Below are 144179 nucleotides of genomic sequence, written 5' to 3'. Positions count from 1 at the left end.
CCAGACAGAGGTGAGAGCCTTCTTAGGTCTCACCGGGTATTACAGATGATTTGTCAAGGGGTATGGCATCACCGTTGCCCCCTTGACGGAGCTGACTTCGAAGAAGCAGCCCAGGAGAGTGAATTGGATTGAAGCCTGTCAAACTGCTTTTGATGCCCTGAAAACTGCCATGTGTACAGCACCGGTGCTCAAGGCACTTGATTTCTCCAGTGAGTTTATAGTGCAGACAGATGCTTCAGAGCATGGTGTGGGAGCAGTACTCTCACAGATCAACAACGAGGGCTGGGACCAACCTGTAGCTTTCATTAGTAGGAGGCTACTCCCCAGGGAACAGAGGTGGAGTGCAATTGAAAGTGAAGTTTTTGCTGTGGTTTGAGCTCTGAAGAAGCAGAGGCCCTACTTGTTTGGAGCTCACTTTCGGGTTCAGACAGACCACAGTCCCCTCAGATGGTTAATGCAGATGAGGGGTGAGAACCCAAAACTGTTGAGGCGGTCCATCTCCCTACAGGGAATGGACTTTACGGTGGAACACCGCCCTGGTATAGAGCACGCCAACGCTGATGGTCTGTCCAGATTATTCCGCCTTAGTGAAGAGAACTCCCAAGAGGGTGGGTAGTTGTAACCTGGGGCGAGGGGCTGGGGACACTGGATATAGGTGGAACAGGCGCCGCAACAGGAAGAGGTTGACCAGTATATCGGATTAAACTGGGCTTTATTTTTATAGTTCGTCTTGTCCTGTAAGTAAGTCTTTCTTTAGCGAACTCCCGGTTATCCGTGGTGAGGCCGTCTTTCTCCAGGGTTCTGGACACGTGCTGTTCTCTTGGGACCGCCTTCCCCGGTGTAGCGTTGGTGGGGCCAAGATGGGGAGGAAAACGGACAAGAGGGAGGCCGTTAGTCACCAATCTGATACAGCGTTTCCCCAGAGGAACCAAGTGAATATGATGGGACACCGGTGTGAACGTGCAGTCGAACAGGCACACTCGTGACTAGTACTTCGGTGCACAGGAGCGAGGTGAGGAAGGAGGGGAGGAAGGTAGGACGGAGGGAGGGGAGAAGGATAACAGGTATCGGGAAAGTACACCAAGGGGAGGCACGAACGGGGAACTTAAACTAAGTACTGGGAGCACTCTTTCTCCCCACCCAAGCCGCCCAACGCCGCCGTACCTGAGCAAGCCACACTCCTCCCTCGGGAGTGCGGCACGGCGGAACACAGGGTCGTTGGCCTCCTGGCTCTCATCCGCAATCCGGCAAGCCCGTCCTTTCGTCTTCTTCGTTCTCCTTTGTAGGGTTCTCCTCGCCTCCTCCACTCGAGCCGTCGGTGACGTCACACGCCGCATACAGGGCTTTCCCTGTTTTCAACCATTCCGATGCGTCCACGTCATTGGTAGGCGTGGCCTCGTCTCCTTCGTTGTACGCCCAGTTAAAGGACCCTGCAGTTGTTTCCTCGTATTGTCCGTGACGTGGTGTCCATGCATCCCTCGGCGGCTCCGACTGTAGGGTAGAAGGGGAGGCATCATCATGTGTCCACCAGTCGACCCGGCCACCCGTCCCGACCCCGTTACACTCCTCCCCCCTTGGATTCTCCCGGTCGGGGAGAATGGGCACCCTCGACAGGTAATCTGCGTTGCCGTTCTCTGATACCTTTCTGTGCACTATCCGGAACGCAAAAGGCTGAAGGAACAGTACCCAGGAGTTCTGAGTCATATTTCTCTGCATCCACTGCAGTGGAGCGTGGTCTGAGTATAGTGAGAACGCTTTTCCTTCAAGGTAATATCTCAACTTGTCCACAGCCCAGCGGATCGCCAAGCATTCCTTCTCAACTGTAGGGTATTTACATTCCCTTTGGTGCAGTTTGCGACTGATAAAGAGGATAGGGTGTTCCAACCCATCCTCGCCTGGCTGGGACAAAACGGCTCCGATTCCGGTATCCAAGGCATCTGTTGCTAGAGAGAAGGGTTTCCCAAAGTCCGGAGGAATCAGCACTCGGCTTGAGGTTATGGCTCGTTTGAGGGCTTCGAACGCCTTGCAGGCTTCCGGGGATGGGTATTTCCCTATACTGTTCTTGTTGTTGTTTTTAAGGAGATCCGTCAAAGGAGCGGCCAGTTCTGCAAAATTCATGATGAACCTCCTATAATACCCTATCAGTCCTAAAAAGGCCCGAAGTTCTCTCTTTGTGGATGGAAACGGGGTGCTGGTGATCGCTTTTATTTTCTCTTCTTGCGGAGCGATAACCCCTTCCCCTAACATGAACCCCAGATATTTTACCTTGGGAAAAGCCGCCCTTGATTTTTTTGAATTGATGTGCAGGCCGGCTTTTTGTAGGGCCTGTAGTATGAGGATTATATGTTCCAGGTGCTCTTCCCATGTGGTACTAAAGATGACGATGTCATCCAAGTACACCGAGCTATATCCGTTATGAGGGGCCAACACCGTATTCATTAGTCTCTGGAACGTAGCTGGGGCTCCGTGGAGCCCGAAAGGTAGTACTGTGAATTCAAACAGCCCATCATCGGTGGCAAACGCTGTTTTGTGTCTATCTCTTTCACGCAATGGCACCTGCCAATAGCCTTTGGTCAGGTCTAAGGTGGTAATGTATTTAGCCTCTCCTATCCGCTCGATCAGTTCGTCCACTCTGGGTATCGGGAATGCATCGAATGAGGATATCGCATTTAAAGCCCGAAAGTCCATACAAAACCGGGTGGACCCGTCCGGTTTAGGGACCATCACTATAGGAGATGCCCAGTTACTCTTTGAAGGACGGATAACCCCTAGCTTAAGCATGTCCTTAACCTCTCTTTTCACGTCAGCTCTCCTGGCAGCCGGTATACGGTAGGCCCTTTGTTTGACCACTTTACCGGGTTCGGTCTCTATGCAATGCTCAGCAAGATGTGTACATCCTGGAACGTCTGAGAACATTGGAGAGAACCGTTGTAGTGTTTGTCGGAGTTCCTTCTTTTCAGACTGTCAATTCGGGGTTTGTCAAATTCTGTAGCCTTACCACAGTGTTGAAACTGACACTTTGTCAAATTCTGTAGCCTTACCACAGTGTTGAAACTGTTACATGAATTTGTTGTCTTAACTTGCCATGCAAATATGCCACTGATGCAAGGGACAATTGGCTCCCATGTTCTCTTTGCCTGATATTCTTTACCCTCTTTCTCTAGCTTTCTTGCCTATTGTTTATTCCTTTCTTAATGCACTTTTTGGATAGGTACAGGCTTGTACCCTATCAATGTTCGCAACAGACCTTTCTGAGGGTCTTTTAAACTTGTTGATATTTTGAAATAAAGTTTCAGGCCCGGCTGGGTACTGAAAACAAAATATAGTACTGATTGGAGTCTATATTTGTATCTATCTTATTGACAACTTAACCCTACGGACCTCTGTTTTCTGAAATAAATGATTGCCCAAGGTCCTTAGGTACTTATTTGGGTCCCCCTTGTTTGTAAAAATATACCTCTATTAACTGCTGCACCACTTGTTCCATAGCAGGGTCTGGTACGGAGGGGATAGATCCCACTTCTGACACCACTGTAACCTGGGGCGAGGGGCTGGGGACACTGGTTATAGGTGGAACAGGCGCCGCAACAGGAAGAGGCTGACCAGTATATCGGATTAAACTGGGCTTTATTTTTATAGTTCGTCTTGTCCTGTAAGTAAGTCTTTCTTTAGCGAACTCCCGGTTATCCGTGGTGAGGCCGTCTTTCTCCAGGGTTCTGGACACGTGCTGGACACGTGCTGTTCTCTTGGGACCGCCTTCCCCGGTGTAGCGTTGGTGGGGCCAAGATGGGGAGGAAAACGGACAAGAGGGAGGCCGTTAGTCACCAATCTGATACAGCGTTTCCCCAGAGGAACCCAGTGAATGTGATGGGACACCGGTGTGAACGTGCAGTCGAACAGGCACACTCGTGACTAGTACTTCGGTGCACAGGAGCGAGGTGAGGAAGGAGGGGAGGAAGGTAGGACGGAGGGAGGGGAGAAGGATAACAGGTATCGGGAAAGTACACCAAGGGGAGGCACGAACGGGGAACTTAAACTAAGTACTGGGAGCACTCTTTCTCCCCACCCAAGCCGCCCAACGCCGCCGTACCTGAGCAAGCCACACTCCTCCCTCGGGAGTGCGGCACGGCGGAACACAGGGTCGTTGGCCTCCTGGCTCTCCTCCGCAATCCGGCAAGCCCGTCCTTTCGTCTTCTTCGTTCTCCTTCGTAGGGTTCTCCTCGCCTCCTCCACTCGAGCCGTCGGTGAAGTCACACGCCGCATACAGGGCTTCCCCTGTTTTCAACCATTCCGATGCGTCCACGTCATTGGTAGGCGTGGCCTCGTCTCCTTCGTTGTACGCCCAGTTAAAGGACCCTGCAGTTGTTTCCTCGTATTGTCCGTGACGTGGTGTCCATGCATCCCTCGGCGGCTCCGACTGTAGGGTAGAAGGGGAGGCATCATCATGTGTCCACCAGTCGACCCGGCCACCCGTCCCGACCCCGTTACAGTAGTTCTCCCCACTTTCAGCTGGAGGAGACACGTGTTAGACCTGGCATCTTTGGTGTGGTTTCCCCTGTCTTTTTGCCTCTGCCTCCTGTATTTTTGATGCTGTGCTGGATTTCGTTTTTGCTGGTTTAGATGCTTTGGGCACTTTGCCACTCCTGATCAGTGTCAAAGTGCAAGTGCTCCCTGTATACATTGTTACTATAATTGGTCATCCATGATTGGCATATTTGCATCACCAAGAGGTCCCTAGTAAAGTGCACTGGGTGTTCCAGGGCTGGTGATCCAAATGCTACTAGTGGACCTGCAGCACTGATTGTGCCACCCACATGAGTAGCCCTACAATGGTGTCTCCGGCCTGCCACCCCAGTGACTATGTGCAGTCTGTGAACTGCCATGTCCTACTGGTCAGTGTCTCCACTGACCAGCCCTAACCCTTCCCTTTCTGTACAAATTGGTCACCCCTATGGAAGGCCCAAGGTACCCCCTTGGGCAGGGTGCAGTGTGTGTGAAAGGAAGAGCATGTACTAGTGCAGGTGACATGCTCTGGTAGAGGAATTACAGCCATTTTTGTTTTTCACTATTGTAAGGCTATCTTGCCCATAGGCTATCATGGGGAATGCTGGCTACAGTGGCTACCAGCATATCTTCCAATAGGAGCAAGATGGGACATAAAGGTCTGGTATCCCTGAACTCAGAATTTAATAATGCATCTTTTAGGAAAGGTTGTTTTTAAATCCTGTGTTTAAGAACAGCACTTTTAGAAAGTGGCTGTTCTCTTGTCTGACCTTTCACAATGCTGGCTTTACCTCCTGCTGGGCGGCTGACGACCCTGCTCCTCACTCTGAAAGGAAAGGAGAGGCCAGGAAAACAAAGTGCTCAAGGAACACCCAGAACTGGTTCAGACCGGGCTCAGAGCCCTCCTGCACAAACGGAACAAAGACTTTTAGGGGTATAAGTACAGGACCCCTGACTACAGAAAATTAGATCATCCTGGAATCAAGAAGGAACCTCTGCCAAGGAGAAAACTGGAAGACTGAAGAAGGAAGACTGTCCTGCTTTTGCTTTGTTGGACTGACCTGCAGTTGCTTTGCTGCCAAGGAGAGGGGAAGGACTTTGCTGTTGCTTTGTCCCCATGCTTGAAGAGATTTCCGAGGGCCTGTTGTGAGCTGGCCTCCTGTTAAGAAGTTCCAGGAACAAAAGGACTTCACCCCCAGCTTTCCCTGAACTCTTTCCAAGAGAGTTCTGCCCTTCCTGAGTGCTGAATCAGACTGTGGGGCATCTGGAAGTTGTGGCCTGCTGTTTGGAAAGCTGGAGAGCAAGAAATTAAGACTATCTGCAAATTTTCATGCATCGCTCGCTTGTGGAGCACATTCCTGTCAATGCGAGGAATTCGAGATAGTCGCAGCGCCTGTTGCCGCTGCAAGAACAGACGCATCCTTCGCTTGCGGAATGCATCGCTCCGGTGCAGAAAAAGTACCATTGCTGTGAGTATCATTGCAGAGACTGTTGTTGCTGGGTGAGATCGTCGCACCGCTTGCTTGCGGATCGCATCACGTCGCTGCGAACATCGTCACAGAGCCATCGCATCGAGGGGCCACGAGAAGATAAGATCGGCGCTGCGCCCGCTTCGTCGCCGCACCTGAGGTCGTCGCCGTCCCGAAGATAGTCGCATCGTGCCTTTGCGAGATGCTCCCTATGGAACCTATGCACCGGAATCCATACAAGGTATTGCCTCCCTCCCCACACAGACCAGATTCATTGCAGCACGCCCGCTGCGTCCAGCGAGGCGGTCGCATCGCCTCCCCAGGGTCTCAGGAGTGACGCAGCGCTTGTTTTTCACCACACCAGCTTCTGTTTTGTAACTTTGTTGCATCTAAGGTACTGTTGGCTAAATGTGACGCAACTGTGAACTATTTTGACGCAACCACTAAGAACTCTCGTTTTGGTCTGGTTTAGTTTAGATTAAATACTTCTATTTTTCTAAACTGTTGTGAAGTCCATTTGTGGTGTTTTTACTGTGTTACTGTGAGTGTTGGTACAAGTACTTTACATAGTGCCTTTGATGAGCATGTCTGCTCGTGCCAAGCTACCAAGGGGGTGAGCAGGGGTTATCTAAAGAGTGGTTCCTCCTTACCCTGACTAGAAGCAAGGGAACCTATTTGGACAGTGGTACCTACCTCTGCCAACTAGAGACCCCCAGTTCTAACACTTTCCCTCACTGATAATTAACCACGATTATGTGAGGGAGGATTGCTGTCATCTGAGATGGTCCACAACTCTTGGGCAAGCTATGCGAGGTACGGGAAGACCGGTACATTGGACCTCCGAAGGTGCACTGTAACCACCGCAATCACTTTCATGAACACCCAAGGGTGACTGTAAGGCCAAAGGGGAGCACCACAACTGGAAATGCTTCTGGCTCCCTGTGAACCACAGGGGTCTGCAGGACAAGAATACTGAAATGCACATCCTACAAGTCCAATGCTACTGTCTAGTCTCCAGGATGGACAAAACCAGGGCTAGCATGAGTTTTGGAAAGTTCCCTTTTTGTATGGTCTCCCCCCTCCTTCACATTTTGCTCCAAATACTGATGGTTATGACTCTGAAAGTGCACTGGGCCCCTGTGCCTATGCTCTGTTCCCAAAATGGATACATGTGAATTGGTAACCTCAATTGGCAAGGACTTTAACCCCCTTATAAATCCCTATTAAATGGTGACAAGGGTACCCAGGGCATGGGAGATAAAGGAGACACCAGAGCCCGTAGCACTATATATTTCAACCGGAGTAACCAGATTAAACAGCTGCCAGCAGGCCTGCCATTGCAGACTGCAGGATCAGTGCAAAGTGCTTGAACTCTACTTTGCCCACGCCATGTGTGGCAAGCCCTACGCACTAGTTTTAATATATGCCCGTCACCCCTAAGAAAAGCATCCTGATCCCACGATCAGATTAAAGATGATGACATATAACTAAAAGTTGGTAGTCTATAGAGCCTTTCCCCATTGGAGGCTACCGTACGGCTTCAGTGGTCCATAGGATAACATGGGGTGGCACCCAAGCATTCACGAGATTGTCAGTGCCTTTATGGTATCGCCAAAAAATGTCATGTTTGGAATGAAACTACTTGCCTCATCACCCCCGACACAATTCTTGTGCCAAGGTCGATGTGGTGGCATGCTCTCAGGTGGCTTCCTTAGAGGTTGCGTACCTTGTTGCCCCAACCTTTCCTGTGCTCTTGTTGGAAGCCCGCACTTGCTGCCGCCAAGACAGGAATTTGACCACCTGCAAGGAAGTGTGAACTCTCCCAGGTGTCAAACAAAATGACCTGGACAGGAAGGCAATCACACCTCCTTCTCCAAAAGGCTGGATACTAGAGTGGCACATCAAGGGGGTGAAATTCAATGCATGCACGGCCTTCTATATGCAAGCAAGCTGCCTCACAGAGGAATAAGCGGCCTCTCCCCTGCCCCTCAGCATATTTTACCCCAGGCAGATGGGAACATTTGATAGTCTGGATGTGTACATCCCCAGAAGGCCAGCACCCCTCCTAGGGTGGGCTACCCAGTCTGTACAGCCAAGGAAGGTTTCTGCCATTTTTAGAAGTGGCAGAATAGAGGGTTCTGGTTAGAAAATGTCACCCACACCCCTGGATGTGGTCTAGCTGTAGGGTTTAGCAGCCCATTGGCTACTTGCTCCTACACCCCCAACTCCCCAAAATGTAGGATTTAAGGTACACCCCTGATACCAGAACCTCAGTCCTGAATCTACTTGCATCAAAGGACAGAAAGATACTAGAGTCTGAGACAACAGGACTTGCACAAAGCAAAAGAGGTATACTCTACTCCAGTGCCAAATCTTCCGAAACTGCACAACTGCGACTCGTCCTAGTCCAAAGCTTGGATCCTCTAGACAGAGTGACCCTTGTAGGAGCCAGAAGCAGACTCCCCTGGACTAGTGGCACTAGTGCCCTTCAATCATAAGTAAAAAAAAAACCACGATGTACTGAAACCAAAGAATTGCAAGTAGTCAGGCCCTCCAAGGGATCACCCAAAAGTAAATGGTCTAGTGTATTGTAGGAGACGTAGTCCTAACCTCCAGCAAATTTCAGGCGGCGACAGTTTTCCCGCCGGACCTCGAAATACCTTACTGCTGATCATACTCTGCTACCTAGCATTGTTGGTGTTTAGCAGAGCTACTACTACTTTTACTCATCAAGAGGGAACACTGCATCATCTATGTTATGTTATGGAAATTTGTAAAGTGCAACTGTTACCCTAAGATGTTCTGGCGCTGGCTACAATCCTCTGAAGAAGTACCAAATAAAGAAACCAGGGTGAGCATTTAGTAAAAAAAAAAAAACTGGTTTTTAAGGCCTTCCTGAATTCCAGTAAATCAGAGCTATTCCTCAGGTGAAAAGGAAGGTTATTCCAGGCCTTAGCCGCACAGACACTGAAACTTTTACCTCCCCACCTGGCTTCTTTTGTGGGTGGTACTATCCCCAATTTTGCTCCTAAAGAGCGCAGTGGTCTATTGGGCAGATACCACTGGAAATTGCCGCTTCAAATGGTCCGGTCCTGTGCCTTGTAGAGCCTTAAAAACCATGCAGAGTGATTTAAACTGCTCTTGTCTCTTTGTACTGGGGTGAATGTAAGACATTGTTCTGCATTCTGTCCATCAACTGTGTTTTTTGCAATTTTCAACCAGAGTGGACTGGGTATGCTCAGACGTGAGTCCCAGGCTCTCCACATCACTGGAGTCAAGCTATGCAGGCTGAAGAAGGCTGATAGTCAGAAACCGGTCCTTGGATGCTTGATTCCGGTCTGGGAAAGACATGGCTTGGTAGTTCGGGCTGGACTGTTCCCATGAGGCACAGGGTCAAGGCTGATTTGCATATAGCCATTGTCTGACCTAGGGTGGTGTGGAGTGCAAAAAAACGATGGATTTAGGCCCAGATATTTGTACTGGGGTGAATGTAAGACATTGTTCTGCATTCTGTCCATCAACTGTGTTTTTTGCAAGGTCGATGTGGTGGCATGCTCTCAGGTGGCTTCCTTAGAGGTTGTGTACCTTGTTGCCCCAACCTTTCCTATGCTCTTGTTGGCAGCCCGCACTTGCTGCCGCCAAGACAGGAATCTGACCCCCTGCGAGGAGGTGTAAACTATCCCAGGTGTCAAACAAAATGACCTGGACAGGAAGGCAATCACACCTCCCTCCCCAAAAGGCTGGATACTAGAGTGGCACATCAAGGGGGTGAAATTCAATGCATGCACAGCCTTCTATATGCAAGCAAGCTGCCTCACAGAGGAATAAGCGGCCTCTCCCCTGCCCCTCAGCATCTTTTACCCCAGGCAGATGGGAACATTTGATAGTCTGGATGTGTACATCCCCAGAAGGCCATCCACCCCTCCTAGGGTGGGCTACCCAGTCTGTACAGCCAAGGAAGGTTTCTGCCATTTTTAGAAGTGGCAGAATAGAGGGTTCTGGGTAGAAGATGTCACCCATTCCCCTGGATGTGGTCTAGCTGTAGGGTTTAGCAGCCCATTGGCAACTTGCTCCTACACCCCCAACTCCCCAAAATGTAGGATTTAAGGTACACCCCTGATACCAGAACCTCAGTCCTGAATCTACTTACATCAGAGGACAAAAAGAGACTAGAGTCTGAGACAACAGGACTTGCACAAACCAAAAGAGGGATACTCTACTCCAGTGCCAAATCTTCTGAAACTGCACAACTGCGACTCGTCCTAGTCCAAAGCTTGGATCCTCTAGACAGAGTGACCCTTGTAGGAGCCAGAAGCAGACTCCCCTGGACTAGTGGCACTAGTGCCCTTCAATCATAAGTAAAACACAAACACAATGTACTGAAACCAAAGAATTGCAAGTAGTCAGGCCCTCCAAGGGATCACCCAAAAGTAAATGGTCTAGTGTATTGTAGGAGACGTAGTCCTAACCTCCAGCAAATTTCAGGCGGTGACAGTTTTCCCGCCGGACCTCGAAAAACCTTACGGCTGATTATACTCTGCTACCTAGCATTATTGGTGTTCAGCAGAGCTACTACTACTTTTACTCATCAAGAGGGAACACTGCATCATCTATGTTATGGAAATTTGTAAAGTGCAACGGTTACCCTAAGATGTCCTGGCGCTGGCTACAATCCTCTGAAGAAGTACCAAATAAAGAAACCAGGGTGAGCATTTAGTAAAAAAAAAAAAACACGTTTTTAAGGCCTTCCTGAATTCCAGTAAATTAGAGCTATTTCTCTGGTGAAAAGGAAGGTTATTCCAGGCCTTAGCCGCACAGACACTGAAACTTTTACCTCCCCACCTGGCTTCTTTTGTGGGTGGTACTTGTGAGAAGTTGGCCCGATATGCAACGTTCGCTATTCTAGCGACCGCTATGTATCGTTCCAACGACCCTAATGGTGTTTGGTTGTAAGTCAACCTATAGACCAGCTATCCTAGTAGCGTGGATACGAGCAGTCTAAGGCTAAAGACTCTAGAGGGCGTGTTAAGCCAGCTGTTTACCACACATGTACCCCTTGAACACCCAGTGAAAGGACACCACACAAGTGTTATGAAAATAAACAGTATATTTATTAAGAATCACAACAGCCCTGTACTCTTTATGAGGACAGGGTACTAAGCACAAACCAAATCTCTTTAGCAAATACTTCAAGTGCACAGTTTAAAACAAGTGTCCGAGGACACGGAAAGGTTAAGGCAAGTCGGAAGCGAGGGACTCGGGACCCTAGAGTAAGGAGGCTATGCAGGCACCGAAATGCCGAGTTACCTAGCCACGAGGGCTGCGGCTGCACAAGTCTTACAGGCGTCGGGGTCTTCGCTGACGAGCCAGGAGCCGGAAGGAAAGGAGTTGCTGGCCGGCGACCAGTGCTGAATAGTTCGTAGAGATCCAAGCCTGGATCGGGGATTGATGAAAAACCTGAAAGCAGAGGGGACCAAGTTCGTACTACTAGCCAGTAGTTAGAGGGTACCAGGAAGGCACCGGTTGGCCGTCACCTCGACTAGGTGAGTGGGCGACGCTAGGCTCTGCAGTCTCACGGACCAGGAGGCGTTGTCGGCGACCACGGTGGAGGTGCGAGCTGTCCCACGAAGGATGATGCTGTCGGCGTCGCTGGGCCCAGGATGGGGCAACAAGCCTTGGCAGATCTCAGGGCCACGTGGTGGGCCTAAGTTGGCGTCGTGAGTGGACCAGGAGGGTCCGGGGTGCTTCTCGCAAAGGTGGAAGCAAGGGCCAGTCTGGAGCAACCAGACCAGCAGTGATGATTCTCGGATGTCGTCAAAGAAGGGCACAAGCCAGCGGCTAGTGACCAGACAACGTGCTGAGCAGCGAGCAGAAGGGCCCCACGCAGATCGTGGAGATGCTGGGAGACTGCACTTCGGTGCTGGAGCGGCTCAGGGTCGGGGCTTCTCGGACCCCAGAGCACTCACCAGAGAGTTACCTCGATGGTCGTGCTGGTTAAGAGCGTGCAGGTTCTGATGATGGCCGGTCCCTCGAGGTCTCGTCGCACCCACAGATCACAGCTGAGCTGATGACGTGGGTAGAGGTCAGAGGTGCCAGGGAAGCCGGTTCTCGTCGAGCTGGGCCGTCGGATTCCTTGAGGAAGGACTTACAGCAAACCGCAGAGTTCTTAGGTGGTGCCCGCTGATGCAGGGTGACTACTCCTTAGTCACAAGGGAGAAATCTTGAGAAGAGTCTTGAAGTCCTTTCGTAGAAAGTATTCTTGATTCAAAGATGATCTAATTTGGAAGGGTCCCCGCTCCGGCCTTTATTCTAAAGAAAGGGGTGGGAACATGACTAGGTCCTGCCCTAAGGGTGGGACCAGGAAGGGGGGTAGTTACACCCCTCTCCCCTGCCGGACTTTCCCCAGGCCAGGGCTGTCGCCCCTGGAACTGGTTCTAACCGGCAGATGCGTAATGAGCACCGGGGTGCCACTCCGCAGTCACCTTCTCGCAAAAGCCCTACCTACCCAGAATACACAAACCCTGTCTGGGACGGTGCGAACACCGCCCTCGACAGGAAACCCTTTGTCCGAGCGCTCCTCGCTGGAAGGACTCCCAGCAGCAGGAGGTCAGACTCGTGTCTGTGGTGGCAGCATCCATTTTGTGGAGCTGAGGCTTTCGTTAACTTTAACCGGGGTTCACAGTTACGTACATGTCGTGTCCCTCTAGAAGGGTGGAATGCTAACCTCATCGCCAGAGTTGGTGAGAGGGCAGCACCCCGATTCGTATGACACCTTACTCGACATGTCTTGATAACGCGACACCGAAGTTACCGATGTGGTACGCGTTATCATGGAACAGCCATTGGGTCTTTTCCCCGCAAGCTGCAACCGGCTCGGCTCGGGCCAGAACACAGTTTCACACGAGCCCATGCACTCTGCCTTCAGGATTGTCAAGGCCTGCCATAGGAGTGACTGATAGGAACTCGGGTGTCCATTGTATGGTTAGATATAGAGCTACTATACCTAAAGCAAAGGGTGATTACACGACTTCGCCCCAGCTGTCATGCAGCCAGTTGTGTCAAATTTAGGAGGCCAGCCAGGGGTGGCATAATACATGCTGCAGTCCCTGGCGGCCCTGGGTACACCTATGCCCTGCGTTACGGGGTCTGATAAGGTGGCCCAGTACCAATTGGTAAATGCACCTAGGGTACATATCGTAATTTAGAAAGAGAACAGCCAGGCTGTGGGTCTGATTAGCAGGCCCACAGCCAGAGAAAGTCGTAAACCAGTGAAACAAAAGCAAAAAATCTGGGTGATCATAGGATTGCAGACCCTACTCTCCTACATGACCCCCCCCCAAACGTCGGAACAATTAGCTAACCTTGACCAGGTGAGTCTTCTTGTTCTAAGTGGAAATATCTGGAGAGCCCATCGGCATTGCCATGATCAGTACCAGGTCTATGTTCCACTGTGAAGTCCATCCCCTGTAGGGAAATGGACCACCTAAGCAGTTTGGGGTTTTCACCCTTCATCTGATTTAGCCACAAGAGGGGCTTATGGTCGGTCTGAATCTTGAAGTGAGTGCCAAACAAGTATGGCCTCAACTTCTTCAGGGCCCAAACCACAGCAAAGGCCTCCCTCTCAATAGCTGACCAATTCTTCTCTCTAGGGGTCAGCCTTCTGCTTATAAAAGCAATGGGCTGGTCTTGACCATCAAAATTCAGTTGAGAAAGAACAGCTCCCACACCCAACTCAGAAGCATCTGTTTGGACAATGAATGGTTTGGAGTAATCCGGACTCTTGAGGATAGGCGCCGTGCACATGGCCTGCTTTAGGTCATCGAATGCTTTTTGACAGCTCGCTGTCCACTGAACCTTTTTTGGCATTTTCTTACTTGTCAGTTCGTTTAATGGTGTCACAATTGAACCATAGTTCCTGACAAACTTCCTATAGTAACCAGTCAGGCCCAAGAAAGCTCGAACCTGAGTCTGGGTGGTTGGAGGAGCCCAGTCCCTGATTGACTGTATCTTGCTCTCCAGTGGCTGAACCTGGCCTCCACCTACAAGGTGGCCCAGGTATACAACCTGTGTCTGCCCTATCTGGCACTTGGTGGCCTTGATAGTGAGACCTGCTGCTTGCAGCGCCTCTAACGTCTTCCGCAGGTGGACCAGGTGATCCTCCCAGGTGGAGCTAAAGACAGCAATATCGTCAAGATACGCCGCACAGAAGTCATCCAGCCCAGTAAGGACTTGATTCACCAACCGTTGGAAGGTGGCAGGTGCATTTTTCAGACCAAAGGGCATCACCACGAACTGATAATGCCCACCAGGGGTTGAAAATGCTGTTTTAGGCTTGGCGTCCTCAGCTAACCTGATTTGCCAATACCCAGCTGTCAGGTCAAACGTACTTAAGTAGTTGGCCGAGGCCAATCTATCGATAAGCTCGTCTGCCCTTGGTATTGGGTGGGCGTCAGTCTTAGTGACTGCATTGAGACCCCTGTAGTCTACGCAAAACCTCATCTCTCTCTTACCACCCTGGGTGTGAGGTTTCGGCACTAGAACTACGGGACTAGCCCAAGGGCTATCCGAGGGTTCAATGACTCCCAGCTCCAACATTTTCTGCACTTCATTCTTGATGCAGTCTCTAACGTGATCAGGCTGCCTGTAGATTTTACTCTTGACGGGCAGGCTGTCACCAGTGTCAACCTCATGGGTGCACCAATCGGTCCGACTGGGTGTTAGAGAAAACATATGCCTGAACGACTGAAGAACCTGTTTACAGTCGCTCTGTTGATGTTCGGAGAGGCTGCCACAAAAGACAACACCATCTACCGAGCCATCGTCAGGATTCTGAGTGAGCAGGTCGGGGAGAGGGTCACTCTCTTCTTCCTGTCCCTCATCTAGGGCCATGAGCAAACTCATGTCCTTCCTGTCGACATATGCTTTTAGCCTGTTGACATGAAGCACCCTGTGGGGGCTCCGGGGAGTTCCCAGGTCGACCAAGTAGGTGACCTCTCCCTTTTTCTCCAGGATGGTGTGGGGCCCGGACCATTTGTCCTTGAGTGCTGCTGGGGCCACTGGCTCCAACACCCACACCTTCTGTCCGGGCTGGTAAACAGTCAAGACAGCCTTTTGGTCATGCCAAGCTTTTTGGAGTTCTTGGCTGGCCTTAAGGTTTTCAGATGCCTTTTCCATGTACTCAGCCATCCGCGAGCGGAGGCCCAGCACATAGTCCACTATGTTGGCTGCAGGCTTTTTGAGAGGTCTCTCCCATCCTTCCTTCACCAAACAGAGGGGTCCTCTTACAGGATGCCCGTACAAAAGTTCAAAAGGGCTGTAGCCAACCCCCTTCTGTGGGACTTCTCTGTAGGCGAACAAGAGGCAGGGGATCAGGACGTCCCATCTTCGCCGAAGCTTTTCCGGTAGTCCATGAATCATCCCTTTTAGGGTCCTGTTGAATCTCTCAACAAGCCCATTGCATTGTGGATGATAGGGTGTAGTGGACTTGTAGTTGACACCACATTCCTTCCACATAGCAGTTAAGTAGCTCGACATGAAGTTTGCACCTCTGTCGGAGACGACCTCCTTAGGGAAGCCCACTCTGGAGAACACTCCAACTAGGGCTCTTGCCACAACAGGTGCTGTAGTGGTCCTAAGGGGAATAGCTTCAGGATACCTGGTGGCATGATCCACTACCACCAGTATAAACTTGTGCCCTGATGCTGTTGGTGGTTCCATGGGACCGACGATGTCGATCCCCACCCGTTCAAAGGGCACCCCCACCACAGGCATTGGTATAAGGGGGGCCTTTGTTGTGCCACCTGACTTACCACTGGCTTGGCAAGTGACACAGGAGCGGCAAAACTCCTTGGTATCCTCGTTCATGTGCGGCCAGTGAAAGTGTGAGACGAGCCTGTCCCACGTTTTCGTCTGGCCTAAGTGACCTGCTAAGGGAATCTCGTGGGCCAAGGTAAGTAGGAAACCACGCTGAGACAGGGGTACGACCAGCCTCCTGGTCATGCCAGGCTTGGGGTCTCTTGCCTCAGTGTACAGGAGTCCATCTTCCCAGTATACCTTGTGGGTACCTGTGGCGTTCCCAGCAGCCTCAGCAGCAGCCTGCTGTCTGAGGGGTTCAAGAGAAGGGCAGTCTAACTGGTCCTTCCCCAGGTCCTCTCTTGAGGGTCCCCCTGAGCCCAAGAATTCAACTTGATCAAGTTCGAACTCCCGCGGCTCAGTTTCCCTCAATTCCTGTAGGTCAGCCTCCTCTGAGACTTGATCCACGACCTGGGGCAAGGGGGAAGGCGCAGCCTTAACCCTACCGCTCTTTTTCTTGGGAGGTGTCTGGTCCGTTGTTCCAGGATCCAGCACCTGTTCAGTGGGGCATTTCCTGACCTGTGACCTAGTCACAGCGAACACATGTGCTGGCAAACCTAACATTTCCATGTGAGTCCGGTGCTCCACTTCTGACCATTGTGATGACTCCAAATCATTGCCCAACAAACAATCCACTGGGAGGTCTGGACTAACTACAACCTTCTTTTGGCCAGTTACCCCTCCCCAGGAGAAAGCTACAATTGCCATACTGTGATTGGTAGTGACATTGCTTGCATTGGTCACCAGGAATTCTGTACCTGGCATGATCTGTCCAGGGTCCACAAAGTTAGGCGTCACCATGGTGACGCTGGCACAAGTGTCCCTATAGGCCTGAGCCATCTTTCCATTTATGAAAGGCGTCTGTCGGTATTTGCCCAAAGTATTGGGGCTTATGTCAGGGGACACGTCCGCGTCCCCTGTACTGACAAGGACAGCCTGAGTGAGTGTGCTAACTAAGTTGTCACGCCCCTCAGAACCCAGGGTTAACCCTACTAAACCCTTGGGAGGCGCACTACCACTGCTGACTGTACTAGGGGGCACAGGTGCCTTAGGGGCTGCAGTGGCAGGAGTCTGCCCTCCTCCTTTCTTGGTGCACTCACTAAACCAGTGAGACTTACTTTTACAGTACTGGCACCATCTTTTGGATTGGCCTTCTTTCTTCTTTTGGGGAGCCTGACCCCCACCCTCTTTGGGTTGTTGGGGACCTGCCGAAGACTTCTGGTCGTTTTGTTCCCCCTTAGAATCTTTACCCTTCTGGTCTGCTTTCTTCTGACCACCTTGATTCTGGCCCTGGTTCTGTTTAACTCTCGTACGAACCCATTTGTCTGCCTTCTGTCCCAATTCTTGGGGAGAGGTCAGATCCGAGTCGACAAGATGCTGATGCAACAACTGGTTCTGACAATTGTTTAAAATTTGTTCTCTCATCATCAAATTATACAATCCTTTGTAATCAGTAACCTTACTGCCCAGCAACCAGCCCTCAAAAGCCTTAGTGGCACAATCGACAAAATCAGACCAATCTTGAGACTGCGTTTTCTGGGTATCCCTGAACAGCACCCTGTACTGCTCAGTGGTTAGGCCGAACCCTTCAACGAGTGTATTCTTCAAGACTTGGTAATTGTTAGCGTCCTCTACCCTTGTGGTGAGGAGCTTGTCTCTTCCTTTACCTTCAAAGGAGAGCCACAAGATAGCTGCCCACTGACTCTGGGGAACACCTTGCACAGTGCAGGCCCTCTCCAAAGCAGTAATCCATTTGTGGATGTCGTCCCCTTGTTTAAAGGGGGGCACTATCTTCCCAAGGTGTTTCGTATCGAAACTCTTTTCCCTATTACTAGGTACATTGCTGCCACCAGTGGGGACTACCCCACTTAACTGTTGCTCTCTAGCAAAGGCAAGCTTCTCTTTGGCTAGGGCAAGTTCTTCCCTTTCGATCCGCAGATTAGCTGCCCTTTCCTTAGCTTCGTACACTCTCCTCTGAGGGGACGTCATCCCTCTTTGAGAAGAGTTGAGAGCCATTGGTTCGAAAGGATCTGTTAGAGCCTCTTGATAGAGACCTAACTCGTCCATTCCCAATGTTAAGCGCACCTGACAGTAGCGCCGGGGGTCCCCCAGTACCACTATCGTGTTTGCTTAAGTTGGACCGTGTTAGTCTGACGACTTCTACCTGTCCCTTATCTGCCTCATCCCCAGAGAGATCCTCATCCTCATCCTCCTCCCCATCTTCGTTCTCAGTGGCGAGGAGAATGAGGTCAGGATCGTCCCGGGTTCCCTCGAGGGGAGGCATGTCTCCTTCTGGATTAGAAGAGCTGCGAAGTTTCTCGGCTCTTCTGGCATCATAAGTCTCCAAGAGACCAATCAGAAAGGACGTTGTGGGGTTAGACCCCTGCTGAATCTTCCTGGAGTGACACAGCCGTCTTAACTCCTTGAAGCTCAGCACAGTATATCCTGAAGGGATGACCTGTGGGGGGTCAACTGACACAAGGGGAGACCCGGAGTTTCCACCTTTGTCCGACATACTGTTTCTAGTGTGGTGTAAGTGATGCACCTACCTACACTATGTGTTTACCTACTTTTCCCTTGCTAAGAGTTGTAGCCAAGGTGTGCTAAGCCTTGAGGAGCTACAACAGCTGGTTCAGTAGAACTCAGAGTATTCTAAGCTTTAGTTATATCTACTAACAGTACTTGTGTGATCTTTCAACAAGATATTCTTAGGATACGTGTGGTAAAACAACAGCAAGCTCAAATCCCAACCGCTGCTCACCAATGTGAGAAGTTGGCCCGATATGCAACGTTCGCTATTCTAGCGACCGCTATGTATCGTTCCAACGACCCTAATGGTGTTTGGTTGTAAGTCAACCTATAGACCAGCTATCCTAGTAGCGTGGATACGAGCAGTCTAAGGCTAAAGACTCGAGAGGGCGTGTTAAGCCAGCTGTTTACCACACATGTACCCCTTGAACACCCAGTGAAAGGACACCACACAAGTGTTATGAAAATAAACAGTATATTTATTAAGAATCACAACAGCCCTGTACTCTTTATGAGGACAGGGTACTAAGCACAAACCAAATCTCTTTAGCAAATACTTCAAGTGCACAGTTTAAAACAAGTGTCCGAGGACACGGAAAGGTTAAGGCAAGTCGGAAGCGAGGGACTCGGGACCCTAGAGTAAGGAGGCTATGCAGGCACCGAAATGCCGAGTTACCTAGCCACGAGGGCTGCGGCTGCACAAGTCTTACAGGCGTCGGGGTCTTCGCTGACGAGCCAGGAGCCGGAAGGAAAGGAGTTGCTGGCCGGCGACCAGTGCTGAATAGTTCGTAGAGATCCAAGCCTGGATCGGGGATTGATGAAAAACCTGAAAGCAGAGGGGACCAAGTTCGTACTACTAGCCAGTAGTTAGAGGGTACCAGGAAGGCACCGGTTGGCAGTCACCTCGACTAGGTGAGTGGGCGACGCTAGGCTCTGCAGTCTCACGGACCAGGAGGCGTTGTCGGCGACCACGGTGGAGGTGCGAGCTGTCCCACGAAGGATGATGCTGTCGGCGTCGCTGGGCCCAGGATGGGGCAACAAGCCTTGGCAGATCTCAGGGCCACGTGGTGGGCCTAAGTTGGCGTCGTGAGTGGACCAGGAGGGTCCGGGGTGCTTCTCGCAAAGGTGGAAGCAAGGGCCAGTCTGGAGCAACCAGACCAGCAGTGATGATTCTCGGATGTCGTCAAAGAAGGGCACAAGCCAGCGGCTAGTGACCAGACAACGTGCTGAGCAGCGAGCAGAAGGGCCCCACGCAGATCGTGGAGATGCTGGGAGACTGCACTTCGGTGCTGGAGCGGCTCAGGGTCGGGGCTTCTCGGACCCCAGAGCACTCACCAGAGAGTTACCTCGATGGTCGTGCTGGTTAAGAGCGTGCAGGTTCTGATGATGGCCGGTCCCTCGAGGTCTCGTCGCACCCACAGATCACAGCTGAGCTGATGACGTGGGTAGAGGTCAGAGGTGCCAGGGAAGCCGGTTCTCGTCGAGCTGGGCCGTCGGATTCCTTGAGGAAGGACTTACAGCAAACCGCAGAGTTCTTAGGTGGTGCCCGCTGATGCAGGGTGACTACTCCTTAGTCACAAGGGAGAAATCTTGAGAAGAGTCTTGAAGTCCTTTCGTAGAAAGTATTCTTGATTCAAAGATGATCTAATTTGGAAGGGTCCCCGCTCCGGCCTTTATTCTAAAGAAAGGGGTGGGAACATGACTAGGTCCTGCCCTAAGGGTGGGACCAGGAAGGGGGGTAGTTACACCCCTCTCCCCTGCCGGACTTTCCCCAGGCCAGGGCTGTCGCCCCTGGAACTGGTTCTAACCGGCAGATGCGTAGTGAGCACCGGGGTGCCACTCCGCAGTCACCTTCTCGCAAAAGCCCTACCTACCCAGAATACACAAACCCTGTCTGGGACGGTGCGAACACCGCCCTCGACAGGAAACCCTTTGTCCGAGCGCTCCTCGCTGGAAGGACTCCCAGCAGCAGGAGGTCAGACTCGTGTCTGTGGTGGCAGCATCCATTTTGTGGAGCTGAGGCTTTCGTTAACTTTAACCGGGGTTCACAGTTACGTACATGTCGTGTCCCTCTAGAAGGGTGGAATGCTAACCTCATCGCCAGAGTTGGTGAGAGGGCAGCACCCCGATTCGTATGACACCTTACTCGACATGTCTTGATAACGCGACACCGAAGTTACCGATGTGGTACGCGTTATCATGGAACAGCCATTGGGTCTTTTCCCCGCAAGCTGCAACCGGCTCGGCTCGGGCCAGAACACAGTTTCACACGAGCCCATGCACTCTGCCTTCAGGATTGTCAAGGCCTGCCATAGGAGTGACTGATAGGAACTCGGGTGTCCATTGTATGGTTAGATATAGAGCTACTATACCTAAAGCAAAGGGTGATTACACGACTTCGCCCCAGCTGTCATGCAGCCAGTTGTGTCAAATTTAGGAGGCCAGCCAGGGGTGGCATAATACATGCTGCAGTCCCTGGCGGCCCTGGGTACACCTATGCCCTGCGTTACGGGGTCTGATAAGGTGGCCCAGTACCAATTGGTAAATGCACCTAGGGTACATATCGTAATTTAGAAAGAGAACAGCCAGGCTGTGGGTCTGATTAGCAGGCCCACAGCCAGAGAAAGTCGTAAACCAGTGAAACAAAAGCAAAAAATCTGGGTGATCATAGGATTGCAGACCCTACTCTCCTACAGTACTATCCCCAATTTTGCTCCTAAAGAGCGCAGTGGTCTATTGGGCACATACCACTGGAAATTGCCGCTTCAAATGGTCAGGTCCTGTGCCTTGTAGAGCCTTAAAAACCATGCAGAGTGATTTAAACTGCACTTGTTTCTTGACAGGTAGCCAGTGGAGTCAATGGATTTCACTAGCGACAGATGTAAATTTGGGTATATCTGAGAGCAATCTAGCAGCCGCGCTGTGCAAAAGTTGGAGTTTATGCAAAAAGCGTTCCTGGATATTCAGATATAGACTTTTGCAGTAGTCTAGCCTTGACGTGATCAGTGACCAGCTAGCAGCAGCTCCTCTGTTGATGGATTGAATCCTTCATTACTTTCTTCTCTCCCTCCATCCCTCCCTCATAGCTTCCGCTTCAGCACCAAGGACAGCCAGGATAACTCTGCACCCATGCTTCCCAAACCAAGTAAAATCAAACGGATTGTCGTGGGTTGGTCCCAGGACCGCATCACCTTAACCCCCAGTGGGTTCCATGCAACTCAGCCTGCAAGTAACCGGTTGTCACTATGGTCATTAAGTAAAGTTTTGCTGTATTTAAATGCCCTACTTTCTATTTCTTCCAGATTTCATGACTCTGGTTATACTGATCGGATTTTGCTCATTTTATTATCTAAATCTATATAAAGATCTGCTTTATTTTTATAAATTTGTCAGATTTCTCTTGAGGAGTGTCCATCACTTATCATCCAGGTTAGTACTCTGAAATGCTTAACACATGTTCCTTTAGTATTCTGACTGCTCTTTGCCAGAGTACTAGGACTGAGCTAAGGATTTATTAGTGCGAATCCAAGGACCACCTTTGGGGTATTGCGATGTAACATGGTGAGGCTTAACCAGCATCACCACACAATACACCACCTTCCTAAATTGGTGTTATAGCAGTGGGATCCTGAACTTGTGTTTCGTAGTACAACTTGGTCAGAATTGAAGTTTGCATTAGAAATAGACTATTGACTAGACTAAAAAAAAATATTTATGCTAAATGTTTTTAATTTATTTATTGGAATTTTAGGGCCATGTGTATACCACCATACATTCCAATAGTAAAGCAAAAAAGACTTTGAAAGTTATGAAAAAGTATAAAAGTTGTATTAAAGGTTTCAAAAGGTCCCAACTCTCGGGTAAAAAGGTTAGGCATAATGGAGAATGGTCAGAACCTCAACCGGCCAGTCATCCTAGATCTGAAGATCAGTAATCCAAGGGTTTTGTACAAAGCAAGGGCTTTAGCTAGACAGTAACAGCTAAAAAAGGAGGAACTTGAAAAAGCCCTTGGCCTCAGAGAGGAAAGGTCAGAAGATTACCTTGAAGGAGAGGATGATGGCCTAGCCCAGATTGAAGATGATGGGGAAATATGTGAGGATCAAACATCTCCACCCTTTTCTCAGGCCCCCCCTTCACCAAGGAGAAGTGACAGGAGTCACTCTCATAAACCCCAATTGGTAAGGTAGTAGGAAGTCTTGAGGAGGAGCTTGACCTACTCCACCTAGAGCAGAGAAGGCTTGACCTCAAGGAAAGGAGACTAGCCCTTGAAGAAAGAAAGTTCAAGATGGGCCTGAGGCCCAATGATGGTGGCAGCAACAGTAATAGGGAAAAGGAGGAAACCTTTGACCCCAAAAATCCCCAAAGGAATTGTTCCCTAGTTTAGTGATGGTGATATTGACAAGTAGTTTTCAGCCTTTGAGAGGGCCTGTAAAATGGGGAGGATAGGTCACCAACACAGGGGCTCTCTGTGGGTGTTTTTCTCAATCAAGAGCAAAGATATATTCAGCCACATTCGCATTAAGGGTCAGAATTCTATCAGCAGTTTAATGACACCTTGATAGAAGGAGATTGACACCCCACAGAGGAATACAGATTGAAGTTTGGGGACACCCATAAAGGTCAAAAGCAGACATGGGTGGTCCTTGTGGACTCTTCAAAGCACTAGAAGGTTACATAAAAGCAATAAGGTGAGCACGTATGACAGGCTATATCATTTAATTATGAAGAAGCACATTTTAACCAACTGTACCACAGAGAAATTAAAACAGAACTTGGTGGATTCCAAGTTGTCTTCTCCCAGAGAGGTGCGGAGGATAGCTGACAAATGGGTCAGAACAAGGGTGTCTAAGGCGGCCCATGGTGGGAGTGATCAGAAAAAGGGTGCTTAGACTTCCTAGCAGGGGACGGAGGCAACCAACAACGATAAAAAGGAGCCCTCAAAAGGCCCCCTAAGTTCTTCTCTGGAGGATGGGCCTAGAGACTCTTCCTAGTCCAACCATAGGAGTTATCAAGGTAAAAACTGGGACCCAACAAAGGCATTTGGGACATGCAGTGACTCAGTCAGGGCGTAAGAAAGGAGATCCTGCATGCTCCAAAAAGTCCCCCGGTGGTGGGGGATCCAAAGGGTTGGCTAGTGTAGGAGTCAGGAATGAAAGTGTAGAGACCAGAGGTCACACTGAGGCTATTTTCGTTTCCCTGGGTTGAGTAGATATTGAAACCCTGGCAGTCTTACCTTCAAGCATGGAGCAGTACAGACAAAGGCCTAAAATCAAGGGGAATGAAGTGGAAGCTCTAAGGGGCACATGTGCCTGTGTCACCATGGTGGCATCTAGACTGGTTTAACCAGACCAAACAATACCTGGTGTTAGTCACCAGGAGACCAGTGCTGACAACAAGACTAAACACCATCCAATAGCCTTGGTAAGCTTAGAGAAGGAAGGGGCTACTGGCTCGAAGGTAGTTGGGTCCCCTGCCATCCCAGTAGAGTGTCTTTTGGGAAATGATCTTGAGAGTACAGCATGGGCAGAAGTGGAGAGGAAGGTTCATGCAGAAATGCTGGGTCTCCCTGAGTGGGTGTGTGTTACCACAAGCAGCACATTGGGGAAATCAAGAGAGCCTGGAGCCTGAATTAATCGACAAGGTCCCCAAAGAAAGAGAAAGGACAAGAAGTCTGCTACAGCAACTTTTTTTTGTTCAAATCTGTTTTTATTGTGAACACAGCGATAAGCCTACAACCCCGTGTAGAGGCCGGCCGCGCAGTAATGAATTGATAGGCATAAGTAACCAGGGGAGGACGAGGTATTAACACAGCGCCCTGCCTACAACCCCAGGAGGGGCCGGCCGCGTGGCTTAGGGGCAACGACGGCCGAAGGCAACCACGAGCTGATGTCATAACGTTGTGTGGGGGAGGCGCGTATGGGTATAAAGGCAGTAGTGTCACTTTTTCCAAAGACCCAACGGGGCCCAAACTACCCCGTAGAGGGGCGGAAGCCAGGGCGGCAAGTAGGAAGGGAGAAAAAGTCGGAGGAAGAATGAGCAGTAGCGAGAAGAAAAGTGGAGCCTGGGGAGGAGGACTGCAGACGCCGGGTGGGGGCTAGAGGACGCGAACTGGTGAGCTGAGTGTTAGAGCGTCACAGCGGCTGCGGTGGGGGAAGCAGCTAAGGTTCTAATCTGCTTGGGTCAGCAGGGATGAGGGCGTCCTCGAATAACTGCAGAGCGCGCAGCCGGGGGGGCATGTGGCGGGCATAGCTGATGGAGCACAGATGGCGCACAAGGGGTTCCCACACTGCCTTGAAGCGTACCCCCCTCGATTGCACTCGCGCCGTAAGCAGCTCCATAGTCAGGACCTGCCAGAGGCGCACAAACCAGGAGGCTATCGGCGGTGCCTCAGCCCGCTTCCAATACAGAGCAATGAGTTGCTTAGCAGCGCCTAGCATGTGAAGGGTGAGGACCCAGTCGCTGCGCGTGAGGGCCCTAAGTGCAGGGGGTCGAATGCCCAGGAGGAGCGTGCAAACCTCTTCAGGTAGGGGGAAACCCAACACCTTCTTGATGTGACTGAGGACCTCCTTCCAGAAGACAGCTAGGGTAGGGCAGGCCCACCAGATATGTACGAAGTCGCCAGTCGCGGCGCCACACCTCCAGCACAGCGGCGAGGAAGCAGGGAACATTTTGCTGAGTCTTAGGGGGGTATAGTACCATTGCGTTAGCATCTTGTATGCGTTTTCCCTCTGCGGGATGCTACGATAGGTTTTAGGGATGTCAGTCCATCAGTCCATAGTCGGGCTCACTGAGAAGGAGTGATATCGGCGCCGGTGGCCGACTGCCATTGCCTCTGGTAGGGATGCGCAGGCGGGGCGGTGGGATGTTGCAGGATGTTGTAGATCTGGGAGATAAGCCGTTTCAGCCCCCCGAGGGAGCGCGCCAGTTTCTCGAATGGCGTGTATGCCCTGGTGGCAGCCTGGTACGTATCATCGCCCATAGTCCAATGGCGCAGTTGGGCATACTGTAGGCGGGCGGTCGAGGGGAGGTCAAATTCATCACTGCAGTCTGACCAAGATTTAGGTGCCCCTCCAAGGAAGAGGTCCCCTATAACTCTGCAGTCCCCTTGTGTCCACCTCTCAAAAGCTCGGGTCCGGGCCGCAGGGGGGGGGAAGTGTGGGTTACCTGCAATGGGGGTGTGCGGAGAGGGGAACGTGGTTAGGCCCTTTGACACTGCCACTCTGTCCCATATGTCAAGGACTGTTCTTGTTGGGACCGCCATGTACGCACTTCTGGAGCGCGCCACACGCGGTAACCAAGGCAGGTCCCATATGGTGCGTCCCGTGACCACCCGGTCCATGTGGAACCAGTGTTTGTCGCTTTCGCGCGCCCCCCATTCTATTACGAATCGAAGGTGCGCCGCCCAGTAGTAATGGAGGAGATTCGGGCAGGCGAGGCCGCCCCTGTCTCTTGGTTCCATCAGGACTTTCTGCGAAAAACGGGGCCGCTTGCCCCCCCAGATGAAGGACGTGAGGTCTCGTTGGAGACTTCTAATGCAGTGGAGCGGGATCGGGGTGGGTAGGCAATGAAAAACAGAGTATACGGGGGAGGATTGACATCTTGACCGCGTTGAGCCGCCCTAGCCAGGAGATCATCAAGGGCTTCCATTTCCGCAGGTCCGCCAGGACTTCCTTGCGGCAAGATGCCCAGTTCCGCGTGGACCACGAATCCAGGTGGGGCGTTAGGTCTAGACCCAGGTATTTAATGTGGCCCTACGCCCAGCGGTAGGGCGTAGCCCCCTTCAGGAAGGCGACCTCTTCTTCGGGGACGGTGAGGTTAAGCACCCAAGATTTGGTATGGTTAATCTTTAGGCCTGACACTTGTTCAAACAGTGAGAGAGCCCCGTGCACCGCCGGGAGGGAGTCCCTAGGGCGCGTAAGAGTAAGAATCAGGTCATCCGCAAACATCGCTACTTTGTTGGGACGTCCCCCGTGGGGGATTCCATGGATGTCAGGAGTACGCCTAATCAGCTCCGCCAGCGGTTCCACCGCTAGAGCGAATAGGAGCGGCGAGAGCGGGCAGCCCTGCCTTGTGCCCCTGTGAATCGAAAGCGGCGCTGTCAGTTGGCCATTGACCCGGATCCTGGCTTGCAGTCCGAGGTAGGGGGCCATGCACCTAGAGATCATGTTAGGGCCAAGACCTAGTTTCTGGAGGACCGCCCATAGGAAGGTCCAGTCGACCCGGTCGAAGGCCTTTTCTGCGTCTAGCGAGAGGAGGCAGGCCGGTATATCCCAATGCCGTACCTTCCCCACTAGGTGTGCCAGTCTGCGTACGTTGTCGGCCCCCTGACGGTCCCGAATAAAGCCCACCTGGTCCGGGTCGACTAGCCCCGGCATGTACGGGTCCAGCCGTTTGGCCAGGATCTTGGTGTAGATCTTGAGATCAGTATTCAGGAGGGCTATGGGGCGATAAGAGGCACATAAGTCGGGGTCTTTCCCAGGTTTGGGGATCAGGGCAATCTCCGCCAGGCCCATATTGGGAGACGGCCCAGTGGCGTTTTAGAAAGAGCCGTATAGCCGCAGTAGGTGCGGGCGGAGTTGGGTCAAGAATAGGCGATAGAAGGTCAACGGTAGGCCGTCTGGTCCCGGGGTTTTCCCAGTGGGGAGGTCCTTGACAGCCTCTGTTATTTCCTCCTCCTGCAGGGGCCCCTCTAGCGTGGCTGCACATGCCGGGGACAGCGGAGACCCCTCGAAATCCGCGAGAACGGCCTCCCGTGCTTCCGCGGAAGTGGGCTCCTCCGCATATAGGGAAGAGTAGTAGGCGACGAAGGCGTCCTGCTTGGCTTTCTCAGAGGTGGCGCAAGTGCCATCTTGCTTCTTGACGTTGGCGATGTGGGCCCTGGCCGCACGCGCTCGCAGCCTGCCAGCCAGAAGGCGTCCAACTTTGTCCCCGCCCTCATAGTAGCGTTGTTTGAGCGCCAGCAGTGAATGTTCTGCTTTGTTGGTGCGCAGAGTGCGGAGTTGCCCCCTGAGGTTGGCGAGTGTTCTCTTGGACGCCAGCGAAGGGGAATCCCGGTCCTGAGCCTCCGCTAGTTTGATTTCACTAGCCAGGTCGGTTTCCACTTTGAACGCCTCCCTCCTCCGTGCCACCGCCAGGGAGGTAATGTGGCCCCGGATGGTGGCCTTGAAGGCATCCCAGACCGTATGGAAGGGCATGGCAGGGGTGTAGTTAATCGCGAAATACGAGTCTATGGCGTCGCGAATGCTGGCAACGTCCTCCGGGTCCCGAAGGACAGCCGGCGGGAGCACCCACCTGCGCTCACGAGTTGCACGGGTCAGGTGGTCCTGCAGCAAGAGTTCTACATGGGCGTGGTCCGATAGGGAAATGTCAGATATGGCGGCAGCTAACGAATCTCGGGCCAGTTCAAGGGAGGTGAAGAGGTAGTCGATACGGGAGTATGTCCTATGGGAGTGTGAGTAGAAGGAGTAGTCCCGGGTTGTGGTAGCGCCACACGTCCACGAGTCCCAAGTCTGTAAGCTGCGTTTTAAGGGTAGAGGACATTGCCCCCATGCCATTGAAGGAGGCTCCCGCTCGGTCCAACTCAGGGTCCCATACTAAGTTGAAGTCCCCGCCCAGGATCACGTTAGGGTCACCCGATGGGAACTGGTCCCGCAGGAGCGCCTGGAGGTATTTGTCCTGCGACTGGTTGGGCGCATAGACACATCCCAGGGTGAGTTGCGTATGCCCCATCTGCACCGTGGCTCGGAGGAAACGCCCGTCAGCACTCTTGAAGGGTTTTGTGGGTCCCCGTCTGAAGCCCGCCCTGCAGAGGATTGCCACCCCCGCCGTCTTGGTGTCAGAGGAAGCCCAGAACTGCGTGGGGTATCTAGGGTGCGCCATACGCCTGGTATCTCCCTTCAGAAGGTGCGTCTCCTGGAGGAGGATAATGTCAGGAGAGTGATGCAAGAGATAGCGCCAAATCTGGTGTCGCTTGTTGGGGGAGTTGAGCCCTTTGACGTTAAGTGATAGGACCTTCAAGGGTGTAGGGATGTTCGCAGTCATCGCACTATGGGGGAACGGCGTCGCGCAGGAACCAATGAGACAAACCCCCCCGCAAGCAGAGCAGCGGCTGTCTCGCCTCGCCCCCAGCATGTCAACCCCCGCGGGTCCCACCGTACCACCCCTCCACAAGCGCGGGGAGAGAACAGGAAGAGAAGGTAGCGTGAGAGAAAAGTAGGAAGAAAAGAGAGAGAAGGAAGATAAAGGGTGTAAAGGAGAATCACAACCAAAACCGGCCAACAGGGCCATTGTACATTGTCCCAGGTACCGGACATCCTCTACCCGAGGGTTCGGATGAACACAGGAATGTCACTTCCTACGGGACAAAGTGAGGGAGCGAGGGTCTAAGTGGGGAAATGAAGTCCGGTCGTCTCGTGGCCCGTCCACCCCGCTGTCACAAGAAGATCCGGGGGTGCGCCGAGCCAGGGGATCCACAGGTCCGGAGCAATCGCCAAGAGGGCGCTGGAGCACTTCGTCGTGGAGTGGGGCCCGATAGGGGTAAGACCCATTGACTTTCCTTCTTGTCTCCCTCAGGGGGGGGAGAGCCGTGGGGGTAGTCCTTCTGATAGGAGGGGGCCGCAGTTCCAAGGATGGCGGGAACGTGCCGCCGAGGCGTAATAGGTCAGGTCCAAGCGGCAAGGTGATGAGGACATGCTCAGGGCAGCCGGGGTCTCTTTAAGCAAGTTCAGTTGGTGTCTGGAGTTGAGGGGCTATCCCCTCCTTCAGTGCCGGAGACAAGAAGCTGGGAGGCCTGTTCCTCTCGGTCGCCCTCAAGAGAGCGGATGTGAGCGATAATGTCTTGCTTGGCCTGCGAGGTGGAGAGGCTGTCCACTGGGGGGGTCCGGCGGCGTTTGCGCACAGTGGACCAGTCTGGGCGCGGAGGGTCCCTCTCCGGGTGGTGGGAGCGGGAGGGGCTGTGATCAGGGGATCCCGGCATATCGAGCAATTGCGCCGCTTCTCGGTAGGAGCGGAGTGACCGTCTCTTACCTTCCCACCGAAAGATGAAGGCAAAGGGGTGACCCCATTGATAGGAAATATTGAGGGTCCGGAGACTCTCCGTGATCGGGCGGAAGACCTTCCTCCTGTGGAGCGTGGTGGGAGCCAAGTCCTGGAAGATCTGGATCTTGTGGCCTTCGTACCGCAGGTCTGGGTGGTCTCTAGCCGCCTTCAGTATGGCCTCCTTCTCCGTGAAGTAGTGGAGCCTGGTGACAATGTCGGGCAGGAGGCCCGCCTTGCTCCCCGCCCCAAAGACACGATGTGCGCGATCAAGGCGCGGTGGAGGGGCATCCTCCTCGCCCCGCACCTCCTGCAGGAGTAGGGCTATGTAGGCCATGGTATTAGTCCCCTCTTCTCCGAGTGGTACACCCCGTATGCGGAGGTTGTTGCGTCGTCCCCTGTTTTCCAGGTCCTCCTGCTTGATCTGGAGCTGGATATGTTGTTCTTCCAGGGTCGCCACCCTCTGCCAGATCTGCTCCAGATCTTCGGTTCGGGAGTCTACTGTCTTCTCCAGGCCGTCGACCCGGTCGCCGAGGTCGGTGACTTCTTTGCGCAACTCTTTGACGCACGTGTGAGGGATCCGATTTCGGACTTTAAGTCCGCCATGAAGGAGGACATGAAGGCCTGGGTCACCGGGGGGGGGGGGGGGGGGGGGGGGGGGGAGTCGGCAGGCTGCAGAAGTTTCGCCCCTGTTGCTGATGGGCCTCCAGAAGACGGCGGCGAGCCCGCCTTGCCCCACATGGAAGCCACCGACGCACCTCTGGTCGCCGCCGGTGGGGGGTCCGGCTTGTTCCCCTTGCCACGCGTCATGGCCCCCTCTGGGCGTCGGTCGATGGTGATGGGGGTGGGGGGGGGGGGGGGGGGGGGGGAGGGGCAAGTCGTCGCGTGCAACCCCCGATCCGCGGTAGAGGAGAGTCCAGGGGAGGTCCACAGGCGTCCCGGTGGGCCAGCAACCAGGGTCCACGATCAGGGGCTCCAGGTCTCGAGGCAGGGGATGGCAGGGTGTAGTAAGGTCTCCGCAATCCTGGAGCCGGGCTGGCCCGGTGTTAGCCTGTGAAGAACGCCAGGGCAGCAGGGGGCTGGCGCGTATGAGGGCCGCGTGGGCGAGAGAGATGGCAAGGCTGCAAGGAGGCAGAGGGAGCGAAGGAGGATTCCTGTCGGCAGACTCCCCACCGCGGCCAAAGTTCGGGACCCACGGGCTGGGGGCCTCCAATGGACGTGGCAAGACTTAGCCTCCCGCCCCCGCGTGAATCAGGGCTTTCCCCGGGAGCGTAGTCCGGGCGGCCCCACCGCCCTCAGCCGAGGCTCGCTGGATTAGCAGTGTGATCAGTAGCAGGGGGTCTCGTCGGCATGCGGGCCAGCCACCCGCCTCCAGATGTAGCCCCAACAGCAGCCCCCAAAAAGTCAAGATGGTGGTCAGAGTTGAGGTAGGGCAGTTCCAGCACTAGTCCCCACCAAGAACAGCCGGGGGGGGGGGCGGCGCGGAAGCTGCTGCTCACCGTGGTGATCCCGCGGCGGGTGATCGATCAGGAGCCGGGGCTCGTATGTGGAGAGCCTCAGTCGTGTAGACCGGGTCCGGCCTCGCTTTCCCGCCCAAGCCGGGTCCTCCTGCAGTCACGGTGCTCGGGCGGGCCTGACCCCTCCAGGAACCGCCAGGGGGAAGGGGCGACGCAGAGGCTGTGGCTCACCGTGGAGGTCCCTCGGCGGATGCGTGGTCTGGGGCCGGGGCTCGGATGGGGAGAGCCTCCGGCGTGCACTCGGGGCCCGGCCTCTCCTTCCCGCCCAAGCCGGGGCCTCGTGTAGTCTCCGCGCTCGGGCGGACTCAGCTCCTCCAGCCGGGGGGAAGCCCAGCGCCAGCCGTCTAGATGGTGTGCCCAGGCACAATCGGCACCTCGGGGGAAGGCTCGCCTCGCGGAGGGCCCGGGAAGGCACCAGCACCTCGCCGGCCTCTGAAATCAGCCCTGCTCCGGGAGAGTCGGGCCAGAGGACTCCCCGGCAAAGCCCGAGGCAAGATGGCGGCCGGAGGCCGATCGCGGAGATCCCGGGGCTCCGGGCGTCCGCAGCGAGGGTCTCAGCAGAGAGGACTCGTCGTCGGGTGGTGTCGCTGGATAGGCTAGAAGTAATCGGGGGGCCCCCAGGCAGTTGAGACCCCCGGATGTCGCTTGAACAGGCTTGAGAGACAGCGGGGCGACGGAGCTCACTCGAGACGCGTCTGTTTACATCGCTGTCTCGGCCACGCCCCCTACAGCAACTTTTAAGAGGTCACAGGACAAGGGGGAGGGATCTCCTGAGGGAGATGCCCTGGTATGCAACAATTGGACTGCAGCTGACGGAGCCCGACCTGGCAGAGTTTTATTGCAGGACACCATGCAGAGAGGACCTATGCCAAGGGCAAAAATTGTGCCCTACTCAATCGTGCCCTACTCTTGAACGACTTTGGCAGCAAGCTACAAGGCAAGGAGATGTCAGTGGTACCCACAGGGTCTACTGGGAAGATGGGCTTTTGTATACTGAGGCCACGGACACCAAACCAGGGGCAGCCAGGCCAGGAGAATGATGGTCCCTCCCAAGTGTACAAAGAGTTAATTCTGACCTAAGCCCATGACATCCCCTAAACTAGACATCTGGAACAGATCGAAACCTGGGACAGGTTGGTTGCCCATTTTAATTGGCCCAGATATCTGAAAAAGTGAATGAGTTGTGTCGCTCTTGTGTCACCTGTCAAGGCAGTGGCAAGACAGGGGGAACTATCAAAGGCTCCCTTAATTCCACTTTCATTGGTTGGGACTCCTTTTAACGGGAGGGGGGGGGGGTTGTTAAGGATTTACATTTTTTTTGGTCCCCCCTGACCCTCAAACCGGAACTAGGAACATATTTATTCTAGCGGTACTTTACCATGCCACTAGTTACCAAGAGGCAATTTCCCTCAGGACAGACATTGCTAATGCAATGGCAAAGGCCTCATGGTATCTTCAACAGTGTGGGGTTCCTAAAGAGGCGGTCACTGATAGAGGGACACATTTCATGTCTGCATACCTAAAAGCTATGTGGTTTTGATGTTTTGTGAGCTGCAAGGTCACCATTTCTATCACCCCCAGACAAATGGTAGAGTTGAAAGATTCAACAAAACCATGAAGGTCATGGTAACGGGCCTCCCTGAAAAACTCAGGAGATGAGGATTTCTGTTACCTTGCCTCTTGTTTGTCTACAGAGTGGTGCCACAAAAGGGGGTTGGCTTCCATCCCTTTGAACGTCTGTTTAGCCATCCTTTAAGGGGTCTATTGAGTCAGAGGTCCCTCCCATCCTTCCCTCACTAAAGAGCCCAAGCAAGACCTCATGGACTACTTATTTGGCCTACGCTCACGCATGGCAAAGTACATGAAAAGAGCAAACCGCTTGAGGCCAGCCAGGAGCGTATCAAGCACTGGTATGACCAGAAGTCAGCACAGGTTGAGCAGCCAGGTCAGGTCGTGTGAGTGTTTGAGCCTGTGGCTCCCAGGGCCCTCCAGAACACGTGGATTGGGTCCTATCCCATTTTGGAGAAGAAAGGGGAAGTCAAATACTTGGTAGACGTAGGCACCCCTAGGAGCTCGCACAGGGTATTTCATGAAAATCGACTGAAACCACACCAAGAAAGGGCTGACGATCAGGCCTATGGTCATTGATGGAGATCAGAGGGAGGAAAGTGAGCCCTTCATCTTATCACACTCCTTTACTGGCCAACAGCAGACTGACTGCTGGCAAGTCCTGAATCAGTTTGCACAGCTATTCTCTTTGCCCCCTGGACAGATAACATCGTGTCTACATGATGTGGACACTGGTGACAGCCTCCTTGTCAAAAATAACATACATAGACTGTCTAACCAAGTCAAAAGTTGCATCAAAGCTGAAGTCAGCAAGATGCTAGAGCTACGGGTGAAGGAACCTATGGGCAGTCCCTGGACCAGCCCAATGGTACCGGTCCCCTAACCTCACTCAAAGGCTGGAAAAACAGATGAAGTTCTGTGTGGATTACAGAGGGCTGAATGCAGTCATTAAAACTGATGCACACCCCATACCAAGAGCAGGTGAGCTAATTGATAATCTGGGTGCAGCCCAGTACGTTTGAGCTAACATCAGGGTACTGGAAGATCACTTGGTCCGCCCGGGAGGATCACCTGGTCCGCCTAGAAGGAGTCTTCAGTTCCCAGTAGCCAGCATAACTATCAAAGCCAGTAAGTACCAGATAGGGCACAGCTCAGTTGTATATTTGGTTACAAATAAAGGGTAAACCCAAAATCCCTGGGACCTGGGTGCAAGACAGTATATATTACGGTGGTCCCAGTATTAAAACATAGAAAAGAGTCAAAGCAAGACTGAATTGATGTTTCAGTGTTATTTAATCACACTGAAACTGGTTAGCATTTTGTCAAAAAAGTATTAAAGGACATAATTTTTTTGTAAAAACCATCATTGCAGTGCCCGAAGGGGAGGTGGAAAGGGAAAGAAGGCGATTCCAGTGAGGTAAGTAAAATGTAGATGAATGAATGAAGGGCATCAAGGCGCTCAAGCAAACTATACATAATGGAGGCAGAGAGAGTTAAGCTGCAGACTGAGTGAAGAGCCACGTCTTCAGAGCTTTACGAAACAGTAAGTGAGAAGAAAGGCCGGAAAGATCACGAGGAAGGGAGTTTCAAAGTTTGGCGGCAACCGTAGAAAAGGCACGGCCTCTCCACCTAACCTTGCTGAACCTTGGCACTGTAAGCAATTTCATATCAGCCGACCTAAGATTCCTAGAGATTTACAACAATGTAAGAGTGTCTTAATACCCTATGGACCAGAACCGAAAAAAGCCTTATGAACTAGGCATAAGGTTTTAAAAAGAATCCTGCGGTCAATGGGAAGCCAATGTAACGCCCTAAGAGAGGGGGAGATGGAATGAAATTTAGGTAGGTTACTCACCAGCCTGGCCCCGGTGTTCTGCACCGCTGAGTCAGACCTCTGTTATTGCCCAAATAAAGGGCATTACAGTAATCAAGTCTGGACGTCACAAGTGCGGCCACAGCCTGTTTACGGGAATCCAATGAAAGATAACATGAGATTTTCTTTAAAGTTCTGATAATCCTGAAACAGGTGGAAACTGTACTACTCACCTGCCTACTCCTGGTGAGAGAGTGGTCCACCAGAATGCCAAGATGTTTTCCAAGTGAGACAGGGCAGGGACAGGCACCCAAAGAATCTGGCCACCAGTCGCTGGACCAAATATCCAAACTACTGCCAAAAATCAACACCTCAGTCTTCTCCCCGTTTAATTTAAGAAAGTTTGAACTCATCCAGGAAGCAACTGCTTCCATGCAGAGCCTGAAGTTGGAAGCTGCATTTCTGATATTATGGGTAATAGACACCATAATTTGCGTATCATCTGCATAGGATAAAACCTCCAATCCAAACGATCTTACAACTTTGGCGAGCGGGGCCACATAAATGGTAAAAAGCGTCAGACTCAGGGAAGAGCCCTGAGGGACGCCACACACCATAGTCTTGGGGGCAGAGAAAAAAAGGCCCAAGGTTCACCATCTGAGTCCGATCATTCAGAAAGGACGCAAGAAGCCCCAGCGCTGAACCCCCGATCCCTATCTCCCTGAGGCGCTCTACTAGCCTTAAAGGGGACAGGGTATCAAAGGCTGCTGTGAGGTCAAGAAGAATAAGCAGGGTAGTGTGGCCTGCATCTACCTGCATACGGATGTTATTGAAAACGACCGTAAGGGCCATTTCCGTACTATTCTGGATTCTAAAATATCACAGTCAAACGTTAAGCCATATAGTGTTCACATGCCCAAGAAACCATTAGATATATATGTATCACATTTCCTAACATCTGTACATATTTAGCCATGTAACACACAAGTCCACAGTAAAGTAAGTACTGGTAAAGAGACTGGCATTAGCGAAGTGTCGACGTTTCGACCCCTGTGTGTTCTTCCGACCCTTACTGGCGGGGTCTTCCTCAGGACAAACGTGGGGAGTGCGGCGGGGGCGCGGGACACCTAACAAGGACAAAAGGGTGGTGCGTCAGATCCATAATTAAAGTTAAAATTAAACAAATCCAGTAAAGCGAGCGGTACTGGTCAGTATAATTACCATGAGTGGGTAAGAAGGGACCTCTCACAAATCGATGGTGGAGGGACAATGGGCTCCGTGGTTCCCAGAAATATGGCGGAGGGAGTGAGAGAACACCTGCAAAAGTAAGGTGTCTGTCAGCCAGCTGAAATATCTAGATGGTGAGGCAAAAGGCAGTTGAGAGATTGCCTCTAAACAAGTCACTTACTCAAGAAATACAAGTTGGGTCCCGACAAGGCATAGATCCAAAAGTTATGTGGTACGAATCCCGTATCAATCTGCGTGTCTGAGATCCCGAATGAATCAAGGGAGTATGCTGATCTAATCAAAGATGGTAAAAACATGGAATTCAGGACCCAGTGGGTAAGGAAAAGAAGCATGAATGGCAAGAGAGGGTCTGCATGGTGCGACCGCAGTGACTGAAAAGACCGGTGTGCAACCAGGATCCAGTAGAAGCGGAAATGATTTGCATGCTCTAATTATAAAGTGCTATTAAACTAGCAACACGGATAGGGGTTGTGTGAAGGATGCTCTCTGATTGTCGAGTGTCCCTAGGGGAGCATCGTGAAGAGACAAGGCATGAAATCCGCTTTCTCAATACAGGCGTGCGAGTCGGTCAAAGGATAGGCAGCATACCCTGATTTATGAGTTGAAGTTATGTCATGCATTATTGGGATATCGCGTGTGAGGTATAAATTGCAGGCAAGCATTGCAGTATTGCCATTTGACAATGATCAGAGGTTGTTAAAACACAAATGGGCATGGAAAATACTAAACGTGCATGTCTAAACAGAATGTGAGGAAAAGTAGCACAAGGGAATTAAAACACTACCTAAGACCGGTCAAGGCATGAGCGCCGATCATGCTGTGAACCCATGCGTACCACTGTGTTTAAGAAAGAGGAGACTAAATTAAGAGGGAGGGAGGGGGGCCTATACTGAAGAAGCAGCACTCACCATAATTATCTCCGTTGGTCTCAGAGTGTAGAGCTCAACTGGTTGCTCACGTCCTGCCTCCTATATCCTAGGAGCGTGAGGCGTACAAACGTTCACCACCGTGTGACGTTACAACTCGTGCAGCAGCTAAATGCAAGTCAAAGGGCCTGAAGACAGACTTGCCTGTCAAGGCTACAGCGCACAAATGGATAATGAAAGAAGTCTGTAAAAAATGGTCAGAGCGATCACATAGTGTCTACAGTAGCCTAGAAAAACTGATTTGGCAACATCTGAACAGATTAAACAGTATCAACTGCATTGTGTCTATATTACAGTTGAAGCACTCTTGTAAACCTTACACAACTTTATGGAAGGCCATACATGTTTGAACACTTAACCCGGGCATTCAGGCTTGAAACGGAGTATACAGTTATACATGAACATTTATACTGTATATCCAACGCAGTCATGCCTACTCTGTATGTTAGAGCATTCATGTGTGTGTAGGCAGATTTTAACATATCTATACAGATAAACAGTAGTGTCATCATTGTGTACATGTGTCAGATCTTCAACATTATAATTGTTATTGCAACATATTAAAGCCGCATACGTGCTACCAAATAAGATTCTATACTGGGCATGTAACTTGTGGTATCAACACGCGTTTTCAAAGGCTAATCCAAGAATACAAAACTTGTACAACTATCCAATGCCAAATTCCTTGGCCCATAGATACATGAATACATAGTTGGCGCACCCGCATTAAATATACATAGAAGTTCAAGCATTCATGTATCCAATGGCCGTACTAATGAAGGCTTAGGAAGATTGAAATAAACATCCGTTCCCCATTACAGTAGTATCCGCAGCGTGGATAGAGGGAGAGGGAGAACGCTAGGCCGAAGCTACCAGGGTCAAACATTACTCATTCAGTAACTAGGCAGGCTAATTGAGCATCGCTTGTGTCCAGTTCATTGAGTCCATTATTGATCTATCCTGACATATCATCCATTGCGATTCACGTGTGTTCAGGATTGATTCAATGGCCCCTCCTCTTTATCCCAATTCCGCTTTCTCTATTACCAGCCACTGTAGTTTGTCGGGATTATGTCCTTTTGCAGGGAAGTGTTCAACGAGCAGGGCCCCTTGGACCGAACATCTTATCCTGCTTTGATGTTGAAGTTTTCTGGCCTTGATTTTCTGTTGTGTCTGGCCCACATAGAGTAGTCCACATGGGCAGTAGATAACAAATACCGTTCATAGAGTTGCAGTTTGTGAAAGATTGTAAGACAATCTTCTGCTGTTTGTAGGTAAAGTTCTTTGTCTGAATCGTAGTTTGGCACGCTTTGCACTGGCCGCACTTATGGTGTCCCTTAACCGGTGGTAGGTTCCACATGGATTGAATCGTAGGTTCGTTTTTAGTTTTCAGAAATGACTGGAACACATGATCCTTGATACTCTTCACTTTTTTGAAGGAATGCCTTGGTGGCGTTGGCTGTTCAATGTCCTCCGAGACTCTGTTCCAATGCTTATTGATGTGACCATGCAGCATCCACACTCTAGAATAACGGCATGGGAGGCCTTTAAGGTAGTTATCAGAGGGCGGTGCATGGCCACATCTATCGGGGCTTCTAGGACGCTTACAGCAGACAGAGAGGGCGGATGTGACACTCAAGAACTTAGAGCATAGACGGCTGGAACACCCGGAACTGAGGCAGGAACTGCTAGAGGCCAAAAAAGAGGTAGCTGTACAGGAAGAGCGCCTATGTTGCTTTGACTACCAGAGGAACACAGATCGGACGCATGCTGAACGAGACAAGGAAGGGCGCCTGTTGGCATTACTAGCCAACCCGTCCAAGCGGGGCAGTACTAGATTGACAATTCATGACAAGATAGGACGGCCCTTACATAGGCAAGAGGAGATTAATAACCGCTTCGGCGACTACTACGCCCACTTATACAAAAGTACTGGCAGCCGCGAAATAGATAGGATTGCAGACTGTCACCCCTCTCTCTTCACACCCTTGAGGTGGGGGAAGCAGAGTTACTGGGGGCCGCAATAACAGAACAGGAAATCAGGGAGGCGGTCAAGGCCATGCCACGAGGGAAAACCCCAGGCACCGACAGACTACCCCAGGAATTCTATGCCACATACCTAGCAGAACTAGCACCTAGATTAGTGGAACTATACGCAGAAACCTGGGAAGGTGGGAGTCTACTATATACAACACGAGAGGCGGTAATGTTCCCCTGCTCAAGCCTGACAGAATCCCAACAGAGTGCACAGCATATCGACTGCTGTTGATGCTCAACTTCAATTTTAAAATACTAAGTAAGATATTGGCCACTTACCCTTTTCCCTGAGCTTACGCACATGCCGTAGTAACAATCTCTTGACTACTGCGCAACTCCTTCCCCAATGTGTTAGCGGTGTTCTCAATGCTCCGCCTCAACCATGCATGAGCGGATGCTTCACTCAGGATGCTACTCTGCTTCAAGACGAGTGCAACAACATGCTCCATCCAACAGTTGCCAGTAAGCACTTAGACGCTCGCCTACTCTTGCAAGCAGTGCTGAAATTGCTGCAATCTGAACACAAGTAGAGCCATAACACCACATACGGGCCTTAGTAGTTTACTCGAAAACACCATAACTTTTGTGACGCCACCGTACAAGTAACTCCCAACAGGGCAAATGTTGAGATGTCTTCTCGTTCTCTCAATCCTGCAGTTTTACTTGTCAGCAGTGTTGAAGAGAGACTTCTCTTCAATGAAGTACATGGAAGATGCCACCAGGGAAAACGAAGTTTATTACGTTCAAATCACAGGAGAGACAACCCAACCATCCGCTTTGGCCGGGGTGCAGTTCCCTTTTCAAAACATCACATTCTATACAGAACAGCCCGCATGTGAAGATTCCGATGCAACATACCGCCATCACATTCCACATTGCTCATAATAAAAACCCACAACATTAACAAAGATGTTACCAGTTACCACAGTGAGGCTGCAATTAACATACCAAAAGGGTTTTGGGCTAAGGCTATTCTTACACCTAGCTAGAGGAAGGATTAGGCAACCAAAGAAAACTATGGAATCCATCCAGAAGGGTTAACGTCTGGGCTACAGAAGCACAGTTAAGAACCAGATAATATTTCAAGGAATCCACTCAAAAGCAACAGCTGTCTAGCAGCTCTATGAACGAAGTGGGAGCTTTGCACACCCCGTGTAAAGTTACACAGGATTGTGTGCTACAATTAAAAAGTGGGTTCTTATTGCCTTTTGGTAGCACTCATTGCTTGTTCAAGTGAAACCGAGAGATTTCAGTGGACACCCAGTGTTCACCTTGAAAGGAGAGGGTGCCATCTGGCACGAGAAAACTGCTGAGAAACCAAGAATAGTAAAACCATCCCTTGACTGACCAATTGGTAACCAGTGAAGATTCCTCTATATCTTTAGATGCCACCAGGGAAAACGAAGTTTATTACGTTTAAATCACAGGAGAGACAACCCAACCATCCGCTTTGGCCGGGGTGCAGTTCCCTTTTCAAAACATCACATTCTATACAGAACAGCCCGCATGTGAAGATTTCGATGCAACATACCGCCATCACATTCCACATGGCTCATAATAAAAACCCACAACATTAACAAAGATGTTACCAGTTACCACAATGAGGCTTCAAGTAATATACCAAAAGGGTTTTGGGCTAAGGCTACTCTCACACCTTTGTGTAAAGAAATTCAGACAATCTGCAAAGGATCAAATAAAAGCAATTAAAGTTTCTTGCAGAAACCCATCAGAAACTGTAGGAGGAAGGAAGACACTTCATAAGCCGATTGTCCTACAAAGGTTAAATCCACTTCAGCTTGAATCCGATACCATACATGAAGAGTTGTGCCTCTGAATCTGAAGAGGTCCGACCAATGCTTAGATGCGGATGCAAAGTTCTTGGAACAGCAAGAAGGAAGTACCACCACTCCAGAAGTAACAACGGGTTTTGCTTTCAGCAATCTGAACAACTCTTGCTGCCTATCCAGGCACAAGAGGAGGAGTCAGTAAATGTACTCTTGCACACTGAGTGCTAGGATCTTTGTGCACCAGCTGAGAAGGCTTGCCCATTTGGCCTGCGACATTTACAATACAGTCAATAATGAATAAATAAGCTCTCAGATGCCAAGAATAAATTAATCCTAAAGGAAAAGCAGGATGTGTTTTGGGGCAGAATCAGATTTGGGAGTGCAGGGTTCCAAAATAGTCCTATCTAAACACCCATTGAACGCAGTGCTTGTATAGTTCGCATTTTTTCACCCAGCTCAAACGCGCAGTAACTCACCTGCTTCCAGCTTTAAGACTGCCTCGGACATGAAACAATTTACATTTTAGTCCTTGACGAGCACTTATCAAATCACACGGAAATGGAACATAAAGCAAAGTCTGTGGTCTGAATGAATTGAAAGGCAAGAAAATAGCTGATTACTTCCGCATTGCTGAAATTTCAAGTTATATACATAGAATCTGCATTATCTTCATGCACCACTTTAAAGAAAGCGAAAAAGAGTTTGTTATGAACACATCTTTATTAATATTCCACAGGCGCTTGACAAGGTTTGTATCAAATTTATCACTTAAGGTTGGGAATGGGTATTTCATGTCTTTAAGACTCCTGAAGAGAGAGAGAATTGAAGCTGTGAAATGGATTCTACCTAGAACAGTGGTGGGGCAGGGGTGGAAGTGATGAATTAAGAGAGGTGGGGGAGGGAATGGAGAGGGACGAGGTGCAGCCTTTGTATCAGATCTCAAAACAAACTTTTGGGCTAAACACTAGGCCCAAAAGTGGAGGCAGTTACATCATACAGAGGTGTAACAAGCACTGCATGAGTGGCAGTGATGTACAGTGTCATGTGAGGAAGGGAGTGGTAGGCATGGTGGTGTCAAGCTACTGATTGGCTCCTCAATCAAAAGAACCAGAATTAAAAGTGGACGAACCGGGCGCAATAAAATGGGCCCTAAGGAGTTGCTACTATACATGCCTTCGACCAGACCTAAAACAGATTGTACTAATGGGGCACTTTCTAGGAAAAGGCTGGGGATTGAAAGATGTGAAAATCAGTAATAGCTATTGTTAGAGAACCAAGTCTTTGAAATACAGACCAACTGAACTCTGGGCAATAGCTAAGCCTCAATTTCCCTGCAGACAAACAGCAGGCAAGGCCTTGGCCTAGAAGATACTGGTTTGGAAAGTTAGCCACTCCTTTTCCAAAAGTACTGTTAATAATTCAGTATGCTGGTGCTTTGAGTTCACAGAGTTCAACTCGGTACTATGAATGGATCGCACATTCTTTACAACAGCCAAGAAGAGTTTTTCATACAGTCATAAAAACAATATATTAAAGGGGGGTAACCCAGTCAAGCCCTGATTGTTTGACAGACTAAGGCAGTGAATTCTGACTTCGAACTGGGGAAAGTTGTACTGCTAAGTTCATGCTAGAACTTACTTCAGATTTAGTTTTGCTTTCTACAACCCCTTAAAAGCTATAAGGGGCAAAGGTGGCTGAAGGAACCAACCACCATCCAGTCATAAAAAATTAGAGGCACTCAAATGTGGCAGAGTCCAGCCCAGGTGAGTATGAGGGGACAGCAGCCGTTTTCTCAGCCTCCGAGTACAGGTGCTACACAACACAGGGTCTAAATAAATCCAGGGTCTTTGGAGGCACAAAACAATCTTTGGGAGAGCAGCTTGTCAGGAGACCAGCAAACCAGGCCACCAGGAGTGCAGTGTGGAGTACTGCATTGATCAGGTACCACAGTGCAAAGCAGCATTCAACACAGGCGGGGACCATCACAGTGAAAGAACTGACAAAATACATTCCTTTCCTCTTTTTCTTGAGGGGTAATGAGTAACGAAAAGTCATAATTTCTCAAACTCAATAGGGACTTCTAACCACAACTTGGGAGTGGTAACACTGGTTTCAATATAGAATAAAAAAAAAATGGAGATGAAGTGGGAATCAAAAAAGATTAGGAGAACTAGCTCAATCTAAAAATGCAACCAAATACAGGGTTCCCCACTAAATAACAGCAAGCTCAGCCAGACATTGAGCTTCATCTGCGAAGAATCTTTCAGGGGATATTGGGAGGATAAGAAGGACTGAAGGGAAGAGACGGAGGTCAAAGGACTGTAGTGTTCAGGAGAGTCAAGGATGCCCTAAACCTTCCAATAGGCTTTCTTTTGGAAGTCACCAGTGTTCACACGAGGTCGTGGGCGGTCAGCAGCACTCAGCCGAGGTCGTGGGAGGTCACCAGTGTTAAGCCGAGGTCGTGGGAGGTCACCAAACAGCTGAGTATTGTCAACAGCGAGGGCACGCATGCTGGCTGCAATCCGGTCCAAGTCTGGGGATGGAACCTAGAAGACAGAAGTTGTGCTCAAGTTACTACGCATACACGTACTACAGAAGGTTCCAAAAAGTCAGTGAGGGTGACTTTTAGCTTCCAAAGTAACTGCTACTCTCCCACAGCTGAAGTAACTACCTAGAAATAGACTAAACAATGTTAAGGGTACCAATTTAGCTCATGTATAGGAAGCCATAAAAACCGGTGCTGTAACAGAAGTCGTGCACATGAAGACAACACTTCTAAGAAAGCTGTATCAAGCGTCCTATGATAAATCGAGCATTTACAGTGTCTTAAACATGAATTATGTATTCCAATTGATCACTTGTGACAGACCAGCTTTGTTGATGTCTGCAAGAAAGATTGAATTATACTCGTGCAATGAACAAAAACTCGAGCCATAACTACATCAGCAGGATTCACATTTAAGCAGAGACCTTAAGCGGTGCACAGAACACTGCATATCTCAGAGCGCAATTTTCAATCCAGACTACGGACAGCAACAAGTGGGGGTGCCATGACCATCAAGATAGTGCAAAAGAGATCTTTGTGTCCTCGGCTGACCCATCCCTTCTATCTATTATATCAGGGTCATGGTTAGCCACACAAGCTCTAAATGCACTGTGCAAGCTACACCAGAAATGGGGAAACTTAATTGCAACTTTCACAGACAAAAACCAAGTATCATGGTCCAGTCTCACCCGCGCCACGATGGACTAATGAATGCATTCATGAGAAAACAATGAAGCACATGCAGACTTGAGGCAGTAACAGTCAATGCCAAGTACATTGGAAGTGAGGAGCGCAATGGACCGCAAACTGAGGGAGCACTACTCAGACTACTGATACTGAGCAACTGCAAGAACACGGAGGCAAGCATGGACCTGAGGAGGTTGCAAGCCTGTGTGCAGTGGAGATGGGATGCACCAATCTCAACCTCTTCCTCGCACTTAAAAAAAAAAAGAAAAAAAATCAACAAACAACGGCAGCACCATCAGTTTCTCAGTCATCCACATCACCCATAAGCAGCCACCAAACAACAAACTGGTCACACTATATCCCACACAGACCTCTCCCAAAGTACGGAACTTACTCAAAGCCACATCCTACAAAGATGAAGTGCTTCCCAACTTCATCACGAAGTCTCTGCAAACTGAAGTTCACACCCTCTATCAACATGGTCACCACCTAATTAATCTAGGGCACCTGCTACCTTCCTGAACAGCCTCAAGAATGGACAGACCAACATATACATATAATATATGTACACATACACCCATATATACACACATATATCTCAACAACTAAGAAGCGAAAATGTAGCCTGAATACATCTCCATAGAAAGGGTGAAGGGCTCGGGTCGTAGCACAGCCATCTGGGGCACCTCCTACAAGACAGTTATTTTCTCAGTTTATGCATGGACACTAAACAGACTGCCCCCAGACCTCGGTCTCTGAGAAGGAAACAAAAGCAGTCTTCACCTGCAATGGGACAAGCAAGCATTATGAATTTTTGTTACATCCTACTTGAAGGCACTCCTAAGAGAGCTAAAAGGCCAATGTGCTAGAAAGCATATGTAGCCGACAGGGCAGGCTACCACAGACAGTAATTCACATTTGAGAGTCGGTTCAAATACACATACACAGAATAATACTAATTTCTGTGACTATTACACTCAACCATTTACTGCTCCCATAACACATAATATTGAGGAAATGAGACATTTCTTTTGTAGGGTCATTGACAGAACACGCTTGGCTTGGGTTAAAATCGGGAATACGTTTTCTTTATTGCATCCACCACAACGCGGGCGACCAGTACATCATAAGCCCTCCAGTCATCTGGTGTTGCCAAGGCAGCCATCCCTTCTACAGATTATGCATACAGGACTCCAAAGAGTTGAATCATACATAAAGAGACAAATACATGAACCCATAAAGTATAGGCCACAACAGAATTTTATGCTACCTACAAAGGAATATGCACTACACACTTGCTGGAACTTTACAATAACTTCTGTGGGACTGCCACACTTCCTTCCACTACCAGGGCAGCACTGATATTGGGCACTATGAAGACACCCTATCTGGTTCGGGAGAATCGCCATCTTAAAAAAAAAAAGGGGGAAAATTAATATTAACCAGATGCCTAATGTACTTGATACATCAGGCTATGCTCTCAACAGGAGCACGTCACCCATCCTGCGAAAACTAAACATAACAAAAAAATTCCAAGATAAGCCAGTGCCAATAGTGCTTTCAATGGACCTAGAAAAAAAATCCGATAAAAATTAGCTGGAAGCTACACCAGGCAACTTCAAACATCAACTTGTAGGACCAATTTCTGTAATGGGTGAAGCACATGTATGTATATCCCTGGAATGTAAGGTAATAATGATATACCACACAACACTTAGTAGTCGGAATATGGTAATTTTTTTAATCCGACAACCAGCAACAGGTGCTCCCTATGCTTATGAAAATATTTTTCTTTAGATTCTTTCTATTTGCAAAAACATATCCACCACTGCATGCACACTTTGGCAGACACAGTAGTACATGTATGTTTACTTCCCCCGTGTGCCCTGCCCGTGCAACTATCTCAGCATATTCCAGCTCCATTCTTTAATAAGAGCCCATTCCTCGTGTTATTCCACAGCAGCCAGATTTGCTCGCATTTTTTAGGCCACCCTCTGCCAGGGTAAATCTGTTTCTCCATCAGTGAAGACCAATCCATTTCCTTTTTCCATTGTTCAAAGTCTGGAGGCTGCGACAAGACCCACCCTCGGAGAATTTTTCTCCTGACCACCATGAGACCCACCATACAGAATCTTTGTAGTGTCACTTTACCCCAAATATCAACATTTTTCCTGTGACAGGGTCCTGTAGGCCATCTAGGTCTGTAAGGCACGGTTCCCCCGCCAGCCAAAAGGGACATATCGCTAGGCAGACCCATAATGTGTGCACAAAGGTACCATTAAGGCCACAACTGCGCAAGCATCGATCTAGCGGCACAGCAGCACCCTTGGTAAGTGTACCCTGTGCAGGCTCTTCAGGCTGGTGCAGCTGAACCCTCAACATATTGCCACCTCCCTGGGTGCAGCCAACTCCTCCCCTCAAAAAAATATGGAGGGTGTAGGGTGGATTGGAATCCTTGCAGTGGAGGTGCATATGACACCAAAGCTTATGTAAATATTTGACAAATTCCGTCATTTGTCAGGGTTGCAAACAAACTGGGGGGTAAAATCCTAACTATTCCCATTAAGAGAGTATTTTCATAATGTCAACATAGCTAGCTGCAACTGGTATGCAATGTAAGATGCAATGGATGGCAATCAAATAAAAATTTAAGAAGACATTTTTTCTAGAAGGAAATGTGCGTGAATTACTTCTATAGGCAATGCAATTTTCGAAGTGCCTCCCAGTACTGCTCCCAGGAAGGGTGGTTCTAGCTAAAATTTACCCAGGCTCAGTTGATACTTTCTGAATAGTCCTGCATTCTTATCCTGGAAGCTCTTCAAGAACGTGCAAATCATTTAAAAATAATACAGAGAAAAGAAACCTAAATGTGATCTGGGAGTAGCCGGTTTGAGCACTATTACTTAGCAGGATAGAAGCCTTGGGTGGGAAGATAGAGGACTAAGCAGTTAATGCTTGATCTACAAATATCTCTGCTGTTAACTCAAATGTCTATACAATGGCCATCGAGGGAAAGAACTCTCCAGGGAGATGTCCACTTCTTGCGAGTACACACAGCAAGAAGACGATGGGCCAGATATCTCAAAATAGTGAAACTGATGATAGTATTGCACCCAGATAGTTACTGCTATCGTCAGGTTTTAGGATTGAGACACCTGTGTGAGGACGAATCAAGAAGATTGGCCCACAGAACGTATTCATTACACTAGTTGCTTATTTGAAGCAAGTAATCCCATGTCATTTTAGGAGCTTTGGCGGGCACACTGTTGTAGCAAGACAATTTCTCACACTGTCAACTAACACAGAAGAAGGATAACGGGGTTGTGGATTTAATGAAACGCCCACTGAAAAAAGCATTAAAGACACTGTTGGTTATGAATAAAGACAAAAAGTAGTCAATTTCTTTGAAGAATAAATGCCCCTCCGGTGCTTAAGGCGCACAAGTAAGGCCAAGAGAGTGACCTGGATCCACATTCTCAAAAAACGAACGGGCCAGAATGAGGGGCTTGATGGCCAGTAGCTCCACAATAGCATGGTTCAAATTTAACAATCTTCACCAAACATATTTAACCACTTCACACCTGTGTAAACTATAAAATGACCTGCCAAGTACATGCCCAAGGTAAAAGGCAGCATAGGTCTATTCTATACTCATAGCATAGAATTGCTCAGAGTTGAAACATTACTGGGAAACTGCCAAAAACAGAGACTAAACTAAAGGGCAGGGTTTATCTTAACCATTGAACAGGCATGGTGAGAGTCATGTCGCTTCATAAAACCACAGCACGTTAAAAGCACATTTATTGACCTTGCTAGGCTGATCGCCAAGGCACAAACTGCATTATCTTAGAAGACTGCTTCTCCTCCACAAACGAGGGGATGTCAGAAACAAACCTTTTGGCAGAAGCTCAAATTGAGATAACGATGTATGTTAAGAATCTGGGTGATATGGTAGGATCAGTAAATTGGGATATGAAACGGTTGCAGTTTCCTTTAGGAAATGGCCTATAGTCATCACTAAAATAGTTCTTGTATGCACTATCAGAAATAGATTTCTCTTTATACTGTGATTAAGAGTGGTAATGGCGATACAGGTTAATTAAGAATAAAATAAAAGGTGTACTATTGGAACTGTACCAAAGTACAAGTTACGCAGCTTTACTTCACACATAGGTGAAAGTACCCGATTTCCATTCATGAGACAGCTGCTACAGTGAAAAGCACTGGGGAAGTTAAGAGGTTTTGGAGTAGCATTCTTTAATTACTGTTTTTTGGGAGGTTCCCTAGGAGTAATTTAATAATTTGCAGTCTACTGTTACAATAGGAAGACCCCATAGTCATACATTATATGACAGGACCAGCGGCGAGGATTATGCTATTCTTTCTCAACTTTATTTTTCTCCAGCACCCTTTTCTTTTTTACTTTATTTTTCAATGTGCATTATACAAATACATAAACAAATTGACATCAATATAGCGTACATAGGCATATCATTGACATTATCAATGGCACGTAGAACAGATGGTCACATCCGGGGGGAGATACCATGGGGTCACATAAGCATCTAAAAATACAGTGAGGAAGGAGCATGGGATATAGCACCGCTTCTCATTGTGCATATAACTGAGGTCAGTCCTTTCACTCCGTGGCAAGGGCCAGCCCACTTTCAACACCCAACCCACTCTCCTCGCCATCAGTTGTATCCTGCGAGGACTCTCCTCCCCCCTCCCCAACCGGGAGGAACACAACTCCCACCAAATCATTAGGTCTTCTTGCAGCTTCGTCCCGTTGGGTGAGCTGCATGTGTGTTTCTTCAGCTAGGGACCACTCTCGGACATCTTTAAGCCAGGTGGGCACTTCTGGGCCCCTCTGCCCCATCCAGGTTATAGCTACCCTTCGCCTAGCGAGCACCAGCATTAATTGTAGGAGCTTATATGGGAGTTTCCTATTCTTAGGCTTCCGGACTAATGCAAGTAAACAATTCAAAGGTTCAGGCTGCATTTGAATGCCTGTGGCTGCAACAATCCTGGCCACCACCTCCCCCCAAAACTGCTTGACCAGTAGACAATCCCAGGCTAAATGTAAAAAGCCTGCTTTCTCTGTGGCGCATGTAGGGCATCTATCTCCCTTGTCAGGCGAAATGCGGTTCAGGGATGCCGGGGTTAGGTAGGTACGGTGCAGGAAGTTAAAATGCGTTAATTTAAACCGGGCATTGCAGGAGACTATACGCGTAAGGACGCCTATGAGTGCCCATTGTTTCTCTTCCAGCTGAAGAGAGATCCTTCTCCCACACAGCCCGAGATGGTGGCACTGGAGGGGCAAAGTCTTGTTACATAGCCTTGTATAGGAAGGAGATCAGTTTGCAACCTGTACCGCTTATGAGCATGATATATACGGTATGAGTGAGGGTTGGAATATCCGGGAACTGTGGCCAAGAGGTTTTCACTACGTCCTGAATTCCAAGGAAGTGTAGGAATTGATCCTGCTTGCTCGTAGGTGAGGAAGATCTCGTTAGGAAAAAGGTTGGCAAGAAATTTGCATCCACCCTCCCTCCAAGGTTAAAAGGACATGTAATCGCCCCATGTCTATGAAGGGGGAGAGTATCCAAATCGAGAGCTCCCTGTGAAAGGGTGCTTTCCGTTGGATTTATTTGACAAAACGCTGCCATATAGCGGCTGTGTGTCGCACTATGTAGGGAAGAGATGCGTCTGACTCTCTGCCCTGCATCAGAGCCTCCTGCAGTGTCTGAGTATCCACACTGTAATATAAGTCGAAGCGTGGGGCTTCCAAACCACCCTCCTCATAGCTTCGTATAACAGCGCTTAGAGCTACTCTGCTGCGCCGGCCCACCCAAAGTAGGGTAGGGAAGCGAGTAGCATGTTAAGGCTTTTGAACACACGAGGAGGTAGAGGACATAGGGAATTCTGGAATATATATTATATATATATATATATATATATATATATATATATACACACACACACACACACACATATATATATATACACACATATATATATATACATATACACATATATATACACATATACACATATATACATATATATATACATATTGTTAGTACTGGCTATTTCTGGTAGGCTAAGGCTGACGCCAAAGCCAGGCAGAAACCACCATTCTAGTCAGGGCAAGGGAGTCACACGCCAAGATAACACCTGCTCACCCCCTGGTAGCTTGGCACGAGCAGTAAGGCTAAACTCGGAGGCAATGTGTAAAGCATTTGCGCCAGCACACAACAGCAACAACATACTAGGCACACCACAAAAGGGACTCCACACAAGGTTATTATAAAATAACTTTTGTATTGTAAAAACACATCAGATAGTATCACTCAAAATACATGGTGCCAACTGGCACAGGCTATATTCACAAGGGATTATTTACAGGAGACAGGGCTTCTAGAATAAAGAATAAAAATCATAGTAGCACAAATTAGCAACTATAGCACACAACCAGTAACCACTGGTAACAGGAACCAGGACCTCACTAGGACCACCTGTAGAGAAAAGAACAACCACCTAAGTATCACACAACACCTAGGGGTATAAAGAAGAACACATTACCCACGATGCATGAAACACATTCAGAGGAGTAATAAAGGAAAACACATGATACCTAAAAACATTCAGAGGTGCCCCAACACAACTCAATAGCTCCAAAACACACAGTAGGCAATTACCATCCTAAACATAGCAGGTAGCCACATTGAGCAAAACTCACATTAGCAATTACTATTAAAAACATAGAAATCGCATTGCGCAGAAATCACATACCAGCCCCCACCTAATAAAGGGACTAAAAGAGCCCTGTGTCCAGAATGTCAGGGCGCGCTGCCATGCAGCGCCAGTCAGGGGTGCGCCACTGGCGCAAAACCTAAACGTAGCAGGTGCCCACTACTTGCTGGGCACCTGGGAACAATCACAAGGGCCTAAACGTTGCAGCTGGCACTAAGTGCTGCGCAGCTGTAGCAGGCCTGGCATCACTGTGCCACCTCTGTCCCACACAGGGACTCTCTCCAATTACGCCTAAACGGTGCAGCTGCCCACTAATTGCTGGGCAGCTGGAAATCAACAAAAACTGCGACGGGGCTGTCACTAGCCCCTAGAACCAGAGCTGCGCCAACTGGGAGCCACACAGGCTCTGGACACCACACAGGTCCCAAACATTGGAGCCACACAGGCTCTTAAAACACTTGTGTCCCCTAAGGGCACCGACTCTGCAGCGCTGGGGCGGTCCACTGCCATCCGTGACCGCCCTATCTCCCACCAACATCTTGGGGCTTCGCACTGGCTCGGCTCCTCAGGGAGCCCTTGAGGCTCTGAAAGTACCTCCTGAGCCCATCGTGGGCTAAACATAGCCAAATGCCCCCACGAGCCTCAGAGACTCGTCAAAGCGGTGGGGCGGCCCACTACCATCCGGGGCCGCCCTGACTCAGTGCCTCCAAGCCAGCACCAAAACAATCCACAGGCTCCCTCGTGAAGCCGAACAGCACTGCCCCCCGCACTACCCAGCCCAGCCCTAACTTACCGGGCCTCGGGCGGGGCTTCTCCCAATCGCGGGACTCCTCGGGGGCAGCAGGCGGGGCTCCTCTTCCTTCACAGGAGCCTCGCTGGGACATCGCCGCACTGCCTCTTCTGCCAACGGCGGTAGCGCATGGCGGGGCTCTCCCTCCTCATGGGAGCCCCGCCTTCACAAAAGCGCCCGCGTCGCCGTTCACCCGGTCCCCCATCTCGGGACCGGGACTCGAGGTGGAGCCTTCGTGGCTCAGAGGCAGCTTGTCTCCTCTCTCGCTGCAGGGCTCCCTCGGCACACAGGAGCACTGTTCACCGGCCGCCATGCTTCTTCTTCCCCCGGGCTGCGGGCGGGACTTCCGGCCGGTCGCGCCAGGATTGGCCGGCCGGCCAACCACTTCCGGGTCGCTGCAGGCAGCGCAGCGGCCCCGCTTAGGCAGGCAGGCGGGGGAATCACTTCACCAAGGGTTGGGCTCCCTCGAGGGGAATTTAGAAAGTTAAGACTAGCGGCATGGCCGCGGGGCAAATGCCGGGTGGGCACCGGCTTCAACAAATAAAAGCGCTCCCCAAGCGCTTAAAGGAAATTTAAAGCACTCCATGCGCTAAAATAGCAAGTCAAGCGCTTCTGCAGGAAAATGCAGCTTCTCCATGCTGCAAAGGTCCCAGAGATTCCCAGGGGGCAAAGCAAAGTCCCCCCCATCAGCCCAGGCAAGGCAGAGGGGTCCCCCAGGAGTCCTCCAGGCATCCAGGAGCTGGGCAGGGCCCAGGGATTCCCCTGGGCCCAAGCAGCAGCACGCCCCTGGCAGATTCAAGTCCAAAAACAAGAACAAATTGGAAGGGGACACAGCCCCTTCTTATACAGAGAAAAGTCTTTGAAGTCTTTGTGCAGGCAGTGTGAGAACCAGCTAGAACTGGTTATAGGGAACTCTCTTCAGTGTCAGGGACAGAGGTGACAGTCGCCCAGCGGGAGGTGGAGCCAGCATTGTGGTCAGGCAGGCACAGCCCTGGTCACTCCCAGGTGCCATCTCCTCCCACTTCCCTGGCAACAGATGCAGCCTTTCATCCACGGGCTGACTCAGACAACCTCCTGGGGCTCCCCAGCCCCTGTCACCCTCAAACCAGACAGTCAATCCACAAGCAGGCCCAGGCACTCCTGGACCAGGCTCACCAGCCAATCACACGCCAGACATAAATTACACAAATATGCCAACTTCTAAAAGTGGCACTTCTAGACTAGACACAGTCATGCCGCATATATCATTACGCAGCATTCAATCCCACGAGTTCGTACATATCAAACTCGACCCTGCACTCCCCACACATCAGGAACTAACATGGGCATATATATATATACATATATATATATATATATATATATATATACACACATATATATATATATATATACATACATATATATACACATACATACATACATATATATATATATATCAAACACAAGGAGTTCATGGTACTCCCAAGGTCCGGTGCACGCTCGGGTTATGTGTCGGCTAGAAAGTATCCGCAGACGCGTTTCTGGCTCTTGCCGTCATCAGTGCGGAAAGCCGTCAGGAAAGCGGCACAGTTATTTAAACAGAACTGCCATGTGGTTGGTGGATCCTTGGCCAATGAAAGGCCGATGGCGCTCCCATAGCGAAAAACTTTATTGGCAGCCGTAACAACTGTGCCTACACATCCCCTCGCCTGCCGCTAATAGAACGAAGACGCTGTGAGTGTCACACAATGGTGGAGCACTCTAGCTTTGTATAAGCCACAACCTGCATGGGTCAACAGCATCCGTAAGCGGCGTTTCGGCAGCCCAAATTGAATCCAAAACACAGTATCCCACCTGGGGCCAGCCGAACTCGCGGCGGGTGCAACCGGGAAGCGGTGGTGGAAACCGCTTGGAACACAGCAAACACAAGGAGTTCATGGTACTCCCAAGGTCCGGTGCACGCTCGGGTTATGTGTCGGCTAGAAAGTATCCGCAGACGCGTTTCTGGCTCTTGCCGTCATCAGTGCGTAAAGCCGTCAGGAAAGCGGCACAGTTATTTAAACGGAACTGCCATGTGGTTGGTGGATCCTTGGCCAATGAAAGGCTGATGGCGCTCCCATAGCGAAAAACTTTATTGGCAGCCGTAACAACTGTGCCTACACATCCCCTCGCCTGGCGCTAATAGAACGAAGACGCTGTGAGCGCACTGATGACGGCAAGAGCCAGAAACGCGTCTGCGGATACGTTCTAGCCGACACATAACCCGAGCGTGCACCGGACCTTGGGAGTACCATGAACTCCTTGTGTTTGCTGTGTTCCAAGCGGTTTCCACCACCGCGAGTTCGGCTGGCCCCAGGTGGGATACTGTGTTTTGGGATATATATATATAGCCATGTTCACTCTATAGTATGTTGCTTATTTTCACTAATCACATGGTGTACTCCACAGCATACAAGAATAAGGCTTTTTAAATTGCATTTCACTGTGATCAAGGGCATCCGCCCGAAACGCGTCAGTCGGCTGAGTGCTTTGTTGAAACTGGTGCAATAAAACACCTCGCCTTACATGGGGGGGGGGGGGGGGGGGGAGACGGACCACACACACACACACACACACACACACACACACACACACACACACACACACACACACACACACACACACACACACACACACACACACACACACACACACACACATAGTCACACACACACACATAGTCACACACACACACATAGTCACACACACACACATAGTCACACACACACACATAGTCACACACACACACATAGTCACACACACACACATAGTCACACACACACACATAGACACACACACACACACACACACACACACACACACACACACACACACACACACACACACACACACACACACACACACACACACACACACACACACACACACACACACACAAGAGATGGTCAGCCTACCCACCAATGACAGAGGAAGAGTATTGTAGAATGTCACAGATTGTTGTAGAGACGAGATTATGCGGTCCACATTCCGGGTTAACGCCGGTGTGTCCGTCGGGGCCACCTGTATCCCAAGAGAGCAAAATCTCACCTGTTCCCAGCACACTCCCAGGTCTGGAAGCTCCCCCAGGGGCGTCAAAGCCAATCTCACCAACAGGAAGATCAGGGACTTACCGTAGTTGAGTCGCAAGCCAGAGAACTCAACAAATCTGTCTAAGTGGTGCAGCAGGACCGGTAGCGCGTCCCAGGGAGAAGTCAAGTACAACAGGGCATCATCAGCATATAGGAAAATGATACGACACGTGCCACCCACTGTGATTCCCCATCGTTCCATGTCAATCCTGACCCAGACCGCGAAGGGCTCTATGGCCAGGGCAAACAATAAGGGCGAGGGGGGGGAAACCCCCGACTGGTGCCCCTTCCCAGTTGCCAGTCCTCCGTTCTTGCTTTCCCAAGATTAACCCTTGCGCAGGGTGCTATATACAGGATGCGAATCCAGCGACACAATTTAGGGCCTAACCCCACAGTGCGTAGGACCTCTTGAAGGTATCCCCAATCTACTGTGTCAAACGCCTTGGCAAGGTCGATGGAGACCAATACCATATGTTCCTCTCGACCATGCACCTCATGCATGATACGACTAAGACGGCGCAGATTCATCGCCTTGTTCCGTCCCGGTATGAACCCACACTGGTCCTTATGGACCAAGTGAGGCATGTAGGGCGCTAATCGGGTAGACAAAAACTTGCATAAAATTTTAACATCTGTGTTTATCATTGTAATCGGATGATACGGTGAGGGCTCATGAGCATCTCCTCCAGGCTTTAAGATCATGCTTATTTCCCCCTGTTCCATACTCGGGGGTGGGGGTATGAGAACTCAGCTTTCAAATGCCTTGAGGTAGACCTGCAACAGGAGGCAGGGAAACGTGCCCATGAATGCTTGATAAAACTTGTGGGGGGAGGGGGGTCGCTCTGGACCAGTCTCTCTCCAAAAAATCCCTGACCCAGTTGGCGGGGGAGAATCGTCAGAGTCTGGAGATTCCACTCACAGGGCCCCATCTTCCTCCACTGTTACGCTGGGGAAACAGTCGCTCCCCGGAGTTTTGGCGCACGTCAAGTGCTGCAGGGCAGATTGTATCTCTGTGCTGACTTAGGGATAGCGCGTATTGGCAGGTGTTGGAGGTAAGGGAGATAGGATGCCTCAGAGATTGCAGGGTCCGCGGTATAGACTGTCTGTAGATGTAATTTTAGGACCCGGAGAAGCCCCACCTTTCAGAGGACCAACCCTCCTGCGGGCTCCCTCAAAGCCACGATCGCATCAGGGGCATGCTCTTCCCGGAGTATCAAAGCCAAAAGCCGGCTCGATTTATCTCCTTCCCTATGAAGACGTTGTCTGTACTGTGTGAGGGTGTATTAATCAAGCCTGTCCCAAATGTCATGGATACGTTCCTGCGTGCCACGCTCCCCATCCCTTCCCGCCGCATCAGGGGCCTTGCGAGTCTGCAGCTCCAAGAGGTGGCGCTCCTCCTCCTGCAACTCTCGTTGGAGCCGTTTCCGGACCCCGCATGTCAGGCCTATGCAGCCCCCCTTGCTACAGCTTCGAGGGCTTCCCACTTCGTGGACAGTGATAAGTCCGCCACGTCCCAATTCAAGTCAATATAATCATTTATGTCATTGTCTATGTGCTGTTTCCCCACTGGGTCCTCAAGAACCTCTGCTGGCAACCTCCAAGTCTGTGGGCGAGTTATCGGGCCCCCCAGTCAACTACACATGCCACAGGGGAGTGGTCAGATAGGAATCTTGCTTGATGGGTCACCTCACAGGACATAGCCGCATCAGGGTTAGCAAGTAAGATCCTGTCTAAACGACTATATTATGGATGGACGAGAAACCAGTATACACTTTCTGGGCTGGGTGTCCCGGACGCCATATATCTTGAGCCCTTATATGCCATGACCTCTCGGAGTTTCGTGGTCATCCTAAGTTTCGTACTAGTGCAGGGCGGGAATCTGTCAAAGTCGGGGTCTAGGACACAATTAAACCCCCCCCATCCAAAACAATGGGACCTCAAACTCCGATATCAAAACCTCCTGTAGGGACTGAAAGAAGTCCGGGTTATCTGTGTTTGGGGTATAGGAGTTCATTATTGCAACACCTCTGCCAATTAGCTTAGCTCTAAGGAGCAGGTATCTCCCATTAATGGTAGCTTCTACAAATTGAATGTCCAATGGAGCCCCCGGGCCACCCACACCAGGACACCCCTGGCATAGGAAGAGAATGAAGAGTGGAAAACCGGTCCCCGCCATTTCTTCGTCAAACTCAGAGCGCCTTCCTCAGTAAGTGGAGTTTCTTGGAGGCATGCTATTGAGACCTGGTGCCTACGGAGGAAGGACAGGACTCTAGATCTCTTGCTGCAAGTACCCAGCACCCTAATCCCATGGATAAAGTAATCAGTGCCCGCATTTTCCACGTCCCATGGAACTACATAGACCCTGAGCCCCAGATGCCATTCATAAAATGCCTGAGAAATGAGAACAAACCCAACAACCCCCTAACAGCCTTCCCCTCCCACGAGCAATATACTGAAAACAAAATATGCAGGAATGCCCTTCCCATGCTGGTGCCAGGACGTGCACAGCAGTCACATTAGCCCAACCGTGGCTTAAAAAAAATACTCCACAGAAAAACAGAGAAATCCCCTCCTATGAAAACAACCCGCCCTTAGAACAAACTCCAGACTTAGGCCAGCCGCCACCTAGTATAGATCAATGACCCAGACTGCCCTATTTTACACATGTGATACAATGGTGTTCGATTGTGCAGCAGCGTCCCAAACACACATATGGCATCAACCGTTCCTTAAGAAGCATTTCTCCCAAATCGCTGTAAGTCAATGATCCCTAGCCCCTGCTTGCCACAACAACGTTAAAAGAGAATCAAGAAAAAGGATATAGCTTTCAGGGCGGAGCTGTAGTGGGCGTAAGTGGGTCCAGAACAGTTTCTGGGAACACATGAGAGGTTGGCGAGAGAGTCTCTGGTACCAGTTTCTCTCTGGAAATCCCTGACCCCAGTTGGCGGGGGAGAATCGTCAGAGTCTGGAGATTCCACGCACAGGGCCCCATCGTCCCCCACTGTTACGCGCTGTCTCTCCGCCTGGTCATCACAATCAACTCTAGCCTTGCGCCTTCTTCCACGGTTCCCGGGAGGTCCGGACACCTCAGGGATCCTCGTCGCTCGTGCCAAGGGAGGGTCTCCCCCCTGATTTCGAGCTATTCCCATACCTCCTCAGGTGCGACGAAAAAATGGGCCTTTCCTTGGGAAATCACCTTAAATTTCGCTGGACACAGCACCATGTACTGTAGGTGAAGATCGCGTAGCTTCTGCTTGACGCCAAGAAAGGATTTCCTCTATTCCTGCACCTGGCGGGTATAGTCCGGATAGATGGAGACCTTGGCATTCTCAAAGGTGAGGTCAGTCTCTTCTCTCGCAGCTTTCAAAATACAGTCCCTGTTCCTATAATTAAGGATTTTTGCTATGAGGGCCCTGGGGGGGGAGGGACACTCCTGGCAGAGGGACCAGCGCCCTGTGGGCCCTCTCCACCACGAAGACCTCCGAAAGGCCCGCGGGGCATAGCGTAGTCCGCATCCAGGTCTCTAGGAACCGCTCAGCATTGCCCTGCTCCGAGCGCTCTGAGATACCCAGGACCCTGATGTTGCTGCGACGGGCCCTCCCTTCTGCTCGGAGTTCCAGTATACCAGTAGTATGGCTGAGCTGAGACACTTGCTGCTTCAGGGAAGCCACTTTTCCCTTGAGCTGAACAATGTCCCCCTCTGCCGTGGAGACCTTGTCTGCCACCTTCCGCAAGTCTGCCCGCAGTAGGTTAACATCAATCAATGGACACTGTCTCCATTTGTTTTTCCAGAGCAGTGCGGGACCCCTGTATCTCCTCCATGAGCGCAGCTGGGGACAGCTCGCCGGAGGGTTCACCCTCACCATCTTGGCCCGTCTGGCGAGTGATCCGCTGGGTGGAGAGGCGCTGTGTTGTGTACTGTGTGATGGTGTTGGAGTTGGAGGCGCGAAGAAGTCTGTCCTTAACCATGATGCAGTCAGTGCCAAGTCACGCAGGGGGGCCAAGCTCCAGTGATAGGGCATTAGACGTATGTTCTATTCACAGATGTCACCATGGAACTAGGGGGGGGTGGGGGGGGGGGGGCAGGTCGGGGGCCAGAGGGCACACAACCACACCCAACACCTCCGGGGGGCCACAGACCCGTAGCGTCCCAGGACCGGGCCGATCAAGCAGTCCCGTGGGGATCTCACCTCTATGCTGCCACCAGCGTGATGCGAACCTCTCAACCAGGGGGTCTGCAGTGCACTCGGACCCCAGCGTCAACTCCACGACCCTCTCCTAGCAGGGAGGCCGTCCGAGGGTACTCCAAGGGGCAAACACCCCCACATTCACCAGTCAGTCCAGGCAAAGAGTACATGGGGCCCGGGGCAGGATTAGTCCTCTTGGGGAAAGCCAGCAGTAGCTGCCAGTCATTTGATACCCCAGGGGGTCAGGGGGCCACCGTGCCCCAACAGGAAGACTCTGGGAGGACTCACCAATGAGGCCCACCTTAGGAAGTGTGGTCAGTCTGGTGCAATGTAGCTGCTCACGCCCCCCTGCCTCCACCGGCTTTCCAGCACAGCAGGGGTGAGATCGCGTCTGCTCGAGAGCTCCAGGCGGTCGTCGCTAATCACTGCCTCGCCGGTCGGGACCGCTCTGGAGCCCGGGCCTTAGTCCTCAAGTTGCAGCAGGTCTGGCAGCGAGGCGCAGGGACACCACTCACTCCCTGCTCCTCCCATTTGCAAGGGACATCTCCTCGGCGAGAACAGGGTCCTCGGGGCAGTTGCAGACAGGCCCAGACCCAGTCACTCCCAAGGCCCAATGCAGAGGCCCTGCGGCGTCCTCCTCAGATCTCCCCTCGCATCCAGGCTCAATAACGCAGGCCGGAGTAGATGTAGGTTGGGAGGCTCTCATGGACAGATGGAGCCCCCGCAGCACCGCCAGATCCGTGGGACAAGCCACGAGGTAGCGGAACGCCCTGGAGACCGCGCACACGTCAGGCAGACACAGGCCGCCTCCTCGGTCTCACATGATTATGGCCGACCTAGCCAGCAAAGACGTGTTGTTGTGGCTGGATCCAGGCCGTTGCTCCGACCCACCGCTCCGCAGGGCACTTCCGAACATACAGAGTCCCCGTCGTTCAAGGGAGACTGTTGCGGGTGTCACTGGGCAGGATAAAGAAGGATTTTAGTGACTGGCCGGCAGCCGAAGGAGCTCACGTCCTATCGGCCATGCTGCTTTGCCACGACCCCCTCCAGCACCCTTTAACAAAAAAGTGGCTTTCCCATGAACCACCATGAAAAGGAACAAGAAAAAACTTCAGAGTCCATTGTGTATTATATAGACCATCTTCCACCTCCATGCCCCCTTTTCCTTAGCTGCTCCAGCCATCCTAAGAGGAGTATTGGCAGCTCCGTTATTAAACTGTAATTGCAGTAGTGTGCATGTTTATTTCTGTGGTTTGCACTAACCAGCATTTTTTTCATCACAGCCAGGGCCTGCCTGAGCGCACTCAGTGCTCCATGAGAGTTGCTCGAAACGGAGTGGAGTGGAGCGGGCGGCAGGACTGCTCGGGCCAGGAGCACACCAGAGGGTGCTCAACTGCCCACACCTGACTGTAGATGTGAGTCTCTAAGCTCTGCAGTCAACGCACAGGGCTTTTAATTCTATGACGGGAACGTATCACCGGTCACAAAGCCTCGGCCCTGCCTGCGCAACCCAGAAGCCAAATGCCCCACGAGGGACTGTACTCGCATGACTTTTGCAGTGTCTACGCAGGAAGAGCTTGGGTCAGTATTTAGCACCATATAGGCCAATAGTGCACAGTACTGCTGGGACGAAGCACAAGCCTGCGTCAAGTAATATAATGGCTGAATCGTCCCAGGGCTAGAACCCCAAGTGTCCTTTGAACTTATTAGCTGGCTCGCTCCAGCAAGGCATACTTAAAGAGGTCAGATGCTCCAGGTCCTGAAACATTACTGCTGTAAGACAATCATACTACAAGAAGGAGATTGCGCCTACACAGGAGGAATCAGTTTCCATCCTGCCTTCCTTCAGATAATGAGTTCTGTGAAGCAGTTGACACCTCAACTCACCTGGCGACAGAATCCACCATGAAGCCCTTTGAGGGGCAGCACATGCAGCTAGCCTACTTTTTTTTCCAGACCTCCTGTAGTTCAGCCTAAAGCATCCCTGCCCTCTGGGCCCCCCACCACTTATGGGGTAGCCTGGTAAACTGCAAAGGCCTGAAAAGAAGAAAAGTGAGCAAGGCATTGTCCAGGACTCCTTCGAAAGATTGGCCTATCACACTCCTGTGCAACTATGGGAATCACCCAGGCGACCCGGGCTCTCCCGGGGTACACCCCGGATTAGGACGATGAAGACTCCAAAGGGGATTCAGAGGGATAGGCGGGCTCTTCCAGACCATGGCGATCGTCTCAAGACACACAACCCCAGGCACTACAGTCTAACCCTCAGACACCTTGTGCCTCCAACTCAGATATTTGAGACCTGGAAAACCTAAAATGCCTACACTCCTCTAAATGGTTGCCGGCAAACAACGTGGCCACCTAAGTAGCTAACAGTCTCCGCAAACCGCTAGAGATGGAGGAGGTGAGAACCCTTCCTCGCAGGTAAGGTCGCCATGACCCTGTAAATCGATACTAGAATGGCTACTTTCTTTGAGAAATATATAGGGGCAGCGAAAGGCATCAACCCCTCTTGGCGGTCGATACAGAATAAAAAAATGTTAGATGCCCGTGTAGGCCTAGAGGGACATCACTTTCTTGGGGGAACGCGAACTGTGCCACATTTATGTCAAGGTGTTGCTCCTTTCTGATAAAGGTTGTGTTAGAAGGTGGTTCCGACACTAGGGGCCGCACAGATTTTTTGCTTTTTGAGCACCTCAGTGTTGAGCTTTTACTGTGGGGGAGCCACATAATCTGGGACTCACCCACAGTGAACTCCCAATGAAGGAGACTGCATGGAGATTTTACTGGTGTCCCCCTGGCTTGACTAGGCAGCTGCGCCATAGCTGCAGTATGGGGCACTGTGCTGGTTACATGCAGACGTGGCTGTACATGTGTGTGCACATGTGTAGGGGCCGCGCAGGGGGAGATTCCTAGCGTGCGCAGTCTAGGAGCAGCTACAGAGTGAATGGTGAGGCGGAACTTATGCCGAATTGGGTGGTGACATGGAACAGGCTTTATACACTGGAAAGAAACATGCCAGGGAAAGTCATGGTGTTTTACTGTGTTTTCACTTCATTTTTCCCCTATGGGGGATGTGGGGCCCATGGCTAAAATGACTTCCACAAGGGCTACAGATTCCAGACATGCACTAAAGTCATGTGCAGCGGAGGTGAAAATAAGTATTCTGCAGAATCCAAAGTCATATTTGTACTGCTTTTGGGTCGTCCAGAAATGTCATATTTCTCAGAGTCCCTGGCTGGGGTCTGGCCCTGGCAGGTTAGATTATTGACCATTCTTCTCAGAGCAAAGATCTTCCCTCCAAGGAGAAAAGATAGGTGGAGCTACAAGCCAATCCCTCAAATGCTGTCGCTGGCTGGCAAGCACCGAGCTGAACCACAGTGGAGGCAGTAAGGGGAAAGGAGTTGGGTTTCAGAGGCCATGTGGCCAGAGACACCGGACGACGCCATTTTGAACAAACCCAGAGGCTGGACAAGGAGGGAGCAGGGGCAGAGAAGTGATGTGTCGCTGTTTGATAGGACACACAGACTTCATGCCAGCCCCCTACTAAACTTTTAAAAAGTACTTGCACAGGAAGCAAAGCTCTCTCTGGGGTGTGGTCTGCTAAGGCGAAAGGTGCTGGAGGCTGGCGCAATGGGCAGTTGGAAGGAGGACACCCCTGACTGCCCCCCCCAGGCCCCTAACAGCGCCAGAAGAAGAGCCCAGGACCAGTGCGCAGAAGAAGAGGCCTCGTCGTAGGGAGAAGAGAGGCGCAGGGAGCCAGTGAAAACCGCTCCCGCAGAATGCACCCTCTTGGAGACCCGGAGGATGAAGTAGAGTGCTCCCAGTGGCTGGGGGCACCACCAGGAGCAAGAAGACACGAAAATGGGGCAGATCGGACCCCCAGGGGCTGAGATATGGCCCCCGAAGGTAGGCGACCTTTGACCCCTAAGAAGACAGACTACGAAGCACGTGGGGCTCCGACGCCAGTCTCAGAGATGCCCCCGGGGTGGGTCAGGTCCCGGGGGCTGTCCCCCACTGAAGTGAAGCCGGATTGCGCCGTCACGCACCCCATGGGGCTGCCCCGGCAGGGTGCCAGGAGCCCACCCTGGCCCCCACTGAAACCTGCGCCGGGGAGCGCCATCGCGCTCCCTGTGAAGAGGTGCGGGAGAAGGGGCTGGGGAGCCCAACTCCAGGCCCCGTGAGAGGAGGCGGGGCAGGAGGTGCCGTCGCACCCCCGCGAAAAAGACGGGAGGAGGGGCCCGGGACCCCATCTCCAGGCCCCAAAGTGACCAGGATGGGGATGGGGGTGTGGGGGGTGGGGGCAGGGGGAGCCGGGCCCTGACATTGAAGAGAAGGCCAGGGGAGTGCGGCGGCACTCCCCCGAGGTCTGCTGGAACGGCAGCCCAGAACTGTGTGGCCGGCTCCCGTGGCAGCACGAGAGGGTGCCAGCGGAGGCAGCCGGGGGTGGGCTGCCCTCCAACATATGGGCATGCGGGGGTCCCGGGTGGGACCGTTATCCCCATCAGGAGAAGCCGGAGAGCTGTACGGGGACCGGGTTGGACCGGGCCCCCGAACACCAGCAGAGCGGTTGGGGGTGGGCTCCCCGAGCCGCATCCCTTTATCTGGGGATCCGGGTGGGACCAGGCCCCCCCACCGAGGCCAGAGAAGCGCGGCTCTACCCGGCACAGCGGGAGAGCCGCTCATCTATTATAGAGCAATAGGAGCACACTCACCCCATAATGCCTTGCCGGACATTTGGAAGTCTGCTGTTCTGGTGCATGGTGGCCCCCCAGAGGAGGGGGTAGGAGGGGTCACTCTCAATGGTGTAAAGGTGCTGGGGGGAGCTGCTGGAGAAGCGCAGTCTTCCCCCCAGCATGAAGAGACAAGTCACCCTAGGTGTCCTGGGGATTTGAAAGGAAAAACCCCTCCAGGGCTCAACCTGCATTGAACACCTTCTGGGCTGGAACTTTTGTTCATCAGCTGTGGGTGTTTAATAATTGCATCAAGGAGTGAAGGGCTGAGTTGGGGATGTCGGAGATGGGCATTCCCTGGCGGTGAAGGTGTAATTGCACTGAAACACATTTATTAATGGGTATTTCTTTTAGAGGCACTGATGTTCAATGTGAAGTACTGGTGTAAGGTGATGTCATAAGCAAAGTGGATTTAAGTGGCTTATCACTCCTGCTAGGGTGTCTGACTGCATTTACTTAATTCTGTGATAATCGGTGATGCCTTTAGGGGCTGAAATCGCAATGCATTTTAATGATATCAAAATGTGCAAAGTACTGTCATTCTAAAGTGTGCGTAAACATGTATTCTTGCTGCTGCACTTAGGTGAAGAACCCAGACTGTTAGCCCTTAAGATGTAGAGGTGCATACTTTATGGTCAGTAGGAGATGCTCGGTCAGGGCCATGTGTCACCAAGGCAGGTGTACCCCTGTTTAATGCATGAGGTAATGGGGGTGGGGGGCAGGGGGGGGGGGGGGGGGGGAGGACGCCACTGGGATGGTGCCAGTGCGCAGGGCCCTCGCTCAAGGTTCTGTTCAACTAATTGCATCGGGGGCAAGATGAATGTGCATACATGAGTGGTGGTACTAGACCCCACCCCCCTGCGGGAGAGGTGGAGATGTTATGCAATGTTCCAAAGTAATTCCAACAGCTTACGTATATTTGCAAATTGGTGCATAGTATTGAGTGGTATGTGTGTTTAATAAATGTACTCTTACTTTTATAAAGCAAAGTACAGACTGGACAATCAATTATTGAGTGTTATTTTTGCGCACCTGCAAATGGTGACTACTAGCCCACACCACCTCCCTTGAGTACCCCGCTTTTTAAAGTCAAAAGAGGCATCCGACAGGGCTGCGTCCTAGCTCCATTACTCTTTTCATTGTTTATCAATGAAGTTGACGCAGCCCTAAAATTGTTTGAGTCGGATGCCCCGAGGGTAGATGGGAAGCCTGTCCCAATCCTTTTACACGCCGATGATTCGGTTTTACTTTCTTGCACCCCCATTGGGTTACAGCGTCTTATCGATAATTTTACTGTTTTTATTGCTAAAAACAAACTTTTAATTAATAAATCAAAAACATTTGTAATGGCTTGCGGTAGGAACCCTATAACATCTAGCTTTTACTATATTGAAGGCTCCAAGGTTCAAATAGTCAAAAGATTCTGCTACTTGGGCATTACGTTTGTGGGGAATAGGTCATGGGCCCAGGAACAGGAAAATGCCTGTTCTAAGATGCTTAGAAATATAAATGGTATTTTTAGATTTGCAGCCAAACTGGGCAACTGACGCATCAAAGATATGTTGACACTTTGAGATACGATGCGTCACCGCAGCTCTTTATGGGGCAGGTATTTGGGGTCACTGTCAAGGTAATATACTACAACAAACCAAAAACTCGTTTTTAAAACGTTTTGCTTGGTGTCCCTTCATCTGCCTCTACGGAACTGATTCATTGTGAGGTGGGCATTAAATATATTTCAGATCTGCCAAAACACAATAAACCCGGTGCCACTATCCTATTTTAAGGAAATAGAGGCGCTACAACAGCAGCTTCTTTGGGACGGCAGGCCCCGTATAGCTTTTGCTAAGATAATCCTACCGTGGTATGACGGGGGCTTTGGCCTCCCGGATTTGAAGAAATACTATTGGGCCTCACACCTCGCGGGTGTGAATCATGTAGTTTATGGGCCCCCGGAGACCCAGGTTACGCCATGGATCGTGGGCAAGCGCCGGGTGGCGATATTCTAAATGCCCTGTATGCCAAACCTGGGAGATTCACGCTAGCGGGACAGACGATGCATGCTGTACAAGTTTGGCATGCTGCTACCAGAAGTCTGGGTTGGGAGGGAAGATCGACTTTGGCTACCCCCCTGTTCTGCTCAGAGAAACTAGGGAGCTAGTGGAGATCCAAGGGATTTGATAAATGGAACCTCATTGGAATTAGCCAGATTAAAGATGTGTGGGGAAAGGGCAGTGTGCAGACATTTGACACCTTAAAACAACAGTATAGTTTAAATGATAGCGAACACTTTCGATATCGACAGATTAGACATGCTATTCTTGCTCACGTACCCAGAGACATGGAGCTTCCGGAGGCTTCTCCTCTTGAGGATCGAGTGCTCGATGGACACATCCCCGAAAAGACTATCTCCTTGATATATAGGAAGTTGGTAAACAATATGGCAGACCCGTTGGGAAGTCTTAGAAGAGCGTGTGAGGCGGACGGATTGGAATTAGAGGACGAGGACTGGGTGGAGGCGGTCTCCTCCCCTAAGGTAATGGCCACTCAGATGAGGATGCGATTGGTGCAACTTAAAATCTTACATAGGTCTTATATCACGGGGCCTAGATTGAAACATATGTGATGAGCGGCGAGCGGAGAATGTAGGCGGGGTTGTGGCAAACTGGGCACTTTCATACATACACTATGGCACTGTGAAGAGATACAAACCTTTTGGGTTAAGATACATGATGAGATTAAGGAGGTGTTGGGGGTGGGGCTCCAGCCGGAGACCCGGAGATGTATACTTAATATATGGGAACCCACAGATTTGAATGCATACCTGAAACAGTGGGTGACGTTGGCAAATATGGTGGCTAAGCGAAATATTGCTCAGTTGTGGGGAGCTAGCTGACTGCCCCTGATTATTAAGTGGACTGAGGATTTAGATTGGTGCATGTTCAGGCAGTATATGTGGCCTGGGGTTGTCCGTAGAAGTGGGGGAAGATTTGGGGGGCATGGAACAGTTATCGTGGTGAACTGAGCACACCCCGGATCGGTCAGGGAGAAGTGGCGGCACAGATATCCCTGTGATCCCAAATTGTATGCATAAGATAATTTACAATTCTGTATGCAAGACACACCAAAGCTCAATGATGTTCATTGTTGCTCGCCTGATGCGATTGTTATTGTTTTTTTGTTTTGTCCTTTTTTTCTCTCAATAAAAAAAAATAAAAATAAAAATATTTCTGCAAAAAACTGAACGAGTTCCATCCCCGTATGTGTGCACCCGCCGAGAGTTCAACATACAGGCGCAGGTGGAGTTTGGAGCAAAAAGTATTTGCCTGTGTGAACCGCCACCGTGACCAGCGCCATTGACCAGCCAGGTCGGGGATTATGTAAAATCTGGGATGTCCCCGGCATTGCACAGGACACCTACGGTTACCTGGAATTCACGGAGGTAGGCGAGGGGCGTATTCAGAGAATGGACTGCGGCAGGGGGTGTGGAAACAATCTGCATTGAAGCATTACGAACTGCCAATGACTTTACCCCACGGAGGAAGTTGCCTCCTTATTGGTTGAAGTGATTCCAATAAAGCGCCACTTTTGAAGTTGTCCGAATGTTCTCATTTCGCACTGAGGAAAGCGGGAGCTGAAACGCGTCTGCGAGAGAGCGCCACGTCCCGCGAGTGCACACCTGAGCTTTGTTTCTGCAAAAAACTGAACGGGTTCCATCCCCGTATGTGTGCACCCGCCGAGAGTTCAACATACAGGCGCAGGTGGAGTTAGGAGCAAAAAAATATATATATATCTATATCAGATCTGGCTTCAACACGACCTATTATGGAAATCTATATGGTCAAAAGAGGAGACATTGTTCACTCAATCTATAATACAGGACTTCCTTAAACTTGAGAACTGCTTAAGATTACCCTGGCTTAATTACAATATTTATTGGTTTAAATTTCAATTTAATTGTGATATCCAATTGGATCCTGGGTGCTTCTGTTGCTAGAACTGAGATCAAACTAACCTTGCTAGCTAACAAAATAGAGGCCCGTTCCCGTGTTACTAAGAACCAATCAACTCTCCTCTTTTATCTGCAACTGGATCTTAAACTGGGTTTTCAAACTTACCTGACAGTCGTGACAAGAGCCTCGCACCGATTTGTGCTGACACGTTAAAGATTGGGCATTGTACAATATCTTGTTAATTTTCCAGTTATGAAACAGTGTTCTGCTCACCCATGCGATGGAGTTTCTTGACAAAGCTGCTGCCATATGTTATTATTTTATATATGTTATTCTCACCTTAGGAAATTTTATTTAAAACCATTCTTTTTATACCAGAATATAAGATCTACTAAAGAAGCCATGAGTTTGCTCTTCAGATTGGATGACCCACGATTGTGTTTTTATTTAGCTACTTTTCTTTTGAAATCTATTAGTATTAGGAAATCTATTATCATTGACGTTTGACTGAATGTTTTTAAGGGTATCCTGTAATTCTATGCATTTGCACTTTCGAATTAGGACAACACATGTCCTAGTAAAACGCTAGGGTCTTCATGTGAAATATGCACATGCACTTTTGTATCCGAATCATTATGTATACAAACTTTGATGTATTTGCACCTTCAATCCCACTGTTACATAATCTTTTGTTTTTATTGTAGATTGTTTTATGACTGTATTGCTTATATGGTTGATTAATTGAACCGAATAAAAGCTTTCAAATCGTAATCGAGTAAGCCTCAGACTGCTCTACAACGCTACCCTCTGAGAGTCAGGCGCTTCCCTAGGGTGTTTGGTTTCCAGTGAAGGACAAATGTGTCATGTTATTTGTGCAGGCCTGACAGATGCTGCCTCGTTTTCCAACAGGTCGGCAGCAAGAGAACGGTGATAAACCTGCATGAATTCAACGAGTGGTTGGTTTATCAGCAGATCAGCACTTTAAAATGGAGGCCACAGGGCATGGCCAATATGGCAAGCGGGTAAGACGTGCTCTGCTTCGGCTCCCCGCTCCAGAGCGCCCAACTCTGCCAAAATCTGTGTTTAACTCCCCAAAGCACAGAGACACAAGTGGAATACACCCCCAGCCCGATCGCAGCTTTGAATAGGTGCGTAATGTGGCCTGGAGAGATCAACTAATGTCCATGCGGTGGACAGCGACTCAGCACTCTGGAAATAGCATCCGTCCCAGCCACTCTTTTGGAGGTAATTGAGGCACGCTGGGAACAGTGCAGGCGCCGGACCTTCAGTCCCAAACCCAAACCAAGCAGCCCTCAACCTAGCACAGTGGATCACCAACTGCGTCGCACCCCTGAAAACCCATCCCAACAGGCCCGGAAGCAAGAAAGCCCCGTGGTTCAACGACCACCTCAAGAATTCCAAGAACAACTGCCGCACCCTCGAGAAAACCTGGCGAAATAACCCAACCACAGACAACATGACCACCCTCAAGCATGCCACCCGCAAACACCACCAGCTGATCCACATCACCAAGAAGTCAGCATTCAAGGAACGACTATACAACAACGCACACAACAGCAAGGAGCTCTTCAGCATCGTCAAAGAGCTCTCCAACCCCAGCGCTGGAAACAACGACATCACTCCCTCACAAGACCTCTGCGACTCACTCGCCACGTTCTTCCATAACGAGATTGCAGACATACAGAACAGCTTCGGCGATCAGTCCACGCACCCAACCACAGAACCAACGCCCCCCACCACCACCCTCCGCGCCTGGACCCCAGTCAACACAGAAGACCTCATCTACATGATGAACACCATCCACTCCGGTTCGCCGACCGACCCATGCCCCCACCACGTCTTCAACAAGGCCGACTCAGTCATAACACCCCAACTCCCGGACATCATCAACTGCTCCTTCAACACCGCCACCTTCCCGGAGAGCTGGAAGCATGCCGATCTCAGCGCCCTCCTGAAGAAACCATCAGCAGACGCCACCGACCTCAAGAACTACCGCCCCATCTCGCTCCTCCCGTTTCCTGCCAAAGTCATCGAGAAGACAGTCAACAGACAGCTTGCCGCCTTCCTCGAGACGAATGGGTCCCTCGACCATTCACAGTCCGGATTTCGAGCCAACCACAGCACCGAAACCGCCCTCATCGCAGCCACTGACGACATCCGAACCCTGCTCGACAATGGGGAACAGCAGCCCTCATCCTCCTGGACCTCTCCGCAGCGTTCGATACGGTCTGCCACCGCACCCTAGTACAACTCCTCAGCAACGTCGGAATCCAAGAGAAGGCGCTGGAGTGGATCATCTCGTTCCTCACCGGAAGAACCCAGAGAGTCCGCCTCCCCCCGTTCAGATCCGAGGCCAACAAAATCATCTGACGTGTACCACAAGGATCATCACTCAGCCCCACCCTCTTCAACGTCTACATGAGCCCCCTCGCAGCCATCGCACGCCAATACAACCTCAACATCATCTCCTACGCTGACGACACCCAGCTGATCCTCTCCCTCACCAACGGCCCCGCCACCTCCAGAACCAACCTACACGAAAGGATGAAAGAAGTAGCCGAGTGGATGAAGAACAGCCGCTTAAATCTGAACTCAGACAAGACGGAAGTCCTCATCCTTGGATCATCACCATCTGCCTGGGACGACTCCTGGTGGCCCCTGGCCCTAGGCAGCGCACCCAAACCAACGGACCACGCACGCAACCTGGGCTTCATCCTGGACTCCTCCCTATCGATGACCAGACAAGTCAACGCCATCTCATCATCGTGTTTCCCCATCCTACGCTTGCTCCGAAAGATCTTCCGATGGATCCCCACCGAGACCAGGAAGACTGTCACCCAGGCACTTGTCACCAGCCGACTGGATTACGGAAACACCCTCTACACCGGAACCACAGCCCAACTGCAGAAAAGACTCCAACGCATCCAGAACGCCTCCGCACGACTCATCCTGGACATCCCCTTTCACAACCACATCTCCGGACACCTGAAAGACCTGCACTGGCTCCCAGTCAACAAAAGAATCACGTTCCGCCTCCTTACCCACGCACATTAAGCCCTCCACGACCTAGGCCCCAGGTACCTCAACAACCGCCTGACCTTCTACACTCCCACCCGCCAAATAAGATCGACCAGCCACGCCCTCGCAGCTGTTCCACGCATTCGAAGAGCCACCATGGGAGGAAGATCCTTCACCTACCTGGCAGCCAAGACCTGAAATTCCCTCCCCATCCACCTCAGTCTTACCCAAGACCACCTCTCCTTCAGGAAGAAACTCAAAGACCTGGCTGTTCGAGCAGAAGCGGACCCCCCCTCCCCAAGCGCCTTGAGACCCTCCGGGTGAGTAGCGCGCTATACAAATTTCTTGATTGATTGAGTCCGGAGCCACTCGGCGGGCACACTACAGTGAAAGGCAGGCGGGGCGGCCCATACCGAATCCAGCGCTGAGGCACCGGAGGGTCAGCCGACGGAGAGGGGCCTGGAAGGCCGAGCGGAGCCAGCACCATCTGTAGCTGGACCGTAACAGGGGAGGTGAAGGTCCGTCAGTGGGGGGGGCCTCGGCCAGGTGCATGGACTGGTTTACCCCCACACAGTAACATCATCAAGACCGGGACTAGCCTCCAGCCCCCCCCCACAGATACAGCGGTGCCGTGCTGCTGGAGGCCCGGACTGCATCAGATATCCAAGGGGGCACACAGGCTTCCCACTTAGGGATAAGAGCGGCACTTGGAAGGCTTGCAGACAAACTTGTGCAGCACGGGGGGGCCGCGGCCAGACTTATCGGCCGGCGCCCGAGCAAGGTAGTTGTGGACTCACAGGGGACTGCTCCAGAGGCACAAGCCGTCCCTCCGGCTTGTGCCGGGGCAGAGCCACAAGGCCCTTCCGCAGCCAGACACCAAACTGCACTGAGAGCACGCTTTGACAGCACAGCCAGAGACACCGCACAGCTGGAAGTTAACAGCGGAGAGAGCAGGATAGGCGGTCAAGGCCGGAAACAGGGTGAGTTATGGTAGGCCCCACGGCGCACTACAACAAGGAGTGGGCATCAGCCAGAGGCACAGGCTGTCCGCGATCTGATTACCAACGCAGTTATCAGTAGCAGTCCAAGAGAACGGGACATACTCCATACCTCCGGCCGCAGTAGGGGACCATTAATGACCCGTGCAGATCTGGTGGGGGAGCAGTAGGGTCCCGCCACAGTCGCAGCACCCTTAGAGTTGCAATATACGGGTAGCAGCAGCACCCCCCCCCTCCCTAGCGCCTTGAGACCCTCTGGGTAAGTAGAGCGCTCTATAAATGCCTATGATTGATTGATATACGCCCTACCGAAGGGGTGTCGGAGGCTTCGCACTGCAGGTGCCCAGCGGCAGAGAGACGGGACGGGTGAGGCGGATCTCAAATGGCAGTAATGAGGCCTCATAGCGGTCTGACAGCACGCAGCCAGAAAGCAGCAGGGCCCAAGCATGAGGATGGCGGTGGCGACCCAGCCACACAGGGAAATTCTGGCGTAAATAGAGGGCCTGCGGCAAGACGGCTCAACTGGCGTTCCTGCGCTGGGGAATGAGAGAGAGTCCAAGGAGGCAAAGGGGCCCGCGACTTCAGGTGAGACAGGCATTTCTCCCGGAGGTGATCTAGGCATTTCTCCCATAGGCGATCCAGGCTTGATAGTAAAGCAGCCGGGGGCGTCCACCTAGTGCGGAGGGACATCGGCCAGGACCACTGCCTGACAACCAAGGGCTTTCGGGACCCCAGAGAGTCAGCTCAGACCATGAAGGGGAGGAGAGGGGGGGGGGGGATATTGGGGCGAAGAAACTGGCCGATCCCTAAAGACAGCACACTGCCCATCAACCATGGTATAGCCGCACCACCGTGGGAGCAGCCCTCTCAATTGTTCAGAATTCGGGGAAATTAGGAGACTCTACCCAAACTAGAAGAATAGCTATACGGGGCGAATAGTTTAGAGTAGCGACGCGGACGCCACGGCTCAAACCAAAGCCAAGACCACCCAACGCTGACCCTCTGAAGACGTGGGAATGTGCTGCAGGCCTCCACACGAGACCTTCGGGAACAGCACAGCGAAACCTAGGGGACTGAAGACACCACTACTACGTGCCAGGCACAGGAAGCAAAAGGAGACATACGCAGGTCTACGCCACGGCTGGAGCGGGCACTCACCCAGGGACCCGCCTTACCCGTCGCCGACATGACAACGCAACGAGCAAAGAAAGACAGATTAAAAGACATGTTCACTATACCCATGCCAGAGAGCCCCTTCACAGAGGGGGCGGAGGCCCCTATTACTCATGCTTTTCTAGAGACATTGTTAAATACCCTCTGTGAAGAATTTCACACCCTGAAAATGAAAGTGGCGGGGGATTGAAAGATCTGAAGGGACGTGGATACTTTAAGAGACAGAGTGGCCGCGATCGAATATCAAGACCTAGCCAGAGGAGGAGGAGGAGATCACGCAATTCCAACAGGAGGTGATCTGCTTGACGGAACACCACATCGACCCCCAGGCCCATACGGAGGATCTTGAAAACAGCTCTCGGCGGAACATTCGTGTGCAGGGGGTCCCACTGGACGCAGAAGGGACATATATGGTCCAATACCTACAAGCCATGTTTCGAGAGATACTCTGGGACTCGTCAGACTTGGAGATCTGCATTGAGGAGGCCCACAGAGTTGGACTGCGATGGAGGGCCCCCGCACCACCACCAGATATTCTCTCCTTCTCACCAGACTACCCCCTGAAGGAACGCATTTTCCGGGAGGCCAGAACGAAACAGCCGATCCAATACCAGGGCCACTCCATAGCGCACTTGGCAGCCATCACCCTCCAGAAAAGACGAGACTTTTGCCAAGTGACCTCTCACCTGCATGACAAAGGAGTGGCATATTCCTGGGGTCACCCATTCGGAATAATATTTAAATTGGAAGGCAGGCTACACCATATTAGATCACTGCAAGAAGCCTGTAAGCTATTGGGCCTGCCATTCCACATCCTCGAGGAGAAGCTCAATACCTTCGGCGGCCACCACAGACGCTTTTGCAGAGAGTTGGAAAGAGTCATCTCTTGGGAACTTCCCTCAGGCCCAACCCCGCAGCTATGGTGCAGGAGCGACAGGCAGCGATCGAGTCAGTGCTCAAAGATACAGCATCTCACATTAGCTCCCGATTGAAATGGGGACGAATGCCAATCAGCGTGCAGTAAGGGGCAGGGGGGGGTGCTTGGGGGCAAGGGGGGGTTGTTTCTTCTTTCAAGCCACAAAATGTCCCAGTTTACCTTTTCTTCCAGATGCACGCGATCAAGCCCTGTGGGCTCTAGACACTGGGGGAGGGGGGGGGGGGAATTTTAGTTGGGGTTAGGGAGGGGCACTGGTGTGCTAAACTGGGGACCACGCAAGCGTAGGCGGCATAGAGGGCTGCCTCTGGGCCAAGCGGTGGGGGGGTACAGATTTGCAGCGAGGTAAGGCCCACAGGCAGATACAGCAGATTGCTCCCAACCATATTTCATGACACACTCAAAGCTACGTATTCTCACTCTTAATGTGCGAGGCCTGAATAGCCCTAACAAACGTAAATCTAGATAGTCATATCTTGAGCACTCAGGGACGGATCTGTGTCTCATACAGGAGACTCACCTCTTGTCCAAGGACTGGCCCCGGCTGAAGTCCACAGCATTCCCCCAACAGTTTTTCTCCTCTTCCACACAGGACAAAAGGCAGGGGTGGCCATATTAGTGGCTAAACACTTTCAGGGAAGGTGGGCAACATGGTAACGGAAGTCAAAGGACGGCTTTTAGCTCGCCCCAGGTAGTGGGGGTCTATTTATGCGCCCAACACTGGACAAGAGAAGTTCCTCAAAGTGGCCCTGTCTGACGTACTAGGTGCACAGAAGCAATGGGTAATTGTAGGAGGCGATCTGAAATTAGTTATGGATGAGTCAGCAGACCGGTCTAGCCACAGGTAAACTCAGACAGGGGGCAATCTCTGCGGAGGGTCGGCAGTAGCTGAATACCCGAGGGCTCAGACATATGGCGGGCAGCTCACCCCCACACCTCGCAATTATACTATGCCCACCACACATACGCCCGTCTAGATCATTTGCTGGGTACACCAGGAAATGAACACATTGGTGAGGGATGTCACCATTACGCCGGCGGCCTTATCCGGTAAGAGTGACCCTGTGGGTGCAACAAATACGTAGGACATTTGGGTGTTGGAGGGAGGGAGAGAGAGAGAGGGCATGCTCCATAAAGCAGCCATGCAGGAGCAGATCCTCAAATGCTTCACAGACTACATTGGCACAAACAACTCCCCTGATGTCTCCCTGCCCACCTTGTGGGGGCTCTTAAAACAGTGGTGAGGCGGGGAACGGATAGCCATTTCCACAGCCGATAACAGAAAGCGCAAGCCTAAACGCGAACAGCTCACAGCCCAAGTTATGGAACTGGAGAGGGTGCACAGCAGGCCTGGGGCGCCCAGGGTTTAGCGCCAATTGAAAGCGGCGCGAGCCCAGCTAGTGGGACTCTACCTCGACAGGGTATAGTATGCAGCGCGCTGGCTTAATCACTCCTCCTTCGTAGGGGGCAACAGGACAGGGCGTATGCTTGCGAGCAAGCTGCGTTCCCGCACCTTACAATCCAAAGTACGATCTCTCAAATCGAATTCGGGGACCATGGCCAAAACCGATGGGACGATCGCACAGGTTTTTCCAACATTTTAAGCTGAGCTTTACCGCAAGGAGACCCCTTCACCTTCCCACATAGATACCTACCTCAAGGGTACCCACACAATCGTCCTAGGTCCAACCAACGCAGATACGTTTGATGTGCCCATACGGATAAAGGAGGTAATAGGGGCAATCTCACGTCTCAACACCAAAGAAGTCACTGGGACCAGGCGTTTTTTTCAGCTGGGTTTCATAAAACATTCTGTGCGGTGCTAGCCCAGTTACTGACAAAACTTTTAAACTCCTTCACGGGGCCTGGGGTGATTCCCTCAGACATGCTAGCGGCTTCTATAGTCGTACTGCCAAAACCGGGAAGAGATAAATCCCTTTGGATACCACCGACCGGTGACACTGGTTAATGTTGATATGGAGAGGTTTACAGGCATACTGGCAGCTAGATTGGGTTCTCTCATGCCGGGCATTATTGAACCCGACCGGTACCATTTTATTCAAAAATCGGCAAAGCCGCAACAATACCAACATTGGTAGATGCAGAGAAGGCATTCGATCGTGTAGACTGGGATTTTTTTTAGATAAAATCCTGATACATTTTGGCCTCGGGGAGAGGTTCCGAGCATGGGTGGAGAGTTGCTATAGGAAGCCTATGGCACCTATGGGGGTGAATGGGGTAACATCCAGAGCATTTGAGATACAAAGGGGGACCTGTCAGCGATGCCCGCTGTCGCCCCTTCTTGTTGCCCTTTATGTCGAGCCGGTCGCCCAGAGGATTAGAGAGAACCAAGACATATTGGGAATCCCGCTCCCGGGGGTTGGGGGGGGGGGTTTAGGAACAAAGCAAGTCTTTATGCGGACGACATTATCGCCTTACTTGAAACACCAGCGTGCTCCATCCCAGCATTTTTACAGGAACTAGAGGCCTTTATCCAGGTCTCCGAGTTAAAGCTAGGAAGTCAATGATTACCTATGGCTGAACCAAGCAGGACATTCGCTCGCCCCGGGTGGAACAACATATCCTATGCGGGTATACAGGTAATGACATCTATTCCCTACTTGGTCATTGAGCTGGCCCGGTCGGTGTCCCAAACGGTCACGCACAACTATTCCAAGCTATCCTCTCAAATTGCTCAGGACCTGCACCAGTGAAAGCATCACCAGCTACCTCTCCCGGGAAGGGTGGCAGCGGTCAAGATGTCAATCCTCCCTAAAGCACTATATCTTTTCCAGACAATTCCGATTTGGCCACCACCCAGTACTATCCAGAAACTGCAGCAGGTAATCCAACAATTTGTATGGGCGGGAGCTAGACCCCAGCTGCGGAAATAATTGGGCTACTTACAACCTGATGGGGGGGGCAGGGGGGACATTGGGGATCCAGACTGTCCTAGAATATTTCAGAGCAGAAAAGCTCCGATATATGGTGGAGTGGAACAGATCGGAATCAGAAAAGAGATGGTAGTTCCAGGATAGAGCGCTGGCCAAACTATCGCTTTGGAAGGTTCCATTCCTTAAAAGAGAAAAATCGCCCCCCCCCCCCCAATCTCAGGGGCTTCCCCATCACACACTCACTGCTTAGGGTTTGGGACTGGGTCGCTTTCAAAAAGGGGTTGTCCTCTTTCCCTTCGCCCATGACTCCCATTCTCGGGGGGGGAACGGGGGAGGGGTTCGGTAGGTCAGGGGGTTTGTTCCCTTTTATTTTATTTATTCTTCCTACTTTTTGGCATTGCTGTCTAAAAGTCAGTGCAAGATTCCAGACTGCATAGAGACATTACAGACACTATATTATGTCCCCTCGTGGCCATACTGGGGGGCGCCCATCTATTGCCCGTCAAGAAAGCATATGTATTATAAAAGGATCCATACTGCGGAAGCATTGAGCAGATTTCTGGAAATGTAGGTTATATTATTGCTGAATGGCAATAAAAACAAAGTTAAACCTAAAATGGAGACCACCCACTTCTTGAGGGAACCTTCTGTGTCTCAAAAACTGGATGATGCAGCTAGATCTAAAAGACGCACACTGGACAACCTCCCTACCCCCAACCCCCATCTATGTGCCTCACCAGCGATTTCTGCCATTCCTGTGAATAAGTTAAGTGCTCAAAATCATGACACCACCAATCAACCAGTCTTTGGCGCTGTGTTTTTTATGAAACTACTGAAACCAAAGATCACAGAATCTGCTGATTGGTCTACTTGGACAACATCTTTGTAATGGACCATTGCCCCAAGAGATTGTCAGACAACCTTGAGATGGCAGTACAGTTACTGGAAGACCTAGGATGTCATCACAAAATGAAGTCGCTTCTCATGCCTACTCACCAAATTACATTCCTGTGGTTTGTCACAGACTCCAAAGGAAAGACATTGAAGATCTTTCAGGAGCTGTGCAAAATGCTCTCGAAGCATTCTACTTCACAGAAACAACCTGGTGGGTCTACGGCCATCCTCAATACAAGCAAGATTTCCGAACCCGTTCCAATACAGGGATCTGCAAAGAATCCAAGCCTATCATCTCCATGAAGGATTGACATAATCAAAGATGGTTCATCTGACTGAGGAAGTCAAGGAGGAAATGAGATAGTAGCTGCATCATCTGGAGCCATAAAACATAAGAGCGATATTCGGTTAGGACCTGGACATTATAATAGAGTCATATGACAGCTAAATAGACTGGGGTGGCAAGTTGTGAAGAGTCTTCACTGGAGGAAAGTGGTCAGCTCAAGAGCAACAGTCACATATAAACTGCTTGGAAATGATGGCCGGTTCGTTCGCCAACCAGTGCTGGACCAGACAGAAGGTGCAATGCTGCGTCCTGCTGAAGATGAACAAAATCTCAGCGGTGAGTTGTATATCAACCATCTTGTGGGAGGGAGTGGGGTAAAAATCGAAGATCATAGCAGACCTGGCCAGAGACTTTTGTATCTTTTGCCTGAACAAAAAAAGTGATGGTCACAACAGAATATCTCCCCAGCAAAGCTAAAAGAATGGTGGACTGATGCTCCAGAAATTAGCAAGACACAATAAAACTGGATCGAGTTGTCTTTTTGCCCATGGAGCACAGATGGGGGCCCTTCACGGTGGAACGCGATGGGTTGAGACTGTATCAGACACAAGTATTTCAGTTGGAGACCGGATCCACACGCTGGGACACGCATGCCTTCCTACAAGATTGGATTCAGGAATGAGATTATGCGTACCCCATTTTTGCAATGATCATGCGACTGTTGACACAACAGCTAAGACGGGTGCAGCCCTAGTGCTGATCACACGAATATGGAGATACCACGTTTGATTACCAGTTCTGATGGACTTTCCTGGAATGCTCGAATCTGTCGACCCTACCCACTCGAAATGCTCCTTGAATGGGGAGGGGTTCCCACTCTGGTCCCAACCGGACGGCTATGGCCACAAACCCTGGAAGGCCAGGGTTTTCGAAACACATGAAGTGCAGCCATTACTAATTACTTCACAGAAAATGACAAATCTGCATCCTCTCGACTAATTGAGTGGGATGCATTTAAAACAGTGATTAGGGTTACAGCTTTAGGGGCTACCATTGGAGCTCACCAGGAAGTACACAAGAACCTAGCAACGGTGGAAGATTCTCTCCTGATAGCCTAGAAACGGCAGCCATTACTCATCCTTCTCAACAGGTGCAGCTACAAGAATCCAGGATCAAACATGCAGAACTCCTCAAACAACTCCGCCTAATAGATTAAAATGGATACACACAATATAACCATAAAGCAGATAAAGCAGGGACTCCCTTAGCAAGTCTCCTACGAGATGTTCCCTATCCCGCCCCGATCACAGAAATTCTCCTCCCGGATGGCTGTCGCCGCCACTCAAGCAGATATCAATTTGGCGTTCCGCATCTATTACATCAACCTTTATAGTGCCCCAGCTCTGGCTTCACCCAAACACATAGTTACCGTCTTGGGTGACCTTACATACCCTAAACTCACAATAGACGATCAATCCGATTTGGAAGCCCCTATCACTCAAACGGACATTAACGACGCTATTAAGGATCTCCCCAGAAATAAAACTACCGGTCTGGATGGTCTACCTGCAGAATTTTATTCAACATATGCAATGCACCTCGCCACACGCTTAGAAACTCTCTACAAGACAGCCCTCGAGAAGCACGCTCTGCCCTTGACAACTATGCAAGCACTAGTCACCTCTCTCCCCAAGCCAAACAGGGATCCCAGTGACAAGTCAGGTTACCGCCCAGTTTCATTGTTGTTATCTACAGAGTATAAAATCCTCAGTAAGATTTTGGCCAAGCGCCTTCTCCCCTACCTCCCAAAACTGATCCACATCGACCAATGTGGCTTTATCCCAGGCCGTAATACCTCCCAAAATGTTAAACGTCTTAATTATATAATGGAAACTGCAGCGGACCGCTCTCCTACGACTGGATGCATTTCCCTGGACATGCGACAGGCGTTTGATACACTGGATTGGACTTACAAGTTAGCCACTATGGTGAAGTTCGGTATTCCCAGGGGTGACCTAAAGTGAGTTGAGCGATTATACTCTGCTTCCACAGCTCAAGCCAGAACTGGAGCTCACATCTCTTCTGCTTACTCTATAACTAGGGGTACGCAGCAAGGATGCACCTTGACCCAGCTGCGGTTTGTATTAGCGTTAGAGCCCTTACTCATTAAACTCCGTATAGAGGCTGGGGGTCTGGGGATTGTGCTTAATAACTCCACACACTTAGTGTCTGCATATGCGGATGACCTAATACTATACCTCAATAGCCTCACAACAAGTCTAGGACCTGTTCCGTCTATATTTACACACTTTGAGCGGATATCGGGCTTGGCCATTAATGCAAATAAATCATATGCTTTTTATATGCGGCATAAAAACGCCCCGGACCCATTGCCGTTCGATAACTTAGTATGAACGACCCCCTCCGACACCTTCAAATATCTAGGTACAGATTCCCCCAAGACCTCATGGATGGTAATCTATTGAAGGCCATTAGATCACTTCTAATGCAGGTTTCCTTCTGCCTTTATCAGTGATGGGTAGAGTAGCCATTTCCAAAATGGTGATGCTTCCTATTCGCTTATATTTTTTTACTAATCTGCAGAATGTCATCCCTGCCCATATTTTCTGTACACTTGATACACTCCTGTTGGAACTTATTTGGGGTAGGGGACATAGACGAGTCAGCCTGGTCAAGCTACAGCTGCGACCTACAGAGGGAGAACTGTGTTCCAGATTTGAGCTTATTGTATGGCCAGTCACCTACAGTGGTTATCTTATGGGCCAGCAGGACGAAATATACAGAAAATTGGTTATACATCTCAACTTTTTGACCAGGGTGCGCGCCACACCCTACTCTTGCCCCTTATCAAGACCCCACTCACTACTCCCCCCCCAATCCCCCCCCCCCTCTGCATTACTGTACTGGAGAAAGACTCTGCAGATACACCAAAAGGTCCCCCGTATTCTCCCAATATCCCCTTGCTTGGGATTCCAACTACTTCTGGATAAATCTTTAAAAGAGCCATACCCTCCTGGATGCAGGAAGGGGTGTCAACAATTGGAACACTGTTCAGCGACGGCATACTGGCCGATCATGAACATTTTACGCATTCCGCTGGGGTCCCGCCGACCCTTTTTCCTCCTACACGCAGCCGTCTCTCATTACATCAAACTCCGTTGGTCCCCCGATGGAATTGAACCCCCAAGCATGAACAAGGGAATGCAGTATATCTAATGGGGGAGGGACGCCACCTCACTTGCTGGCTCTACAGAGGCATTCGGTCACACTCCGGAATACGTTTGACCCCCACTCCGTATTAAATGGTCGCTAGAACTGGGAAGGGAGATGACAGATAAAGAATGGGTCTCCGTTTTAGAATTTCCTCAGAAAGTGTCCTGCAACGCTAAATTCAAATAACTACAGTACATGATATGACATAGTGCATACCTCACACCACATCGTATCAATTGTATATTTCCTAATGCCCAGCTTGCATGTCCTAGGTGTCAAGAGGTGGACACGAACCTACTTCATAGGTTATGGGGTGCCTGCGTTTGCATGCTTACTGGCACACAATCAGCTACAGAGTGCAGGAAATCACCGGCACAGCAGTTTTGTCAACTTACATACCCGCCCCTAACGACAGAAGATCCAGAACAGATTTGCTGATCTGGCCGTACTCATAGCAAAAGGTGCCATCACAATGCGCTGGAAATCTGCTTCTCCCCAGACACCACTCTTGGCAGACTGAAACGATCCGCTGGACCACTGCAGAAAGCACGACTATTGGACAAGAAGAGCTTTGAGGGCTGCGTAAGATTCCTATTTCTATGGAATGGGGTAAAATGCTCGAAAGGTTTAATGCCATAGATATACTAACTCCTCCAACATCACAGGTGAGGCCGATCTCACCCCCAGCTTCCGTACGTCCAGCAATTGTGCCGCCCGATACTCCGTAGTGCCGTACTACTTCACGCCCTGAATTGCCTAGTAATCTATAATCATGTTCTGCATTTATTTTTCTTTTATTGAATACATACAATGTTTTGTTATGTCATGCAAAAACCTAGTGGACCAGAGAACAAGGGGGAGACGGGTGGCTATACGTATGAGTTGGTCATTATTGGAAATTTTCTATGTATTTGAGATACGACTATTTTTCTGTTGCTGCTCTGCGGAGCAATTGTCACTGTTTCGACTAGTGCTCCTGTAGAAGTATATTTACGCCATCATATACATTTTGGACTGAACTATTGTAGTCATGACTATCGCTTGGCAACGCCTCTGTCAAGTGGAGCAAATTTATACCATATGTACTACGATGATTTACAAAAAAAACTGAATACAATTAAGTTAAAATGTTTTTGTTTTCTTAATCTGTTGACCCTGGTCGCAGAATCTTCGCCGATGCCCTCTGGAACCCTCACCATCTAGTGCTGCAGGAAAAATGACAGCTTTTGGCATAGTGAAATACAGGGCAAGATGGATAATTCCAGGAATTTTGTGAGAGGCTGAACGATTACTAGCAGAGCATGGACAGATGGCACAGGCAAACCCTATAGACCAGCCAGGATGAGATGGTTACTTTGGTGTCTGCAAAGGAGTACAGATCCCATAAAGTCCGATGTTGTCCAAGTTCCTGAACTTCTTACCCTCTTTGACCACGGATGGCATGGCCTATAGGTCTATTAATACCTTCAGGTCAACAATTTCTGTGGGTCACCTCCCAATCTATGGTTCTCCAGTTTGGGAAGGGGGTGAAGGAGGGGGACCCTTTGATAAATGAATTGATATGGGGCATTCGATTGTCCCCAGTCTCTGGAACAGCGGTATTCTTCCTGTGACATGTCAACAAGGTACTCAATCGGTTTCTGTCACAGCAAAATAACTAGCATATTTCCAGGAAGTAATTATCAGGTAAGATGGGCATGTTAATATGCTGTTTCATGCCGAAGGTTATCCAGTGTTGGAGGTCTAGACAGCTCAGGTAGGCTTTTTACCTCAGATGAGACCTTTCATACCTCCAGGAGGACAAAATTCCGCACTAGAGTGATTTAATATCCAGCTTTTGACAAAATGCCCAAATTGTATGTGGTAAGATGCCTTAAGGCTTAGGAAAACATGAAGAAAGAGTTGCAGCCTCCAGTAGAACTGAATATCCTAGTTTCTATTTAGAAAGCCCTTCAAGGTGGGTACCTCCCCAACCATAGCAAGGTGGGTACAATGGACGATGCAGGAGACAGGCATAGCTAGAGCAATGTTGGATACTTACTCTGTTAGAGTGACTATGGCCGCCAAAGTTATCTTATTAAGTGCAACACTGGAAGATCTAATCAGTGCTGCAGAATGGTCCTCAGACTCAAAGTTTAAGAGGTTTTATTTCAAGCCAGTCTTAGATATAGCATCCTTGGTGGTGGATAAGCTGTCAACAAGAATAATCTTTGCCTCCTGTCCAGGCACCGAACATAAAATGCTCTAGTTTTCGTAACAGAAAGTTTCAATTCTATTCAGTACATGGAGACCCGACGATCATAAGGATTGTATTGCGTCCATAATAAAGGAACGGGTACAACTTACGCAAAGGTGGAAGACCTCACAAGTTATAGGTATCAGTTTTTCATGACTTTAAAGAATTGTAGTAACTGTGGTGGTATTAGAATTAAGAGGTTTCCAAATGAATGAATTCTGGTATTGCATGCAACACAGATTACAAGGGTAGGATGGTGACACTTATTATCCTAAGGACTGAACTCCAAACAGGAGTGAAGGCTGCAGAGATTATGGTCACGATCACAAGAAGAAATACGGAGTGTAGGGTAGGAAGACAGACTATATAATACACAATGGACGCCAATTGGTTTAAGGTTTCTAGTTCCTTTCCCAGTGGCCAAGGAGGAAGGTAGATTTCTGTTAAATGCTGCTTGAGAAAAATAAAGTAGAGAAACAAATGCATAATTCTTGCCTGCTTGCCCTTCACAGAATATAAATTTTCCATTATGAAAGTAAAAAAAAAAAAAAAAAAAAAAACTGGCCCCTTCCCACACTACCAAAAAGAGAACCAATCTTTACCTTCCCACTCTCGTCATCCGAGGACTTATGGTTGTGGCTCTGAGCTGCTTTAAATCCCCAGATAGGCACAGAGACTGGCAGCGACTTGGCATACTGTTGGAATGCAGACTGAGGGGGTGGGTGACCAGGGACTTCCTCACTTAGACTGCCGTCTTAAAAACAAGAAATGAGAAACACTCAATAGCATAACATAATATGTTTCTAAATCTATAGTGAACCAATCAAAGATCATGCCAGAATAAGCTAATTCTCCACTTACCATCTGTGCTTTCCTCTTGGTCAGACTCAAAGAAGGGCTCACACTCCTGACTAGTAGAATCTTCATCCATCACAAACATTCCTAAAACAAAAGACAGTTCTGGGTCAGTAAGTGTCTATATCAAACTTTACACTCTTATGATGTGAAACTTTTAGTCCTTTTATCACTGTTGTGCCAAGAGGCAAAGCATTATTTACAGGCATCACTGACCTATTGGATTTACTCTAGCAGGATTGTTATAAATGCATTAAAGGGCATCACAGAAACATATCAGTTAAATGAATAAATAAAAATAAAGAAGAAAGCTAAAGACTGGAAAAAAATGCATATTTAACGTACACAGATGAACCAGAACCACTCCCTTCTCTAGATTATTCCAGTTAAGGAATAGTAACGAGAGCAATTGAGGTGGACTCCTCCCAGTTCTGCATTGTAAGCCAATTCAGGCCACATGCATAGCACAAAAGACCTAGGCCATAGGTAATAAGAAAAGTGTCTTTTGATCTATTGTTTTAATAGAATTATAAATGTTATTGAAGACATTTAAAATTAATTTAATTTTATTTAATTTCCAGTAGACAGTGCAGGATTTGTCGGATTACGCCATCACTTAGTTATTCTGTTCCATTTATTTCTGTGCCTCCTCCTCCTCCTCTCTATTAGAGACGGCAATTCTCTGTTCCTCATGACATGTTTGAGCAATTTGTTGTAAAGTCTGTGAGCTGGCTCGGTGCAGGGAAGAATGCTCTGCCTGGTGATACATAGAGCATGGTCAATCTGAAAGTACAGATGAGAAACCCTGCTCACCCTATGACATTCCTTTCATAAGAAGTCAAAGTGAGTGGGACCTACTTGAAAGACACTGATTTTTAAAAAGGTTATTTTTTTTTTTTTTTTTTTTAAACCAAACCAATGCCTATACTTTTAGAGCCAAATTCTTAGAACATGGATGCTTAATGCCACCCTTTAGTTGCCTCAAACTGAGGGATGAAGGTGATTTCCTTTGCTGTCAAGTGAGAGAAAAGGACAGACAGGCACAGAGGAACCAAGCTCTCTCTCCAGGGTGTTGCAATCTGCAATAAATGGAAATGTGTTCAATTCGTTAAGCAACTAATTTAAAGGTTGCTTAGGAGCAAGTATGGGCTTTAATTATTCTCAAAACAGACAGTGTTGTCCTAGGAACATCACCACGACATATGCATCACAAGCATTTACAATGCAATGGTCTCGGCATTATTAAAGGGAGAGCTATTGGCATTGCACTCCCTCCTGTCTTCCCTCTTCTCTCCTCCCTTCCTCCCTCACCTTAGTCCTCACTTGTCCCTCTCTCTCAGTCTGTTTCAGTGCTCCGAATTAAGTCTCCCACGTTCGCTCCATCTGTCGCTGTCATTAGAGTGCCGGCCTTATGATCGTATTTATGTGGTGCTGCCGCCAGACACATACAAACACATACAAACACAAACACACACACACTTCTTACACCCAGAAAAACACAAACGGGGCAACAGAGTGCGAAACACAAAACGAGAAACGTGAGGGAAGTAGCAACAAAGACAGGCAAACAGTGGCTTTTTTGTCTGTTATTGAGAAAGAAAAACTAGTAATGCATACACACAGATAAAGCAGGGCTCGCATGGCATCAACATAGGAATTACACAGTAAAAGGTAAAGGAACACTGCTTAATCTTACCCTAGCAAGCACCGCACGCTAGCATGAGGGAACAGGGTGATAGAAACGATGTATATTCAGGGCTTAGCGTTGGAGAGACAGGGCACTGCATGGATAGAAAGTAGGTGTCCGAGTTTATTCTGAAAAGCATGAGGACAAGAAGAGCAGAAACAATTTATTCAGTTTCTCTCGTTTGGCCACGTCAGAATTTTGCGAGCTGCTGCTGCAGGGTGTGAGCAACTTGAAGAGCATGGTCGAGCAGCTCAGTTCAGCGCCCAGGCTGGGACCCCATAGATGCAGGGGCCCCAGAGATTAAATGCAGACGGCTCGACACCCTGCCGTGGTACACCCCGAGAAAGCCTGCCAAGGACAGCTTCCATTCGGGTCACAGTGTTGAAGGCTCATCTGTTGCTTACTGTGTCATAGGGCAGGCAAGCAAGCTGCGCCCTGGAGAATGAATGTTTACAACAAGGGGTGGTGAGGGACAGAGTCTCTGAATTAAGCAGAAAGCTCTCACCCAGTCAAGAGATCAGGGCTAGATCCAACACCGTTTTTTAGCTCACTGCACCATCCCAGTTTCAGAACCTGGCTGTATGCAAATTAGTCTGTTCCTGTCCCAGTGCATGATGGGAACAGGGCAAACCAAACTACAAAAGCCAATTCTTACACTGGGAAGGAAACAAGCTCCCGGGGACCGGTTTCTGGCATTACAGCCGTCTTCGGCCCGGTTTGCTTGAATCCTGATGGTGCAATGAGCAAGGGTCTCACATCTGAGAATACCCTTCCACGCTTAGGGTGGACAAAAATATTTACAACAAGGGGTGGTGAGGGACAGAGTCTCTGAATTAAGCAGAAGGCTCTCACCCAGTCAAGAGATCAGGGCTAGATCCAACACCGTTTTTTAGCTCACTGCACCATCCCAGTTTCAGAACCTGGCTGTATGCAAATTAGTCTGTTCCAGTGAGATAAATAACGGTGATGGATCAAGCCCTGATCTTTGGACTGGGTAAGAGTGGTCTGCTCAATTCAGACACTCTGTTCATCACCACCCCCTTTTGTAAATCGATTTTGGCCACTATAGGTGTGGCAGGGTATACTCAGACATGAGTCCCTTTCTCACTGCTCCATCAGGATTCAAGCAAGCCGGGCCGAAGAGGCTGAAATGCCAGAAACCGGTCCCCGGTAGCTTGTCTCCTTTCTGGTAAAGAATTGGCTTGGTAGTTTAGTCTGCCCTGTTCCCATGATGCACTGGGCCAGGGACAGACTGATTTGCATATAGCCAGGTTCTGAGCTGGGATGGGGCAGTGAGATAAATAACGGTGATGGATCAAGCCCTGATCTTTGGACTGGGTAAGAGTGGTCTGCTCAATTCAGACACTCTGTTCATCACCACCCCCTTTTGTAAACTGGAGAATGAATGGACTCTGGCAGAGCCAGAGGATGCAGCCACCCTGCTTCCTATACATCAACTGCCCTCTCCTAGACTCCGGAAACGTCTAAGAGCTAAGACACACACTAGTCTTGCCTGCAGCGTAAGTGTATGCATCAGCCAAGCATGTGCCTCTTCCAAACTAATCATGCCACTACTTGTGTGATTACACGCTGTAGTTCAGCAGTTACCAGAATGGACTCCAGGACTTTGCCATTCAGAGGCCGGATACTTGAAGCAGCAGCGTTGGAACTCTTCAGTGTCTAGCTTACTGGGTCCCGCGCTGCATGTGGATGTACACCGGTGTCTCCATGGACGCATTAACGTCACAGCACGGAGTGGCAGATCATTAAGATGGCTGCTAGTTTAGACCCATCAATTTGGAGGTGGCGTAACGGCTACGTGGCCGACTTTTAAACTGGAGCACCGGGTTCGAATCTCTGCAGGATGCTCAACACTGTGTGTGAATGCAAGGAAGAACAAATAAATAAAGATCAATTATGGTGTGCCATGCTTTATAACAAAACTGATAAAGTAAGTACAAAACACGGGCATTTATTGTGTACTAACCGGGTTCAAGTCAAGCACAGTGTGCCGCACTTTATAACAAAACTGAGAAAATAAGTGCAAAACAACTGCATTTATTATGTAATAACCGGGTTCAAGTCTCTGCGGGATGATCAACATCGCGTGTGATTGCTATGCCGCGCTTGGAGCACAAATAAACATACAATTAACACTATAATAAAAAAGCTGGTATCAACCGCAAAGAACAAAAAGAAAACCTGTTTTATACTCCGTCTCCGGCCAGCCTGTCAAACCCTGAACAAAAGGGCCCGCATCGCTGCCATCACTGCACGCCAGCCCCGGGAGTGGAGGAGGCGGAATGGGGCAGGAGAAGCATTCCCTGGGTACAATGAAGGGGACGGGGAGGATCCGGGGGCCAGCGGCCGCTCGCTCCTCGGAGGAAAGGACGGCTGCTTCTGTCGGCAGCCCCCGCAAGGGGTGACGGCCTCTGCTTCGGTCTCCCGGTGTCCAAATAAATAAACAAACAGCCAGTCAAGTACGGCGAGGGGGGGGGGACCTGGTAGTGAAAGGGTGGGAGGAAAGAACAAGCATGCTGCTTTCCATGAAACCGGCCAGGAAGAGAGCAGTCATCGGCGCGCGGCGGAGACGCTGGTGCCGTGCGCGCAACTGAATCCGCGCGTGGCCAGCTCTTGTCGCTCCTCTCCCATTGAAAATGCTGGGCGCATGCCCAGCTCTTGTCTCCTTTGCCGGCTGAAACGATTACAATAGATCTCTGCCGAGAACGCGCTTCGCGCATCTCTAGGCCGAGACCTAAAAAACAAAGAAAGATCAGAGCCTTAGCCCAAGAGCACTCTGAGGGTTTTACAAATCTAAAACATTGTTGGGGGGAGGGGAGGGAGGGTGACAGGATTGATCCTAGAATGCTGAAAGGCAGTCTAGGTCAGATTCTAGGTAAATAATTCCACTGTATATGAAAAGAATAGTCATGAAGTTTCTGTCTGAGGAGAAGATTCTGTCAACAGACCATTTGTGGAATTCTGTGTATAACTCAATAACTCAGTACACAGTAAAAAAAGAAAAAAAAAAAGAAGAAGAAAAAAGCTGCACGGGCAAATGTTTGTTTGCAGATGCAGTATTAAAATTAGGGAAGGATGGTCAAGAAACAAAGTTAGTGTAAAACAAGCATTTAAATGCAACGGTCTCGCCTTTGCAAAGGTTAGAGCTATTGACATTGTAAATGAATTTTTTTTTATTTATGTGTTGGTTTTGAAAACAGATAAATAAATGGCATTGTCATTTACAATGCCAATAGCTTAATCTTTCGCAAATGCCTATTGCATTTGCACCCACACAGAGCTCCACACACCCACACAGAGCCCCCCCACACACAGAGCCCCACACAGACACAGCCACACACCCACAGCCCGCCCCCCCCCACACACACACACAGAGCCCCCCACACACACAGAGCCCCACACACACACACAGAGCCCCCCACACACACACAGAGCCCCCCACACACACACAGAGCCCCCCACACACACACAGAGCCCCCCACACACACAGAGCCCCACACACACACAGAGCCCCCCACACACAGAGCCCCCCACACACACACAGAGCCCCCCACACACACACAGAGCCCCCCCCCACACACAGAGGCCCCCCACACACACACACAGAGGCCCCCCACACACACACAGAGCCCCCCCACACACACACAGAGCCCCCCCACACACACACAGAGCCCCCCCCACACACACACAGAGCCCCCCCACACACACAGAGCCTCCCCCACACAGAGCCCCCCCACACACAGAGCCCCCCACACACACACAGAGCCCCACACACACAGAGCCCCACACACACAGAGCCCCACACACACAGAGCCCCACACACACACACACAGAGCCCCACACACACACACACACAGAGCCCCACACACACACACAGAGCCCCACACACACACACAGAGCCCCACACACACAGAGCCCCACACACACAGAGCCCCACACACACAGAGCCCCCCACACACAGAGCCCCACACACACAGAGCCCCACACACACAGAGCCCCACACACACAGAGCCCCACACACACAGAGCCCCACACACACAGAGCCCCACACACACACACAGAGCCCCACACACACACACACAGAGCCACACACACACACACACACACAGAGCCCCACACACACACACACACACACAGCCCCACATACACACACACAGAGCCCCACATACACACACACACACACAGAGCCCCACATACACACACACACACACAGAGCCCCACATACACACACACACACAGAGCCCCACATACACACACACACACAGAGCCCCACATACACACACACACACAGAGCCCCACACACACACACACACAGAGCCCCACATACACACACACACAGAGCCCCACATACACACACACAGAGCCCCACATTCACACACACACACAGAGCCCCACATACACACACAGAGCCCCACATACACACACAGAGCCCCACATACACACACAGAGCCCCACATACACACACACAGAGCCCCACATACACACACACAGAGCCCCACATACACACACACACAGAGCCCCACATACACACACACAGAGCCCCACATACACACACACAGAGCCCCACATACACACACACAGAGCCCCACATACACACACACAGAGCCCCACATACACACACACAGAGCCCCACATACACACACACAGAGCCCCACATACACACACACAGAGCCCCACATACACACACAGAGCCCCACATACACACACACAGAGCCCCACATACACACACACAGAGCCCCACATACACACACAGAGCCCCACATACACACACACAGAGCCCCACATTCACACACAGAGCCCCACATTCACACACACAGAGCCCCACATTCACACACAGAGCCCCACATACACACACACAGCCCCACATACACACACACAGCCCCACATACACACACACAGAGCCCCACATACACACACAGAGCCCCACATACACACACAGAGCCCCACATACACACACAGAGCCCCACATACACACACAGAGCCCCACATACACACACAGAGCCCCACATACACACACACACAGAGCCCCACATACACACACACACAGAGCCCCACATACACACACACTCAGAGCCCCACATACACACACACTCAGAGCCCCACATACACACACACAGAGCCCCACATACACAGAGCCCCACATACACACACACAGAGCCCCATATACACACACACACACAGGGAGCTCCACACACACACAATGTAAGCTTAGACGATGGCCCCATATAGCCCAGTAGACCAACATCTGCAAATTAGGGCCACATAACAAAAAGTAGAGCTCACTTAAGCAAGATAAGACCAGCAAAGCCATATGGCACAGAAAGAACTGAGCGATGAAAGACAACACATAGAAAAGTAGAGCAACAAGTCAAGCGCTAAGGTAACACAGGACAACCTAAGGCATTGCAGGCCTTGAATTAAGCGACACGGCAAACAGACAACTAATAGGGTCAGTAAAACACCACAAGAGAACCTACGACAAGCAACACATGGCTAACTAAGGCAACACACGACATCACCCTCACTACAGCTATTAGGTTGAGATAGGTCCCTCCCATCCTCCCGCCTTCCCATTTTAGCAGTCCCTCATACTCACAGAGACTAAACATGATCTGCGTGACTGTGCCTGGCCCCATGGCCGCCCCCTTCGCCATGGTCCGGCGCGCCGCCTGGAAGACGTACCCCTCTGCCGCATACAGCCCTGCGGCTCCCAACCATCGACAGCTCCAACATTTGCTAAGGGACGACCTGCGAGGCTCGCCGTCTGTCGCAACCGGGCTAGCCACGGCGACCTTCATATAATGCAGGCTTTTCACTCTTGACACAGGAACGCATCCATGTTGGAATAGTGGACGTTATATTCATTGTCGATGACGGAAACCTTTAATTTACAAACAAACTTGCGCCATGATGGATGGGTTTTTCCATTCAATGGACGTGTGGCAAACACAGTTTAAAATGGTGAATACATGCATCGCAGGAGCCAACTAGATTTTCGAAAAATAATTGACAAATTACAATTCCCTCTATATTTGGATCGTTGCCGTTTTACTGAGCCTTTGAGCTTCCCTTTTCTCATCCCTTGTCCAAGTCCTTGTTCTCTTCCGTCTGTATTTAAGTCACAGACCACACTACCCAGCCATGGTTTATCTCATAGTCTTATACAACAATCCATTCATTTATCATTAACCAATGTTCGTTAGCATATGGAGCTACATTTGTAGTCAGCGTCTTTTATGGGCTGTACTTGTTTTGAGTTTTTGTTTAAGGGGGATTGTGGGTGTTTTATAAGCGTATCAGACTTGGCGGGAGTCTCTGCCTGCTGACTGGCGACTTCGGCACTACTAGAGATGCGACTTTTCTATGCTGCTTCGGGTAAAACCCTTAAAACGAGGTGTGCAGATTTTTCTTGACCGGTTTTCCAGTTTTACTTGCTTTCGTCCCTAGAGCATACATGTTAACATTTTAAAAAAGGAAAGCGGGAGATAAAAAAAAACGAACCCGTAGTATGTATTTCTCTCATCGAACTTCCATTGAGGGCGAGGCATTAATCGGGTCTATTGCCATGAATGGGACTCACACAGAGCCCCACATACACACAGAATTTAATGCAACTTCCAACAAGGCACATGCTTTTTACGGACAGCAATTGGTATGTGGTATAAATAAATCAGTTCTACTCACAGCGTAATGGCGCGTGGTGTGGTTAAGATGGCACGTTTATTCACGCTGCACGTGTCTGCCTGCATGGTCTTCCCTCTCCGTCAGACTCTTGTCACCATCATCAGGATCGGGTTATATTAGTGCCACAATGAAAGTTGTACCTGGTATTTATTACATACTTAAGGCCCTGCTATTCTACCTGTTGACAGTCAGAGTCTGCCTGACTATAGCGTCATCAATGATGACGCTGTCACTTGAAAGCAAATGCGCTCTGGATCCGAAGGTCATAGGCAGGGCCCAGCCAGACTTAACGGAGCTGCCGGGCTCCTGCTCCTCTCTAATGTGAAGAATATACCGTGCTTACTTTGAGCAGCTAAGCTGGTTGCAGGGGTACACCAGCGCTCATATTTGGAAACCCGCACTTATTATTGTTTTAACGCCAGCCTTCCACCCAGAATAAGAGAGAAAAGGGGTAAAGACGGATAAAGAGAATGACGGTAAAATGCTGACAAAGGGAGAAAGCAGGGATAAAACAAACCCCCCCACCCCCCGCTTTCCCCGCACGGTTATGTTAAAAGCACCTCTTGCCCGAAGCGGCGACTGTGGTGATCCGCGAGGTGGGGGCGGGAACAAAGACACCTCTTGCCCGGGCGGCGACTGTAGTGATCTGCGAGGGGGGGGCGGGAACAAAGACAGTGGGAGGGGGGACGGGAAGGTGGTTAGGATACAACCACGCGGGACAGGGACGAGGTTAACAATGAAGAAAAACATCGGCGTAATAAAAAATAAAAACGCCCACAACTTCATGACGGAAAAAAGGGGCGGGGCTTAAAAAAAAAAAAGATAGGAACGCCCACGAATCTGCTCCGAGAATGATTTCCACATCTCTCTTCCAATGGCTAGCCTCCATTTATGGAGCTAGCCAATGGAAGACAGAGGCGGGTTAAAGCCCCATACTGGATATCAAAAAATCTCGCATGCGCGACACTGCTTGCGCAGTGAACGACAGGCTTCGACCTAAAAAGTGCATTTTTGGGGGGTGGCTAAGAAGTGATAGGAGGTAGACATGCTGGTCTTCTTGACGCAGTAATGTTCCAGGTTTTAGCCGCCTACCTGGCGGCTAAAACCTGGAACTCACTTCCCACTCACCTTCGCCTCACTCAGAACCACCTAGCATTCAGAAAGCAACTTAAAACCTGGATATTCGACAAGTAATTCCCCACCCTTCATCAAGCGCCTTGAGACCCTCTGGGTATGTAGCGCGCTATATAAATTATTTGACTTGACTTGACAAGAACTATGGCGATTCCAGACTAACAGTTGAGTCCACAGCAGAGATTAAAGGAGAATTTGAGTGGGCAGGATCAGACAAGCAGGTGCACAGGATTGTATTGAATAGTCTATGAGTGGCAGATCAAAATGAACAACCCATTTCCGATTCCACTGGACAATCAAGAAGTAATTAACTCTTATAAGATGAAAAAAAAAATCTTATTGCACATCTAATGGATTGTCAACAAGTGTATATAGTGTCTGGCATCTGAAAGGTTGACTTTCCCACTCGAACAAAATAGAGGAGAAACAAGCCTTGACAAGAAAGGAAAATAGACTTCCCTAAGCTACAAAGGGAGTTGTATTGATATTCTTGCTGTATATAAGAAAATCGAGGTACCCCTTAAAGAGCTCAAGGGAATTGAGGTAAAACTACCCGACTAAGAGAAAAGATCCCCTTGATGACAATTCACAGTATAACAATGTACTCAAAATGCAATCACGGACATGCTGGCGAAAGGTTCGGCCAAAGGGGACAAGAGCCCTGACAAACCAGCGCAGAATGCTCAGCCTAAAATGGGTGTCCGAGTGGACGGTGAAGCGCCAGCCACGAAGTCCTTCATGGAGGCATTATTCGCTTCTCTCAGAGATGACATCCAAACAATGAAGCAGGAAATGGCGGGAGGTTACAAAGAACTGCGGAAAGACATGGTTGAGCTGGGGGAGCGGGTAGCGGAAGTGGAGTCAACAGACGCTACCAGGGTCGAGGAGGTACATATCCTGCAGCAAGAAATAATTAAACTCCAGGAGCAACAAAAGGAGCTATAGACCCACACTGAAGACCTAGAGAACCGCTCGAGGCGCAATAACAAACGCGTCCGGAACGTGCCCTCGAAGACGGAGGGGGAGGATGTGACTGCCTACCTGCAAGGCCTGTTCAGGGACATATTGGGAGAGCCGGACGACTTCGAGATCAGGATTGATAGGGCGCACAGAGTAGGCCTTCCTCGGCGGGCGTCCAACCCCCCGCCGGATATCCTCGACTATCTTCCAGACTTCCTTCTCAAGGAACGCATCTTGAAAGCTGCCCGACAGCATCAACCCACTATATACCGTGGACAGACGGTGGAACTGTTCCAGGATCTGTCTGCAATCACCCTTCAAAAGCGAAGAGCTTTCAAGACAGTCACGGCCTTCTTGCGGGAGAAGGGGGTTCCATACTCCTGGGGACACCTATTCCGCATCATTTTTAAGTGGAATGGATCCCTGCAGCAACTTAGATCCCTGAGAGACACTTGTGATCTACTGGGCATCCCGCACGAGGAAGAGGAATCAGGAGACGACTCGGGGACAGCCCCCTCATTGTCAATGCCTCTGCTGGGCGATAGACAGGGCTGGCAAAAGGTGCGTCACAAGCACCAGAAGAAGAAGATTAACAGGCCAGACCCCGAAACAGTAGCCCTGGAACATGCGGCCGCCATTCAAGAGGTGTTCAAAGACACAGCCAGCTTGCCATGAGAAATATCGGACAAAGCCTCACAGAGCATGGCCACTAAGCGGCATGGGGGCGGGGGCGGGGAGCCGACGGGTTGCCGTTACCATTGCCTACCCACCATGGATACACCCTACCACGGGTCCAGATGAACTGCTGTCTGGATCTGGGACTATGTTTGATAAAGACTTTCTCACAGTTGGGACAAGGGAGTGGGGGGAGAGAGGGGGGTGGTGTTGCGGAAGTTCGGGTAGGGAGGGAGTTGAGGGGGGCTCTCCTTGTCCAGGGGATTTTGACCTTGCTATTCGGTTTCATAGACTGACTCACGTCGGGCGAAGGGGTACCCTACCATTGATACATGCAGACCAGGTGCTGGGTTTAGCTGACTTTGCAATGCCCCCACCATGACACGCCCCTTGACCGTGCTCACGCTTAATGTGCGGGGCCTTAACAACCCGGTCAAGCGCAAGGCGATGCTGTCATTCCTGGAACACTCGAAAGCTGATATCTGCCTCCTGCAAGAGACACACCTAGTATCAAAGGACCATCATAGACTTAAGTCACGTTCCTTCCCTTGGCAGTTTTTCTCGTCTGCCCATAAAAAGGTGGCGGGAGTAGCGATACTAGTAGCCAAATCCTTTGAGGGGAAGGTCTTGCAAAAGGAGGCTGAGATTAAGGGGCGACTGCTCGTTCACAGCTTTCAGGTAGCGGGCCAGACATTACTAGTGGGCACTGTATACGCAACGAATGAGGGCCAGGAGAAATTCTTGCACACAGCCTTGGAGGCGGCCACAGCCACTACACACCCACACTTACTGCTTGGTGGAGATCTCAATTTAGTGTTTCACAACACGGCAGACCGCTCCGGCCAGAGATTCGGCCAAGTGGGGGCGCTCTCGACACCAGGACATGCACACGTTTCAGATCTGGGCCTCGCAGATCTGTGGAGGCACTCTCACCCACACGCGACAGCATATACATACTATTCGGCAGCTCACAAGACCTATGCGCGGCTGGACTATGTTTTGTGCTCCTCCCAACTAACCACACAGGCTCGGGACGTAGAGATACTCCCAGCCTCATTATCTGACCATTCGCCGGTGGTGGCGACCTTCCATGTCGTGGCCACGCCGAGACCCCAGAGACACTGGAGATTGCGGAATGGGCTCTTACAGGCCCCAACCACACAGGAACGACTCAAAGCAGCGATCGCTCAATTTTTGACGCACAACGCGAACACTTCTAAGGCCACACATTGGGCGGCCCTCAAAGCGGTCCAACGCGGGGAGATCATCTCGATCGCTACCGCTAACAACAAGGAAAGGGCACTGAAAAGGGCCGAACTCACCCAACGTGTAGCTGAGTTGGAGCAGATGCACCAGCGCACCGGGGTAGCGCGGGCGTGGCGCCAGTTATGCACCGAAAGGAAGATGCTGGCTGCCCTGGACCAAGATGTGGCCGAATACGCCGCCATGCGCCTCAAACACGCATACTACACCGGGGGTGACCGCTGTGGGAAGCTCTTGGCGAGCAGACTAAGGGAACAAAGCCAGAGGCAGCACGTGCGCTCCCTCCAATCCGCCCAGGGTACCCTAGTCACGGAGGACGCAGCCATAGCTGCGGCCTTCGGTAATTATTACGCCGCCCTCTATGATGCGGACTGCCTCGACTCACAGGCCGGCCTGGATTACTTACGAGGCGCAGCGCTTCCCTCCCTAAACCAGGCGCAAGCGGACTTCCTGGATCGGCCCATTGGCCTTGAAGAGGTCATCTCGGCGATATCCCGCCTTAAGGTGGGGAAATCCCCAGGGCCGGATGGCTATACAGCGGCCTTTTATAAGACATTCTGCCCACAAGTGGCCCCTCTCCTGCGTGACCTTTTTAACACGTTTGATCAGCCTGGCGCCATCCCTCCTGACCTACTAGAAGCGGCCAGCTCTGTGATCCCTAAGCCCGGGCGTGACCCGACCAACTGCAGCTCATACCGGCCTATCTCCTTACTGAACATCGACCTGAAGCTCTACACCGGCATTCTAGCAAGTCGCCTAGCACCCTATATGCAGCAACTGGTGGAGCCTGATCAGTCGGGCTTCATCCCACAAAGGCAGACAAGCGACAATACCCGGCGGGTCCTCCATCTCATCGAGGCCGGATCGCGCACAAGACCGGGCTGTATGCTCCTCACTATCGATGCGGAAAAGGCATTTGATAGGGTGCACTGGCCCTACCTCGACCGGGTGCTACAGCACTTCGGGGTCGGAGAAGTCCTCCGCCACCGTATATTTAATTGCTATCGCCGACCCAATGCAGCAGTGCGGGTTAATGGCCACACTTCCCCACGATTTGAAATCTGCAGAGGGACCCGGCAGGGATGCCCACTTTCCCCCCTCCTGTTCGCGCTCTATATGGAGCCACTGGCGCAACGAGTGCGGCAACACGAACTCCTCTCTGGCATCCCCTTTGGCGGAGACACGCACAAGATTAGTCTATACGCGGACGATATCTTATTGTCTCTCACAAACCCGATGCAGTCGCTGCGGGCGCTCTTTGCGGAACTCCACACTTTCGCACAGGCGTCGGGCATCAAGATAAACGTGGCGAAATCGGAGGCCCTGAATATTTCGTTGCTGCCGGAGACCCTGGAAGAGGCCAAGGCTGAATTCGATGTGCAATGGTCCGACTCCTCCATCCCCTACCTGGGTGTCCTCCTGTCCCCGACGGTGGAGACCAACTACACGAAACTCAGCAAGAAACTTCGAGACCACCTAAGGCGTTGGAAACGCCTCACTCTGTCCTGGCTCGGCTGATCGCGGCCACCAAAATGACTCTGCTGCCCCAGATTCTTTACTTGTTCCAGACACTTCCTTTGCGGCCGCCGGCGGGGTGGCTTCAGAAGACACAGTCGGAACTAGCACGGTTCGTCTGGAACGGCCAGCACCCGCGGTTTAAGCATGCCATTGCTACTCTGCCGCCTGACCCTGGTGGCGTGGGCATGCCCGATCTCACATTCTACTTCCAGGCGACACAACTGCGCACGCTAGTGGAATGGCACCAATTGGAGTCAGGCAAACACTGGCTCTTTCAAGATCAAGCGCTGGCTGGCCGCCCACTACAATGCGTCCCGTTCCTGCCACGTGGTCATAGACCCCCCAACCTATATGCCTCGAGGGTCACGAGCACGGTCCTCGAGGTGTGGGGCAGAGTGGCTGTGGCCAGCGGGTTGACCTCCTTTCCCTCAACGATGACTCATATTCGATAATCCAGACTTCACACCAGGTCTGGACTCTAAGGCATATGCGACGTGGAGAGCGACCCCCTGTAGGGATGCGGGACACATGTTAGACCTCAAAGGTATCCTCCCGTTTCACAAAGTGAAAGAGGACTACGGCGTTGCCGAGACGGATCGCCTACAGTACCTGCAGGTGCGACACTGGGTTCTTCACCCCTCGATCCAGCCCGGAGCGCAACAACACCTCACACCCTACGAGAAGTGGCTGCTGACCCGCAAATCAGACAAAAAACTAATCTCAGACCTCTATCAACACTTACTCCTAACCAACATTCATACCTACAATGCGGGGAGGGCTAGATGGGAGAAAGACCTGGGGCGCCAACTCACGTTGAAGGAATGGGAGGGAGTGTATTACAGGGCCAGACACTCAGCACACCACACGGGTCTCATTGAAACAATGACCAAAGTTGCCACATATTGGTATCATACACCCGAGAGGTTGCACCGGTGGGACTCCCAAGTCAGCGACCGCTGCTGGAGAGGTTGTGGGGAACTCGGGACGCTGGAACATCTGCTGTGGAGCGGTGATAAGACTCCGGCCCTATTGGACCCCCATCCTTGATCTGATAGACTCATCTAGACACGCAGCTCCCTTGATTCCCATCATATATTCTACTGGGCCTTCCTAACGCTCTCATGTACCCTTTGAAATCCTGGAGAGGGAGGCTCATTGCACTTGCACTGGGGGCAGCGGTTCAGAACATTGTGGCTCACTGGAGAGCTGTCCAGGTCCCGCAACAACTGGGATGGCTGCATCGTCTCAGGGCGATCCTGGGGATGGAAAAGCAGTCATTAGCCTCGGCGGGAGGGGAGCAGACTTTGCAGCACTCTGGCAACCTTTTCTGACCTTGCTGACCAGGGAATTCAGGGAATTGAGCTGTCCCCGCTACCTACGGCTGCTACGTCTCGCAGACACCCCACTCCCAGAGCCCAAAACACACTCACGCAGGCGCAGAGGCCCAGCACACACTGCACCGACTGGCTCGTAGCGAGTCAGTGACGGACTGTTAACTCTATGCTCGACTTATGGACAAGGAGAGGGGAGGGAGCGGGTGGAGGGGGGGGGGGACCACTGGGGTTGTTTTATCCTTTGTTTGGGTTTCCTGTTCATTCTCGCATTTCTATTGGCTCTGCTTGCACCTCCATGGCACCTCTTTTGACGCGGCCGGCCCGTCTGGGTTGTAGACAGCTTGCTGTGTTAATTGAACTGGCTTTTGAGCCAGATAGTCATGAGTACACATTGGCTCCGTTTTGGGCCGCCTCATATATGGGTCGGCGTGGATGGCTTTGGGAGGTGCATTGCGCTTGTTTATTGCTCAATAAAAAAGATTTAATACTAAAAATCACAAAAGAATATAAAAACAAATACCAAAAGGGCGAAAATGCAACTAGCTATCGTCCAAACCTCCAATTGGAGAGAACAGTCAAAACAATACAGGGGGTGTACTACAATCTGCTCTACTTTAGTTTACAAACTACTTGTCAATCGCCTTAGAGGCTCCCCATTCACAGGCGGAACATACCATAGAAAGAGCAAGGTGTTTATATCACCAGTGGTACATTACCAGTGGGCTGCGCATACAGATGTCCATAAAGTGCCAACAAGACCTATCTTGTAAGTTTCACCACATTCTACATAAATTAGTGACAATACCTGCAATGGGTACACCACGCAAGGTCCCAACAACCTATATCGTAAATGTCTATGCGACCAGCGACATTCCCCCGTTTCTGCCTCTCAATACCTTTAGTTGTAGTCCACACCAATGTAGGAGCTTGCAACGCTTACGAAATCAGGTCCGCCGTCTGCGGAGTGACATCCGGCTGGTCATTCGAGTCTTGTGAATTCTGCACGCCATATATTTGTTCATTGTTACTAGTCAGGTCAAGTTGGATCAACTCCGAGCGCGGACCTATGGAAGGCGAAGGTGCCGTCCCCATTCGTGTAGCTCTGCGGTTCCTGAGTCGACGACACTGGCCTTTTAATTTCGTTAGCGTTATAGTCGTAGCCTTGTCTCGGGGTCCCGCACTGGTGAATGTGTCCAGCCAGTCCTCCAAAGGTGTTAAAGTGTGTTTTGTCGCCGGCAATCACATGTAGTCGCGCAAGGAACAGCAGAGAATATTTCAGGTCATTTTGACAAAGGCACTTCTTTACTGCCATGAATAAGAACCTTTGACGTTGTACCTGGATGGTATAGTCCGGAAAGGACATTACTCTGTGGCTGTCAATGTGGACATCTTGGAGCTTCCTTGTTTCCTGCAATATGGAATCTCTGTCTCTGTAGTTAAGGATCCAAAGGAGCAGGGGTCGCGGATTTGAGCCAGTAGGAGGAGGCCTTGCCAGGACCCTATGGGCGTGTTCAATGATTAAGTGTGACGAGCGGAATCTCTCCAGGAGCAGATCCCAGAGCCAATTCTCCATGTGTAGGGAAGGCTCCTTCCCTTCCCACTTCTCCGGTACACCTACTATGCGGATGTTGTTGTGTCGAGCCCTCCCCTCGGTGTCCTCAGCTCTATCCTCTAGAAACTCCACGCGATTCAGCAAGTCTTGTACAAGTTTATCCGTCTGTGACACTTTTGGTTTGACGTCTTCCAGTACAGCCTCTAGTGCTGTGGTACGGTTCGCCAGTTTCCGATGATCCGCATGCAGGTGAGTGAGGTCAATAGCCACCTTGTCTATTTTCGATTCCAGGGAGGTGCGGGTTTGGTTCACAGTTTCCTCCAAACGCTCAATTGCAGCAAGTACTGCATCCAGCTTGCTTGCGGTTTGATCCACTGACACCTGCTTTGCCATTTTATCAGTTTTGGGCTTGGGCGGTGTCGGTATGGTTTGTACTCTACCAGTTCCGGTCCGCGCTTGGGTGTCGCCCGACATCTGTTGCAGGATCTATTCGCTTATGCCTCCTCTACAACCAGGGAAAGCGCAGTATGGTGCCACCAGGGCTCGAGTACCTCTCTGGAGCTCTCCACAGTACCATTAGGCTGCAGTTAGCAGGCAGCCAACAGCTCACGGCCAAAGCAGCGGGCCTCGCCTACCATTGGACCGAGAGTACGACACTGGACAATCGTCTGCCCCTGTAGTCAGCCACGCAAACCCCAGCTATTAAGGGTGCAGCAGCGAGCTCCGCCGCAGATTAATACGCCAGGCTTGGAATGGTGGGAGATCCACTCGCCGACAACCCCAACAGGACGCGCCAGGCACAGCCCAATCTTGTAAAAGGGCCCCATGTTGCACTTTCACTTTAATGGCAAAGCAAACACAAGGAGATGATGGACAGAGCGCTGAAACTGTTCAGACACTCGCCCCAAGTCACAGATCTGGGTTGAATCCATCATTGTTCTTTAGCTCACTTCGCCACCCCAGTTCAGACACTGCTATATGCAAATCAGTCTTGACCCTGTGCCTCATGGGAACAGTCCAGCACGAACTGCCAAGCCAGGTCTTTCCTGGACCAGAAACAGTTTCGGGCTGACAGCCCTTATCAGGCAGGCTAGCTTGAATCCAGTGGCTTAGTGAGAAAGGGACCCACATCTGGACATACCCTGCTGACTTAGGGAGAAGAAAGCAGAGAAAGGAGATGATGGACGCAACGCTGAAACCTTTCAGACACTCACCCCCGGTCACAGATCTGGGTTGAATCCATCATTGTTCTTTTGCTCACTTTGCCACCCCAGTACAGACAGAGCTATATGCAAAATCAGTCTTGACCCTGTGCCTCATAGGAACAGTCCATCCTGAACTGCCAGGGTGAATGTATGAGATTGTTCTGCATTTTGTACATCAATTGTTCTTTTTGCATTGTTCACCCAGAGTCGGACGGGTATTCCCAGACGTGGGTCCCGTGCTCTCCATGCCACTGGAGTCAAGCTATCCGGGCGGATGAGGGGTGAGGGGTGAAACCCCTAGACTGGTCCTAGGATGCTTATTTTCAGTCTTGACCCTGTTCCCATGTGGCACAGGGTCAAGACTGATTTGCATATGGCTGGGTTCAAACTGGAATGACATGGCGAGCAAAAACAAAAAGATGGATTTAGGCCCAGATCTCTACTAGGGTGAATGTATGGCATTGTTCTGCATCCGGTCCATCAATTGTTCCTTTTGTATTCACTTTAATGCCAGCTATTCCCCCTTTCTTTAAACGAGCCCAGTGTAAGGAAAGGGGCGCAGCCACCATTAAAGTGAAACCGCGGCATGGAGCGTTTTTACAAGAAAAAGCATTTGTTTGGAAATTAACCTAGGCTGTACTTCGAAAAAGCGCTACAACTCCCCGTCAGGGGTAGGAAGCACTATATAAAAACAATTACAAAACCAGACTTAATATGCTCGCTGGCATTTTCCTAGAAGAAAAGGAAATAAAAACGTGCAACCACAGAGGGAACATAGGAATGTCGAGTAGATTCAAGCTAAACAAAAAAAACAACAACAAAAAGCAGTTGTGTTTAATAACCGCAAAATTAACATAAGACTTTGAACCTCAAAAGTTTTCGCAGACTTTCACCCACAGCTCTTGGAATGCATGAAAAACGACCATGTTTTTTTTTTTTTAATTCATCACAAGTAATGTAGGCCAGTTGCTGTGACTTAGCACGCGCTCGCAGCCTCTTCAGCCTTCACGGTTAGTAAGGTCTGTTCTTTTTCCTGACTTGGCAGTCTGGCGGGAGGGCCGCGACACCTCAGACGAAGTAGCAAGAATGTTTTCTTAAGCCTTTTTAGGCACCACACCTCACGTTTCATTTGTGTAGACAACCTGACCCTGTGCACCCGTGATTTTCACCATCACTAAAGTTGGAAGGTGGTGTCTAAAATATGGATGCCCGCACGTTTTGTTTATGTACGTTTTGTGACCGTATCCATGCATGCATGTATTTTGGTGGTGTATCTGAGCACATCTGTATGCGTGTTCTATTAAACAGCTGTTTCTTGTAGGATGGATCGGTGTATATACACTTGAATTTTTTAGGTGGTAAGCGCCCCATGCCACCCGCTCTCTTTAATGGCGGCTGTGTCCCTTTCTTTAGACGAGCTGCGTCAAAAAAAAAAAAAAGAAAGTGCGCAGCTGCTATTAAAGTGAAACCGCAGCATGGGGCGCTTTTACAAAAAAACTAATTTGCTACGCAATAGGTCTCACATTTGCAAGTACATATACAATACATTGCGTCACACATCCGAACACGCTATATTTTCTACAGTTTCAGTTAGTTACCATTTAGAACTATTCTCAGAATCATGACTTTCACTTTTTGTGTTACGTTTTATCACATTGGGAGATTTGATGATTGCTCTGGCTTCGTGTATTGTTGGAACAATTAGCTACACCTTAACATGAGGATGTTTATGGCATGACCAATTTTAATTTTGCATGTGCTAGATTTGTGAAATTGAATTCATAATCACTTATGATTGCATTCATGTAATGAATTAGCGACACTTACTGACATGAACATGAAATGGTTGTTTCTGTATGATAGATTCAATGTCCACATTGTAAGCGACATACATTATTGGTTTCATTTTCAGATTGGTCCCCTGAAGAAGGGCACACTGATGCCCGAAATGAATCGGGATGGTTGTTAAATATGCATGGACTACTTGAATAGGAAAATATCTTTGATAAATTGTTTTGCATGAAAAAAAAATGCAACACATTAAATTTGTAACTAAACCATTTTTGAAGATTTAAAATGTGGGTTTAATTATATAGGTCTCTTGGCATCCAAGGCTGCGCACTGAGGGACATCCCCTAATCAGGAGATGCATTTTGGATTTAGTTACATTTAACACTCAACAGGATTGGAGAGTGATCCCTCGGGAGCACGCAACAAGACACAACTTTGGATTACTTGGGCTGTGCGTGACAAAAAATGTTGCTTCATCCACTAATAGAGCATCACAATCATTACTCATGTTCCAAAAGGTGAGGAGGGTAGAGATGTAGGGATCACAATGAAATAATCACTGGCATGACTGGGAGAAAAAATTAATTAATAAATAAAGCCCATCTGTCAATTAGGTCAGGCAACTTCAGAAAGTTGAAATAATCTTCGTGGCGAGGGTACTGTCACACAATGCATCATTGCATGCAGAAATAGCTACTTGCCAGAGTTTCTTAGACGCAGAAAATAATGGAGAAGGTTGCGGTCAACTCAACAAATCTGGTATCTTAACTCTCCCCTAATAGAAAATGGTCCGTCCATAACTCGCACCTCATGCAGTCCAGCATAAACATATACCAGTCTTGAAATCCAATGACCATAGGTGAAAGACTTTAATCCAAATCCCAAACTGGCTCAATAAGTGGGATACATACAGATGTGGTGTGGTGTAGTACACTTTCAGCATCCTTCTTCGATCCACTCCTAAGAATATTTCATCTAGCCTCGGATTTCCACCTCAAATTGAAACTAAAAACAAATTGCCTACTGAAATTGTTTAGTGCTTACATTTGACATATTCACTTGTGATTACAGTATTATTCGAATTACTTACCAAATGGCAGTAGCAGAAGAGCGATAAAGCAAGCTAATGACTCCAGCATGGCCCATGCTACTGCAGCCAGCTGGTGTCCTCACGCCTGGATTGAAGTGGCTTGCCTTGAGTAGGTAGTGGTCTACTGGAACTTGACTAGAACAATGGCACTTTGTTTCCAGGGGCATTGATAATACACCCAAGCTTAAAGATGCACTGGCAGGGCCACAAAGCCATATCAATGGCACTATACAAGTTACTATAACATAACAGATGCATTTCACAGTTGCCATGGTTTCGTTAACTAGCATGAAGAGATTGAAAACTCAGTTCGCTGATTTACCTCATTACATACTGCTGTATACCAATATTCAATTTTCAGAGTACAACTGACCACTAATGAACCCTTTTCTCAACTGAAGTATTTTCATTCATGGTCACCCCATGGTGCCTCCCCATCTAATGGATCAGGGAGCAAGATCATGTAGTGCCAGAAGCGTCCATAATGGCACCCACTAGATCACCTCACACTAAACTAATAGTCACTGAATCTTTAACAAAACATCCCTCTTTTGGGCTAACTAGACTAGTGCTAAAATCTGGAAACTAAGCGCACTGCAGAAAAGAAAGCAGCAGCGTTCTGCACTCAGTGAGATTAATGCGGACGCAGTGAGAGGATGGATTAAGAGATGGGTGTTATGTAGGGCTCGCGCCCTTCACACCTACGGTGTGGTGGACACGCACCCCACATACCACGAGGGCTTGAGGACTCTCCCATGCCTAGAGGGTTCGTGGACAACAAAGGGATAAAATGCGTGAGGTTTGGGCATGTGGGGAGACTGTTGCGGGCCAAGCGGAGTCCGGTCCTACCGATGTTATGATAATAAATCCTCGTACTTCATGACATCGCTGTGCAGTTTCCTCATTATCTACAACAATTTTGGCAACAATCTTGGCCGTTGCCTGGACAAGCTCCGACAGTGTGTGTACGAGCAGCAAAGGTGCTTCGAGTCCCCCGGCACTCCGAGAGGACATAGCAGCTGTAAGGTACAGAGCGGAAGAAACTGATGCACCCCCGCGTGGCAAAAGTCTTGTTTTTTAGGCAGCTTCCCAGCACGAGGTTGCGGCTGTGTGGAGAGTGTACTACTGTGCCACACCCAGTGGTAGAAGGGGGGGGGGGGGGGGGGGGGGGGGGGGAAAGAAAAAAAAAAAAAATGTGAGCACGGCGTGCCCCTACTTCTAAACAAGCATTTGCAATGCAATGGTCTCGGCATTATTAAAGGTAGAGCTATTGGCATTGCTCATGACATTTTTTTTCTTTAAATCAAAAATAAATGGGCATTGTCATTAACATTGCCAATACACAGCACTCTGCACTCAACAGCACACAATGCTCTGCACTCTGCACTCACCACTCTGCACTCACCACTCTGCACTCACCACTCTGCACTCACCACTCTGCACTCACCACTCTGCACTCACCACTCTGCACTCACCACTCTGCACTCACCACTCTGCACTCACCACTCTGCACTCACCACTCTGCACTCACCACTCTGCACTCACCACTCTGCACTCACCACTCTGCACTCACCACTCTGCACTCACCACTCTGCACTCACCACTCTGCACTCACCACTCTGCACTCACCACTCTGCACTCTGCACTCTGCACTCTGCACTCTGCACTCTGCACTCACCACTCTGCACTCACCACTCTGCACTCACCACTCACCACTCTGCACTCACCACTCACCACTCTGCACTCACCACTCACCACTCTGCACTCTGCACTCACCACTCTGCACTCACCACTCTGCACTCACCACTCTGCACTCACCACTCACCACTCTGCACTCACCACTCACCACTCTGCACTCTGCACTCACCACTCTGCACTCACCACTCACCACTCTGCACTCACCACTCTGCACTCTGCACTCACCACTCTGCACTCACCACTCACCACTCTGCACTCACCACTCTGCACTCTGCACTCACCACTCTGCACTCACCACTCTGCACTCACCACTCTGCACTCTGCACTCACCACTCTGCACTCACCACTCTGCACTCACCACTCTGCACTCTGCACTCACCACTCTGCACTCACCACTCTGCACTCACCACTCTGCACTCTGCACTCACCACTCTGCATTCTGCACTCACCACTCTGCACTCACCACTCTGCACTCACCACTCTGCATTCTGCACTCACCACTCTGCACTCACCACTCTGCACTCACCACTCTGCATTCTGCACTCACCACTCTGCACTCACCACTCACCACTCTGCACTCACCACTCTGCACTCACCACTCTGCACTCACCACTCTGCACTCACCACTCTGCACTCACCACTCTGCACTCACCACTCTGCACTCTGCACTCACCACTCTGCACTCACCACTCTGCACTCACCACTCTGCACTCACCACTCACCACTCTGCACTCACCACTCTGCACTCTGCACTCACCACTCTGCACTCACCACTCTGCACTCACCACTCTGCACTCACCACTCTGCACTCTGCACTCACCACTCTGCACTCACCACTCTGCACTCACCACTCACCACTCACCACTCTGCACTCTGCACTCACCACTCACCACTCTGCACTCACCACTCACCACTCTGCACTCTGCACTCACCACTCTGCACTCACCACTCTGCATTCTGCACTCACCACTCACCACTCTGCATTCTGCACTCACCACTCTGCACTCACCACTCTGCACTCACCACTCTGCACTCACCACTCTGCACTCACCACTCTGCACTCACCACTCTGCACTCACCACTCTGCACTCACCACTCTGCATTCTGCACTCACCACTCACCACTCTGCACTCACCACTCTGCACTCACCACTCTGCACTCACCACTCTGCATTCTGCACTCACCACTCACCACTCTGCATTCTGCACTCACCACTCTGCACTCACCACTCTGCACTCACCACTCTGCACTCACCACTCTGCACTCACCACTCACCACTCACCACTCTGCACTCTGCACTCACCACTCTGCACTCACCACTCTGCACTCACCACTCTGCACTCTGCACTCACCACTCTGCACTCACCACTCTGCACTCACCACTCTGCACTCACCACTCTGCACTCTGCACTCACCACTCTGCACTCACCACTCTGCACTCACCACTCACCACTCACCACTCTGCACTCTGCACTCACCACTCACCACTCTGCACTCACCACTCACCACTCTGCACTCTGCACTCACCACTCACCACTCTGCACTCTGCACTCACCACTCTGCACTCACCACTCTGCACTCACCACTCACCACTCTGCACTCACCACTCTGCACTCTGCACTCACCACTCTGCACTCACCACTCTGCACTCACCACTCTGCACTCTGCACTCACCACTCTGCACTCACCACTCTGCACTCACCACTCTGCATTCTGCACTCACCACTCACCACTCTGCATTCTGCACTCACCACTCTGCACTCACCACTCTGCACTCACCACTCTGCACTCACCACTCTGCACTCACCACTCTGCACTCACCACTCTGCACTCACCACTCTGCACTCACCACTCTGCACTCACCACTCTGCACTCTGCACTCTGCACTCTGCACTCTGCACTCTGCACTCACCACTCTGCACTCTGCACTCTGCACTCTGCACTCACCACTCTGCACTCACCACTCTGCACTCACCACTCTGCACTCACCACTCTGCACTCACCACTCTGCACTCACCACTCTGCACTCACCACTCTGCACTCACCACTCTGCACTCACCACTCTGCACTCACCACTCTGCACTCACCACTCTGCACTCACCACTCTGCACTCACCACTCTGCACTCACCACTCTGCACTCACCACTCTGCACTCACCACTCTGCATTCTGCACTCACCACTCACCACTCTGCATTCTGCACTCACCACTCTGCACTCACCACTCTGCACTCACCACTCTGCACTCACCACTCTGCACTCACCACTCTGCACTCACCACTCTGCACTCACCACTCTGCACTCACCACTCTGCACTCACCACTCTGCACTCACCACTCTGCACTCACCACTCTGCACTCTGCACTCTGCACTCACCACTCTGCACTCTGCACTCTGCACTCACCACTCTGCACTCTGCACTCTGCACTCTGCACTCTGCACTCTGCACTCTGCACTCTGCACTCTGCACTCTGCACTCTGCACTCTGCACTCTGCACTCTGCACTCTGCACTCTGCACTCTGCACTCTGCACTCTGCACTCTGCACTCTGCACTCTGCACTCTGCACTCACCACTCTGCACTCACCACTCTGCACTCACCACTCTGCACTCACCACTCTGCACTCACCACTCTGCACTCACCACTCTGCACTCTGCACTCTGCACTCTGCACTCTGCACTCTGCACTCTGCACTCTGCACTCTGCACTCTGCACTCTGCACTCTGCACTCTGCACTCTGCACTCTGCACTCTGCACTCTGCACTCTGCACTCTGCACTCTGCACTCTGCACTCTGCACTCTGCACTCTGCACTCTGCACTCTGCACTCTGCACTCTGCACTCTGCACTCTGCACTCTGCACTCTGCACTCTGCACTCTGCACTCTGCACTCTGCACTCTGCACTCACCACTCTGCACTCTGCACTCTGCACTCTGCACTCACCACTCTGCACTCACCACTCTGCACTCACCACTCTGCACTCACCACTCTGCACTCACCACTCTGCACTCACCACTCTGCACTCACCACTCTGCACTCACCACTCTGCACTCACCACTCTGCACTCACCACTCTGCACTCACCACTCTGCACTCACCACTCTGCACTCACCACTCTGCACTCACCACTCTGCACTCACCACTCTGCACTCACCACTCTGCACTCTGCACTCTGCACTCTGCACTCTGCACTCTGCACTCACCACTCTGCACTCTGCACTCTGCACTCTGCACTCACCACTCTGCACTCACCACTCTGCACTCACCACTCTGCACTCACCACTCTGCACTCACCACTCTGCACTCACCACTCTGCACTCACCACTCTGCACTCACCACTCTGCACTCACCACTCTGCACTCACCACTCTGCACTCACCACTCTGCACTCACCACTCTGCACTCACCACTCTGCACTCACCACTCTGCACTCACCACTCTGCACTCACCACTCTGCACTCACCACTCTGCACTCACCACTCTGCACTCACCACTCTGCACTCACCACTCTGCACTCACCACTCTGCACTCTGCACTCTGCACTCTGCACTCTGCACTCTGCACTCACCACTCTGCACTCACCACTCTGCACTCTGCACTCTGCACTCACCACTCTGCACTCTGCACTCTGCACTCACCACTCTGCACTCTGCACTCTGCACTCTGCACTCTGCACTCTGCACTCTGCACTCTGCACTCTGCACTCTGCACTCTGCACTCTGCACTCTGCACTCTGCACTCTGCACTCTGCACTCTGCACTCTGCACTCTGCACTCTGCACTCACCACTCTGCACTCACCACTCTGCACGCACTCTGCACTCTTGCACTCTCGCACTCTGCACTCTGCTACTCTGCACCTCTGCACTCTGCACTCACCACCTGCACCACCACTCTGCACTCGACCTCCGCACTCCCACTCTGCACTCTGCACTCTTGCACTCTGCACTCTGCACTCTGCACTCTCTGCACTCTGCACTCTGCACTCTGCACTCTGCACTCTGCACTCTGCACTCTGCACTCTGCACTCTGCACTCTGCACTCTGCACTCTGCACTCTGCCACTCTGCACTCTGCACTCTGCACTCCTGCACTCTGCACTCTGCACTCTGCACTCTGCACTCTGCACTCTGCACTCTGCACTCTGCACTCTGCACTCTGCACTCTGCACTCTGCACTCTGCACTCTGCACTCTGCACTCTGCACTCAGCCACTCTGCACTCACCACTCTGCACTCACCACTCTGCACTCACCACTCTGCACTCACCACTCTGCACTCACCAACTCTGCACTCACCACTCTGCACTCACCACTCTGCACTCACCACTCTGCACTCACCACTCTGCACTCACCACTCTGCACTCACCCACTCTGCACTCACCACTCTGCACTCACCACTCTGCACTCACCACTCTGCACTCTGCACTCTGCACTCACCACTCTGCACTCACCACTCTGCACTCACCACTCTGCACTCACCACTCTGCACCTCACCACTCTGCACTCACCACTCTCTGCACTCACCACTCTGCACCCCACTCTGCACTCTGCACTCTGCACTCTGCACTCTGCACTCTGCACTCTGCACTCTGCACTCTGCACTCTGCACTCTGCACTCTGCACTCACCACTCTGCACTCACCACTCTGCACTCACACTCTGCACTCACCACTCTGCACTCTCGCACTCACTCTGCACTCACCACTCTGCACTCACCACTCTGCACTCACCACTCTGCACTCACCACTCTGCACTCACCACCTCTGCACTCACCACCTGCACTCAGCACTCTGCACTCACACTCTGCACTCCACTCTGCACTCACCACTCTGCACTCTCATCACCACTCTGCACTCACCACTCTGCACCTACCACCTCTGCACTCACCACTCTGCACTCACTGCACTCTGCACTCTGCACTCTGCACTCCACTCCTGCACTCCCACTCTGCACTCACCACTCTGCACTCACACTCTGCACTCACCACTCTGCACTTCACCTCTCCACTATCACTCTGCACTCTGCACTTGCCACTCTGCACTCTGCACTCACCACTCTGCACTCTCACTCCCACTCTGCACTCTGCACTCTGCACTCTGCACTCTGCCTCTCACTCTGCACTCTCGCACTCTGCACTCTGCACTCTGCACTCTGCACTCACCACTCTGCACTCACCACTCTGCACTCTGCACTCAGCCACTCTGCACTCTGCACTCACCACTCTGCACTCCCTCTGCACTCACGCACTCTGCCACTCACCACTCCCTGCACTCTGCACTCACCACTCTGCATCCACTCTGCACTCACCCACTCTGCACTCTGCACTCACCACTCTGCACTCACCACTCTGCACTCTGCACTCACCACTCTGCACTCACCACTCTGCACTCACCACTCTGCACTCTGCACTCACCACTCTGCACTCTGCACTCACCACTCTGCACTCTGCACTCTGCACTCTGCACTCTGCACTCTCCACTCTGCACTCTCCACTCTGCACTCTGCACTCTGCACTCACCACTCTGCACTCACCACTCTGCACTCTGCACTCACCACTCTGCACTCTGCACTCACCACTCTGCACTCACCACTCTGCACTCTGCACTCTGCACTCACCACTCTGCACTCACCACTCTGCACTCTGCACTCACCACTCTGCACTCTGCACTCACCACTCTGCACTCTGCACTCACCACTCTGCACTCTGCACTCACCACTCTGCACTCACCACTCTGCACTCTGCACTCTGCACTCACCACTCTGCACTCTGCACTCTGCACTCACCACTCTGCACTCTGCACTCACCACTCTGCACTCACCACTCTGCACTCTGCACTCACCACTCTGCACTCACCACTCTGCACTCACCACTCTGCACTCACCACTCTGCACTCTGCACTCTGCACTCTGCACTCACCACTCTGCACTCTGCACTCTGCACTCTGCACTCTGCACTCACCACTCTGCACTCACCACTCTGCACTCACCACTCTGCACTCACCACTCTGCACTCACCACTCTGCACTCACCACTCTGCACTCACCACTCTGCACTCACCACTCTGCACTCACCACTCTGCACTCACCACTCTGCACTCACCACTCTGCACTCACCACTCTGCACTCACCACTCTGCACTCACCACTCTGCACTCACCACTCTGCACTCACCACTCTGCACTCACCACTCACCACTCTGCTGTGGGACCAGGGGACTGGATCAGCGATGAGCTGCAGAGCAACATAGGCGGTTCACGTTGGGGGCGCAATGCTCCGGGCAGCAACAGTTTATTGGCCGAGGTTGTGCGAGCCTAGAATCCTGCTGTCTTCATACGGTCCGGCCGGGGGTATCAGAGTTGGACCAACGCCGAATGCTGCAGTCCCGCGTGCTCGGCCCTGGAATGATACTGACGGCAAAGATGATCACTCTTGCAACGAGCTTAATTAAAATAATTAAGTACTTTTGCGCATTGCTTGCTTCTTGCGCCGGCAGGATAATGTATTAGACGCGCAAAGAAGTCACCAGTCCACCGAGCGCTCATATTTCATCAGTGACACGGCTGGGGAGCTAGGCAAGCATTGTGTTGTGTGCCCGCGTGTTTTCTTGCCACATAATTGCCTGTCCGCTCATTATGAAGAGCCATCCGCTGAAGGGAGAAGGCCTGTCACTCAGGAGCACCTACTTCCGGTTTGGCCGGCAATGCTTCCGGGTCGCCGCAGGCAGCGCGGCGGCCCGACCTGCACGGGGAAGGGAGGCAGCTTTCGAGGAGGACAGCACCTGGCCGCGAGCGCGTTCTCGTGCGCGTGGCCTTAACAAATCGCCGCGCGCGGCCAGTGCTGTCCTCCTGGGAAGCTGTGGCGCTAACAATAAGGTCTCTGGCGAGAGCGAGCTTCGCTCGCTTCTCGCTAGCCGAGACCTAAAAATTGTTCAGTCCGATCCCCTACTTCTTGCTTTCAAAAAAAGAGTCCCGGGACGGCAAGACTAGTCCAACTTTAAAACTTTTTTCATTCACTTCCAGGGGCTGCTTGCACTTCTCTGTGAACTCCAGAGGCTGCAGCAGTCCCGCACTGAACTCAAACAGACCGAGGAGGCCCATTGTCATTCCGATTGAGGCCGATTACCTCTTTCGAACGACAATGCGCCGCCCTCTGCCTTTAGCATATCAAGTGGCCCTGAGAGTAGAGTTGATGATTAGAGATGAGCTTTCCCCAAGCAGGGTACTGTGGGGAACTTGACACCAATGGCTATCTTGTGACGAGTTGTAGTGTGTGTGTGGTTAAATGGATGGAGGCGGCAAACTCAACCCCGGAATCTAGCCCCTGGCGCTGTTAATGTTCTACAGATAAGTGTGCAGGCGTGGCTTGTTATCTTCACGATCTTTTTTTTTTTTATTTAATGCATTTTTATGTAGCGCGGACTTTATCCGAAGGTGATTGCAGAACAACTTCCTCAGCACCAATCAACCTCCCCAAGTGAGCTCCGTCGATATCTTGCTGACAGGATGCTGTGGCACAATTGTATCAGCAACTCCTGGCACATACTTTTAGTAGGGGGCTCACATGTGCGAATTTAATTAAGTATTACCATAGTGACTACATATCAGCCACTATGTCTGTTTTCCTTCTCTCACTTCATGGTGCTGCTGTACGCTAACATTTATTCTAGTCAGGATTTAATTTCACCAGTGAAATGGGTTTCAAAACTTAGAAACAGATGCACTGGTGAAGTGCCTCCGCGTGGTGCGCGCAGCCTGCTGTTTCCTTTAGCAACCTGCGGAGGTGCATTAGAAGAGCCAGGAGTACAGCGAGGAATCTGTACACCATTATAAGAGAAGTGTTGGAATTGTCTGTATGACTGCAGAACGCCATGCAAACCTTTTTACTGTCTTTTTGTGCTTGGCTGAAAGTCAACATATGCAGGCCCTGGTGAGTTTAAAGTATTTGGCATTGCCCTGGCTGAAATGTTAAATGGCTGTGTGTGTGTTTTCAAATGACGTGATTTGAAAGTCTTTCTTCTCATCGCTTTGCAGAGCAAAAGAGCGAGAACTGCGTTAAACACATGAAGTGCAAAATAATGTTTCTTTGTGAATAATTTGAAAGAGCTAGCAATGACACGTTTTGACCTGTCAAGAGTATTGTGCTGGTAGACCCATAAGACGTATCATAAAAGTACCCAGCACCAAGCTTTTTTAACTTTTTCTCTTTTGTTTAATAACACTGTTCATTTTACGCTACACTATTGGTACCAGGCTTATCCTGTCCAGTCAACAATATACCATGCCTCCCTTCCTCTTTAGCTTATGCCTACTTATGTTTGCTCACTAATTGATAATTGGCGTCTTCATTTTACACCCCACCACTTTCAAACTTTACCAGCCAGCACTGCTTGACACCTTTGTCAATGTTGTACACAGAGTGAAGTGAGCTGGGCAGGAGCAGTGACCGGACAGAAGAGGCAACAGGAAAGGAGAGGTACGAGGGCAGGAGAGGTGACGGGGCAGGAGAGGTGACGGCGCAGAGAAGGTGACGGGCCATGAGCTAGAGCAGTAACCGGGTGTGAGCGGTGAAAGAACAGGAGCGGTGAACGGGGCAGGAGCAGTGAACGGGGCAGGAGCAGTGAACGGGGCAGGAGCAGTGAACGGGGCAGGAGCAGTGAACGGGGCAGGAGCAGTGAACGGGGCAGGAGCAGTGAACGGGGCAGGAGCAGTGAACGGGGCAGGAGCGGCGAACGGGGCAGGAGCGGCGAACGGGGCAGGAGCGGCGAACGGGGCAGGAGCGGCGACGGGGCAGGAGCGGCGACGGGGCAGGAGCGGCAACGGGGCAGGAGCGGCAACGGGGCAGGAGCGGCAACGGGGCAGGAGCGGCAACGGGGCAGGAGCGGCAACGGGGCAGGAGCGGCAACGGGGCAGGAGCGGCAACGGGGCAGGAGCGGCAACGGGGCAGGAGCGGCAACGGGGGCAGGAGCGGCAACGGGGGCAGGAGCGGCAACGGGGGCAGGAGCGGCAACGGGGGCAGGAGCGGCAACGGGGGCAGGAGAGGCAACGGGGGCAGGAGAGGCAACGGGGCAGGAGAGGCAACGGGGCAGGAGAGGCAACGGGGCAGGAGAGGCAACGGGGCAGGAGAGGCAACGGGGCAGGAGAGGCGACGGGGCAGGAGAGGCGACGGGGCAGGAGAGGCGACGGGGCAGGAGAGGCGACGGGGCAGGAGAGGCGACGGGGCAGGAGAGGCGACGGGGCAGGAGAGGCGACGGGGCAGGAGAGGCGACGGGGCAGGAGAGGCGACGGGGCAGGAGAGGCAACGGGGCAGGAGAGGCAACGGGGCAGGAGAGGCAACGGGGCAGGAGAGGCAACGGGGCAGGAGAGGCAACGGGGCAGGAGAGGCAACGGGGCAGGAGAGGCAACGGGGCAGGAGAGGCAACGGGGCAGGAGAGGCAACAGGGCAGGAGAGCCAACAGGGCAAAAGAAGTGACGGGCAGGTGACATGATGGGGCAGGAGAGGTGACGGGGCAGGAGAGGTGACGGGGCAGGAGAGGTGACGGGGCAGGAGAGGTGACGGGGCAGGAGAGGTGACGGGGCAGGAGAGGTGACGGGGCAGGAGCATTGAACGGGGCAGGAGCATTGAACGGGGCAGGAGCATTGAACGGGGCAGGAGCATTGAGTGGGGCAGGAGCATTGAGCGGGGCAGGAGCATTGAGCGGGGCAGGAGCATTGAGCGGGGCAGGAGCATTGAGTGGGGCAGGAGCGGTGAACAGGGCAGGAGCGGTGAACAGGGCAGGAGCGGTGAACAGGGCAGGAGCGGTGAACAGGGCAGGAGCGGTGAACAGGGCAGGAGCGGTGAACAGGGCAGGAGCGGTGAACAGGGCAGGAGAAGTGAGGGGCAGGAGAAGTGAGGGGCAGGAGAAGTGAGGGGCAGGAGAAGTGAGGGGCAGGAGAAGTGAGGGGCAGGAGAAATGACGGGCCCCAGACCCCCTGGCCCTCAGCACCGCCCACCCCTCCCGCATTTCATACGACGCCTCTTCCCTCTCAGCCCTTAACCCCGGCCGACCACCAAACTGCTACCAAGCCGCTCCTGGACTCACCAATGGACCTTTCACCTGCAATTCCTGCAAGTTTGCCTGCATTAGGACCCTCACCAAATCCACAATCACTAAACAGAACGCCGGCTCCAACCACCTGAAATGCATCCTTATCAACACCCGTTCTGTCCACAGTCACGCCATCCAACTTTGGAATCTACTTGACACCACAGCTCCGACGTCGCCTTCCTCACAGAAACCTGGAGGAACGCCTCTTCAACACCCGACATCGCCATAGCCATCCCTGACGGCTACAAGATTATCCGTAAGGACCGCACCAACCAAACAGGAGGAGGCATTGCCATTGTTCATAAGAACACCATTCGCATCTCAACCAGTTCCGATGACAACCTCGCAACCGCCGAACACCTCCACTTCCAGATCCACATCGACCCCAAGACCACACTCACAGGCACCCTCATCTACAGGCCACCAGGACCCCGCACACAATTCTGTGATGACATCACTGACTTCATCAGCCCACACGCCCTCCCCTCCGAGGACTACATTCTACTAGGCGACCTCAACTTCCACCTGGATAAGAACGACGACAACAACAGTACCACCCTTTTGGACAACCTTGCAAATCTTGGACTCAAACAACTTGTCGACACCCCCACCCACTGTGCCGGACACACGCTCGACCCAATCTTTAAATCCAGTAAATACATCTCCTTCAACCACACCACAACTCTCCATTGGACAGACCACAGCTGCGTGCACTTCAACTACAAAAAGACTACAACCCACAACCACCCACAACAAATTCCCCGCAGAAACTGGAACAAAATCACCACCGACCAGCTTCTCACATCGCTCCACCAATACCCCCCTGCCTATTCATCAGACCCAAACCAAGCAGCCACCAATCTTGCACAATGGATCACCCGCAGCGCTGACGAATTAGCACCACTAAAAAACAACCCTACCAAGTTAAACCTCAAGAAAGCCCCTTGGTTCAACGATGAACTTAAAAAATCCAAGAAGACATGCCGCACCCTCGAGAAAACCTGGAAAAGAAACCCATCCACCGAAAACCTAACCACTTTCAAGAACGCCTCCCGTAAACACCATCAACTAATACGTTCCACTAAGAAAACAGCATTCAAAGATCGACTTGACAACAACGCCCACAGCAGTAAGGAACTGTTCAACATAGTAAAAGAGTTCACCAACCCCTCAGCCGGCACCAATGACATCACTCATTCCCAGTACCTTTGCGACTCCCTAGCATAATTTTTCCACAACAAAAATCGCCGACATTCACAACAGCTTCATCAACTAGTCGGGTGACCAGACCACCCCACCCACCTCAAAACCTAATCCCCCTCCTAACAACCTTTGCAACTGGAAACCAGTCACCACTGAAGACACCATCCGCCTGATGAACTCCATCCTCTCAGGATCACCAAATCTTCAACAAAGCAGACTCCATCATCGCTCCCCACCTTCGTGACATCATCAATAGTTCCTTTAACTCCGCTACCTTCCCGGAAAGCTGGAAACACGCCGAACTCAGCGCCCTCTTGAAGAAACCCACAGCAGACCCCAATGAACTGAAAAACTACCGACCGATCTCGCTCCTCCCATTCCCTGCCAAAGTCATCGAGAAAGCTGTCAACAGTCAACTCGCCTTACTCGAATCCAACAAATCCCTCGACATATCACAATCTGGATTCCGTGCCAAACACAGCACCAAGACCGCCCTCATCGCAGCAACAGACGACATCCGAAAACTACTGGACAATGGAGAAACAGTTGCCCTCATCCTTCTCGACCTCTCTGCAGCTTTCGACACAGTCTGTCATAGCACCCTTATTCACCGCCTCAGCAACATCGGAATTCAAGGAAAAGCACTGGACTGGATCGTCTCATTCCTCGCCGGAAGAACGCAGAGAGTCCGACTCCCCCCTTTTAAATCAGAGGCCACCAAAGTCATCTGCGGCGTACCACAAGGATCATCACTCAGCCCCACACTCTTCAACGTATAAATGAGCCCCCTCGCATCCATCGTTCGCAAACACAACCTCAACATCATCTCCTACGCAGACGACACCCAGCTGATCCGCTCCCTCACCAAAGACTCAAACACCGCCAAAACCAATCTACACGAAGGGATGAAAGAAGTGGCCGAATGGATGAAGAACAGTCACCTTAAACTGAACTCGGACAAAACAGAAGTCCTCATATTAGGATCATCCCCCTCCGCTTGGGATGACTCATGGTGGCCACCGGCTCTGGGAAACTCCCCCAAACCTACGGACCACGCACGGAATCTGGGCTTCATCCTAGACTCCACCCTATCGATGACCAGACAAGTCAACGCCGTCTCTTCCTCATGCTTCAACATTCTACGCATGCTCAGAAAAATCTTCCGATGGATCCCCACCGAAACAAGAAAGACAGTCACCCACGCACTGGTCACCAGCAGACTAGACTACGGAAACACCCTTTATGCCGGAACTACAATCAAATCACAGAAAAAGCTCCAACGTATCCAAAATGCCTCAGCCAGACTCATTCTAGACGTCCCACGCAGAGCTCACATCTCCAGTCACCTGAAAGACCTCCACTGGCTCCCAGTCAGCAAAAGAATAACGTTTTGTCTCATCACCCACGCACACAAAGCACTATACGACCTTGGACCCGAATGCCTCAACACACGCCTTTCCTTCTACACCCCCTCCCGCAAACTCCGATCGTCCAACCAAGCCCTCGACAACAATACCACGCATCCGCAGATCCACCATGGGGTGGAAGATCCTTCTCCTACCTTGCGGCCAAAACCTGGAACTCCCTCCCCACCCATCTTCGCCTTACCCAAAACCACCTCTCCTTCAGAAAACAACTCAAAAACCTGGATATTTGATAAGTAATCCCCCACCTCCCTCAAGCGCCTTGAGACCCTATGGGTGAGTAGTGCGCTATATAAATGCCAAACTTGAACTTGAAGTGACGGGCCAGGAGAAGGGAGGGGGCGGGGGAATTGACGAAGCAGGAGTGTTGATCGAGCATGAGCAGGAGTAGTGACTGGACAGGAGCAGTGAAAGGGCAGGAGCAGGCGTTTCCCAGGGCGACTGGAAGGGTAGGGGGCCAGTTTAGTTTGGGGGGGACGGGTTTTGTACAAGTGCAGGAGTTTTAAAAACACTGCAAACTTATTTGTATATTCAGCAGGTTTCGGTCAACAATACAAGTGCCAAGATAACTTTGGTAATCAATGTACCTGCTGGAGAGAGATGGGAGCATGTTTTGTCTAGTGGCTGTTTTACTTAGTGAAGAGGGGTAATATGCCTGCTGCAAAGAACATGTACCATGTATATCAAAGACCAATATGTTATGTGTATAGTTCAGTGGGTACTGCTTTGTGTTCACTTCCCGAATGAAAGGACACTTGAATACATATGGCCTGGCAGTTCGGGCTGGACTGTTCACATTTGGCGCAGGATCAAGACTGATTTGCATAAGGCTGGGTCCAAACTGGAATGGCATGGTGAGCAAAAAATGATGGATTTAAGCCCAGATCTCTGAACTGGGGTGAATGTATGACATTGTTCTGCATTCTGTCCATCAATTGTTCTTTTTGCATTTGTCACCCCGGGTGGGACAGGTATGCTCAGACATGAGTCCCATGCTCTCCATGCCACTGGAATCAGGCTATCCTGGCTGATGAGGGCTGAAAGCCCGAAACCGGTCCTAGGATGTTGTTTCCAGTCCAGGGAGGACCTGGCCTGGCAGTTCGGGCTAGACTGTTCTCATTGGGCGCAGGATCAAGACTGATTTGCATAAGGCTGGGTCCAAACTGGAATGGCGAGCAAATAAACAATGGATTTAGGCCCAGCTCTCTGCACTGGGGTGAATGTATGATATTGCTCTGCATTCTGCCCACCAGTTGTTCTTATGGCTATATTATGATTGAGCAGCTAGCTGGCTGACATGAATATGAAGGAGCCTTTGTGGGTTTCCGTGAGTCTAGATTCTCCTGAAGAGTCCCTTTCTCTTCTGAGCCCTGCTTAACACATTTGTATAGGAGGAGCCCTGCATTCATGACCTCAATGTTTGAGACAAAAAATAATCATGGATTTCTGAACAATGAGCGTAAAAGCATTAAGGTAACATGTTGTTCCTGCTTATATTTCACATGCTTTACATAAACCTGTATACCCTATGAGTGTTTGCTTTTTCCTGAATTAAACCTCAAATAAACATATCCATTCTTTTAATTAAATAACGTTATAAGCTGTAACGGGTCAGTGAAATGCTAAACGTACTAAAAATTGGTATGTTTTGCTATTTCTAGCCACACTCCTGACTCCGCCCACTGATTCAATCTTCGGTTATTCCCGCCCACTGATTCTCCACCCACAGTTCCCCTACTTTTTTTTCTCCACTTCGACCACTGGCCACACCACATCTTCGTAAACCCCCACAGCAGTCAAGGAGGTCCAAAGCAGCTTTGCATGGGGGTTACGGTGGTGTGAAACCTTCGTCCCTACTTGTTCACCCAAGGTGAAATTTTCCCAGCCCTGCGGCTGCGCACATCGGTTGAAGGTCTCTGCCCCCACCCTGCAGCTCACGCCCGCCCAGCAACTGTACCAAAAGAGGAGTCTTCATGCTGTGCGACCTCATTCTTTTCACGAAGCACGGATGTACGCTTCAGTTGAGGCAGTGTTTCAATACACCCTGCACTGTGCTCGAGTCCTAGTCTTCTGCTGCTGCTTGCTGTGTGATACAGCGGAGGACCAGCCTGTTGTATCCAGGAATCCTACGGTGATGCGCACCAAAGATTTTTCCTTTGTGCACGCACTAGTCTCTATCGTAAAATGCACACCTTAGTCTTCAGTAACTGCTCTTGTGGGATTCTCCTGTCAGGTACTTAATCTTCGGTGATGCACACACCCAGTAATTAACTTCTTGTGCATACACAGCTACAGTGGTGTTGTGCACACCTTCATCTCACTGGTTATTCACATCAAGTCTGAGCATTGTACTTTAATCTATCTTCTCCTCTTATGTAACTTTAGTGATGTTCTTTTTGCAACTGGGTTATTGTTTCCTTCATTGTTTGTAGTTCCCTTTCGTTCCACCATGGAGGCATCAGGAGATAACAGTACCTGCGCGTGCCATACCACATGTTACCCCCACCTTCCTTTTTGGTGCAGCCTGGCACACCACCCATGCCTTGGGATGATTGGGTTTTAATGTTTGAAAACTACTCGGAAGCATTCATGCAAAAATGCCTTGTTGTGGAGTACTGTGGGTAAGGAAGGTCAGAAAGTGTTCAGGTATTTGCCTCAAGCTTTTTGTGTTAATGGTGAAGTCATTCAGGATGTGTATATGGAGGCCAGACGCAGATTAGAGATACATTATGCCAAGGAGGAAAACTTAGTTATGTCCAGGTATAAGTTGAATACCTAACATTCGAAAGCGGAAGAGGGTATTGACTAATTAGTTTCCAGACTTCGTGAATTATCCACCAAGTGTAGTTTTGGGGTAAGGACGGTTGAACTCATTAGAGACCAACTCGTTGTACAATGTGTCAACAAGAAAATTCAGGAGATATTATGGGCAGCTAAAAACCCTACCTTGAGTGATGCTATAGGCATAGCCACGGTTCTAGAACAGTCTAACTTGTGCATGAAGGAACTAGAGAAGAAAGAACAAAAAGCGGATATCTCAGAGGTGGGTGCTGTAAACAAATTAACCCAGCCTGCCCCCTCCTCTACCAAACACTTCGTCCAAAAAGGTAGGGCATTGGCCTCTCCTGCCCCTAGTAAGTGTTGCATTCATTGTGACAGCCTCAATCAGGGTTCTGACTCTAAGCTTTATTTTCCCCAGAAAAAGGTTTGCAGGATATGTGGTTGATTTGGACATTTTGCGAAGATGTCTAGATTTGCTCAGAGAGTGAAAGTTGCCTGTGTATTTGAGGAGACTGCCCAACAAGTTGAAATCCGCGACAACATTTTGTGTCGACAGCAGTGAGCCTTGTGATGTACAAAATGAATTACGCAGACTTAACAAACCCCAAGTGGTATTTAGAGTTAATGGCAGTGAGGTGTTGCTTATTGCTGACACTGGTTCCAAGTACACCATTGTTCCCAAATCAATTTTCACACGTTTGTGGGAGTGTACAGCCTTAGAACCCAGGGACATTACACCTACAGGTTATCAAGGGGAAACTATCGACCTTATAAGGTTTATGGAATCCATGATAGAGTTTGGAAGGTCTGTTCTCGGAAAAGTTTAGGTCTCAGAAGATGGTCTGGCTATTTTAGGTTGGGTTCATCTATATAATCTTCACATAAAAATTGCTCCATAGGCTCTTATTCAAGTTACGGTTGAAGAGGAGAAATCCATTGAGAATACACTGAACTCACTTAAGCAGGTCTTTGATGATAAATTGGGTATGCTCAAAGGTTATGTTCATAAGATTTTGCTCAAAAAAGGCTCAATTCCTGTGCAACACAAGCTCAGAAGAGTCCAAGTCAGGGAAGGAGTAAAAGAGTTATTGGAAGACAGGCTAAAAAACGGGATAATTGAACCAGTGGCGGCGGCTTCCAACTGGGTTTCGCCAGTGGTCATAATACACAAATCGGATGGCCATCTAGATTGTGTGCGTTACAAAAAGGGCGGGGGTTGAACCCATGCAGTCGCGGGGACCTGGGCGCTATATGGTACAGATACAAGGGGGGTCCCCGCAAGGGAAGCGTATTGTAAGATACATACACTGGGGATATTCTGAATTAGCAAATAATAAAAGAAATTTTATTTTAAAGTATTGTAATTTATTAATCAACACCGAATAATTGCCATTGGCAAATTACAATCACATAAAATTGCAAGCCCCAAGGAGGGGGAAGAGGAAGGAAAGGGAGGGAGGGGTAGTGCTCGAGGGAGTGTAAGGTCAAGGAGAATAAACAAAGTCCCAAGTAAATACTAATTACAATATTGCAAATAAGGTTGTGACAATTATGATACAAAAGCCCAAAATCAAGGCGTACAATGGAACATATTAAACAAAATGACATTCAGCGGTCACATCCAACATTCAGAATTATCAGGGGCATGTGTGGAAGTGATGACTTTGGTGACCTCTGGTAGAAGAGAGAGTTGTGTAGCTGTACCGGTTTGTCCCTTCCTCAAAATTTTAGACTAGCTGTCCACTTGTGGATGCAAGGTGCTTGTCATGTTCCGCCGCCGGTAGTCACTGATTGCCGTTTTCGGTGGAGCGAATTTCGAGACAACAGCATGCCAAAGACTACAATTCCCAGCATGCCTTGCGAATCACGTGAGAAGCGATTAGCGTGACGTCATTCGCCGAAGTAAAAGACCGGAGAGAACGCTCCCTGACGATAATTCTGATGGAAACGCCCAACGCAGATCTCTGAGGATTTCTCCGGTAAAGGGCGGTAAGAGTGAGTCATCGCACCCAAAAGTACACGCTTCTGCTTTGGTGGAAAGTAGCGCTGGAGGCTGCTTCCTCATCTTCCTTGGTTGTCAGAGATCGGGAGTTCCGATCTCTTGCAGAGGAGCCTGTGCTTCATAGATTCATGTGGTTCTCACTCCTCTGTTGGTGGAGGCCCGTCTTTCAGTCTCTTGCAGAGGAGCTCTTGTTCTTAATACAACTCCGGCTCTCCTCTGTTGGCGGAGATCAGATACCCGGTCTTATTGCAGAGGAGTTTTTTGTATCTTTTGTCTCAGGGTTCTTCTACCTCCCGATTTGTGTGGTTCTGTGATACCGTTGGAATTCAGGCTCTGTTCAGAGGAACGTTCTGGTGCCCTATCCTGTACTATATTTTGAATTCATTTCAGCCGGGATATTGAAGGAACCGATACTATTGTGCCTGGATTGGTTGCATTATAATGTTGGTGACATTGTGGACATAATCGCTAGCAGAAAACCTTTTGTCTATAGCAAGAAGTGATTGCTCCAATAGTAAAGAGGCAGACTTTCATAATGTTCTCTTATTTTTACCTGTTATAGGAGAGAGCCTTCAGTGAGGGTTGGTGCCACTTAGGCTAGGCGTTTTCGCCTCACCTCGAGCACAAGTTGGTAGGTGAACCTCGACCACAAGTTGGTATGTGAATACAGGAAGCGCCTGACTTATGTATTCTTCTTGTATGATTATATCCCTGAAGTGTATATTCAATCTGTGTGTTCTTTTGTTTCCAGTTTAAGATACACTCTTTGCTTGAAGTAAACCTGCCACAGCACTCTGCTCTCTTCTACCCGATAGGTTACACCTTCTTTATTTTACAGGTGAGGGGTGGGAGATATAGTATCAGGGGTTCAATTCTATGGACTGCTTCTGAAAGCTATTGAAGTGCTTATATTGTGGCTTTTGTGTCTTCCACAGATCTCCCTCCCCACAGTCCCTACCCTTTCCTTTCCCCGCTCGATTACCCCAATAGTCTGTGTTTTACACCGCAGCAGAACTACAGGTTCAATGAGCTCGCAGACCGACAATTTCGGTCCTCTCCCCCTGCCAGGTGACCCAGGAGGCTTTAACAGCAAATAGCAAGTTAAAGCGGAGGGAATCCCCCTCCATACACGTATAGCACCTTAGCGTGTGCGACACTTTTTAACAACACATATCACTTAATATAATTTATATCTTTTCACCCACACATACTCATTGGTCCTGAGGAAAGCCAGATGTAAACAAAAGGCCTGGCTGAAACATGTAGACCACATAGGACGTGGGAGCCCATAACTCACTCCACTTCGTCCGACTGCCTTTTTTATTCGCTAGCAGGGGCCCAGATATTAAAGTTATCCATATACCCTCGGGAACTGGGACCCACTGCATAGCTTTTAAATCACTATTTTACACACACCCCTCACAGCACACTCAGAGAAGTATACCAGCTCCTCAGTAATCTGGAGTCGAAGCACACCCGGGACACATTCGGTGTCACTGTGGTGGGCCCGATGATGAAGCATGCCACCAACTAGGTTGGTGGGTGAGGGCTTAACAACCAAACCAAGTGGTTTGCCGTCATACGTACGCACTGAGTCTCCCTAAAACACAACTAGGCTAGTCCTTTATTGATAATACATATTAACCAGGGGATTCGGACTGGCTTATCTAGTCCTCTCTCTCCCTTTTGATTTGCTGTGACTGTGTTTTACATGTGCCAGACTTGGGGTTGTCCAGAGGTGGGCCCCCTTTAGACCATCAATACAGCCCTGAGGATTCGGAACGGAGGAGCCTAACAGTGCTTATGAGAGGGGAAAGGTTTGTTCCTCTGTCTGGTGTAAGAGGGATGGGGGGAGAATCATCAGAATGGCTCATGAGGGTCACCTTGGCCAGGGTTTGACGCGTTGTGTCAAGGCTAAGTTTTGGTGGCCTAGCATGGATAATCAGATTTTGGAGTGGGTTGTTGGGTGCAAAATCTGCAAGAAGGGAGAGAAGAGGCTCAAGGTAGGCAAACAATCCTGGCAAAGCTTGGCACAGTGTCTGTATTGATTTCATTGGTCCCATGTCAGAATTGGATTAAAACTGCAGATTTGCTTTGGTTGTGGTGGACGCATTTTCTAGGTGGCTCGCTGTGTACTTCTTGAGGGAAATCACCATGATATCCATCATCGTGAGTCTTAGAAAACATTTTTGGAAGAGGGTACTCCTTCCTTAACACTGAGAAAGGTACTCCTTCTCCCAGGAAACTGAATCTTTTCTTAACAACAATGGAATCACTCATCATTGCACTGCATTATACAATCCCCAAGGTAATGGCATAGTAGAAAGGGTCAACAGAATGGTGACAGGAGTGATACAGATGGCCGGGTCTGCTGGTTTAGACGAAAGCTGTTCAGGATTTGGTTTTGGCCGATCGCACTACCACTCAGAAAACCACGTCCGAGCCTCCCTTTGAGATCATGAGGGACAGCCCTCCAGGAAGCACATTAGTTCCTTGCTGGTTGAAAGAGTGGGTATCTAGAGATGGTACTCAGATCCGGGAGCTGATGAATGATGTGGTTTTAAAGGGAAGAGTTGTTGAAGGAGACTGGGTCAAAAGTAGGTCTGGTCGCACTGTAAAGGGGTTGTCCAAATTTAAAGGGCCGTACAATGTTTTGCGTACGTTTGAATTTTATGTCATTCTGGAGAATGGGGAGCGCTGGATACTGATCAGTGTTGCTTTATATCAAAGGGAAAGTGAATGTGTGAGAAAAGAGGAGAGGAAGTGTTATGGCTACTTGTTCATCAATGATGCAGAGTTTGGTGACTGTGGTCACAGAGGCCAGTCTCCTGCTGTGCCAGGAAAACCTGCGCTTCCCATGGGCTATGCTGAGAAGGGCACCATTGTTGGGGAATTTGATAGTAGTGCAACCTCACAGACCGCCCGTGTATTTAAGAGATTATGTCTCTTAACCTTGCGTCTACCCCTTTTGCAGGGCTGCCTTATTTTGTTTATCATACTCCCTGAAAGTTTACGCAATGTTTTCTACATAGTTACCCTAGCTGTTGTCCCTCCTTTTCTTATATCTCCCTTGCTTTCCTGGTGACCCACCCTAGCTCTCTTCCTCTTTCCCACGTTTTTTTGTTCAGAGTTCTGTTGTTGGAACGAAAGGAGATATGTTATGTAGGGCTCGTCCCCTTCACACCTACAGTGTGGTGGACAGGCGACCCACGTACCACGAGAACTCGAGGACACCCCAGCACCTCGAGGAAAACAAAGGGATAGAATGTGTGAGGTTTGGACATGTGAGGAGACTGTTGGCTCCAACAATGGTTTTGTGTTGTGTCAGCCAAGAGAGGAGCCCGCACCTACCAGTGTTCAGATAATAAATCCTCGTACTTCAACAACATTGATGTGCAATGTCCTCATTATCCACAACAGGCCATCAGAAACTGCAGAAAGGCCAGTGGAAAGTTCCCCTCTCAAAGTTTAAACGCAACGCATTGGTAGCCTTCAAAAGGTTGCCTTCCAATGCCTCCATGATCGGATTCAATAATATTGCGGCGTTTCCCTAATGCCCATAGTAGAGTTTACCATTTACAAGGGAACACAAGGTAAAAAGCCAAGCATACTAGGTTTGCCAATTTTCAATGAGATCACAGGATCCACGTAGTGAGCAATTATTATTCTACCCTGTCTAGAACATATCCCAAGGCTGCCGAACCAGTTAATATACAAGGAGAGTGAAAGGTCATAGCCTCACAAAGAAAAGTTCTTGAAACTCACCGGTCGAATCACTTGGATTTTCCAGCTCTCCAGTCTTTGAGTGTTTAGTTTCATTCACATCCTCTTCATCTGATTCATCCAGTCTAGCTTCAGGCTCCACTGTTTTGCCAGAAAGCCAGGTATCAGGCTTGAGATGCTCATCTTCAGAGGAGAAGCCAGATCTGCCGTAGATGGAAGGGTAACTCTTGGAGTAGGAGTCTTTGTCTGTTGCTGCTGCCTCTTTGTTCGCCTGTCGGATGGAGACTGGGTTCGTGAGCACTGTGGTCTTGTGCACAACAGCGATGTCCTCTATGTAGCGTTGTGCTGCATCAGAAAGGGCGCCACTGCCATGTGATGTGTATTGAAAGGTAGTCTGAAGCTTGGGCTTGTATGCAGTAATTAAAACAAAGTCATTGCCCGTTTGCCGGCGGTACTGCTCGGCAGCATGGAGAAGAGAGTCCCAGCATTCTTTGTGGTTATCTGCCATATTATTCATCTTTGCTGGATGGCAACCTGAAGAAACAAAAATACAAAATGTTAATCCCCAAATACATAAAGTCAACCAATATGTGCTGGTACCACAATGCTTGTACCAGCAGCTCCTAAATGGTATTTTTCCTTTGTTTGGATAGCTCTCCTAATTAGTTTGAAACTTAAAACAGTACACAACCATCCACAGATAGTAATGCGCCATGCAGCACAAACTCCTTCATATTAGATACTAATGTGTATGAAACCGCCCATAACAGGTTCTTCAACTACACGCATACATCAGCGATTCACCACCTGAAAGTGCTTTCAATACCATCCTCAGATCTTACTATGAGTGAGAACCTCCTGGATCTCCATACAGTCTCTTCCACCTCAGCTCAATAATTCATTCCTCTGAGCCTCTCCGACCTATTGGGCTCTCTCCAGCCGCCAATGGAACACTATTTTCAGTTTAGCCACAGGGTGGCCCGTCTCCTCACAGAATTTTAGCCGCATTCCACAGGACACGACATCCCCTCTATATCCTATGGAAGCATTAAAATTATATTTGACACAGTACCCAAAGTACTGGAAGCCATTTTGACTTCTGTCCAGTTATCTTCTTTCAGAATTCCCAGGTCTGGTTCTCTTTGGGTCCTAAGATCCCACAAAGTGTCTGGGCTGTTTATCACGAACAACTTGGAGTTGGAATATCCCATTCCTACTTAAAAGTAGGTCGTCTCCAACGGGTTGAAGTCCAAGAGGGCTGCCATGTATGTTCCAGTATGGAGGGAACAGTTGCAAGTAAAATAAATTGTACCTTGTGTAGGAGAAAGTATCTTTGCCAGTTCCTTCTACTATTAATTATGGCTGCCTTCTCACACATCAGTTTTCGAGATCCCCATGAGCTGCCAGGGTCAGAATCCTCAAGCCTAGATGCACGAGTGCAGGAGGCAAGTCCAATTCCGCAAAGTAGTTTCCTGTGAAAACGTAGCATCCCACTCTAACCCCTTCAGGGCCTGGAGTGTAGTAAATACTGGTAGTGAGTGTTGCTTAGTCAATCCAAAAGGTAAATCAAATATTACTTATCTATAAGGGAGATCAGTCTCTAATCTCTGGGCTGAGTCACCACATCTCCCTCCATACAGCCTCGCATTAATGGGAATAATTTGGCTGCCCGATAACGGAGGTCTAACGACAGCCATTCCCAAGCCTATCGTAAAGTGACTGCACACAGTGCCTAAGGGATACCTTTGGTTGTTTGCTAGCCCAAAGGAAATTATTGCAAAGTAGGTGTTCATGTGGGGTAAAACGTACACTAATGGACGGACTTTCTTACAATGGTGAAAATCTTTTAAGTTAAGTTAAGTTGAGAAGTGTGGCTCACTGGTTAGAGGAGGCATACCCTGAAGCAGAGGTCAGACCCGGGACCAGGGTTCTATTCCCGACGCGGCAGGGTCTTGAGCCTAATTGTCCACGGACTCGATAATTCTCGCTTCGGTGCCCACTCTAAGCACGAGTTCACACTATGCAGCTCTGGGCATTAAGCTTGCTTAATCTCCACAACGGCCCCCCGCGGCGAGATGCCTGGCTTTCACCTTGGGGATGCCCAGTATGGGTTGTCTCACAGGGAAAAGCCAGGACGGGTTCCCAATGCAAGCGCCGAGATGCCCTAGGGTAAGTTGAGCGCTATATAAGAACACACATACATACAAGTTCTTAACCAAACGGTGCAGCCATGTTTTCGAAGGTAGAATGCATTAAAGTAAAAGAATAAAGTATAATGCACAAAGGACCATTAATGCGCCGAATGAAAACCTTGGATGGGGAGAATTCTGTTGACACCATTATGCTAATAGCAGTGCTTGAAAAGGAAAAATAGAAGTGCTGGTACTCTCCAATTAAAAATATAGCATTTCTCTTGAGAAGTGCCGGTACTCTTCCTCCCAAAATAAAGAAGTGCCAGTACTCCGTACCGGCCCAATTTAAAGCACTGGCTAATTGTAATTTTGCAAGATCCAGAAAACTAAAATCTGTTTTTGTTACAGAACGATGGCAACCATTACTTTACTCGCACGATCTTCCATAAAATGTGAGGAGGTTTAAGATCAGGACCGAAATTGACCCCGTGCAAGAACAGTAAGTCGTTGTGAAAAATACACGTTAATATGTTCTAATATTGCTACAGACGTGCTATTTCTGTAATGAAATTGAATGAAGAGTTGCACATACCAAGAGATCAACGACAACATGAGCTTGTTGTACTGCCGCAGTGTCAGTCAGAGGAGCTGCTGCTTTCCGTTACAAGCCTGCAGAGAATTTAATGAGGACGCCTGGTTCCTCCCTTCCTAACACGGGTACCTATGGCACAAAACATACCTGCTGCGCGTCCCACCTCCCGTCAGTCAATAGGCGCTCGGCTTTTTACTTGATGACTTTTGCCACTCGGACGGTCTCAGGGAGCGGCATCCGGGCTTGAGGCGGCTGGAAGATCACGAAGACCCATGCAAACGGGACCGGTGTTGTGGTTAGACTTCAGCTCACGAAAGCCACCCGGCCACTACGCACGCGTCGCTTCCTGTGGCCCTCCAGCACTCTTTCCTGTGCACCGAGGTGCTGCTTTGTACACATCCGTCGCCAGGAGCCACTCGGTCTGTACCTTGCGTCACCACCGCGTCATCCTCGAGACACAGCTGTAGTCTTAGGGTCCTCTCGATGCCACAACTCTTGTCTCTGATGTCGAATTTAGTCGTGTTTGAACGCTTTCGTTCTGTATAGGTTTTCGTAACGGCGTGTTTTATAAAACGAGCTCAACTGATGTGGGCTGAGCCACCGCGTATTGTTCAGAGCGCGCTCTAAGCGATACTCTGTCGAAACGCGAAGAAAGGAAAAGCAAAGCCAAACGTCTAAGACGTCGATTTGCGGCAATAGGCAGATAGCCACAGATCCATAAATATAGCCGTGTCTGCACGAGGCTGAAGATAGCTTCTTCATACATGCCAACATTTCAGTAGAGCAAAGTGGGAGATTAAAAAAAAAAAATCGGGAGAATGGAGCTCTGAATCGGGTTACTGGCATGTATGGGCTTTGGAAGTGGCTGCTGTAGGATCGGACATTTGAAACGTAAATGCACTTTTTTTCTTACCTTTCAGAAGCATGGAGCATAATGGCAAGCAGAGAGGGTGTTGCAAGTGTTGGGCACTGGCCTGGCAGGTTGTTGGCAGTGCATGCTCCCCTCACCCCCCTGTGGCAGCCCAGGCTGAAACACCTCGACCCCAGAACCCCCTCCCTCCCCCCCCAGTACTTAGCAGGTCTTTAAAAGACGATTCCCCTGTTATGACGCTTTGTTGGTTTTTCACCCCTTCGAGAGCCCCTGCATCGCCACTCTTTTTTTGGAAGAATAAGCACTTTACACAATACCAAGCCATGTCCGCTGAAACGCCAGAGGAATCGGGTTTTTGCTTGCAGGACTCGGGAGGCGGGGGACTAGCCTTCAAATCGGTAGTCTCATGCCTGAATCGGGAGGGTTGGCATGTCTGCTTCTTATTCGTCCACCTTCTTATTCACAGGCTAAAGTTAGCTTCTTATTCGGCCAGCATCTTATTCGCTGGTCGAAGTTAGCATCTTATCCAGCCAGCATTTTATTTGCAGACAACATTTTATATTAACAACAACCATGAATAATTCAGGTATCTCCATTTATGGGACTCTGCATTGCTATACAGGTAATATATTGTTTTTCAAATACAACACATACCACTATTACGGCTATTAGGATTTAGTCTGACATTAGCAATCTTTCCACAAAAATATGGCACACCTTTGCCACCATAACGATTTAAGCAATGGAGTACGCCTTTACAGTAAATGTATGTTAGTTGTCTGAGCTGATCATAATTTGTGGCACCACATGGGTCGCCTTGACCTCTCAGCATCCCTAAGCAGTTATATACTTCTAATAAGTAATGATACTTTCCCTATAGGAAATTAACATTAGATCACAATTTTAAAAACAATACACCCACCTACAAGCTCCATGAGGACTGACACTGAGCCAAGCAATGTTACCACCTGTGCTCACTGTGCCACCCTCAAGCCAATGCATTCATTTCAAACACACCACATCCCCTACTAGGTCCATAGGGATTTAGCCTGAGCCAAGCAAAGTTTCCCCCAAAATATGGGATTGTGCCACCCACCTGCCAATACATTCCAGCAGAGCTATATGCGAATAAGAAACCATTCTTTTTCTCATGAAGATCAACTTGGCTCACCAATTTTCATATTGATTCTAATGAACTAATCTCCCCTCTTCACTTCTGATATGTAAATTGCCTGAGCCAAGCACAATTTGTCACAACAGGTGGCACAAAACTAGTTGCCCTCACCTCAATGCATTCCTATATAGTTACAAGCATAAAAGTAATTTTGGTTCTCTTATAGGAAAAACACATTGGCTCAAAAATATGTATTTTGTTTTTCGCACATACCACATCCCCAACCAAGCTCCATAAGCATTTGGCCTGAGCCAAGCAACTGTTCCACTTGTGCACACTGTGCCACTTTCAAGCTAATGCGTTCCTATGAAGTTATAGACGAATAAGTAACCATCCTTTCTCCCATGAAGATCAACTTGGCTCACCAATTTTAATATTGATCCTAATAAAGAGCACCCCTCGACACTACCTATATGTCAATTACCTGAGCTGAGCAAAATTTCTCACAACAGGAGACAACAAGCAGGGTGCCCTCACAACAATGTATTCCTGTGCAGTTATGTCTGAATAGGCAATTGTATTTCTCTTATAGGAATATGTGAATGTGAAAGGGTTTTTCTAAAGCGCGCTTACACTCCAGGGAGCATCTTGGCGCTAGACATCGCTGTCTCAACAGGGAAGGAAAATAGGGCGGCTGCTGGGGAGGATCCTAATGATAGAGCAAGGTCTATAGGTGAAGGAAGGAATTAGATTAAAGCTAAGCAGGATGAGTCTTCAGTATTGAAAATCCAAGTTTTGAGCATTTTCCGGAACAGTTTTTCTGACTGTATCAGGCGCATCTGAGGCGGGAGCTTGTTCCAGGCCCTGGCTCCCAGTACTCCGATGGATTTTCCGCCTTTCGTGGTTAGTCTGAATCTGGGAACTGCAAGTAGGTTGAGGTTGGATGATCTGAGTGATCGAGGGGGAGTGTATCTTACAAACCTTTGGGACAGGTATGTAGGTCCTGACTGGTGGTAGGCTCTGAAAGTGATGAGCAGGATCTTAAAAAGCACTCTTTTGTGGATGGGTAACCAGTGCAGGGTTTTGAGTGCTTTTGAGGCAGATGATTTCCTGGGTAGCCGTAGCACCAGGCGAGCGGCGGCATTTTGAGCCATCTGCAATCTGTGCAGAACAGCTCTGTTTGTGCCTGCATAGATGCTGTTGCAGTAGTCCAAGCGAGATGTAATGAGAGCTACTGCTACAGTCTTTCTGGCTGTTAGGGGAAGAAGGTCAAAGAATCTTCTGAGACTTTTAATGATGTTGAAACAGGACCCTGCCACAGTACCTGCTTGTTGCTTGAAGGATAGTGCTTCATCGAACCTTATCCCTAGGTTACGGGCCGACGTGATGGTATTGGGGGGAATTTCGGCGTCTTGAGGCCACCAGTTTGAGGGGGAAAAGGCATTGTTTTGACCGAAAGGGAGGATTTCAGTTTTTCCTGAATTGCATTTGAGGTGGTTTGATCGCATCCAGTCAAATGTAGCCGTCAGACAGTTTTGTAAGTTTTCTTCTGCTTTGGAGGAGTTATTATCCAATACTAGGATAAGCTGGGTGTCGTCAGCGTAAGATATCGTGCTGATGTTGAAGGATGTGATAAGTTCTATCAGGGGGGTCATATAGAGGTTGAACAACACAGGGCTCAGGCTTGAGCCCTGCGGAACCCCTGTTTTTATCGCTTTTTCATCCGAGCAATAGTTTCCTAGCACGGTAACTTGTCTCCTTTGGCTTAGGAAGTTTTTCAGCCATTCGAGGGCGGTACCTGATAGTCCTGACTCCGTCAGGCGGCCAATTAACACGGCGTGTGAGACCGTGTCAAAGGCCGCCGACAGGTCAAGCAGGATCAGGACGGCCTTTTTCCCGTGGTCCAAAGCCATCTTGAGGGTCTCTACAGTGTGTAGGAGGGCTGACTCTGTGGAGTGTTTTGCCCTAAAACCAGCTTGGTTGGGGTGGAAAAGGTGGTTTTCCTCTAGATGCTTTGTCAACTGTTTATTGACTGCGGCTTCAGTCAATTTAAACAGTAGGGGGAGTAGTGAAATGGGGCGAAGGTTGGAAAGCGTGGTGGGGTCAGGTAAGGGTTTCTTCTGCAGAGGTTTAACTGCCGCGAGCTTCCATTCAATTGGAATGGCTGCAGTAGATAGGGAGGAGTTTATAATAGAGTTTATGGTTGGGTTTACCGTATCGACCAGAGAGTGAAGCAGCATAGGGGGGCAAGGGTCGAATGGGGAAACCGGATTTACTGGAGAGGATGGCTTGTCTAGATTCATCGAGACTAATGGGGGTAAAATTTTGCAATATCCCATTTGCTCACAAATATGTATTTTCTTTTCAAGCATCCTGCCTCACCCTATAAGATCCATAAGGAATTAGCATGAGCTAATTTATATTTCCACTAAAACATGGACCCACGGGGGCGTGGCTAGCAGCCAACGATGGCGGCCGCAGCTTAGAGAGGCTCCCGCGGCAAGGCGGCTTCCCGCAACAATCCGGACTAATTATCCGTATCTTCACGAGCTCAAAGGGGAGGGCCGGACCCGGAGACCGTGCAGCTACCAACGTAGCAACTTTGGGGTCTGCGAAGGCCCGAAATCACATCGAGTTGCAGGGCGGAGACCGGAGAGGGGTGAGGCCTACTGCCAGCCTGGAAGCAGCGGAGTCGCGGCGAGTTTACAGCCGGCCGGAAGTGTGCTGGTGGCGGCAGTGCGGAACAGGAAGCACCGGCCCGTTTTGAATGTTACTCCAGAAACCCGGCAGAATACTTTCCAGGGATCCGAAGTCCCGAGGGCAACTCCGCGGCGCCAATCAATCCTCTACAGCTCCGCAGGATCGACTAGGGGCGCGGAAGAAGAAGTGAAACTCAGACGCAACGCCGCCATTTTGCTGCCTACGCAGATACCACCTCGCGGACCTCCACGCGGAACGGACGCCACTAACAGTGCAAGACCCAACCCGATCTGCCCAACACCCTGCTGCAGCCTCTGGCAACGCCGCAGCCACTCGCACAATGTCGAACAGAGGCCTCAAGAACAGCACCACCCAGGCTAAATTGGACAAATTTGCGTATGAGAGACAGACACCGCCTCAAGAACAACGCAGGACCTCGGGAACAACAACCGAAACAGAGGGGGCGAAAAAAGCCACGCTTGAAGACGTCTTGGCGGCTTTAGCCCAGGTGCAGGCGACAGTGGGGGCGACGGCCACGGAAGTCACTCTGATACGGGCAGACCTCCAGAAAATGAGTGAGAAGGTCAAACAGGTCGAGGTGGTCACTAAATCCTTGGTCGAGGATGTCTCTGAACTGCAATCAGCAATGAAACGTTTACAAACAGACAACAAATAGCTCAGGGATAAACTGGATGACCAGGAGGGCCGTTCCCGGCGCAACAACGTCCGGATTTTGGGTGTACCGGAATCCGAAGACACGGGGGCGATGGATCTCTATGTGGAGGACTTGATTAAAAACCGGCTCCAGCCCAAGGGACTCTCAAATTTCTTCTCCGTGGAGAGAGCCCACCGAGTTCCGGGGGGTAAACCAAAGTCTGGAAGCTCACCCCGACCTATCTTGGCTAGACTATTTAACTTCAGGGACCGTGACACCATCTTACAGGCTGCGAGAGTGGCACCGGCCATCCAAATTCAGAATTCAAGGATTGCCTTTTTCCCGGACTATACGGCCGAAGTTTCCAAGAGGAGAAGGACGTTCTTGGAAGTCAAGAAAACGTTGAGAGAAAAGGAACTACCATATTCGATGCTCTTCCCGGCTCGACTTAGAGTCGTGGCGGACAAAAAAGTGTTGTTTTTTGACTCTCCGGACGCTGCCCGGGACTGGCTGGAAGGGTGGCACACGGTTGGTCGACAGCGAAAATCTCATAGGCCGGACCACGGAAGCGCAGACCACAGCAAAAATGGTTCACAAGGGTCTGGTCGTGGGGGTGGAGCAGAGAGATCTCCCTCCCGCAGCTTTGCGGGAGCAGGGGGAGAGGAATGATTCCTGCCCGGGATCTATCTCAGCGATACTCAATGTTCATTGACTTTACATTATTCTGGCTGCACATGGACTCTGGCATGGCTAACTCAAGAGCACGCAGGGATGCCGCCTGCTCGGGGAGACACTCTCCCCCCTACACGCAAGTACTTTGGTTTGGGGAGGGGTCAGGCACTCTGCTCAGTTGGGGGGGCGGGCAGTTGAAAGTCCGTTAGGCAGGGATGCACGAAGGGGGGGTTGGGGGAAGGGCTGTTTTTTGACTGTTAGGAAATTGTATGTTAGGTCACTGATGAAGACGAAATGTTCACCCGAGCTAATCCCGGAAGGGGGTAAGATAGGGAGGCTTCCAACCCACATGAGAACGCTCATCATCCTCCCGCACATTCACACACCCACCATGACTGCTACACCGCTCCGCCAACACCTAGTGGCACCCCTGGGACCGAATGGTTGACGTCCCGGCAGCTGAAGGGGGGAATGTGGACCCCGAAATACAATGCCCCTCCTTGCGTTTACTATCTTGGAATGTGAGAGGGCTAGGCGACAAGGTGAAAAGGGGGCTAGTACTCACTGCACTCAAGAGACACAAGCCCACAATAGCTCTATTGCAGGAAACCCACTTAACGGGGGAGACCACCAAGGCCCTGAACAGAAGAGGATACAAGATGATGGTCCACTCGGACTTTACGTCCGGTTCTAGGGGTACCGGAATTCTAATGCAAAAAAACTCACGATTCCTCCCCCTACACACTAAAACAGACGACCAGGGCTGCTTCGCAGCACTACAAGGACAGTGGGAGGGGAGACTCTTCAACTTGGTTTCGGTTTACGTCCCACCAGCACTTCATTCAGTACACCTCCCTAAACTGGGCGATTTTCTCCTGTCTCTCCCGGAGGGGGAAATTATTCTCGGGGGGGGGACTTCAACGCTATTCTAAATACACAACTTGATAGATTCCCAACACCAGCCCCCGCGGGTGGGGTGCCCCGCTTTCAGCAATTTGTAACAGCCATGGGACTGGTTGATGTTTGGAGACACCTCCACCCCGTTGTACGGCAGTACACTTTTCACTCTGCAGTACATGGAAGTCTGTCTAGAATCGATCACTTCCTGACCCTGGGGGATGGACTTCATTACATAGAAGCGATGGAAGTCCACCCGCGAGGGATCTCGGATCACTCCCCACTTACCCTAACTCTCTCCTCACAATCGCAAACACGTAAACGCATCTATCCCATACATGCTGCATACCTCAAAATCCCCCAGGTTCGCAAAGCTCTTAAAAAAACGACAACACAATACTACACTGAGAATATACACTCGGTACGTTCAGCCGAGGTGCTTTGGGAGGCATATAAAACGGTGCTACGGGGCCAAGCAATAAATTCGGTCACGGGCTTCAAAAGACAACGGGCTCAGGAGTTGGATGCTCTGGAGTTGACCTTACAGACACTGACTGCAACTCATGAACAATGTCCCACTCCATGCACCCTGCATGCACTTACCCTACAACAACAATTGTATAATGATCATCTGCGCACACGAGTCAGGGAAAGTCTGTCCGACACTCAGAACAGGGTCTACGAGGTGGGCGATAAGGCTGGGAAAATGCTGGCATGGCTCAATAAAAGAGATGGGGACTCGAGAGGCATTCCAAAACTGAAAGATGAGCACGGGGAGGTTCACACTAACCCAAGACACATAGTAGAATTGCTTGCAGACCACTTCGAACAAGTATACACCCCCGAACACACGGTGACGCCGGAAATGGCTAGAGACGTATTGGCCCCAGTTGGGGTTAATACATTAACCCCGGAAATCTCGGAGGAGTTGGAAGCGGACATCACCGCTGACGAAATTCAGCTGGCGATCCGTGCTTTAAATCCAGGCAAGGCAATGGGACCTAACGGTATACCGGTGGAGTGGTATCAGGCGATGCCGGAGACCCTAAGTATACATCTGCTTGAGATGTTCAAGGATTGTTTGGAAAAAGGTACGCTCCCACCAGATCAGAGAGCGGCAACCATAGTGGCCATCGCCAAACCTGGCAAGCCGCCTGAACACTGCTCCTCTTACCGCCCCATATCGCTGCTTAATGCAGAAGCCAAGATTTTGGCCAATCTCCTGGCACTGAGAATCTTACCCCACTTGTCGTCCCTTATACACCCGGACCAGTCCGGATTCATGCCCCATCGTAACACGGCGCTAAACCTGCGCAGATTGCACGGAGTGCTGGCACGGGCGGACACAGTGGAAACTTCAGCAGTGATAATGGCACTCGATGCTAGGATGGCCTTTGACCTTGTGGAATGGCTACCTCTTTGAGACCTTATCACGCATGGGCTTCGGCCCCCGCTTCATCGCATGGGTGAGGTTACTGTACACTGACCCACGGGCACGAGTGGTGGCCAATGGCCATATCTCCCGAGAGTTCCCCTTAGGTAGGGGCACGAGACAGGGCTACCCCCTCTCACCATTGTTGTTCGCTCTCTCATTAGAACCCCTCGCAACCCTGATTAGAACGTCACCCCGCCTTCAGGGTATTTGCTGGAAGGAGGGCTGGGAGGATCGGCTGTCCCTCTATGCGGACGACATGCTGATCTATCTCACCAACCCAGAGACCGGTATCCCCGCTTTACTACATCTTTGCGACACCCATGGAAAGATATCCGGATATACACTGAATTGGGGCAAATCCGAATTGTACGTCCTAAAGGGTCAGGCCCCGGTCCTCGAATCGGACTGCCCTTTACGCATAGCTGGCACATCGTTTAAATATTTGGGCATACATGTCACTAGAGACCCAGTAGAGTTTGTGTCCAAAAATTTGAAACCCCACCTAGACAGACTCAAACGAGACGTGCATTTTTGGTCGGGACTCCCATTGACATTGTTGGGGCGAGCAGCACTATACAAGATGATGGCCCTGCCCCATTTTCTCTACGTCCTCGAAAATACGCCCTACTCGGTGAATCCCGGTTTCTTCCAGAAGGTGTCAGCACTGGTATCCAACCTCCTATGGGGGAACCTCCCCGCCCGTATAGCACAATCCAAACTGCATAGAGGGTGGTATGATGGTGGTATTGCTTTGCCCAATTTAAAACTGTATTACTGGGCGGCACACCTCAAACCCATCAACCAGTGGATCCACACTTCCCAAACCGAGCCAGCCTTCCAGGCAGATAGAACGCAGCTAGGCACTGACAGTCTACTAGCCCCACTGTATGACCGACGTAAAACACGTACATTAATGGGACCCACCAGGCTTACTGTAGAAATCTGGCACACAGCAACGGCGGCCCTGGGCTGGAAAGGTAGAATTACCAAACTAACCCCACTATGGGACTCTCGAATCCTCGGCAACATGAGAAACAGCAAGGGCTTCTCACATTGGGACACAATAGGGATTTCCACGGTGGGCGATCTTTGGGAGAGGGGTGGAGTGATACCCTTCCAGAGACTACAAGAACTATATGAACTTAGCGATAGGGAGCTTTACAGATATGTTCAGATTCGTCACGCACTGTTAATAGCCTTGGCCGCGGACACTGATTTGCCTGAGTCTGCCCCACTGGAAGACCGCCTCCTTACGGATTTTATGGTCGAGCGCGCTACATCCCTTACATACCGCAAATTACTTAATAATCTACCTGACCCGACACTGCCTCTGAAGGAGAAATGGGAGGGAGACACCAGTGAGATGGACGAGCAGGAATTGAATGAGGCACTAGCCTCTCCTAAGGAAGTGGGCATCTCAGTGCGGCTGCAATTAGTTCAATTAAAAATTTTACACAGAGTATATTACACGAGAACAATGCTACACCGTATTCACCGGATACAACATCCATATTGCCTACGCGGGTGCGGGGAGGAGGGTAAGTTTTTCCACACCATCTGGGACTGCCCCCGGATACAGGAATATTGGAGACAGGTCCTACGAACGATGTCACAAACACTGGACACATCTTTGTTACCAGAACCAAAACGGTGCCTCCTAAATGTGTGGGAGCCTACCGATATCTCCAGACATGACCAAATCTGGGTAACAGTAGGGTTGCTCATAGCGAAACGAGATATTGCACAAGTCCGTATGGTATCGAAATATGGATAAAGTAATGATAACGGAACGGGCGGTGTATTCCAATCGTGCCTGCCCGGGTAAGTGGAATAAAATTTGGACCAAGTGGAATGTGTATAGGGGAGAGATTTGTGATTCTTTACCTGAAGACGACCAAGATGATTCAGATGAAGAAGAGGCAGTAGGCTAGTCCACCAAACAGATTGGGGGGGGGAGGGTATTGCAGGTGGGATGGAGATTTCCAGTATTGTTGGGATACAGGGTGACCACGGGGGAACTCTGGGGATCTCTGCTTGGTTGAGAGGTCCACAATGACGACTACACAGTACCTGGATTCAACAGTGGGCGGGAATGGACTCTGGTGAGGGACGTCTTGATAAGATGAATGCATGAACACAATTCTGGCATTTACGTGACCGCTTTGACATTCCTAGCAGTTAATTTGTTTTTTGTTGTTCGTGGGGGGGGGGAGAAAACTACAAAAATCATACCGAAAACCAATGATGCTTGAAAAGACCCATGCTAATGCTGCACCTTTTTCTTATGACGGTAGTGCCGTTGTTTTTACTACAGTAAAGTAACTAGTGAATGTACAGGACTGCCATTTGATCAAAATTGCTATAGCGGCCATCCCGATGGGTTGTAGGCGTTCCGCTGTGTATCTTGTTGGTGCACTAAAGGTTTTTGCAAAAAAAAAAAACATGGACCCACTGTGCCACCCACCTGCCAATACAGTCCTATAGAGCTATATGCGAATAAGAACCTAATCCTTCTCCTGTGATGATCAACTTGGCTCATCAATTTTCATATTGATCCTTCTAAAGTAAGCTCCCCTCTACACTTCTGATATGTAAATCACCTGAGCCAAGCAAAATTTATCACAACAGGTGGCACCAAAGTGGTTGCACTCACCTCAATGCATTCCTTATTTATTTATTTAGTGTTTTTTTAGCGCGCGAACAAGACCCGTGAGGGTTTCAGAGCGCTTTACAGTAGTAACAGGTGGGATACAAGGACAAAGGGGAGAGAGAGCCAAAGGGATAGGGACAGGTGGATACAATATATTGGTAAAACAAATAATCATAATACCCGGAGACATTTTGGGGTAAGAACAAGTCGATACATTAAGCTAGAGAAAGCAGTCTCAACACCCGGGAGGTTTGTTCGGAAGTGCCGGGTGGGTATCATAAGGAGAATCGGCCCAGGGATAGTGCCGTAGTGATAGATGAAGCCAGGTTACATAGGTAATTGTAACGAGCGTTAGGAGAAGAATTTGCTCATTAAGAACGTTTTAGCCTCTGGTTAAAAGCCTATAAGTAATTGTGGTTCTCTTATAGGAAAAACACATTGGCTCACAAATATGTATTTTGTTTTTCAAATACACCACATCCTCCTGCAAGCTCCAAAAGGATTTAGCCTGAGCCAAGCAATGCTTCCACTTGTGCTCACTGTGCCACTTTCAAGCCAACGCATTCCTATGGAGTTATAGATGAATGAGAAAAATTCTTTCTCCTGTGAAGATCAACTTGGCTCAACAATTTTCATATTGATCCTAATAAAGAGAGCACCTCTCTTCACTTCTGATATGTAAATTGCCTGAGCCGAGTAAAATTTGTCACAACAGGTGGCTCCAAACTGGTTGTCAATCAATCAATCAATCAATCAATCAGTGACACTTATAAAGCGCGCTACATACCCGTAGGGTCTCAAGGCGCTGGGGGGGGGAGCCGCTACTGCTCGAACAGCCAGGTCTTCAGCTTCTTCCTGAAGGAGAGGTGGTCTTGGGTCAGGCGCAGGTCGGTCGGGAGGGAGTTCCAGGTCTTGGCGGCCAGGTAGGAGAAGGACCTTCCTCCTGTAGTCGCTCTTCGGATGCGGGGGACGGCGGCGAGGGCCTGGTTGGCTGATCGGAGGTGGCGTTTGGGAGCGTAGAAGTTGACTCGACTGTTGAGGTAGCTCGGGCCTTGGTCGTGTAGGGCTTTGTGTGCGTGGGTGAGGAGGCGGAAGGTGATTCTTTTGTTGACGGGGAGCCAGTGAAGGTCTCTCAGATGTCCGGAGATGTGGCTGGTTCGTGGGATGTCGAGGATGAGTCTGGCTGAGGCGTTCTGGATCCACTGGAGTCTCTTCTGGAGCTTGGCGGTGGTACCGGCGTAGAGGGCGTTGCCGTAGTCCAGTCGGCTGGTGACGAGGGCCTGGGTGACGGTCTTCCTGGTCTCGGTGGGGATCCACCAGAAGATCTTCCGTAGCATGCGTAGGATGTTGAAGCATGCCGAGGAGACGTTGTTGACTTGCCTGGTCATGGAGAGGGAGGAGTCCAGGATGAAGCCCAGGTTGCGTGCATGGTCTGTCGGTTTGGGTGCGGTGCCCAGGGCGGGAGGCCACCAGGAGTCGTCCCAGGCGGAGGGAGAGGAGCCCAGGATGAGGACCTCCGTCTTGTCCGAGTTCAGTTTCAGGCGGCTGGTCGTCATCCACTCGGCTACCTCTTTCATCCCTTCGTGCAGGTTGGCTCTGGCGGCGGCGGGGTCGTTGGTCAGGGAGAGGATCAGCTGGGTGTCGTCGGCGTAGGAGATTATGCTGAGGTTGTGTTTGCGTACGATGGCCGCGAGGGGGCTCATGTAGACGTTGAAGAGGGTGGGGCTCAGAGATGATCCTTGGGGGACGCCGCAGATGACTTCGGTGGCCTCTGACTTGTACGGTGGTAGGCGGACTCTCTGTGTTCTCCCGTCGAGGAAGGAGATGGAGTCCTCACCTCAATGTACAAATAAGTAATTGTGGTTCTCTTATAGGAAAAACACTTTGGCTCACAAATATGTAGTTTGTTTTTTAAACATACCACATTCCCTTACAAGCTCCATAAGGATTTAGCTTGAGCCAAGCAAAGGTTTCAATTGTGCCACTTTCAAGCCAATGCGTTGTAAGGGAGTTATAAACAAATAAGTAAACATCCTTTCTCTCATGAAGATCTACTTGGCCCACCAATTTTCATATTGATCCCAATAAAGAGAGAACCACTCTTCACTTCTGATATGGAGATTGCCTGAGCCAAGCTAAATTTGTCACAACAGGTGGCACCAAAAAGAGTGCCCTCACCCCCAAGCATTCCTATATAGTTACATTCAAATAAGTAATTGTGGTTCTCTTATAGGAAAAACAAATTGGCAGACAAATATGTATTTTGTTTTTTAAACATACAACATCCCCCTACAATCCCCATAAGGATTTAGCCTGAGCCAAGCAACGGTTCCATTTGTGCCCACTGTGCCACTTTCAAGCCAATGCGTTCCTATGGAGTTATAAACAAACAAGTAACCATCCTTCTCCCATGAAGATCAATTTGGCTCATCAATTTTCATATTGATCCCAATAAAGAGAGCACCCCTCTTCACTTCTGATATGTAAATTGCCTGAGCCGAAATAAATTTATCACAACAGGTGGCACCAAAAAGAGTGCCCTCACCTCAATGCATTCCTATATAGTTATATGCAAAAAAGTAATTGTGGTTCTCTTATAGGAAAAACACATTGGCTCACAAATATGTATTTTGTTTTTCAAACATACCACACCCCCCTACAAGCTCCCTAAGGATTTATCCTGAGCCAAGCAACAGCTCCACTTGTGCCCACTGTGCCACTTTCAAGCCAATGCTTTGCTATGGAGCTATAAAGGAATAAGTAACCATCCTTTCTCCCATGATGATCAACTTGGCTCACCCATTTTCATAATGATCCTAATAAAGAGAGCACCCCTCTACACTACCTATATGTCAATTCCTTGAGCCGAGCAAAATGTGTCACAACAGGTGGCATCAAACGGTATCCCCTCGCCTCAATGCATTATGTCTGAATAGGTAGTTGCATTTCCCTTATTGGAAAAGCACATTGCTAACAAATACATATTTTTAGGTCTCGCCTGTCAATGCGCATGCGCATCGAGCTTGCGAGACTATGGGGGCTTAAACACTCTTT

At 50.3% G+C, this 144179-nt stretch overlaps 1 protein-coding gene across 1 annotated transcript; it reads right to left on the bottom strand.

The window, feature by feature from the left end:
- Positions 1-40985: 40985 nt before the first annotated feature.
- On the bottom strand, positions 40986-130496 carry AKT1S1 (AKT1 substrate 1). The gene is made up of 5 exons (XM_086930149.1): positions 130279-130496; positions 127450-127941; positions 83595-83675; positions 83336-83487; positions 40986-42830 (listed from the first exon to the last, which is right to left on the bottom strand). The coding sequence occupies exons 2-5, from the start codon at positions 127922-127924 to the stop codon at positions 42633-42635; spliced, it is 906 nt and encodes a 301-aa protein (XP_086786275.1). The 5' UTR covers positions 127925-127941; positions 130279-130496; the 3' UTR covers positions 40986-42632.
- Between the last annotated feature and the right edge of the window lie 13683 nt (positions 130497-144179).

This window comes from Lissotriton vulgaris, chromosome 7, assembly GCF_964263255.1.
Source record: "Lissotriton vulgaris chromosome 7, aLisVul1.2, whole genome shotgun sequence".
NCBI classification, from domain to species: domain Eukaryota; kingdom Metazoa; phylum Chordata; class Amphibia; order Caudata; family Salamandridae; genus Lissotriton; species Lissotriton vulgaris.
Note: the sequence above shows the minus strand (reverse complement) of the source record. Positions and strands in the feature narration are given on the sequence as shown.

What these genes read in the sequence shown, in the direction of transcription:
- AKT1S1 (XM_086930149.1), bottom strand. Translation starts at nt 127,924, where the DNA reads ATGAATAATATGGCAGATAACCACAAAGAATGCTGGGACTCTCTTCTC. An exon ending in AAATCCAAGTGATTCGACCG is followed by an intron (nt 83,676 to 127,449) that starts GTGAGTTTCAAG and finishes CTTTTGTTTTAG; the next exon opens with GAATGTTTGTGATGGATGAA. An exon ending in CGGATGACGAGAGTGGGAAG is followed by an intron (nt 42,831 to 83,335) that starts GTAAAGATTGGT and finishes TCTGTCTTCTAG; the next exon opens with GTTCCATCCCCAGACTTGGA.